Raw genomic sequence first — 116,306 nt, forward strand, 5'->3', positions numbered from 1 at the left:
CCCTTAAGTCTGGTCAGTACACTCTTGTGAAACACATTTTGCTGTCACCTCCTCTTGATCCATTTTTTTGACTTAATTGTCAGCTCTACTGGTCCCCAAATACTTCAGCTTCACTGATTTCTCAGTGGCATCCTATCAAAAATGTGTTTGAAGCATAAATAGATCTCTCATCTTTTTTTGTCTATAAAATCAGCTACCTTCTCAAAGAAAGATATCAGATTGCTCTGCCATAATCTGCCCAGGGCAAAACTCATGTTTCATTGTATGACCTTTTCCATTTACCTCTGCTAATTTGTCCATCCTTCACAAGTTGCTCAAAAGCTTTGAATATTGCTGAGGTCAGACATGGCCATGTACATGCCCAGAGCACATTTATCACCCTTATTAACTAGAAATACTACCTTTGCTAATCTCTAATCAGGTGCTATTCACAGTTTGAAAGATGTATCAAAGCTCTGTGCCAGCTGCTCGTCATTTGCATGCAAGTCTTTCAGAGTCTGGAAATGCAAATTACCCATGCTTCCCAAATTGACCACATCCAGCATTTGAAGTTGGCTTCCACTCTGATGTGATCACTCGGCTGTCTGGTACCTGATGCTCTCAGCTGGCCGTCTAAAGAGGGAGAACATGCTGACAGTGTAATACAGCTGCCTCTAGCCAAAAAGCAAATTGAGAAGGGCCAGGGTGGGAATGAGAAGGCAGCAGCCCTCCGTGGCTCATGCCTGGTGGGTGCAGGATGCTCAGAGACTCTCCCAGGTGGCACCAGGACTGCTTTTCCTACAGGCATCACCCACAGGTTTGGTCTAGGGCATTTGAGAACTCCAGCACAGAAAGAGATGTTTTACTTTATTCCATGCATTAAGAAACATTGTTCAGCTGGCAGATGGGTAACTGTTGCGGTGAAAGGTTGCGCTAGAAATAAAGTAGGTTAGGAGTAGCAGATCAAATTAAGAAAAAAAAAAAAACATGCTAGTAGCTTGGCTAAGGAACAAATGAGGACAGCATGTAGCATCGACAGTTAAAATTAAACACAGTGTCCTCATTTGTCCCTTAGCTACCCAGGCAGGTTTCTTACATGTTACTGCCAGATTATTTTCTATGCACACACAGAAAGAAATTCCAGAAAGTATCTGTGTGATAATCCAGCTCTCCAGAAGTTGTGTCATCAGTATATGTCCTCAGGACACTGACTCTGTGCAGGCATTAGGTGGATGGGTATAAAAGAGGTATCTGGCACTGTGCTGGGAATATCAGAACATGACTTTATTTTATGGCTATTTTTCTCTACTCTGTACTAGATATCCTGTTGAGCAAAGAAGCAGACTCTGATGCTTGTTCAGTGCCTACAAAAATGGGCATTTCTAATGGCATTCATAAAGACTCTCATTTTTAAGTTTGACAGCTCTCTACAAATTTTTTTAATCTTTTCCTCACCACATCCAATCCAATTTGACATCATGCAGCAGGGTGAAGATGTTCAGATACCATTGTCTGAGTTTGTACCCTGAGATTATATCAGTGCCTTCTGCCATTATATCAACAACTATGGCCACTTAATACTTGATGTTAATAATAATTTTCCCATCTCAAAATCAGGCTGAACCCTGAATAAGAGTTTAAGGTAACGTTTCCCACATAGTAAAGCCATTCAGCACTCTAGTATGATGGCTCTGCAGACTCCCTGGGATGCTCCTTGGGGGCTGTGGGTCCAGTGAGAACACCCTGGATGACCCAGGGTGCCTCAAATGTCACAAGGCATCTGTATTTTGGCAACTAAACCCCACCTTTGTCAATGCACCTTGCAGAGCTGCATAGTTCAGTCTGGCATTTCCCACTGGGGAGCTGCGTTGCCCTCCAGACTGCGCTGGCTGCCTTGACTCCATCTCTGCTGGCCGAAATGGAAGTGCTGAGCCCCTGCTCAGCATCAAATATTCACTGCCTTCTCCATCCCACCCCTAAGCATTAGACAATTCAAGCTGGATGAGCTGGCTGCCTCTGGTAGAGCACAGCAGATGACATTATTAAACCATGTTTGCCCCATCTCCAGATAGGTTTGGGCACAGAGGTAGGTAGACATGACACTGCTGATGATCATGGTGTGATTTAGATGTGTTATTAGCCACCACAGCTTAGCTTGTGCCAGCAAGACAGAGTATATTTTTAAAAAGTCATACTAAGAGGTCTCAGACACATATATCAAAGTCCCTAGATGTGACATTACCAGGAGAAGTTAGGAGAAAATTCAGCTGGGGGTCATCTGAGTCACTGTTTAGAAGACGCCGTTGGATTTCTGATATAGAAGCCTACAAGAATGGAGAAGGCTGCTGAAAGGTAGATGCATACACGTACAAAATCAGTATATTAAGAGGCAAAAGACTCATCTGACAGATAGCGAGCATGAGAAAATGAAAAGCAAATGGGATGCTAAAATGTTTTACGCTACATACTCATCACAGAGAAGGGGAGTTGTGTTTTTAATGAGCAAAGATGTATCATTTCACTTACCGAGCCTTCCAGCTGATGATAAAGAGACTTGCTTTAGAATAGCAGGATTAAACAAGGTGCAGATATGGATTATAAATTGCTATGTACCAAATGTGAACAGATTGCCCTTAAATGTCATTCTTATGTAGATAAATCAATCCTAGTTGAAAAGAACAGTTCATCATGGGAGGAGGTGAAGGAAAAGGCAATGTACCTGCCTCTTCTTATGCCTCATAAAGGATCCAGTTTTACTAAGAAATCTGCCCCAGACTTTATGCACTTGTAAGGCCCTCGGCATGTGTGTCACCTTCTTTGGGGTGCTGAGGGAAACTGGGCAACAGTAGACTCTTGTGCTAGCCCCTGACATAGTCCATGCAAAGCTTCTTCAGCCTCCTGCACCTGGGCTTGGAGGTACCATGGATCACCTTCAGCCTCCAACAGGAAAGACTTCTGTCTTACCCCCCCCCAGAGTTCACAGTGCAGCCTTTCCCCTGGCTTAGACCCCCAGCAAGCTCTTCAGCCCTGCACCTGAGTCAGCCACCAAACCCCGCAGTCTTCAAACCTTGAAGAGCTTTTCTTCTCTGGGGCTCTTCCCCTCACCTTGTGAGAGCACAGCATTACTAAAGGAAGCAAGATACAAGATGGCAGCAGTCTGCGGACACAGAAAGTGATTTCAAACAGTTTTTCCTCCCTTTGCTCCCACTGTCTGAAATGCAGGTCCTGCCCCGGTGACAGCCTGCAGCAGTTCTGCTGCCCTGGGGCAGCTGGCCTGGTGGATTTTGGCCCCAAAAGACTTGCAGAGCACCACAAAAGCAATAGCAGAGACTCAGCCTTGAAGAAATGAGCTTTGTAAAAAGGCAGCTTTCCTCCACAGCCTTTGTGCCCTCCTTGGGGATGTAAATAGAGGTGAGGAGTGCATGCTGGCCACCTGAGGCCTTGCATCTGGTGGGTACTGGTCTGTACCACCACCGGGGGACCACAACTGTCAGTTCATGAACCAAAATGGCTGGGAAATCTCTGTTCAATGCATTGCCAGGAGCAGGAAGCATTGCCTAGAGTCAACTGCAAGCACCTGAAAGGAACTGCTAGAGTGAGGAAAGACACTGCAGGGAAAGAAGATGATCTCTCCTCAGCATCCCTCTCAGCACATGTTTGGGGGACAAGGGAGCAAGAAGATGAGGCTAGTCCAAGATCGCTCTTTTCAAGCAAAATGAAAAAGAGATCGCAAAGGACTGAGAGGCTGAGAGAGTAGGTACAGGAACAACGTAATGCATCTAACAGGTCAGGAAGGCACAGAGCCTCAATGGTTTACCCAGGTCTTCTAATGCTTATGATATTTCATTAAAATAAGATACTGTATTGAAGGAGGATTAGAGGGCAGTAAAAGCGTATCTATCTCTGAAATTGGCATTAGCGGTGATCCTGGGAATTGCAGACCAATGAGCCTTACTCTGAACTAGGCAAATTAGCTGAAAAGATAATTAAAGCACAAAGAATAAAACATCTAGATGACAGTGGTGATATAACAGGAACAAACCAACACTGCTTCAGCAAAAGTATTCATGCCTCACACATCTACTAGGATGCTTTGTGCACGTCAGCAAAACAGCAGATAAAGGAAAAACGAAGTGGTTTATTTGGACTTTCAAAAAGCCTCCATCCACACTCTTCACGCTGACTGGCACCGTTTGAAAGCAAAGCAGCCAAAAATAAGATGTAAGCAGCTACTGAAGATCAAAAACAGGTTCAAAGAACTGCTAAAATACAATCAGTGGTCAATTTGGTGAGGGATTTTAAATGCAGCAGCACCTATATGGCTAATAGAATTAATAAGTGCTCACAGCAGCAAGAAGATTTTAGCCATCTCCTCCTCTCTTTATGTAGCTCTATTACAAGAGCACCTCTGCCACCTCTTCAGATCACACAAGAGTGTCTGTGTTCATCAGTCCTGAAGGGAACTGTGGAAAGCCAGTTGAGCCTGTGCTATCAGGCTTCACCTTTCTTCCACAAATCCTATACTACTTAATGGATAAGAAAAGTGGAAGTCTCAAATCCTCACTACCTGGAGGCACGCTGTTACCTGAGCATCTCAAGTTCCCTTCTTCCTATAGATTTTCAAACCACATGATTACAGAAAAGAAAGCTGGAAGCTGAATTTGTTAAGTATTTTACAAACCCAGATAAGAGGAAACTCAACAGCAACAAAAAAAAAAAAGTCTTTACAGCAACATGACTTTGAAGCCGAATTAATTTTGGAGCTGCCTCCTGCCTTGTGACGTGTTGGGGGACCACAGCCATGATGATGCAAGACCCGAATGACAAACATGAGTGGGACAGAGCAAGCAATGCTGATAGGAAGCACCCCTTTCCTTGCCAAATGTGGCACCTCAAAGGGTGTCTATAAGGCCAATGCCATCTGGGCTATGTGTCACCAAGGTCAACACAGCATCTTAGTGCATACAAAGAGGAAAAGCTGACAATGGCTTGTTCCTGCTCTGTCATTGTGTCACCCAAGTGCAGCCCTATTTGATTCTGTGGGATTGAAGCCCGGGACACACAGGGATGAGTCCTATCTTCTGGGTTTGACTATGGCACTCTGCCTCCAGAATGACATGGCAGGAACAGAAAGCGTAGCAAAAACAAATAGAAGCCAGTAGAGCCTTCCGAATGGGGAGAGATGGGGTGATTGAAGCAGGATAATATACAAAGAAGATGAATACAAGGTATGGAAAAAAATAAGTACAAAACAACATCTGAATGGGCAAAAGTAAATCATTCTCTCATACAGACTGCCCAATAATACCAGAGCAGAGGACATGCAATTAGAGCGAAAGGCAATGCATTTTAAACTGATAAAAGGAGAGACTATTTTTATACAATGAATAATTAACCTGTGAAGTTCACTACCACGGGATTTTACTGAGGACAGAAGCTTAGCAGCATTCAGAACAGGAAAAGCCATTGGTATGAATAATGAAAATATCCACCATTACACTTGACAGAATAAAATCTCTCTGGAAGGGATTTTAACTCCTCCCAGCCCAGTGTAAGACCTCTGCTGCTTGACTAGGAGGGGAGAGAGGAGATGCTTCCTGGGCACATGCTCTGTTCTAGCCTATGGATGCCCACCACAGTGGCTGCCACCTCCTTTTCTGCAACTCTTGGTGCTGGGAAGAGAAAGAGGACAGATTCCAGGCTGAGGGACAGCAGAACCGCCCTTGTATGATAATTCCAGTGTTCTGGTAGAAGGGATTTTAATTGCGCTTCATTTCCATCTCTGCATTGTTTGGCCATCTGCTGGTTCCCAAGGCCTAAGAAGCTTGATGTCTCTGGAGGAACAATTCAGCCTGCTTTCTGCCAGATGACACTGTTGCTTTATCTCTTGCAAATCTGACCGAAGTATCCCTCCTTGACAGAAAAGTTGGCCAGTTTTCAGCTAGTCATCTTGATCTCATCCATACCTTTAGCATTTTCATAGGAAAGCCAAAGTTGTGAAATATCTTCAGTTACCTGAAGATGGAGAGTAAATAGTTAGGTGCTAATGACTCTTTAATGCATTTACAGAGGAGACTGGACTTGTTTCTGTGCTATTTTGCACTCAGTATTTGCTTGCTCTCAGAAGAGCTCAGCCTCCTTTACCGCTGCTCACTGAGATCAGCACTGATGGCTCCCTGTGAGACATGTTGCATTATCCTTTCTTTCCAGAAGGAAAGAGTGTGGCAGAGGGATGTGATTCACCATCTGTGCCAAAGAGAAGAGTTGTAACAGAACTCCTAAGCATTCACACTAAGGCCAACTCTCCCTGCCTAGGGCTGATCACGTCAGCTCTTGCCTCTGTGGACCATCTTCCATCCCAGGAATGCAAAACATTTCATTAAGATTGCCTAGGCAGCCCAACACTCCAAGGAAGCAGGTGGTTCAACACCATCTCCATTTGGAACTGAAAAATTAACATGTGAATTAAGCAGCATGTGTGGGCACAAAATGTAGATCCTTAAAACGTCCCTGCAGAGCCTATAAGCTACAATTATTGCTCCATGAGAAGCTAAGAGTGTTGCAATACATCAACCAAGCAACCCTCCACCTGCCTCCCTCCCCCTGCTAGGCCTTTTCAGAGTGTGCTGCCAGAGCCAGTCACTGTGAAAAGCACAGCCAGGGGAAACAGTGACTACCTGCCCTGAAACACCATAGCTCAGCTCCGCAGGTAACAGGCACAGCCAAGGCATGGCAAGCCCATGTGCACCCTCTACCTCTGCCCCCAGAGAAGGACCGGGGAATGATCTATTGCTCTGGTGTTCAGCTTGGTGGGTTCTGTGAGGTTTGGGCTTGACAGCCTTCAACTCCTCATTGGAACTCAACCTGTTTTCCCCATGGGGTCAGGAGTAGAAGAAACACCCTGAGGCTGTCTTAGACACCCAAAAGTCCATCTAACCAATTACCTTGTTTTCTGTATATTTAGTAAACTAATTTGGATTCCTTCTCCCTGAGGCTATTCAACTTCCCCTTGAACATAAGTAAAGTTTAAGCACACACAACACCCCATGGCAAGGATTTCTACTGCTTAGCTACATGGTGGGTGAAGAACAGATGTTTCTTTTTTTGAACCTGCTAGCTGTTAGCACAGCTTGAGAAGCTCCTGGTTCTTGCACTGGTCAGGTGAGAAGTAGAAAGCCAGTGTGAGGAGAGGCTGTGTTTTAGGCACTGATTCCTGCTCTCAGGGGAGGACTGCAGAGGCTGAAGAGGTTGTATGAGTCCCAGAGGAAGGCTGGGTTAGCTGTGACCTTCTCTCTCCCTATCAGAAAGCCAAGGTGCCTAATTCAGGGCTCTGGGGGGCCAGGTGCTTCTAGATGAGGTACCAATCAACTCGCCTGTGCAGGTCTGGGCGAGTGGCAGATGCTTCCTCGCTCTCATGCACCAAGCACAACTGAGCCCAATAGCCCTTGCTCCCAAGTGTTGTTGAGGGATACACCAAGCCACATCATAGGGTCACCCACAGGGAACAAATCAAACCTATGATGTGATACTATAGGGGAAAAAAATTTAGGAATGAACTAAGAGCAGAATGCAAAACAAATAAAAAACAACTGCTTGTGATGGAGTGTTATTAAAATATTGGAAGAGATGCTGAACTTAGCATCAAAGAACGGTACAGTATATACTAGGCATGGAAAATAGTCCAGCACCCATGGGGGTTGTAATAAACCAAGGAAAGTATTAATCTATCTAAAGAAAAAGTAAGAAAGAGATAAAAATGTTCTTCCTACAGAGGATATAGTGGATTTTTTTATAACCCAAGCAGCAAGGTATGAGGACCATTTTTGTGGATTACTATCGGTGATTATATACACAGCTAAGCAGGATAAAGTCAGAAGAGGGTTGATCATCTTCTTCGAAGACATGAATTAAAGGGATTTTAGATCAAGAATAAAGAACTCCAGATAAGGCTCTAATGGATCAAAGGGCACCACAGCCATGCTGTTGCTATGTTAGGGTAAGAGCTACCCGGGGGGGGGGGGGGGGGGGGGGGGGGGGGGGGAGGTTTTTCAGCAGCAATTAACCCTTAGTCAGTCAACCTTTCTAAAATGGGTAGCAAAGGCATGATACTGTTGCACTGCCTACAGCTTGAGCCCGTCAGACTTTGAATTGCCTCTCCTTGGGCTTTCCTGTGTAGTCTCAGGCAAAGGCAGCCAGCTGAAACTTCCAGAAAGCCTGTGATTTGTCTCCAAAGAAGCTGAGAAAGAACGTTGACTGCTTTCCTCCCTCTGCCTTGCTTTGCAATGGATGTGGGCCCCAATTCTTAAGGCCCCAGATCCCAGAGGTTGCTGGATTCTTCCCTGACCACAGCCAGGCAAGAGACAAGCTCCCAGCTTCCGACACCTATACCTACAGTCTAGGATGTGAAATGAGCTTGCCAAACTCATTTCACACAGAAGCTGCCATGCATTCACCAGGCCTTAATAACATTAGCTGACAAAGATTTTTCTAAATAGAAAATAAGACTCTTCCAAGAGAATCTCTTCTCACCCGAATACGGCAGGGGACAATTAGCCTTTTCCTTGCATGAAAGGTCTCCTTTACTGAACTTAGATAATACTGGAGAAAAGTAAAGTAAATAACTTCCCGTCTCCCTTCTGTGACTAAACTCCCACTGTCCTTCACAACAGGCTTTACATTAGGTCTCAAGGCAACTACCTGAGCAGAGCCCCTGGAGAACAAGTCCTGTGGAAGCAGTGCTCAGTGAAAGAACAGGTGAGAAACACCAAGCCTGTCACTGCAGAGGCAAGGAAGCCAAGAATCAAATGCCAGGAACATTTCTGCAGGAGAGACAAATCCTCCCAGTTGGCAGTGAGGAACTGAGCTTGGTGGAGAGGAGCGGAGGGAGCAGTCTTCTGTGGTTAATGTGTGTGACTGTCCCCGCAGCTAGGCACAATACAAGGGACCAGCATGAAGTCCTATAGCCTGTTTTATGCAGCTGGGATGAGCTACTGGTTTGCCTGGCCTACGAATCACCAGCTGTGCCTGTAAAGCTCTGAAACAGCAACCTCCAGAGTGACCACAAAAGAGTCATTGCCTGCCTCCCATCCGCATGTCCCTCTCACAGCCAGGCTGAAGCACTGGCAGGGAGTCAAACCCACCTCAGACACAGCCAGCCTCAGCTAAAGACAGACCGGTGCCTGGTCACCAGGAGAGCATATCCTTGCTCCCAGCACTGTGCCAATTAAAAGCACTCCAATTGGTGTCTTCACTGGGTAGGCCACAGGGGGGTTGTCTGTTGTTGATCTGCTGTTGAATGTGCCGGGTTTGCAGCCCGCCAAACAGAGGCATGTTGGTAAGTCCTGAGCTTGTGGTAAGAAAAGCTTGCACCAAGTAATTCTAGAGAGGCACCAGCCACCCAGTGACAGAGGGGTTTCTTCTCTTCCTCACTCCTCCTTCCTACTTTGACCCTCAGCAGAGAAGCCTTCAAAGCATTCTGGCAGGTACTGAGTTCAGCCTGTCTTTCAATAGACAAAACAGTTTTACTCATCTCTGCTTCCAGTTTTCTGCCAGAGAAGGGCAGCCAAAGCTACTGCAGTTCAAGCTGAGAGAGGCAGATGGCAAGGGTCAGGATTTCCTACAGTCCCGCAAGCTGCTCCTACAATCTCTGGTACAGTTGTCTCAGGAGATGGCTGCAGATTGCCCCGTGCTGCCTGTGTTCCCACACTGGCCTGCTCTGAGCAAAAAGGGCTGATTGCTTTTCCCCCTGCCCCAGCACCTCCAACCTATTCACCTGCTGCCTAGTGCTCTTCTAGCATCGTACAAAAAACACATCATCCTCGTGCCTCAGTTTCCCCAGGTATAAAAGACCTATTATTTTTTTTTTGCTGTGTTTCCCAAGGAGTTGCAACCCGTTACTAATTAGTGTCTGCAAAATGCTTTCAAGCTCCTCAAAGGGAAGGTGCAAAAGAAGGACTAAATACCATTAGCAGCTTTATTTTACACACAGCAGAAAATTAATGAGGTGTCGGCTCCTTGTGAACTGCAAATAGCATCCTGCTGAGTAAATTTTGCTTTCATAGCAGGTATTGCCCACATCTGTGTTCCTGGAGCGCTACCATTTGGGATGTTATCCTCCGAACCAAACTGCTACCAGCTCCTGGTGTCTGCTTTCTTGCCGAGGCCTGTGGATCTGCCATGCACAGCTTCTCCACTCATTTCCCTGGAGGAGCCTGGGATGCTGCTGATAGGAAATGGAAAGTGGAGAGGGAGACCCAGAAGACATTTCAAAGGGGTGAGGTGTTGGCTTCCAGTTTGTTAATAATAAATGGTAAGGGGAGGTAGAAATTAGCTAACATCAGTCTCTAAATTAAATGGCTCTGAGGGCTTCTCCAAGCAGCTCATCCAGAGTGTTTCTGTTGCCAGTCTCCTGTTGTCAGGGCTTTCAAATGGCAGCTTTGGGTCCCTGCTGCTTGCAGGGCTGGCAGCCACTCAGGGACTGAAAGAGAAGTCTTAAAAAAATTGTTCTTGCTAATTTAAAAGTTAGGTCTCCCATTGAGCACGTTTGGAGTGGGAAGGAGCATTGCCTCAATGCAGACAGTTCACGGAGTGGGTCTCACCTCTGCTGGCATACCTGCTGCCTTCATATGCCAAACATATGCCTGCTGGGGAAAAAGCATTTCCCTTAGCAGAGGCAAGGACGCAGTAGGTCCCAGCCATGCCCTAGGTTTCTCCAGGGCAACTCACCCAGGGCTGGATGTTGGGGGCTCCTCCTGCAGTTAGGCTCTGCAGCACCCTCTGCTTCCCAGGGCCCCGCTGCCGCTGCGGTGGGGAAGCACAGAGCCAAGGGGTTCACAGCCACAGCTCCCCCTGCCCCACTGTTCCACCCTGACATCAGTTCACCCGCATGCTCCACTACTCCCCACAGTTTCTCAGGGCTGCCAGGGAAAAGCAGGCAGGCTTAGCGCTGAGTCAGGGCTGCCACAAGCTGGATTCTCCATCACACTGTCTCCTTCTTGCCCACGTGCTGGGCAGCACTGGACACAGAGCACTTGGACAGAGATCTCAGCTGCCAGGGCTGCCCAAAGTCAGGACAGCCTGCCCAGGAAAGTGCTGCCTTCAGTGCACTCTCATGGATCTGCATGTGGGAAATCTCAAGAGAACAGGGATCCCTTGCTGGGCTCCTTGCCTCTGATCTGCTGCAAGCTCTGCTGCTGGCAGAGACCTCCAGAGTCCAAAGAGTGAAGCATGGGAATAGCATGTTTCTTCAGGCAAGGAATCAAATGACTGCCATCTGCAAATTTCCCTGCATGGGAAACAACCCACCTCATGGGAGCAGAGTGACAGGAGTGCCCCTGGACCTGACGTTTTCATGGTATTTCATGTCCCAGCTTGGGTCATCCTTCTTTAAAGGAAATTACAGCAACCTTAATACATCAGAGACTGGTGTTCCAGGCCAAAGTGTCAGTATGTTCCAGTAAGCTACAGGTCAGTTCATCCATAAAGCCCTCGAAAGAGCATCTGCCAGTGCGAGTGATGTCAATAAGGCGTGGAGTTCGCTGGGTTGCACGTCAACTGAGACAAAGCACCCCCCCTCTGAGATAAACTGCAGAGATGAACATGTGTGGAAAACACCTGAGTACTCTCCACCTGAGAGCAAAATATGGCTAAGCCATGTTTGTCAGTCTTAGCAGCAGCTGGTACACAAAATGGCTCTGTCTGTCTATTTGTTTCCCCTACAGATGTCTTCTGTTTCATGGCACTTCTCCAGCCTCTTCCAAACCTTGACAGCATCTCTGAAGCAATATGCTTGATGTCATTTCAAGGAGTGGCCATTGGAGGTTGGAGCTAAGTATTTTGTCTAATTTCCTTCTCTCTCCAGGCTGTGAAATTTGGGAACAGGGGAGTCCTTTCGTAATGTCATCGAAAAGCATTCAAATCCCACCTACATGTGCCACACACAGTTCAAACCCCAAATTAGAAAAGAAAATGCATGCCTTGTGCTGCAGCTTCTTTCCCCTACCGCTTCCCTCCATGCTCTGGTCTCCCTACTGCCTGCCAATGCCACGCTGACAGCCAAGGCAATTGCTGTGAGACACAGCCTGGGGCAGCACAGCCAGTGATACCTGGCCTGATCATGGAGATGTGCAAGCTGCCCCAGGTTCAGAGCCATCAGAGGAGTACAGCAGAGTCATATTCTTCCTGGGAGAGGAATGAGCCCAACTATCACAGCTGCTTTATCCCTAATATGCGAGGCAGGAGAATCATTTTTCCAACTGCTCTATCTGGAAAAGACAGATGAGCTTTTGGACATTTAAACCTTTTCACAGGTCTGAAACATGAGTAGAGAACGTCAGGTGAAGGACAGAATGGAGAAAATGGTGCTGACATTTAACTTCTTTACATTAATCAGCCAGACAATCTGAAAGGAAAAGGTAATAAGGCTATTAGCCTGCTTCACACAGCCACAGCCTCTGCGGTCCACAGAAGGAAAACATCGCAGCAAAGGGAACTCCCCTTTCACACCAGCATCCTGACGGTTGACGTGCCACCGTTGAAACAAGGCACATCAAACTGTGCCTGAAGAGCCTCCCAGCTGAGCTAAAAAGTCTCTGAGACTGTATCCACACTGCTCTGTCAGAGCAGCCTCCAGAACCGGCAACAAAAAGGATGCTTCTCCATCCCCCCAGCACAGCTTGTACACAGGTCTCCATTCAATCTTTAGACTGTGTTTAACCCCTATGCACAGGTTCACCTGACCTCCTAGGGGATCCCGTATTTGAACACAGCTTGACTGAGCCAAAAAAGAAATACTATCAGCCTTGAAACAATGCTAAGAGGCTGGCTGTAAGGGGAGAGAGGGAACAAGCTCTCAGCAAGGGCAGAGACCTTGTAAGCATCTCGTCCAAGTGTGGGTTCAATTCCTGCTCCCCCAGTCAGGACTGCTCAGGCCCAATGAAGGGCAACATTTCCCAGCGCAGCCTACAGCTGCTGGCCTGAGCCCAGCTCCCCACAAGGGACGGGAAGACAGCTAATGCTTTGTGTGTCAGAAACACAGTCTTCGGGGTTCACCCAGAGCTGGTTCACCTCAGCAGGAAAGGGAAAATACTCAGTTCTCAGCACTGATTTCAGGAAGATGCCTATCTAGCAAGGCACAGCCTACAGTCTTGCTTGTTGAGGGGAAAGGACTGGGGGCAATCCTCCACGGGCTGCTCTGACAGTCCCGCTTTAGGGGCTTGCAAAAGCTGAAGGGGGTGCAAAGCACCTCTAAAATGGGGACAGTGTTGCATTGCCAGGAAAAAGAAGGAATTGAGAGCCTGAGCATCGTGGAAACACAATCTTCTCTTGCCAGCAATTTCACAAGAAGTGTCTTCATGCTGTGTCGGAAGAATCCCAGCAGCAATTGACAGGGATGATTTCAATCAGAAATCCATCTCCTGTAAGGACTGCTTTGGGGGCCGAATGGAGAAAGCAACCTGCAATCTACTTTGTATTGCTGAGCAATAATGGGGCCAGCTCAGACGGAACGCAGATGAAGAGAAAGTGAATAAGGCCCCCAAACACTGGGGAGAGAGGAAATAATCACAGCACCGACTGCTGCAATACAGGCCAATGCCACTTCAACCAGCTCTGCAATAATCAGAGCCCCAGCTCTTTCTCCCTTCTACATTTGCCTCATGACATTCAGCCAGTAAGCAAACATTTTCCTGACCACAGACTAGATTTAAAACCACTTTGTCTGCAGCTTATCTCAACAAATAAAAGACCAGGAGCTGGTCTGAGTGCATGACTCTGCTGAGCTCTGCCTACAGGCAGCTTGCACACAGCTCCTTTCACTCTCCCTGCAGGATTAGCACCCAGTGTACTCACAACCTGATGGATAAGGTGCTGTCTGACCATTGCTCTGTGTAGTGCCCAAACCAGAGCCATGGCAAGCGAGGGGGAAGTGAAGGGAACACCTGCAGGGCATTTGGGAAGGAAAGCAACAACTCGGTCACTGTGCACATCCCACCTCCTCTCACCAGACAGAAGCAAGGAGCCTGCTTCTCCCAGGCTCTCCCTCTCTGGGCTGGCCTTGGCTCTGCCACTCACTCCTGCCCTCCTGCCAGGATTTGGCTGGCTCTGCCTTGGCACCTCCATCAGCTGTCTACACTGCAGAGAAGCCTGGAGCTGCCTCTTCACAGGTCAGCTGGGGACAGCATCACCCGATCAGCTCTGCCCAGGCACACTCCAAAAGCTGCCTCGCAGACAGACCCATGTCCTGGAAGGAAGCCCAAAGGACACAGCAGTCAACAAAGGACAGCAAAGCTCAGTTATTGCCTGCCTTTCTCAGGGTGCCAAAGTAGAGGACTGTGATCTTTTTTGATTATCTCTGCATTAAATGGAAATCTTGTGGAACTGATTTTATTCCCCAAATCACTGCCCCAGTAGGTTCAAGGGACAACCTGGAGGAACACAGATCATGGTTACGTTGGAGAAAGGCTGGGATATATCAATGAAAGTAACACAGGAATGGCTTCTTGAAACCCAGAAGGATTTCTGGCCAAAACAAAAGAAACATGAACCAATTTAAGGTCCTGGAGTATTCCATGAGGAGAGCAGTAGCATCCTGCTCTATTCACTGTGTGCCTTTAATTTTCCCTCTCCATCAGGCACATTGCTTGCCATGGGGTCCTCCTGAAGCCACAGCACTGGCCAGACTGGACTCCCCATCTGCCCCAGTACCTCTGTTCTTCCTGAAGAGCTTTGGGAGGCCATGGACACACCCCTGTGCAGGGAGGCAAAAGGGACTGAACAATCTCAGAAAGTTTTATATAACTGCAAAACTGTTTCCCAGGAAGCTGTATTTGTGCCATCTTTTTATATTTCAAGCCTGTTCCAGTTCTCTTATCTTTCTTTTTTTTTTTTTTTTTCCAACACTAGCAGCAGCAGCAGTGTACTTAGGCTGGTAAATAATGCATACCACTCTCGCTGCTATGCAGACAGACAAAGGCAGGTAGTGTATCAAAGAATAAAATTGTACAGCGAATTGCAGTGTAATAGCTGTAATTTAGTGCCCTGTGGGTGATCACAGATTCAGAAAGTATCAGAGACCCATGCTCTGTGCTGACTGGCAAGGTGACTGGAGATACAGCACAGTGTTTGACCCTTGGATTGTTTCCAACCTAAGCAGAGCCATAAAAAATTCAGGAGACCATGCTGTCTCCCAGCAAAATGGTTTGTGGGGTGAATAAATAGATGGATTTTGTGTGTATGCACACACAGTATACTTATGTGGGCGCACAGAGATAATCAAAGAAACACTGATCAAGACCTGGACTACTTATATAACAGAAATGCCTGGGGAAGCTGGGGGTGCATCTGGGTTGTTTTTTATTGTCTGCTTGCAAGAACGAAGGGAAACCTTCGTTAGGGAGGCAGCTGGATCCCAGCTCAGGAAATCTCAATTCATTTCACATGCAGGCTAGCAGCTAATGATGTGTGCGTCTGTCTCATTTCAGCTCTTTGGCCATCTCAGACTTGGGGGCATTCAGATTCCTTGCGAGGTTCCCATTTCTGGAGCATTTGTCTCCACCAATCACCCAGAAAGTCATTTGAGGAAGCAGAAATGATAGCAGGAGGAATAATGCTATTTTCAGACTCCTTAGTAGCCTCTTGATCAGAGGCAGCAAGACGCATGTTTCCTTGGAGCTCAGCAGAGACTTGGAAGGATATAATCACTCTCTTTCTACCTAAACAACACAAGAGCATGCAGGGATGCAGAGGGCTGTCACCTCCCATTTGCAGAAATCTCAGTGTAGGAGCAAACTCCTTTCTTCTCCCTGCTCAGGGAGCCCAGAGCAGCCCCTGTCCTCACAAGCCTCTCTCCCATTGCCCAGGGGAACTGAGAATCAAAGGGCTGGCCACATCCTCCTAGCAGCACGGGAGGCCTGCCCACAAGTAGTGAGCACCAAGCTAAGCAAGAGGGGCTCTGAAGCAGGAGGGTGACTGGGAAGGACAGTGCTTAGCATAAACACCAAGCACTTTCTTTTCAAAGAGCATCCTGCCATCCAGAAAACCACAGGACACATTAGAGGGCAAGTCCCTCCCTGTCCCTGCAGACAAGGACAGACTCAGCCTGACTTCACAGCGAGGTGCCCGAGCCAGGGAATATATTTACATGGCTGTCCTCTCTCATAACAAGCGACAGCTCTGTTTGGATCGGCTGCGGCACTCAGCAGCATGTCTGCCACATGACAGGCTGGCGGAAGAGACGATGTAGGAAGAGGCACAGATTTGGCTTCTCCCGCCTCTGTCAGCAAGGCTACAAAATCCTTTAGCAATTCATTACTCTAACAGCACCTGGAACCTTGTAGGAAAAATCCCCCATGGGATCCGGATAGAGAACATGGTGCTTTCGACAAACAGCAGATGTGGTTCAGGTTCCTCATGACCTTCACAGCACCATCAACCAAAACTGGAGATCTCAGTGCCCTTGGGACCAGGAGATGGGGAAATGCCACACATGAATTGAGTGGGAAAGTCGAGATGGAAACAGAAGAGGATTGGGCACAAGCCCATTAACTCCTAATGACTACCAGGCAAAGGAGGTAAAGCAGGAGAAAACAGGGTGACCGGGGCAGGAACAGAGACTGTGGTCACCAGACGACTGAGCTAGAAACCAGCTGCCCAGCACGGGACCAGAAATGCAGCTGCTTCCTGATGCTGGCACAGATGAGTGTGTGAGCTCTGCCTCACCTGGCCAAACTCGCCACCCTAAATCTCTGCAGCCTGTTTGCTAAATAAGTAATTTCTGGCTCCCTGGAGCCTGTTCAAGGGGATAAATCTCCAAGAAAGCACTTAAGCTCTTTTGAATGTAACTGAGGGTCTCCAAGATAAAAACATGGCTATAAAGCCAGTCACCCAATTTTGAAGTGACATGGAAGCCCAGGGGGTTCTCCTCAAGAGACTCCCCAAGACCCACAGGCAGATCACAAGCAAACTTGTCCTGGGGATCTGTGACAGCCAAGTTTTCCCTCCCCGATACTTGCCAAATGTTAAAAGCAGGGCATGCTGTTCCACTCAGCCATGTCCTGATTCAGCAAGACACAGCTCCCGGTGACTTCCCAGGCAACCAGCAGGACCCTGTACTGCCTCTGCACCACGGCACCTGTCTCTGTGATGGATGCACCTCTGCTGGCTGCAGAATAAACTCGGCCATGGGGTTGCGGCCCCAATAATACAGCACTTCATAAAGCTGCTTGGGTCTGTCTCTCTGTTCTCAGGTATTTATAAGGGACCCATCCCCATAATATATCTGAGCACTTCACACTCAATGAGATATTTCTTCTTGTAACTGTGCTCTTATTCTTGCTCAATAGATAAGAACTATGCCTACGCAGTTTCTTAGACTCTCGAATTGATGCAGCATGTTTTTGGGAGCACAGTAATGCTTTCATAAAACAAAGAACACAAATGGCTGGAACAGGCCCCAACAAATGCCTCCAAACTGGCACCCAGCATAAGAAAACTTGGGCTGACACGTCCTGGGGGAACAGGAAGAGACTAAAGCAGAAGGGAATCGCCAATTTTCAGTAATTCATTTGGGCAAATCTGTACCCCTGTTCCCAGGTGTGCACAGTGGGATGCACCCACTGGACCCATGGATCCCTCTTAGATCACATCTCTAACAGCCATCACTTCAGCTCTCCTGCATCCTCCACACTAACACAGCACGGTTTGGAGTTCAGCTTCATTCAGTATCAAAGCGAGGTCTATGACTACACGCTGTGCTTGGCTCTGTGAAAAGCAGGACTCCATCTGTTCCCACTGCAATTACCACACTGCACAGGCAGTCATGATCTTGCATGAGGCACACAACTCCTCAGAGCCCCTCATGTTTGACTGAGGCATGTATGACACAGGATTTCTTCTAAACACAATCTACTGATGAGGGCAGACATCAGCGCTGGCTACACAATTCCTTCTTGGCCCATCTCTGCATTTCACTGATGCCAGTTTTGTCTCTGGATAGGTTGTTTTGATTAATTTCATTTAATTAATTCTATCATCTCAAGCTGTTCCCAGAATCTGTGTGGAGCCCATCAAGGTGGGAGCAGAGAACACGATGCACACAAACTGAAGATGCAGTCCATTGGCTTCTTTGTATTTATCTTCCCAGAGGAAAAAAACACCCCACCCTACAGGAGCATCTTTCAGCCTGTAGAAATCTGACAGAGTTTTCTGTTTCTCTTCTGTTCCCTGGAGGCATTTAACTCTGCAGTTGTCCCCACCAGGGACAGACACATCTGCACTGGAATTTATGTCCCCTGGTCATCATCACAAAGATGCAATTTCATTCCTGCTTGTAGGGCTTGGGGAGAAAGGGGGGAATTTATGTGCTGGTCCTATAGGAGGGAAGTGGGGGAAAACCAAAGCTCCATAGCTCAGTTCTAGCTCACAGCACCCATCAGCTTGCTGTGTGCCTCCCTTGCACTCAGTTTTTTCTTCCTCTAGGAGGTCAACACACAACCTCTGCCCCTGGTGACATTTCCTGCTTATTCCTTTGTGCTGAGATTCGTCCTGTCCCAGGGATCGCCCATCCCTGACTGACCTCAGCAGCAAGATGCTTCCCTCCATCTCTTCATAGGTGTAAATGTACGGACAGAGGAAGACTCACTCTGCCTCCTCTCAGCTTTCTCCTGCATACAGGCCTCTCCCTTGACACAGGGCAGTGACTTCCTTATTTCTTTGATCCCAGTGACCAGCTGCATTTGGTAGAGCAGAGCTGGGAGGGGAGACATGGCACAGAGCTAGAGCTAGACACACACTACACTGGGGAAACCTGTTCTCAGAAGTTCCCTGGAAGGTCCCCTCCCATCTCATGGTTCACGAGGCACTGCCTGACAGGCTGGGGAAGGACATGCTTAGGGGACGAAAGACTGCTCCCCATGGTATAGCCAAGGATAAGAGGTCAGGCCCCTGGATTCAGTGCTAGCCCAGCTACTTACTTGCTGCAGAGATTGGGTCAGACACTGCCTCACTCTTCACATCTACAAAGTGAGATGTTTGGCCTCAGCTTCCTCTCAGACTTGTCAGAGGACTGATTCATTTGTGCTTACAAAGCACAGTGAATCTTGCAGATGGAGATGGCAAAAAGAGGCAGGAAGGTAGTAAATCAGGAGTGCCCAGGAACATTCTCCTAGACACATCCTGCAAACTAGCACCAAATGGCTCACATCCATGTTATTAAACTCTCCTCACCTCTGAAACAGTGTGACCTCATGCAGAAGCCTATTGGGAATGGTCCTCTGCCTATGATAACTCCCAAATCATGCCTGGAAATTGTCTGGGACAGTCCTAGTGGGACCAAGCCAAACCATGCCAGGAGTGTGCTGACACTTAATTCTGATGATTGAGTTTGTATTCTGGGAATGTTTCCTAATGTTGTTTAATTTACTAGTAAAGACTTAATTACTAGTGAAGACTTAGTGTCTGTTCTATTAAATTACCCTCAAAGTCAGCACTGCCCTGATAAAAATCAGCAAGTGTCCCTAAACCTTCCGGAAAATGTTGATTCCTCAGCCTTCAGTCATTACCTTTCCATCTCCTCAATGAATGTGGAACAAATTATTAAATAATCAATTTGTTATCACTTAAAGATAATCAGGTGATAAGAAAAAGCCACAAGAGAGAAAGCCAAGTGCAAATTATGTCAGACGGATTAACTTTCTTTGCCACAGCAACTGGAATAGTGGAGAGCGGGTCCGGCAAGGCAGGCTATCCTGATGCATAGAAGGGCTTTTTGAGGCAATCCTGTATAATATTTGTCACAGGTATGCGCTCTGAAACTAGTTGTCAGTAGTTTGCTGTCAGACCAGGAGGACTTACAGAGATCAGTTACTGGGGTGCTTGACCAGATTTATCAACTAGTTTCCTCAATGACTTAGATGATGAAATAATGCATGTTTACAAAAGATATAGCTGGCCCCACATCTGGAAGACCTTGTAAGACTGAAGGCAGGATAGGAAAAAAAAATTATTTTGACAAATTGGAGAAACAGTTCATAATCAGCCAGCTAAAATTCCATAAAACTGGTGCAAAATACTGCACTGAGAAGGGGAAAAAAAAATTAAATGCATCAGTAAAGAAAGGGGGAACAGCTGGCTAGTCCACAGCACTGAGGAAACAGGTTGAGGACTTCCAGGACCACAAACCAAATATGAATCACCACTGTATAACGTAGTATGTATTGCATAAAAAGACAAATTGCATTCTTTACTGTATAACTAGGGCATACTACCTATAAGACGGAGGTAATTTTTTGCTTTCGCAATACCCCCAAGTTAGAGAGGCTCAGTAAGAGTGGCTTAGTCTGGGTTTGTACTGGAGGAAGGTAACAAACAGTATAAAGGATATAAAACATATAGGGTTGAAAGAAGAAGATTTAGTCTAGCAGGGAGAAAACAGAAGAGTGACTATGATAATGAACCTCAAATACGTAAGAAAGACGCTCATCAATTGTTCCCCATATCTCCTGAGAATAGGTCAAAATTCAGCAAACTCATTTAGGCTATAAAGAGGCCAGGAACCATGGCAGCTGTCAGTCAATGAGCAGTTAACAGGTACTGAGGAGGTGGTAGCACCCCTGCTTAAGGGCAGGTAAGGCAAAGCTTGCTTGGGTGTCCTCAGTGCATCTGACCCTGACTCTAGGGATGTAGATGCAGTGACTTCTGAATGTTCCTTTCAGACTGACACGTATGTAATTTTTACTTTCTAACATCACTTCATCACTCATTTTGGCTGCAGGGACGTGACCTCCAACGCCGTAGGGAGAGCCTAATCAGCAACTCTGAGCAAGGTCTCACCAGGGCTTTATCCAGTCTCATTACTGGATATGTAATTTCGTGTTCACCCATATGTCATCACATCCTGTGCCTTTCTCTTCCAGGCTTTGTGTTAGACCATCCCATTCAAGCGCTTACTAAAAACTATTTCATTCTTTTCCTCTCACCCCTCCAGCAGGAGGTGTGTTCCATAATTTGATTGTTCTCACAGCTAGAAACTTCTGATCTCCAGCTTAAATATGCTTGTGGCCAGTTAGCAGCCACGTGATATGGAGTAGTTCAAATTCATACTCATGTGGGTGGATATTCTAAAATGCAGAAGCTGATGTCACTGCATGTGACAGATTCCAGATCTGTTCTTCAGGTTTCAAGACGGAAAATAGTATAAATTTGCTGAGGAAAAGGACCAGTTTTTCTTTCTTACATCAGCACATAGATGATCTGAATGACATTACAAAGGAAATGCAGATGTGACACAGGAAAGGCTGAAGAGAAGGTGCCAGCTGAGGGCAGAACCAGGAGACCCAAGACCGGGTGACAGGCATAATGAAGTTATCAGTTTGATGGATTCAGGAGAGCCAGGAGGAGTAACATGTAAATTGAAAACTGCTGCTTGCAGTGGTGGGAGTGGTGGCTTGTTTGTGCGGGAGGAACCAGTTCCCCTTTTCTGTCTTCCCAAAAGATGTGACAATAAAGGTCACACTCATCTGCCTGCAAAATGGTATATGTATGTCTCTTTGTGGAGAAGCACGTATGTGAGAATTGACAGTCCTCCCCTGAATCAATACTCACCTTTGTGAAGGAGAAAATGCTTTCTGCTGAACTGATAGCTATTTCATCCCATTGCAAACCATAACAGATGGGTTTTCTTCAAACCTCTATGCATTTTAAGATTGTATTTACACTCATTAAGCAAGTCTTCTGTCTAACAGGGGAAGAAATAACATTCTCCTGCTTCTTCATTTTCTTCCTGCCACTGGTGTGCTTCTCAGGGCTGCTGGCTGGGTCCTACTCAGCTTCTTTTCTGCTTTCTGAGTGAGCTGGTTCTACATGGAAAGCAGTTATCTGTGTCTCGCTGTGGAGGTGCGAGTTCTGGCTCCTTTGGGTTCAGCAGTGTAGGTTCTGTAACATAGAGTCAAGTACCAGACTGGGAAGCAGAGAAAAGTACAGCTGTCCCTCATTTTCTCCAGAGACAAAATGAGACTGTTGCTGTTAACAACACATGCCACCTCCTGTAGTAAAACTGCAGGGTTTTATTTTTAAAGTAAAGTGAAACACACTAATTAGGTATTAGTATTATCACTCTTTCTATGACAGGCATCTGCACTCCTGCCATCCTAGCAAAATATCAGTCAGCAGAGAGTGTTTAGCCAAAATGAAAATTCAGTCTGTGCATCTAATAAATGCTGCTGCTGCCCAGCCTTCCTTTTTTTTGGTCAGCAAATAGCTCTGCTGTCCTCTGTCATGTAGCAGTCATGTCCTACCCTGAAGACAGATGCATTTCAGTGGTGGTTCTTGCCTTTTTTTTTTTTTTTTTTTTTTCGTGTAATACAAGTTAGCAGTGTTTCGTAAAAAGCTTTCTTGGGTCAGGACAAAAGCTGCCATGCATATGTAACACTGTGATTAGCATCTTGCAATGAACTGGCTGGTGTGCCCAAAGTCCTATCTCCTGGTAGATCAAGCAGCTGGCTTTTCCTGTAGCTGCTCTAGCATAAAGCTAGGGTGTTGGAGAATGGCTCAGAGACAAGGGTCCTGAGCCCACCGAGCGATTGTATGATCAGAGCCTGCTCTAGCTGCTGATGCTGGGCCTCACTAGGGTTTGCCTGCAGCTGCTCACAGCTGCTGATACAGGAGGAATGTCAAGGATGCTTCAGCCCTGTGTACCGTGGGGTGTCGAAAACAGGTTAAGGGGGATTAGGTATAGTGGTCTGAGAAACCCGGTGTTATGATAACGGTGGTCTGAGAAACATTGTGTTATGGTACTGTCGTGTATTGAAAACAAGTCAACAGGAATCAGAAATAGTAGCATGAGAAACTTAGTGTTATGAGAAGCTTGTGCTGTAAGCTAACTGCAAGTAGGTGGACCGTGCGAATACGACCTTTAGAGCTTAAGCCAATCAGCTAGTGACTAGTAGGCATAATAATTATCATTGTCTGGATAAATATATGTACCCTGGACCAATAAACACACACGTTGTTTGATGCTCTATCTCCTACACTGAACCCGTCTCGGCGTGTCGTTCGTCCGCGGCTCCGCACTAGGGTTTGGGAAGGAAGCCCCAAGGACAGCCCGCAGTTCTCAGTGATCATAACGCACAGCAAAACAGCGGTCCTACTGGTGCCTAGTTTTTCGGAGGGATCACCTTCTTCCTAGGCGAGCCCCGACCCCCAGCAGTACAAGAGCTGGGCTGGAGTGGCCTAGCAGTGCAGAAGGTCGAAGCAGGAGGGAGCTGGCTCCCCTTGTGAGAAAACCAACTAACTGATCAGTCTGGATTTGCCCTCTGACAGTCACAGACGGCACACTGGAGACCCTGGCCAATAACCCCCTACAAGGTTGGAGGGTCTCTGAGGGGTGGAGAGGCAGGTCCGAAAAGGACTGAGAGGTCCCACTGACGTGCGGAAAACAGACTCCACAATCTGACAGATTGTAAAGTAGGTATGTTTATTCAGCGCTGGGCACACAGGGGATAGCTCCTCCTATTGTGCGCGCCGATATGGCACCGTTACCTTAGATTTATAGAGCAAATGATTACATATTCATAATATTTCGCAATACGCCTATACATATGCATTACCTATCCCCGCTTCGTATTATAATTAGCATTTCCATAATCTCCTCCCAATTGAGTCTGCGCAGTGTCTTCTGGTGGTGGTCGTGGGGGTCTTTGGGGATGAAGTCAAGCTCCTCTTCCTCCTGTCCGCTCTGTGACCCCAGGTTTTGCGCAGACTCAGTCTCTTACTGGCTGCTGTCCAAACCGTAGGTCTAGTCCCAACCGGCTTTGTACTGATAAAGCCTAAAGACTCCATGCCTCAGCTCATCATGTTTTGCAAACTATCCACTCATTAAGCAGAACTGTTACCTCAACTATTTCCCTTGTCATCCCCTTCTTGCTATTCCCACATTAACCCTCACATCCCCTGTCCCTAACTAGGCCCTGTATCACCACCCTGGCTTTGCAGCCTGGTGATCTTTCCCCTGCCACCCCTCATCCACCGCAGCGGGAGCAGGCAGAGCTGGCACAAAGCAGCAGACGCCGCTCTGACCGCCGCAGGCCACCCCTGCCGCGCGCTCTCCACCGCCTCCACGCCAAAACGGTCTCACACGCCGAGCGCCGCCACCGTTGTCCCCGGGCACCCTCACCAAGATGGCTGCCGCCCCACCGCGCAGCCCCCTCACCAAGATGGCGGCAGCCACGTGTCCGGGGTGGGGTGGGGTGGCGCGGGGTGGCGGCCTGCGCATGCGCGGGTCCGGTGGGGGCCATGGGCAGGCGGCGACAGGGGCTGAGCGTGGCGCGGGAGGTGAGAGGCGGCGGCGGGGCTGAGGCGAGGCGGTTGCCGTCGTCACGGCCGCAGTAGCGTTTCCCTGGGGAGCGGTTGGCGTCGGGGAGGGCCGGGGCTGTGCGGTGGGGGGGCGCTCCGGCGGCGCTGGTGCCGCGCCTGGCCGCCATCTTGATGAGCGACGGCGGGGGAGGAGGCCGCGGCGGGACTCGGCGCCCTGCCCTCCATCCCGGGCCTTTGAGCGATGGCGTGTGGTGCCCCTGCGCCCGCTGAGCCTCAGAGCCAGCGCAGGGAGAGGCGGTAAGCGTGTGTGCCCACGGAGGGTGCTGCGGCAAGCTCTTGCCCCTCGGTAGCAAAGCTGTGCGTGGCTACTGCTTTTGAGGAACCCAGTAATAAACCAGCACATGAGGTGCCTGTAATCCTCTGCAAGGAGAAGGGGGATAAGACTGGTTTTTAAAAGTATGCCTTATAAAGCTGCCTTGTTATTGTTGTGCGTTGGTGTTTCGTAATCTCTTGAGTAGCAGATTAAGGTCTCTGCAACATACTTCATTCAAGGCTCCTGCACTGAATGGTGCTGTCAGGGCTGACTTGAAGGAGGCAGTGGAGAGCCCAGGAGTTCAGGTCTGTGTGTTGTGGGTACTTTGGGGACAGCAGAAGCCTGAAGCTTCCTGACAAATGGCTGAAATGGTGCAGAATCGATCCAGTGAATCTCACTGCTCACCTCTCTATTCTGAAGTCTTTCAGATGAACGTATGCACAACAGACCAGATAGCCAGGATAGAAAAGCCAGGGAAAGGATTTGGAGTTTGTCATAGTATACTTCATCAGCCAGAAATGTAAAGGTGAGTGTCCTACTGTGCCATATGAATAGGAGCTCAGTTTATAGTAGTTTTCGGGTCTATTTCATCTAGTTAGGCTTTCATTAGTGAAACAGACATTTCTGGGCACTCTAACCCAAACATAACCACCAAAGGGAGTCCAGAGGGCAGCGTGCTGACTATCCAAGCTTCTCTTCAGTGATCCTAGCAGGGAGAGTTGAAATAATGAATTTCTTTTGGTTGCTGTGTGGGATGTGACAGACAAGGAGAGTTGAGATGGTAGGATCTACCTTACAAAAAGAGAGGTGGTAAAAAGGGTGAGCCTGTCAGGGACCTTTTGGTCACAGAATGAAAAGGGAATGATTTGAGCTGCCACAGAAACTTCCTGCAAAGTGTTTGGGGACTTCTAGTAGCTTTTAGATTTATTTTTTTTTTTAAGAAGTTGTCATGACAGAACACACTACTTTTGAAAGGATTGTAGAACTACTCTTCAGTGTATTATTGATGAAAACTTAACCTTTCTACTAGAAAATAAAATTCTTCCCCCTGACAGCAGTGAGAAAGGTACTGAATAGAAGTTAGGAAAGAAGAAAACAAAATCCCTTTAAGCCAGAGGAAGAGAGGGCTGCATTTCAGGTGTCAGAATATGTGACAACCAAGATATTGATTTCATAATTTAAACTTTTATTGGGTTCAGTATTATCTTCTGTGCTGTTACGATTGTAAAGAAAACTTTCCAAATGATTCTTAATATGATGTGATGCATGGCTAGCTTTGAAAGGCCTAATCTAGGCAGAGTCATGCTTGTTTAACTGAAGTCATGATGCTAAATGAATGCAATTTTCTATATGGACACTTATCAGATTAGTTTGCACTTACAAATTGCAGGTGTAATTGATATGACCTGGTTTAAACTGATATAAATGTGTCTCTTTAATGTGGTGGTTTAAACTCATGACACTTCTCCTTTCATATAGCTCTGTAGTCTTTCAACAGGCAGCCCTATTGATAATGCTGAGCTGCACAGAACTTTCTTGAGGAAACTCATCAGGAAGATGGAACTGGGAGGACTGGTCTGTTTTGTAGCAAAATAATGAAAGTAGAATGAGCTTGAGAGAGTGACAGTGACGATCAAAGGTGTGAAAACTTCTATGCAAGGAACAACTAAGCATACCAGGTCCTTTTAAGCTTGAAAACATTGACTGCAAGGTGACCTGATATAGGTCGGTACCCTTTGCATTCTATTTGTAACTTTAAACAAAGAGTGAACATTCACTCTCAATATAAAATCAGGGCTGTCAAATGAAACTGGCAGCTGACAAGCTCAGAACAAACAGGAGGGGTTGGTTCTTCCCATAACCTGTGGCTGTGCTGTGAAACTCCTTGCCAGAGGATGTTGTAGCCCTTAAAAATATACTTGTAGCTCAGACAGCCACTCAAAAAAAAATCGTGGAAGCAAAAAATTGGGGGTATTAAATGCAAAGAGAACACCCTGTGCTCTGGCAGTGCCTGAGCTGCAAAATGTCAAGCGTGTATTTGGAGAAAGTATTGTTACGTGTATTGCTGCTTCTGACAAGGCAGTGGCTGATCAGTGTCTGTGCAAGAGCATAAAGAATGGGCAAAAGGCCAATGTAGTCTTTACTCAATCAAGCTGTTCTTACAGGATTTTTCTAAAAGCTGTGGGTGGTGTCATGTCTGTGTGCTATCCTGCAAAGCCCCTGGTCTGAGCTGAGGCAGGGTGGGTTCACTAACTGGATAGCCTCTGCAGGGCTGAAGGAGGAGTTGCAAGTGGAACCCAGGCCTTTCTCCTTTACCAACAGAGGGTTCATCTGCAGGATTTTAGACTTTGCTGGTGGATCATCTCCTATTGTATAGTAGCTTTGCCTGGTAAATATTTCCAAACACGCTGTGGGCACAGGATCTGTGAAATGATTTGCCAGCATGCAAAATGATTCCAGGAGCATGGTGGAAATGGAAGTGTGTCCGTGAACTGCAAGTTAGCATTTGAATTTAAACAAAACTTGTCTCTGCTGGACTAATTTTAATAATCCAGCCAAATTTGTGGATGCAGGAACCACTAATTCTTCTGTGAAAAGAATGGCTCAAGTGTGCTGGCAGGTGACAAGGCATGAGATGACTGCTTGGGGAAGTTTTTTTTTTTAATTTGCCCCCACCTCTTCAGTTGGCTTTGATCTGTTTTATGAGGGTCAGAAGACGAAAACCTCATTACCTAACGCTGTTGGATGTCGACGTATGTGTGATATGGCTCTTTGCCAGTATCTTAATTAGGGAATTCATAAAAGCGGAGGGTGGATGCCAGTTCTTGAAAAGTGCTTTTAGCCTTTCTGCTGGAAAGATAGCTTTTATTAATTCATTACAAAATTTATTAAAACGGATCCAGCTCAACTCTGTAAGCAAAGTTGCTTCTTTTTCCCTTCTGTTTTTGTCTCTGCCTTTATGTGAGCCATTTTGGGCTCCCTGCCCAAGATGGTCCCAACAATTGAGTTTTGTAATAAGTGTCTAAGTTGGTTTGGATTGAAATCCGTTCCAGGTTTCTCTGATTTAAAAGGTCTCCAGATTGCAACTGGGTGTTGCCAGAATTCAACAAAAATGGCTCAATGCCTTGTCATATCTTGTGGAGCAAGGGAGGCATCTGGTCTTAGATCCCTGTGTGAGTCCAAAGCCGCTGGGACTTGCGTTTCTAGAGTGGCTCTTGAAGAGCAGAAGGGCAGCTCTGTGTGCACCGAGCTGCAGCTTGGATATGAAGCACCTGTTTCACTTACGTTTTTAACTGATGGTACTTAAAGATGCTGCTGCAAGTGAAGTCCTGTGTCCCTGCTACAGGCCATATGAACCTGAGGAGTTGTCATGCAAGCTTCATGCATGCAGCAGTTCAGCTCTGTCCCAGAGGATCCTCTTTGTGGAAAAGAGAGCCAGAAGGAGCAAGGGTTCATCTCTGCAGTTTATAAGCCACTGTGCTGAGATTGCCACTAAAAATATAAGCCACTGTGGAGCGATGGTTCAGCTAAGCGAGCTTGGCTCTTTGCTTTCAGGTGGGCTTCCAGCAGGCCTAGGTACATACCCCAACTAACCTTCTTGTGTATTGGTTAGGAGGAGGGAAAGCTTTCCATCTACAACAACCTCAGGTATGCACCTGTTTCTAGGATTGTTTTCCTGGAGAGCTGCTGCAGGGAGTTATGCCAAAGCTCTACAAGTTTTCTTGTGCTACAGCTTTACAGGATATGGCCCCTCTGGGAGTTGCCTCAGCAGCCCAGAGAGTAATCAGTAATTCCCAGGCATTGCTCTGTTTTCTCCCTGTGCTTTTTTTATATTTCTCTCTTTCTTTTGCCCTACAGTGGAGAGTTACTTGAATGGCTGAACTGCTGAGAGACTCCTAGGTTGCAGGAACAGATCCCAAATCCCAAGTGAGACAATGGCACTGACTACCAAGATAGTGCTCTGCTCATAGTTTGGGTCGGTGTCTGAGGCTCCTTGTGTAAATGAGCCACCTCCAGGAGGCAGATAGTATTGTCCTAATTTATAAGTAGGGAAATTGAGTCACAGTGAATGGGGTAGTACCTGGGAATCCTCACTCTTGTCCTTCCTTATAACCCCTAATGCCCCAGACTAGCCTGAAGAAAAGAAATAGTGAGAATATGGAGTAAAAATATTCTGTTCATTCAGCAATCTCTTCCTCTTTCCTTGCTTTTTTTTTTTTTGATTATTTTCTGTCCCTTGTGCCCCCCAGCTCAGCAAAGCTGATGGTGCAGTTCTAGGGCATGTGGTTTATTAGTGAATTATTGCTATCCAGCAGGGGACCCAAACTTTGGTTTTGATTTAAGAGCAGTAAAACCAGTTGAAACTTTTAAAGTATTATGTGGAATCTGGAGATTTTTAGTCAGCAGAAAGTAAAAGCATTGGCGGAGTTGGATGGAATATCCTCTTGTTATGTCTCATGAAATGACAGAACTATGGGCAGAAAAGGTACTAGTGAGAGCAACTGCAAACTGAGCAGGAGGAGCAGCTCTGAAGAAGATAGGAAGTGCAATGACATGGATAATTTAGTGGTGGGGTTGAGAGCTGACTAACCAAAGCTCTCATTAAATTGTATTATTTAACATGATTTTTAAACGTGTTTCCAGAGAAGGCATGGTGCATTGTAATAAGTTTACTGGCTAAAGAGGACCCAGGTAACATATGCTGAAGTACCTCTTGTGGTGTGTGTATGTGAGGGTTTTCAACAGATAAGGGAGCAGAGACACAGTCATTCGCAAATGGTACGAACTGATGAAGGAGATGGTCCTCCTTAAACTGGACTGGATGGACACCCCACCTCCACTCTACTGCACTCTGCTGTTAAATTAACTTGCTGATAATTTCAGCAGTGGTCAGAGCTGATTTGGGTGAAGCCTTTGGTTGTCCCTGAAGCAGACTGGGGCCGTGAGTCTCACTGACTGAGCTCCAGTGGATGATAGATAGCAGTGAGCAGCTGGAGTGAACGTTCTTAACTGGCACAGTTGGATATGGAGGAGGACAATTATCTTTGCCCTGACTGAATGCATTTTCAGCTAACATGCTTCAGAAATATCCATGTCCCCATCCAGGCAAGCCCAAGCATTGCCAGACACAGAAGTGCCATTCCGTGTGCCCTGGGATCGGATAATGTGCCTTGGTGCTCCCCATGGGCTCAGGGGAAACTGTGCGGGTGCCTCTGGGGAGCTTGGGATCTCAACAGCCCTGGCAGAGTTGTCTAATAACAAGGGACTTTGAAATTGCTATCTGGTATGATGCAAAGATTTATTTGAGCCTTGTTATATGTGGCCCCCTCCCCAGCTCTGCTGTGCTCCTTGCAGTGAGACTATTCAGCTGACTGGCTGAACTCCTTCTTGCAGTCTGCTTTGTTCTCCCCTTTACGCCAAGCCTCTTCTCCCGTCCTGCTTATTTATAACGCTTGCCTGCCTTTTCTGAGCAGAAGGTGTGAGATTGCTAATGAGCTCAGGATGGAGCTGATCCCCAAAGCAGCAATAATTAGGGATCACTACCTTTGATTTTTGTTTCCCATATTGCTGTTTATATGAGTGTTTGTGCCCTGGGCCACCTCTTAGGCTGATGTCCAGGCAGCTGGTGTCTCATTCCCCCTCAGTACTTTACCCGGGACCGTGCTGCCTCTTAGCTTCTGGTTTGTGAAGGCTCCCACCACAGAGGCTGTGCAGTGAGCCATCTATCCAACCTTGGCCTTGCTTGGAGAACCAGACACAGCAGGAGTGTTGTGCTAAGTAGCTAAAAAGAGGGGTCATTTTCTTTCAGGCTAGGATGTTGTGTTCATATTATCTGATTAGTCCCACTGTTTACCTGTTGGAAACAAGCCTGAAAGACAAAGTTTTCCTAAAGATGTCTACACTCTGGTCGCCAGGCAGAAAAGAGGAATGATTCCCAGAAGAACTGTTGCCCATGGTAGGATTCCTTCCGGGGCAGTCAATTTGCACACAAGTAGCTCAACCCTCTTGTACTTACTCATGGTTACTCCCCTCCACAGGAAGATGTAGAGGGGAGGGTGGCTGTTAAGAAACTGGGTGAAGAGACATTACCAGTGCTTTTCTGCATGGGAACATGTTGCTGTCAAAACTTGGTGCAGATCAAAGGTGTGGCTGAGGTGGTGAATGCTCTCTTGAGCATACTGTGCAGACTACTGTCTGTGTTGTAGGTGTAGTAGGGTAAAAGAGACAGTAGGTTTCCCCTTTGTCCCCTCTTCACCCAACCAGACAGCTGAGGGTGCTCTGTAGTCACGTCCCATGAACTTCTGCATCCATTCACAGCACTAAATCAAGACCTTGTCCCTCAGGCTTTGGCCAAGGCCAGTCTCTCTCGTTTTATCCTCTTTTAATTGTATAAAGATGCCTTAGATCACTTCATTGCTTGTGGAACCACGTACAAAGTAACTAAAACAGGCTGGAACAGGATCAGATCTTAGCAAAAAGGTGCTGGCCAGCCACACAATCGAGTGTTAGAGCTGGCTTGGCTGTGTCTGGAATTACAATGTCACGGTTGCCTGGGGTATAGTACAGGCTGGCCTGGAAGGTGATGGGCTCTCTGTGCTGTGATCTCTACACAGAGCTGGGGCTGTTCCTCCCTTGGTTTGGGGAGGAAGGAGGTGGAGCAGCTGAGCTGCCACGCTTCCCATCTGAGTGGGGATGGATTCATGTTAGCTGGAAGAGGAAAAGATGGTGACTGGTGTGGTGTTTTTCAGATTGATGGACTGGAGGAGAAGCTGGCACGCTGCAGACAGAGCATGGAGGAGGTGGATCTTAAACTGCGCAGGGAGAAGCTCAGCCCTGAAGGAAGGTATTGATGGCCAGCTCCTTTCACAGCTGTGGCTGTGTACTTCAGCTAGCTGTTATTCTGCTGTAGCACTGAGCAAAGGGATGAGAATGTGTGGTTCCCCATGACAAGACTCTTCCCCCAGCTTGGAGCTTACTTGGGGAACTTGCAAGGGTGAGAAGTTTAGTGATACATGGAGAGAGTTTTATCTTAGCAGACTTACTCTCCCACCTACACCACAGCCAGCCAAGCAGTGCCTGAAAGGTGCCAGTTCATTTGCAGAGCTGGCTCCTGGCCTGCTAGGAAACAGCTCTGTGAGTCTGGCAAAGGTTCACTGCATGCTGCTACTCAGGCCTTGCCTGAGCTCAATCGGGGAGATGTGCAGCAACTACTGAGGGCCAGACCATGCTGGGATGCAACTGCAAAAGGGGCTGAGGGAAATTACTCTGTGCCGGTGTTGCAAATGTGCCTGGATGCAGGGATGCAGTGACACACTAACTTTCCTTGGGAAAGGGAAAAGGGACAATTTCCCTGAAATCTGTCACTGACATAGAAGAGGCAACTGTAGGCTTCTTGCCTGGAGTCCCAGCTCTAGGACTTTGACCTGGATTTTGTAACAGACACAGGGAGAACCTGCTGTTTCTCTAGAGTGTGGAGCAAGAGATCCTGGATCTTCCAGCTGATCCTCAAATCCCTCTGCTTGAGGACATTCTTCCAGTCACCAGCATCCTACTGCTCTGCTCCTAGCAAAAAAGGCTGGGAAGCTCAGTCGTAAGCCCACAGAGCAGTCCTGTCGGTCCTGGTGTCTGCTCTACAGTACTGTCCTACAGAACCCAGTTAGAAGTGGTCCTAGCAGTGGTGATGTCTCCATAACCTGATACTTGTCAGCCTCAGCTTAACTTCTTTGTTCCTCCTTCCCACTTTTTCTCTCTTCTTCTCTCCCCCCTGCCTCCCCTTTACTGGGATTTTAACCCCAGACGGGGTTGCATCTCCTCCTGTCCCTCATCTCTTTAGCTCCTCAACAGTCTTTTTCTAGGCCTAAATTCTTCTTACGTTTACTGTCTGTATCCTTTATCTGGTACTTAGGTGGCCAACAACCAAACCTACAGTTGTGCTATCTCAACAGAATAGATCTGTATGATTTCTCTCTGAAATATAGGGCCTAGAGTAAATAATTAGGAATAGGGATTCCTGGGACCTTTTCTGAATTTTACAACTCTGTGGTGGGTGGATCCTGGCTGGACACAAGGTGCCCACCAAAGCTGCTCTATCACTCCCCTCCTCAGCTGGATGGGGGAGACAAAAAATGAAATGTGGGTCAAGGTAAGGACAGGGAGAGATCATTCACCTGTTACCATCATGGGCAAAACAGACTCAACTTGGGAAAATTAATTTATTACCAGTCAAATCAGAGTAGGACAAGGAGAAATAAAACCAAATACTAAAACACCTTCACCCCACCCCTCCCTTCTTCCTGGGCTTAACTTCACTCCTGATTTCTTTACCTCCTCTCTCCCGCAGCAGCGCAGGGGGATGAGGAATGGGGGTTGTGGTCAGTTCATCACCCATTGTCTCTGCTGCTCCTTCCTCCTCAGGGGGAGGACTCCTCACACTCTTCCCCTGCTCCAGCGTGGGTCCCTCCCACGGGGTGCTGTCCTTCAGGAACAGACTGCTCCAGTGTGGGTCCCCCATGGGCTCACAAGTCCTGCCAGCAAACCTGCTCCAGCGTGGGCTCCTCTTCCCATGGGCCCACAGGTCCTGCCAGGAGCCTGCTCCAGCGTGGGCTTCCCACGGGGTCACAGCCTCCTTTGGGCACCCACCTGCTCTGGCGTGGGGTCCCCCACGGGCTGCAGGTGGAGATCTGCTCCACCACTAACCTCCCTGGGCTGCAGGGGCACAGCCTGCCTCACCGTGGTCCTCACCACGGGCTGCAGGGGAATCTCTGCTCCTGTACCAGGAACACCTCCTCCCCCTCCTTCCTCACTGACCTTGGTGTCTGCAGAGCTGTGTCTCTCACATGTTCTCACTTCTCTCTCTAGCTACAGTTGCCCTTGCAGAGTTTTTTTCCCCCCTTCTTAAATATGTTATCACAGAGACGCAACCACTGTCCCTGATGGACTTGGCCTTGGCCAGCAGCGGGTCTGTCTTGGAGCCGGCTGCATTGGCTCTGCTGACACAGGGGAAACTTCTAGCAGCTTCTCACAGAGGCCACCCCTTAAGCCCTGTGGCTACCAAGACCTGGCCATGCAAATCCAATACAAACTTGTACGGAGGTGGAAACAGAAATCCTGTTGCCCTCATACAGACCTTTCGAAAAACCCTGGAGGAAGGTACCATGATCAAAATTATTAATTCAATGAATAGTACACAAAAGAAAGCTCTGTTTTCCCATTTTGAAGTTCAGTTGTCATGGTTTCTTTAGGTCTCATTCTCAAAACCTCTTCCCTTGACTGTTTTCATAAGGCAAGTTTCTAAGTAGCAACTCAGTCATGTTGGTAAATCTCTCTTCTCACTTCCTCCTGCGTTGCACATTGCCCTTCCCCACTTGCCTTTAGGAGCCCTTTCTTCTCCAGCTGCTCTGACGTAGCTTGCTTTCTTGCTCTCCTTAACTAGCTATACACATAGATTTGGATCTCTTTATTCCTACAGTTTCTTGCTCTGCCCCAAGGGGAACAACAAACTGTTACACTTACTGCCTTCTCTCTTTGCTCTGAACCAGGAGATAATTTGTTAGTGTGTGTTCATTTATGTGCACACAGTCTGAAAGGAGTGACCTCATCCTCAGAGCTGTAATGGAAAGGCTGCTGCTTTCAAGCTGTTTGTTTCACATTTATATTTTAAATGGTTTACTAATTTATTATTAATCATTATTTAAACTGTTTATTAACTACCTTGTGGAGTTTAAGACAAGGGCTGGGTTGGCCTCACTTAATCTTTATTGTTACTATCCTGAGTCTTCAGTCTAATAACAGGTTGTGACTGGGCTCAGATTGAGCTTGTTTCCTTGAGTTGAACAATTTGTATAAATTGGATGCTTCTGACAATGGGATCCCAGCTTCAGTTGGTGAGTAGTATTTGAGCACTAAGCCAGATGGAGGGGCAGGATCCTGCAGAGCATATGGGGACCCTGATCCATCCATAGCTGTGGCAGAACTACTTACCTGACCTGGGGGGACCAAAGTAGGGGCCTCTGACACACAGCCCCCTTTCTCACCTGCTTGCCAACATTGACACGGTCCTGAAAGGACAGATCTGAAGCAGGTTGGGGAAAGGAAAAAATAATCTAAAGCTGCTGCATCTCTTCTCTTGCACAGCTGGGGCTTTCTAAACTGGCATGTCTCTACAGTGAAGGGTGAGGGGCTCAGTCTGTGAGCAGATATCCCCAGCCATGGGACAGTCTCTCTTCCATCATCTAAGCAAAGAAATAGGCTGTGTTGTGCCTCGCAGGTAATGAACTACTCTTCTCATTACAGAAAGTCACTGGAGAGAGAGAGAAACTTACTAATGACCAAAGCTGACAACTATGGTAAGAGCTTCATTAAAAATGGTCCCTCTGGGCTGCATGGGATCAGTGCTGCAGCTTAGCTTCGTCTTCAAGCTCCTGACACCTCTGACTTCTGCCTTTGAATTTAGGTTCAACCAAAGGGAGCTAGACTGAGGGAAAGCTAGTCAGCATATTATAATAGGATTCTGGATCCTCCTGCTTGAGCTGTGCTACCATAGGGGAAGAAAATAAGCAGCAGCTAATGAGGGGGGAAAGATGTCACTTCACATATCTCAAAGTGCCAGTCTTTAGATAATCTTAGCCAACAGATTGACTTGAGTGGCTTCTAACATCCCCCACACAGTTTTTTCACTTTCCTTTTTTTAATAGAGGCTTGCTAAGCAAGCTGGCAAGTGCTACCTGGAGTGTAGCAAAGTGTACCTTCCTTGGGGAAGGTTCTCCCTGCATCAGTTTCTGGGGCCATTCAGCACACAAACATAGGGAATCACACTGATGTGCTAATTGCAATTCCAGAGAGCCAGGGTCTTTCCTTGCTGCAAGTCCTGCTGTAGACAGTTAAAATGAGAGTGCCTCTGAACTACCGCAGGTTTGACAGTGCTTCCATTCCGCTGGGGATGCTGCTTTGCACGTCTTCAGGCTCCTGGTGTTGATCAGTGTGTTAACTGCCTGACAGCACTCTGCAGCAGTGCAAGCACCAGAGCTCACACAAGGGAAAGAAGCACAAGTGTTCCTGTAGGCCTGGAGAGTTGAAAGCTGGGATATGGCCAGCAAATTTGTAATTTTAACTCGTGTTAAAGGACTGTTTCCAGAAGACTAACAGTTATTTTAAACAGATTCAATGCTGTTCCCTAAGGGCCTAGCAGTAGAGACAGCAGAAGGCTCTGCACATCCCTGCTACCCTTTTTACCAGCAGTCAGCCATCGGTGCTAGCTAGCATCAACGGATCAATCTGACAGCAGCAACAGCCTCACCTAATGGTGATGGCTGCTCCTCCTGGAACAGAACAGACAGTGCACGTGCACACAGTCTTTTTAGATCACTGCTATGGCTTCTGATTAAATCTCTGCTTACTCCCGTTGACACACTTGAGGCCGTGCTCTGCAGTTGCTGACAATGGCATTATTCTATCAGTTTAAGGTGGCACTGCTGTGCTTGGGGTTATGTGATCTCCTGCCCCTACCACCTCTGCTGCAGCCTTGCAGATTCAAGCAGTTTGCTCTGTGGTTGCATGAGAAGGCTTGTACTAGGTGAAGAACGGGGGCAAAAAAGAACTACTAAATGCCTTTTTGATACCAGCCTGTTTGGGAACCTGCAGCACCAGGACATTCCCACTGGAGGCTGCTGGTGCAAACTGCAGGGGCAGGAACCCACGCAGTCATTGCAGCTGACCAGCAGCAAGAACAGTCTGGCTCTGGAGACAGTCTGCACCCAACCTTGTCCTGCAAAATAATTACTGCTGTTTAGCTATGCAATGCTGTAGGCCTTGCTGCCCATACCATCCAGAAGAGGCTTGTGGAACAGAACAAGTGGTAAAGGGAACAGAACAGAAGTGGAGAGCAGAAGGACTCCATACTTTTGGTAGCCGCTTCCTTCCTCTCTCTGCATCTGTGTTTCTTCTTTTGTAAGCCAGGGCCAGGGGAAGTGACCTGTCTCTAAAAAGCTGCAGACCCCAACAGAATGAGTGTCCACAGAGCTGTCTACCACTCATCCTTCTGGGTTACAAACCAACCCAAATTCTGATTCTGCAACATTCAAAAGGTGGCTACAGTTGTATTTAAGTAAATTTAAGCACTAGGAAAAGGTACCAAGCTGTTAGTCTAGAAGGTAGTAGCAGTAGTTCTCCATCATCTTCATTCTCTTGGAGAATAAGCAATTATTCTAATAACCCATTTTGTCCTTAGTAGGGTCCTAGAAAAAGGTCATTTGCAAACAGGAACTGGTCTGGCACTGAAGTATTCCCAAGCACAGCTAGAGATTGACAGGATGAGAGCAAAGGACAGCGTTCTTGATAGTTTACTTCCCATTCAGCACATCTTATAATTGGCAGCTTTACACACTGATCCCAAAAGAATTACCTGTGGCCAAGGTAGCATTGTGCTTTTAAGACAGTTTTGAAAGATGTAGCTGCAACAGGAAGAACATTCACAGGCAAGGCTTTTGTTTGTTTCCCAGAGAAAGAACTGAGTGTGCTTCGTAAGGAAAATCGCAAGAACGCTGCCCTTGCTGTGGCCATGGGGTTGCTGATTGCTCTTATTTACACCTGCTGGACAATGTGATTGCACTCAAGAATTCTCCCTGCTGACCAAATGACTCTCCTGCAAGGAGCTCTTCCTCCTCTCACCACTGTGCCTCCCCCAAGGGTGAGGATCAGCATTTCAAATTGCTGTTCTTGTGTATCCTCTCCAAGCCTCGTAGGAAACCTTTTTCTTCGAGAATTGAGGAGGAACAGGAGACGAACCAGAAACCACAGCACACTTACAATTGGAAATCGGGTCGAGCAGAGTTCAAGGTAGGGCCGTCTTACCCTAAACACAGTAAAGACCATCCAGCCTGATGAGGGAAGGCAGTATGTTCTCCCTTTTGAAGAGGACCTCTGTGGTTGCAGACGAGAGCTCTCTGCCCAGCCCAGTCAGAATTCATGCCACCTTCTTGGTTCCTGCAACTCAGCCATAAGCTGAAGGGACACCAAGCTCTTTGAATCAAAGAGTAACTTGGGTATTGTTACCTAAAGACTTCACATGTTTCTGGAGCTGAGCTAAACAAAGATGTTTCCTCCTCCACACTGACTTACAGGACCAAAGGAATCCTACCTCCAGAAAAACAGATAGGAGGTAGATGGGTGTCTTTCTGCAAGCAGATGGCATCCAACTTGAGATCCGGGTGCTTGGGCTTTGAGACGACCTACTTACCTCTCCAGGGCATCAGAGCTTGGTAGCCATTTTGTGCCTCTGAGAATCAACAGTTGCAGAAGAGAATTGACTATCAACTCCCAGGGATGGAAGTGCCTCTGCAGGGGTTTAAATAAAATAATTTGACCTTGTAACTTCCTGTTTTTTTCTGGGTTTTTTTTCCTGTTTTATAACATGCCTCAGCCACTCCCTTATTCTCATCCTACCACCTCCCCGCTGGCACACAGTAAGCCTAGACTGGGTTAGGTACTTAACGTTCCTGGTCAGTGAAGTCTCAACAGTGGGTAAGTGGTCTTTTGCGGCCTGAAATCTGCTTGAGTGTTTGCTTCGAGTGGAAAAGCAGCCTGGCATGCTGCAGAGGAGTGCTGGAGACTGTCCCCGGTAGTCCCCTCTCATTCTGATGCAGCAACGTATAACTAGGTGGCCCTCAGTGTGCTCTAACGTGCCAGGAAAGCCTTTAAAAGGCAACTTGAAAATTTAACTGTGCAAGGCATTTCTCTGTCTCCACACTAACACGTGCTACTGGCCAGAATTCTGGGAGGAAGCAAAATAAACAAGCGCTGTTTGTGAACTAAAGGGGCTGTATTGGTAATAGAGACAATGAAAGCAGAGAAGTCAACACAAAATGGTACACAGCCTAATAACAATACATTGTGCAATTAATGTACATAAACGTTCCCTTCAGCAAGACCTTCCTCACCCCCCTTCCCAACACAGTACTTGTATATTTACCCTGCAGTAGGGAAGCAAGTAGCATGGTGGCTCATGCTTGCCTTTTTGAAGGGGGGATTCAGAATCAAGGCTCAGTGCATCAAAAATAAAAGCAAATTAAAATCAGGAGGAGCTGGAAGCAACTGGGTAAACGGAAAGTATCTATTCATAAAAGCTAGCCTGCAGGCTAACCAGGTCTTTTTGCACCCTTGGGAAGCCTACACTGGCCCTAGTGTACTTCCTAATCACCCTTCTGTCTGCCAGCCCACAGGAGACCAAAGCCCTGAGTGGAGGACACAACACTTCGCAAAGGAGCCTGGCAAAGGGAGCAGCATGCTTTGCTGGCACTGGAACAGCCTCAAGGCAGCCCACAGAAGCTCCAGAACTCTAGTGGTTGGTTTAAAAAGCCAACTGCACCCAGGCCTGGGAACCACACAGTTTGGAGATTCTTTACTGCCCACTGGGGGATCTCTCCTCACCCTTTACAGAAGCGCCTCTGACAAAACAAAACTGCCAGTGACAGGCCTCTTTTTTTCAGGGGGGGTGTGCGTGGTGTGTAGGGCCACCACTTCTTTCACACAAGTTTCACCCATGCTTCAGAGCAGAGGGGGTCTACAGGTCAGCAGGAGGGTGCATTAACAGCATGCAGTCCCTCAGCTGCTTTGGCAGACCTGTGACTAATACTGCCAATGTGGAAAAAGCAGCTCTGACACACTTCACTTTCGGCCAGAGCTTGAGAAGAAACAGAATAGCTCCCCCTGCACAATATTCAAGGCTACCTATCTGTAAACTAACCTCCCATCCTTCACCTCCTCCAGTTTCCACTGACCAACAGACCATGCCAACTTCTGTACTGCTCCTTTAGCCAGGGGTGTGGTTCTGCAGGGATCAAGCCTGCATATAATTTTCTCTGATGCAAGGAGTTGCAGCTGTTAAATTCATTTATACCAAACTGTAGAGAATTAATACATGGTTACACGGAGACGGGTTCCTTGGGAAGACATGGAAGTGCTCCAAGCTCCAACACAGCCTGCTTGTAGGATGACATTGAACTGTGGGCTGAGAATGAGCACAAAACCTACAGAAGATGCTGGGCCTTAGAGGGTGGAGGTGGGACATCTACAACATGCCATCCTTGTTCTGGCTTCTTTGGGTGGGGCGCAGGGCACCCGTGCACCTCCAAGTGAAAATGTTCATGTCTTGCTACATAAAGCTTGTTCAAATTGTACATACGGGTGTGAAGAGAAAGAACCAAGAATCTAAACAACTGCTATAGATTCTAGTACTATAGCTTTCTTTAAGGCACAGTTCAGACAACCCCTAAATCCATTTCCCCCCTACTGCCCATCTGTGTTTAAAAACAAGCCAAGAACAACAACAACAACAAAAAAAAAAAGGGCAATTTTGCTGCTTGGCCAAAAGCAGTCAACTGTGTGTTCTCTTCTGATTTATGTGGAAGACCTGGCAAAAGAGCCATGGAAGCCAGAAGTGAAGGTAAAACATGCAACAGAAGACTACTCTGAGCCCAGCACAGAAGTGCGACATACAAATACCATGCTGAGAGTTTCACAGCTCTGTGCCTTCACCCCAGATGCAGTTCCGGGGCCAAATGAGACACGGAAGGTTTCAAAGCCCACTCTGGCATTTAAAAAGGAAAGTGGTAACCTTTCCAGTGGGCACAGTCAGGGGACAGAATTTCTACTGATGAACCAACATGGTCAAAGTCAAGATCTCTTCACTGAAGCCCTGGGGTTTTCTTGGGTCAGACGTTCCCACCATTTCTCCATCCCAACCTTCTTGTATCTTCCCTCCCGCATATGCTTTCCTCCCTGAAGACTTAGGTAATAGTGTCGAGTACCAAGAATCAAAGCACCTTGGTCTCAGAAGTACCATGAGGCACAGACATGTTCACAAATTAGCCCCAGCCTGTTGGCTCGGGGTCAGTCAGTGACCTGGAGAGGGGAAAATCACTGTCGCAGCAGCTTCTAGAGATCTGAGAAAGCCCTGGCACTGAGCACATCAAATCTGTGCCAGGAACCTCTGTTGGCCTTTGTCCAACGAGATGCCATCACATGGGAACTGCCAGTGACCCGCCAAGTGCCTTGATAAGCAGAAGTGTTGGACACACCAACAAGAATACATACTTGCATCCCAAAGCCAGCATTCTGCAATGAGTTAAACGCCCTCCACTGGGTAGTGTAGGCCTTTGGCAAGGCCGAGGAGACAGACAGCTGCCAGGGACGATGCAGGGCCGCTTCAACGTGCTGTTGCCCAGCAATGCCACCAAGACATCTCTGCTCCTTCCCACACTGCCAGGGAAGCACAAGCCTGGAGAGTTCTGGCACACACACAGCTCCACAAACCTCGCTGAATGTTTGAACGGGAGCAAAGAAAGCTGCCAGCCCCTTGGCCTCATGCATGCAGTAGGTCAGGACAGAAGAGCGTTAGGCCTTGGCTCCCAGAGTCACCACGGGTACTCCGGCAGCAGGCGCTACCTGGGCCATACTCTTATATACACTGCCAGGGTAGAGCCTCGTCCTGTGCCTTCTGCATACCACCCCCTGGTTCCATCACCTCCAGGAAATCAGCTCTGGAGAACACCAGGATAGAAGTTGTGGAGCCTCCCCAGTCTCATCAGTCCCTGAAGAATCCAAGCTGGGCTCAGCCCCCCCCACCCCACACCCCTCAAGAGAGGGGGGTTAGGGGTAGTGTGCTTGGATGAAAGACAGGACATCCTCCTTCGAGAGCTTCTCTGGATCTTGCCTTTTCTGAGAGTCGTGCACTTTGACACCTTCCCCCCACTCCCAGAAGAGGCGACTGTAATGGCAGATGCTGTGGGCAGAGAGGAGAGCAAGATTAGTTTGGCAGGAGAAGGCAAGGAAAACACTGTCATCCTAGACAAAGTACACTACTGCCCTTGCAATGGGAGCCACACAGATATTCTAAGGGGTGCCTTGGAAAAAGATCCGTGCATTCATTCACCTTACAAACTCTACAGCCCTTAAAGTACAGCAACTTCCAAGCTTAAGAGATTTCCATGGAAACAAACTTATTAATTCTAGCTTCACTCAAGATTCAGTTCAGCATTTGCTGGAAGGAGACAGGTCATTAGGGAAAAACCTAACCCCTCCGAAGTTTTTGAGAAGATGACTGTCATTGCAGGCAATGGAAAGGCCTTCCTGAACAATTTAGGAAGTCTGCCAGCAGCAGCAACCAGCAATCTAATCACTCACCACAAACCTACTAGAATCAGTAATAGCTGTCCTACAGAGCTTTGCAAACGAACAGCACTTTGCACTGTAGAAAAAGCAGCTAGGCTCATCCCCACTTTTTCCCTCATGTGAAATAACAGAGCTCCTCTTGTCTGCTGAGAGTTCTGGTCCTACAACGCCATCTCTCACTCCATGCACCAAGCACAACCCTCCCTCACTGCATCAACATAGTCCCAGCCATAATGAAAACAGAGCTGCTAATTACTGCCGACACAGCAGCCTTTAGTTTTGCAAGATTACTGACACGTAATATTCATAGCTTATTTAGTGCTACTGTTCTAACAAAGCAGTACTAGCACAGCGACAAGAGCACATGTCAGTGGCTAATTATACACACATTAGTACTCACTAACCACCACACAACACATCCCCTTCTGGAGTCCCACACAAACCAGCCATTCATGCAGGTTCATGCTGGCCTACTTCCGAGTACATAGGCAGAACTAACCCCATCCCGTTCTTCCCCTTAGCTAGTTAAGGAAAGCTTAAGATTCTTAAAAGCACTGCTGTAAGGTAGGTAAGAAGATTCGAAGTGAGAAGATCAGGAGCCCTATTTCATATCAAGCTCCTGCTCAGAGGCACAGTCCTGGGCAGTGATGGTAGAGGGCAGGGTGTGTAGAACATCTCCATGCACACACCCCATGGTGTCACACAGAATCAGCCACAGCATTAACCACTGTCCAAAGACAAGCCATTCCATCCTCTCCCAAGGAGCTGCTGCTTTTCTCTCTCCCACTCTATCTTTAAACAGCTCACAGCTACCTACAGCTTATTCCAGAGCCTGGGCTAGATGAACTGGGATTTGCTTTTAAATTAGCAGCTTGCAACCAAGCATCTTAGAATCCAGAAATGCAGCAAATTACAGTTGCTGGGCTCAATTTCCATTTCACTGGGTGTACAGAGGTTGGGTAACATACTCTGCTGCAGACAGGGGAACAAAGTTGAGATGTGTGTTATTCATAGCAATTAATTACAAAATCCACGAATCCAGATCAGTGGTTTTTCTAAAAGTCTGAGAAGGCACCAGCTTCTGCAGCACACCCTGCTGGTGACCAAGCTGCGCTTGCACTGCAAACGACTGCAAGAACACAGCACAGTTCACCTGAACTCCCTTCCAAACACCCACCTACCCCCCCACACACAGAGCTATCCTTGTGTAGCCTCAGCTCTGGCTTGTACTCACTGAAAGGGTGCGATGGATTCAGGAGGGAGGTCATACGTCGCTTGCTTGGTCATTTTGTTGAAGAAGAATTTCCTCTTGGAGTTTTTGCTGTATGCCATTGTCCAGGGATCTTGCAGAAGAATCACAGGGATTATAAAGAAAATGGAAAGGGGAAAAAAGTACAGTATAAATACACATACAGTGCAAGCAGAGAGGAGACATCTGTAATAACTGTGATCCTTCTCTTACTCCTTTCCTCCCCCAGGAAGACCTACTTTCCAAGCTGTTCTCTAGTCACTGAGAAATCTCCCTTCTTGCATTTAAAAGTTGATATTCTAATTAGGGTATTTCCATGTCAGGAAAATACCTTGATGAAAAATTATGATCTCATTAAAAAGAAAGTCATCAGTCTTGTAAATGAATGGGATTTCCCACACAATAGCTAATCAACCTGCAACAGAAAATCTATCATATAAATACCCTAAACCTTATCCAAATCCAAGCTACACTCATTACAGGCAAACAGTTAATCCTTAGCCATTGGAATACTCTCACTGATTTTTTACCAACTTACAAAAGAGACGAGCCTGGTCAATACTTTTTATTTGAAGATACTAAGAAAAGTTAAGTAAGAGTGGGGACTCTCTCTTCCTACCATTCACAGTCCGTACGATGTAGAGTCCTGTGGGCACAAAGTGCCGGTCATCACGGCCGGTGTAGGATAGCCGGGGTATTCCCCCTGAACTCTTGATGATTTTCATCTCTAACCTAAATGTTGAGAGAAGGGAGTAATAGAGATTCCCTGCTTCTTACTTTACCATCCTCTTGCACACAATGTACCACCTGCACCCCCTCTCCAGACTGTCACAGTGAAACCTGGCAGCACCGCACGCGACAGGACAAAAATCATCGCGTCCTGGAGAACTCAGTCTCTTGCCTCCCCCACACGGCTAGAGAAACCAGCCAGAGCTGTCTAGATCAGGTAGCAAATAGAGTGCTGCAGTGAAGGATCTGTGATGATCTACCACACTTAATCCAAATGGGATTCCCATTTCAGGTATGAACTCTCTGTTCATACCTGAAGCCATGGAGGCTTCTGCACCCGAACTCGAGCGCCGTTGCTACTCCTGCTGTGGTAGAGTGCACTGGCCACATCTATGGCATCAGGATGATGCTCTGAGTCAGCAGCATCTCAGAAACAGCAGCCACCAGCTGCACAAGCTCTAACAGCTCTTTCTCCAGGACTCCTCAAGCATAGATCAGCACATCCCTCTCATTCCTGTGCACTGGTGGCTGATAACCTCAGTGGGCCCTGAAGTCTCTTATTTGCGCCAGTCACTCACCTCACAAAAATCTTCTCCATTTCCTCCAGTCTGTATACTTCCTTCACACTGGGGGGGGAAAAGGCAAAAAGTATGATTTAAAAAAAATTTAAACTGTCCTCTTTTTCTGTCCCAGCTACAGGGAGCAGCCAAGCAGTTCATTTTGTACAGCATGAGGTGATCAGGCACGACTGAGGGTCACCCTTCTCAGTCTTATGCTCCAGTGCCTCATTTCTCCTGGCTTGAGAAAACCCAACAGCTGCACGCTCATGGCTGGGTTGCTGTAAGCAGCATACCAGTGGCCTGGAAGCTAAGGAAGCTGTGCATTTTTACCTCAGGCTGAGTAGACAAAAGAGGAAGAACAATGCAAGTTGGGTGCTTTTGTTTTAAATTCACCAAGGTCAGCCCCAGGCAGGTTCTGGCCTCAGCATGCTGGTCTTGCAGTAAAACTAAACTGCCTAATTTTCACTGTTATTATCCTCAGGGACACCACAAACTTGTTAGTCACCAGGAGGTAAAAACAGCTGTTTGGTTTCTTTTTTTAAATCCGCAAAGATGGTTTGGAGTCATCATTCTTATTATGTCAAACTGCTTTTGCTTTTGTTGTTTGAGACACTCAAAGTTTCAAAAACACTGCCTCTGATCTGAAACCCCAGCCCGCACTTCCCACTCCCTGCTACAAGCATCAGGCTTCAAAAAGCACAGCAATCACCTTTTTGCAAGAGCAAAGGACCCTGCTACAACCCTTTTCTACAGCTCTCCTCCGCACTTCACCTTCAGTCCTCCCCAAGATTTTGAGCTCCTCCAATTATTGCAAAGGTCTGTTTTGAGTTTAACTGGGATCCCACTCATCTTTCATTAAGCCACCAAGGAAAACATCCTCTTTCCCTTTCTCCAGCTTCTCTCACAGTATCATTGCACTTCTAGCTTCTGAAATGGAAGCTGTTTTGTCCACAGTGCCTGTCTGATACCTGGCACAACAATGCTCTTGTGCTCCACTGCAGCAGAAATAATGATATGGAAAGTCAGAAGGCAAAGCTGAAGCCCTTTGTTCAGGAACTTTCTTCGGATTGTAACTAAAGCCTTCTCCTCAGGCTAACCATTTGGAGACTGTAAGTGCTGGTCAGCGCTTCATTTATCTAACAACAGTCAGCACCTCTACTGCTGCCAACCCTTCATGGCAGACAAGGACATGGAAATCTTTGAAATGATTAAGCTAACTGGGTGCTAGACCTACTATAGCACATATTTGAAATCAGCACCAGCCAATCCACCTACAAGAAAAACATGAGTATGATATGTGAAACGACGGCACGACTTCTGCACTATCAACCTTTATGTTAGATATTTAAAGGGCTTTTAGTCTCTTTCCATTGAAGATAGCAGAACTATGAATTTCAGCTTGAAATTTAACTCTCCTTCAGCTCCTTTTCTTCAGCCTCCACCACACTGAAACCAAAGCACGCCAGGCTGAGGGAAGGAGTTGCCACTCACCGGATGGGGTTCATATCTGGCCGGCTAGGTTTAGAAACAGCTTTGACAAACTTCTCCGCCAGCTGAATCCTGAATGAAAGCACAAGGAGAATCCAGCAATGGAACGAGATCTTCAGCACAGCAGGTAGGTAACAGTTTCAGCAGAATAACTGATCAGACATTTTAGTACATGCAGACTGCCTCCACTGCTAACCAAATGGGTACTGAGCAAGACCTTTTTTTTTCTTCACCCTACCCTCCCAGCTCGGTGCCCCATAATGCTGGCTATTATCCATTAGGAATGGATCTCCACAGCTTCCTCTACAAGCCCACATGCTGATGAACACACTGGTGTATCAGCAGGAAAGTAGGACTAGTAGAAGAGACATTGTGTCCCTGAGGAAGGAAACTGAGGGGCTCATTCCTTCTCCCTCAGCCAGTTATCAGCTATGCTCATTTGTATTCCCAGGATGCTCAGTGTACCCAGACTAAGGAAGGAGCTAGACCTGCCCTCATGCACAGAGAAGGTGCAGTTAGAAAAGGCTATGTGCACTTCACTTCAAAGCAGGTTCATTCACAGTTCATCTTTATAGCAGTGTTTCAGCTGAATGCACTTGTCTCTCTGAGCTCAGCATTCTGCTTTTAGCATGAATGCTGTTTCCCAGTCATTCCTACCCATGTACAAGAAAGAAGCTTCTCCAGCTCCTACATACCTCTGGTTGAAATGCTGCTTTCGAACATCATTGCCATTCAGCACCAAGACATCAAGGATGTGGATGGCACTGATTTTCCGCTGGGCTTTCCCCTAGGGAGGGCAATACAGAGACTTACTACTCAGACTATTGCTATTTCAGCTTTGATTTACAGCCCGTTTTTTTGACACGACATCATTCTCTTCTAGCAAGAAAGCACCTTTCTGGATATTAGAAGCACACAAATTCCCTGCTACCCATCGTACAGTAGTGTGCCACCCTCCAAGAACTGGTGCATCTCAACTACACAGTTCGGTCTCAGGGGAGGGAGAGAGGGCAGGACCACAGCTGCCATCACCAGCACTCTGTACCTTATCAGGTACCACAGCACAAAGTCCAGTGCGCCACAGGAATCTCATCTGAGGTGCCAGAGGACGGGCAAACTCCCAGGCAGCAACACCTTGCACTGTGAATATACCTTGAGAATCTTTTTCCCCAAGGCCTGAAATCACTAACTGAGCAGTTATATACCCAAAGAGCCACAGGATACATGAAGTCACGTTGGCAACATCATCTGCTGCTGCATGTAGGACAACAGCAACATGTAAGGTCCAAAGTGTTTTCAAAATACTGTTAAAAGCTCGTATCTCTAGCACTGGACAGAAAGAAGGAAACTTAATCCAAAATGGTTTCTCTAAAGATCATATGCAAAAAGACTTGCACTGGGCACTGATGGAATATTTATTCCGCAGTATCTTAGAGAGATTAGGAGAAACTGCTTATTATATTTGCAGCCACTTGGTAAGGGAGAGAAGAGCCTCCTACCTCTCCTTTCAGCTCATGAACAATCTCCACAGAGAGAAGGGTATCTCGTGGCAGCTCCGTTTTCAAATCCAGCTTTGTCCAGCGATCTGACTGGCGACCATCCCAGGTGTAGATTTGTGATTTCTGTGTGTAGAAGGCAGAGTCAGATTCAGACAAAGCTTCATGAGGGCAGGGGTGGAGGAGAGACCTCTGACTAACTGTAGAGCAGACCTCAGAGAATCTTTTTGTCCTCGGCTGCCACAGGCAGTTTCTTTGTCAGAATTTTTAAGGAATAACCTTAATCTCTACAGTAAAGGAACAAAAACACTGATTCTAATCTGCCAATGATTTTTCACACCCGCACAAAGAACCAGAAATAGAACAACTTTAAAAGGACAGTGAAGATAATTAGAGACAATAGCAAGAGTTCAGGTCCCTGTGTAGGCTGCAATTACAAAAACGGGGTTAATTAGTGTGAAAAGCAGTGAAGTCAGGAACAAAACATAAAATAACCAGTAGTCTCAGGGATTGTTGATGGGGATCCTTTCTGGCCTTTGAGGACAGGAAAAGATGGAACGAAACGGCGAGGCAGTGTAGTAGCATTGAAATGAACCACAAAAACTCCCCGACTGTTCTCAGCACTTACCCCCAGCCCCAAGAGGAACTTCTGCTCACTTCCAGACACCATGCACCGGTAATCTAACACTTGGCGAATTTTCTCCAGTGTACTGGAATTCAGAGGGGTAGGTTTGTAACTGAAGGTATCAATGTCTGTGCCCTGAAGAGCAAAGTATGGAGAAGACAAATTAGACACGATACGTCAGCAGGCAGGTAAATGGAACCTCTACATGAAACGATAATCCAGGACTAGCTTCTTCATCTCTTGATTCCTACGGGGAAAAATTCTATTGGTATGAAAGGACTCTGAACAAGCTTCTGGGTAAGGTCTCACCTGGATCAGCTCAAAGAACTTGGACTTGGGATCTGAAGATGAAGGAGCCACACGAGCCTGATCAGGAATCTGAAAACAAATCCAAACAAAGGAGACTAAGTGCTATTCTTTGGCACATTCATAAGAACCTTTCTGGTTTCAAGACATGTCAGAACGTCCTGCCCCCTGAAACTCAAGCTCTTAGAATTCCAGTTGCTGGAGAGGTCATCTGGCAAATAAAAGGTCTCATGTGTTTTCTAAGTTAAATGTAGGCATACCACATCTAACAGGAAACAACAGGCAACTTCAGAAAGTTTCAGGCTAATTCTTTGATTCCATGCGTATTTTGATGAAATACTGTTTCATGGAAGACACACAATTAGCCTGTGAAACCAACTGCTACATCTATGGCCCCACTGCAGTCAAATGCTCGGAAAAGAGAAACTGCAGACTCATAAAACAGACCTTTTGGAGAGCTCTGCTGTTTGGGAACTAGGTGCTGAGTTCACTCTGTGTACAATGAAATATTCTCAACTGCAGCACATAAGCCTGCTCAGTTGAGCCATACACATAATGAGTCAGAAGCATCCTGTTAGCTCACATAAACAGCTTGAAACAGTCTCTGGCTTTCCCACAAAACATATTAAACCTCTGGCTAGAAAGTCTTATCTGCACTGCAGCTCCAATCTTGTTTCACCACAGCAAGGACACCTTCACGACCTCCCCGCTTGGCAGGTTGCTTACCCCCCATAGCTGGAGACACTCCTTTCGGATTTCAGCCTGCCGTGGCTCAATCAGCGTCCTGGAGAAAGACAGCAGACTGGTAAGATGGTGAAACCTCCTTGCTCTTGCAGCATTACATATCCCAGACCTACAAGACTTGCATCTTTCAGTGTTTGGCTTGGGAATGACAAACATCCACTGTTTCTCAACAGGTTACATAGAAGAGGATGCTGACTTCTTTCCCCACCCTCCACCCATCTCCAATCCCCATCTTTAGCTTTGTTTCCTGGCCTTGCACTACCGATTAGCAGCCACTACCCCATCCCATGAAAGCACCACTGGGCATCAATATTTTCAAGAAGTTATGTATTTGTATGAACTTATGCTGATCTCCAAGAGCTGGGTGGATACATAGCCCTATTTACAAATAGCAGTGAAGATCTGCTGAATGTCACACAAAACCCAGCAACAATGTTAGAATTAACTCTTAGATAATTCCTCACTACCAGATTCACTCAACTTTCTATTCCTTATTATCTCTGAATGACACCTGAACAGAAAAGTCATGCCAGGGAAACAGCTATACCTTGCAATGGGTTTAGTTTTATGCAAGAAATTCCCATCATAAGCTTTAGGTAAGTCTGGGTATGTAACTCAGATGCTTTGAATTGCCCCTGGAAAATGAAGAGCTATGAACCACACCCAGCTTAGATGGTTACTGTAGAATTGAACATATCAACTGGGAGTTCCTTTTCTGGTTACATTCCTGCCAAGAAGCAGGCCCACTTGTGGTAATCAGAAATCATACAATGCATGGAAGCCTTCTCAACAAGGGTGATAACAGAACATCAACTTTCAAGACTCTTCCAGCCACCCACTCATTTCTGCAAATAACTAAGGCAGAGGTACAAACTGAGCTACCTAAAAGCCACATTTGCTTTCCTGGCTCCAAAGGCCAAGCCAAGCACCAGCTCAAATCAAGAACACATTAAAACCAAAGCAATTCATTTATAGTAGGTTAATTCAGTCCTCACCGAAAGCCAGATGAATATACTCACGTGTCTTGAACAAAGGCACGAATTTTGGCTAGTGCCTTTATCTGAACTTTGCAGTGGCTGAAAGAGAGGACAAGCTTCAGTCAGGGAGCAAGTTAATCACCACAGATATCGTTCAAAACAAGGAAGAGTGCTGGGACAACAGGAGGAAGCCAGTCTGATCCTCAGAGCAGGGATGGATCATTGCCAACATGATTCAAAGTGACAGGAAGACCATTTAAGAACTAGGCTGTAGCCCCCTTTTCTTTTCTACACAGTACTCTGAGGTCAGCCACTAACAGTATACATTTCTCTCTGCACAGGGTCCCTCTGCCCTGCTAAGCCTCTCGGGGAGTAAAAGCAGAGCAGTGTAGCAGCTTCAACAAGAACCTCCATGAGTGTAAGAAGCTACAACTGAACGCCATGTTGGTTAACCTGCCAACAGCCAGCAGCCAGCAGCCCTCCTTGCCTACGGGCACTCACTTTTCATTGGACTGGACAATGTAATCATAGAAATCCTGGTCGCCTTTGATCACGTTCAATGGGACAACAAGATTCACATCCACATCAGAGTTGCGCAGCTGGTTGAGTCTGATGTTCACCATGAAAAGATAGTCCCGCACGTCATCGATCCCTAGCTTTAATCCTTTGCATATCACGTACCTGCAGAGCAAGGCAGAGAGATCATGTAGCTTCAGTTCTTCCACACAGCCAACTTCCCTGCCACGCTCCCATTATCAGGGCAGTTTCCCAAATCCCAGAAATTCTTTTCTCATGGGTATCCCTAGAAAGGTGCAATCTCACCTATCACAAAGTCATTGTACATTTTCTACACTCTGGAAAGACTGGGAAACTCAACCCTATTGAAAAACCCCATAGATCTCCCTCAAGTAGTAAATCAGTTCTGCCAAACTTGACAGGTACAATATCACCACACATAATATGCTCTAGCTTCATTGAAAACATAGCTGTTTCATGCAAAACAGAATCTGATATATATTCAGTTCCACTGCTTTCTCCCCAGAAGGGTAATTTGGCAAATACCTTCTTTACCTTGTCAAACATCATAATTTTTGATACGCATCTAAAACGTTTCCTCCTCCAAGACAGTTGCCAATTCAGGCAGGTCACAGAGCTTCTGCTAGACTTACCCAAATTCATCTGTCACTGTATTTAGAGGACAGGGTTTCTTTAGTAGTCCCTCATGCTCAAGACACTCACCTCTCCGAGTTAGCAGGGCGGCTTGTCACAGGTTTAAAGATGCACACTCTCTCAAAGCAGCAATACAGCAGATAAACAAGTCCCACACTGAATGGAGTAAACAAGTCAAATGTTTTGCAGACAAAATGTCCTCCTGGAAAAAAAAAAAAAAGAGAGTAAGAACACCAATACCAGCAGATTAAAAGGAAACAAGGAGATACCCAGCATCTCAATAACTTTTTCTGCAGGACTGGTAAGTGTTTCTGTACAATTAAACAGCATCTAAAACACATTCATTAAGTGGGACAAATGGGGCTCCACGAACCATCTTCCCCATATCTCTACAGCAAAGAGAAAAGCATTTCCCTGACCAGGATCAAATCAGTGTTCTGTCTCACAAGCAAACCTTCTATCCACCTCCCATCCCTCCCTTCCAGGCCCTGAGCGTGCCCTATGGCACATCAGCATGCTATGCGAAAGCCTCAGTGAAAGAGGAGCTCTGATAGGTGCAACAAGAAACCTCAGGCTGGAGGTGAAAACCAACAGATGTTACCTAAACAGAGTAACTCACTGTCTAGAAGAGAGTCTCATGTTGCCCCTTGCCTTCAAACAAGATTCCCAATTTCCTCAAGCATAAAGCAGTCTTATATATAGAGCTATTATCTACCCAGACAGGAAAGACTTAAAGAAGGTTGCTCCTTCTACCACATTTGAGACTACTACTAAGTAGATCACTGCCTCGGGTACTTCTAAACATAGGGCACTAGGTAAAAGCACTTGCTGTGTTATCATTTATCTTCTGCATCAGTCCCACATGCTAAACTCAGCAGAAGAGAAGCCATCAAAACCAGATAGAGCTGTAATGTCCATCATTTGGCAATGATGTACAGCTAAGGCAATGTGAAACATCATCTTGCTCTGATCACAGAGATGGCAGATTTAAAGGAGAAAAGCCACAAGTTAGAGTGAAGGATAAACTAGACAAACACTGCTCTCTGTTCCAACCAGCCTGATAGAATATTCAGAAAGCAGCTGCATCCAACTAGTGCCATAAAACTCAGATATACTGTCCAGTTATCACACTAGTGACCTTAGCCCAAGACATTTACATAACACATTGTAAGAGCTTTAAACTAATTCATTTTACCTGAAGCTTTTAATTAAAAGCAAAATAGACACAGATAATCTTATTTTTCTGCCCCAGTTCTCTTAGCTTTTCGACAAACATCTCGGGATGTATGTGTACACACTCAATCCTGCGCAACTTCGCCTCACTGCAGGGCAGACTTCGTGGCATGTTAATAAAAACTGTACAGCATCCTTCCACAATGCCACCCACACTTTAGAGAATGAGGAGGAAGATTAATGTATAAAACATACCTGTCCGGACAATAGACAGTGCTGTAAGGAACTGGCAAAGCATGAGCTGTTTGCTTAGGATTTCTTGCAGATTCTCCTGACCCTCCACTGAGAAACCCTGCAAATCACATAGCATATGACTAGTATCCCCACAAATCTGCTGGTCAAGCAAAGGATTCTGTATAGCTAAATCATGATAATTTCTGTTTAAGATAAAAAACACTGCCACCAGGAATTTTAATGGCAAGCCTTGAAGAATTTCAAACTGTAACTATGGACACATGTCAAATATCCTACTATATGCAGAAGGAGGTATCGGTTTTGGTCATTAGTGCAGGAAGGAAAAGAAATGGACCAACCCCATCAGCCATTAGAAAATGCACTCCCTTGTGATCAGTATTGTCCAAAACAAAATTCCGGAAAGCAGTAATGTTCTCTGGGCGTGTGATGTCTCCATCTCCATCAATCCCTCCCTCTCCTAATGGGAAAAGGAGAGACAATTACTAACACATTTGCAAGTACAGACAAAAGATCAGTAGGTACAGGTGATCTATTGTATTCAGTCAATCAGAAATTACACAATCCTCAATAGGTAAATGAGCATTAACACATTCCCTTGTTCACCATCGAAGATGCTTGTTAATTTAAGAAAATTATTCAGATCATGTGGTCAGGGCTAAACAAATAACCATATAATAACAAATAAACATATAATAACCATGCTCAAATGATGAGTTGCACATTAGCCTCAGCAAAAGACAAATCATTTGCTGCCCTCCCCTGAGATGAGAACTGACTACATGACAACATAATATTCTCATCCAAGTAGGAATGACACATAGCTGAACCTACTAAAAATGTAAGGTTCAATCTCACTGCACAGCTCACCTGTTAATAACATCTTTTTACAGTCAAGGCAAAATTATTTATATTGTGCACTGGCAACTTTCTACTAAAAATTCAAATCACTCCAATGAAACATAATGCTCTATTTTCAAACCCAATGTAATCTGGAATTTAACAAAGCAACCCCCAAAAAATTCTGCAAACAAGTTTATAAAGGAAGTAGGGAAAGGCAAATAGGGTTTGTGCACAAATGGTCGTACAGTTTTCCCACATGGCTCTTTTTAAAGCTAGGTACATTGTCCCCCAGGTTGGTGTGTTAGAAAGCTGATCTAAGGCATCTTCTAGAGCTCACCAATTCTGTTTTTGAAGAAGCCTGAACTCCTATTTGGTATTAGTCCCTATAAATCTTCTACAGCTACAGCTTCTATTAACTGAACTGGAGGACTAGAAAGCAACAGAGATCAGGATGCATGATAGTGCTTTGATAACTAAATTCTTCATCAATCATCCTTTCAGTAAGTAAACTGATGCTAGAATTCATTGCCATGCTTCACAACACAAATATCACAGCAGTTTTCTTCCTTCCCATCACTGGAAGAAAGTTCATACACATCTCACTAGACTTTATAGCGTAACAGACAGAAACGAATCAAGAAAATGCATCAAAGTCATTGGGCTATTCATTTCTCCAGGTATCTCCTTCTTTCCATAAGAACACCAGTTTGAAGTGAGTTATGAAGATCCAAGTGCTGCAACCATTAAAACAATGTATATATCTGCCTTGCTGCCCTTGCCATGAACCTTCTCTTTAACAGATCTAATCCTGAAGTGCTAACCATTCTCTAAGAGTTCATGGTCAGGTGTCAAAAGTGGCAGTCAAGAAGAGTCAGAGTGGTGGAGGGAAAAAAAAAAAAAAAAGGCACAATTGCAAAAGCAAACCCTCTTCTCTACAAGACAGTCACACGCAAGTTTCCTTTACACAGTCTGAAATAAGAAGCAGGAATAGCAGCAATCCATGTATTTCCCTTCCTATTCCTAGAGGCTATGCAAATGGAGGGCTCAAACATATCACCAAGCTTAACAAGTTACCCTCCATGAGGTCAGATGCAGCAATTTTCTGTGTACACCTGCTTAACCTGTCTCAAAACAATGTAAAACATGTTATCTTAAACCATTTTGGATTAAGAAGCTCAATTAGTCACAGTGACTCAGATACAGCCTCTAGCCCAAACCTGTTTTATTTATCTTTACTAAGAGCACACAATCAATTATCAAAGCAGAGCTAGGGAGGTCTGATTAGAAGCATACTGCCAGTCAGGCAAGTAAAGTTTCTATCTCTGGCTCTGCAAATAGATCTTTGGGCAAGTCAGGGAGCTGAAGCACCTCCCTTACGAGGTCAGGCTGAGAGCTGGGGTTGTTCAGCCTGGAGAAGAGAAGGCTCTGGGTAGACTTTATAGTGGCATTCCAATACTTAAAGGGGGCTACAGGAAAGATGGGGAGGGACTCTTTATCAGGGAGTGAAGTGATAGGATGAGGGGTAATGGTTTTAAACTGAAAGGAGGTGGATTTAGATTAGATATATGGAAGAAATGCTTTCCTGTGAGGGTGGTGAGGCACTGGCACAGGTTGCCCAGAGCAGCTGTGGCTGCACCCTCCCTAGATGTGTTCAAGGCCAGGTTGGACGGGGCTTTGAGCAGCCTGGTCTAGTAGAAGGTGTCCCTGCCCATGGCACGAGGGTTGGAACTAGATGATTTTTAAGGTCCCTTCCAACACAAGAACATTCTATGATTCTATGGTAAGTCATCTCACTGTGTTTTCACTTCATCAGTGAAGTGGGAAAAATATTGTCAAGCAATCTTAAAGCACTCTACAGTTTTCAGATAAGCAAAGCACTCAAGCATCAACTACTACAATGGGACATATGTTCCCAGGGCAGACTGGAAATAAATGCAGAAATGTGACTTGATATGCAAGCTCACCAATCTCAATCCCCTTCCTAGATGACAGCTCCCTTCTACCTTGAAAAATGGTTCCCTCTAAACAAGCTTCTCTTAGATCCCCATGCTGGGATCGATAGCAGCCTCGTTCCTGATACAGAGGCTGCAGAATAAGCAAAAACATCAGGTAACACTCACACATGCACTACATACCATAATAAGGTTCAAAGAGCTCACTGGAAGCAGAATAGAAATCCTCTAGTTTAAAATCATTTGGTCCTTTCAAGGTCATGCCAAATCCTTTCGCATGCCACTTCCTCCTCCACAAGACATACTCGGAGAAGCCTCCAGGACCAGCACACACATCAGCAAAGTAGAGCAGCTCTGCATCTCGCTCCTTTATCAAAGGCCTCTGCAAAAGGAAACTGAGGAAATTCTACCAACCCAGTAACAGCTCCCATCAGTCAACCCAGATACACCACAAATTGCACTACTTGGAGAAATCTCTTTCAAGCACTTGTTTTCCCAGCTAGTATCCTAAGGATTCTCCTTTCTCCCCACCTTCTCCATTCTTTGAGAAATCACTGCAGTCTGAAAGTTAAATAGAGGCCCTCACCCCATGGAAGTCCTTAGGGTTTGTAAACATGTAGTCAAACACATGGTCCATATTTGCCATCTTCATTGCAGCCCTGTGAACACATAAGTAGGAACCTACTAAGTTTCAACCTTGGCTTCCAAGGCTGGAAGTGGACATAAATGGGAAAGAGGCTACACTACCAGCAGTTCTGCAAACCTGTTCAGGAAGAAAACTCCACGGATCATCTCATAGGGGTTAGACCTTGTTCGGGCTCGACGCATTTCTTCTCCATCCAGCTCATCAAATACACTCTGCACAAACAGAAAAAAAAATTGAGCTGGACCTGGCACAGGCTTGAGCAATAGGTAGGCACAAGCATTTCCTATGCTCGTGCTTCTCTCCCCTTAGACAGAAAACTCTGCAGGGTTTGGTTCACCAATACAGAATGTTTTTCTGTCACATAATGATATTCGCTCTTCTAAGCCACTCCAGTTCTTAAGAAAATCTAGTGGCACTGAAGAATTCTGTACTGATAGATCCACAGTGATAATGTGGTTAGGCCCTCAAAAGCAGTCCCAGCCTAAGGTATTTCTCTCTCACATATACGTGCTCACTCTCTATTGCAGTTTACATGGGCGTGATAAAATCTAGAAGGGAAGATGGAACACACAAGAAAAGAAAGGGAGCTTATTTCCTCAGCTTATTCAAGTCTTCAGCCTTTCAGTTGGACTAAGAAAGGGAGACTGTTTTCATTCATCTCTTCAAAGGCTGAGGTGCGAAACAGGTTGCTGAACAGACAGCAACAACCAGGATGCAAGGTCACACCAGTGGCAGGGAGGTGAAAGAAGATGTGCTGGGGTCTTGCCAATCACTTAAGTAAACTACTCAATCCTCTTCAATTATTTATTTCACTTGCTTCTCTAAAACTTCAGTTCCTCTCTAAAGAAGGGGACTTACCTTGCACTGCAGGACATTACGTAAAAGCTCTTCACTACAGAACTCCGTTTCATCTTCAATCACCATCTTCCTCTGGAACAGGATGAGAACACAGGCAACAATTACCAAACACAGTAATGATCATCTCAGAATGCAACATGTACCAGCAATAGATATAGGCTGCCAACCACACACTAGGCTGTATTAGCAAATGCATAGCCAGCAGGCTGAGTTATTCTCCCTTGTTAGGCCTCCTGAGACCACATGTGGAATACTGAATCCTGTTTAGCACTTCCCACTACAAGACAGACATACTGGACCAAGTCCAGCAAAAGGGCCACCAAGGTGACAAGGGTGCAGAAGCACCTGGTGTAAGAGGAAAAGGCGAGACAGTTTGTTCAGAATGGAGAAAGGGAGATCCTATTGCTGCCTGCAGGCACCTAATGGCAGAAAATAGAGAAGATTGAGCTAGACTCTTAGAGATGGACAGCGACAGGACAAGAAACAACAGACACAAGCTGCAACACAAAAAATGCTGATTGGCCATATGGAAATTTCCTTTTGTCAACTGGGTCAAACACTGAAACGGATGCCCAAACAGGCTGTGAAATTTCCATCCTTGGAGATACTCAAAACTCAACCAAACAAGGCCCCGAGCAACCTGATCCAGCTGGACCTGCTTTAAGCAGGAAGCTGCGCTAACAATCTCCAGGGGTTCCCTCCAGCCTAGGTTATTCCACAACTCCCTGACAAGGCAATTGTTTCAGGCTGAGTGGTCCTGAGTTGTCTTAGGCTGGTAAGTAGTGAGATCTAACAAATACCTTCCCCACAGTCATCCACTCCTTCAGCTCCTGCGCATCGGGGATTTCTGTGGTACACTCCAGGCACCAGTCCACCTCCTCATAAGCACTCGGCTGTGAACAAGACATGGAAACACCCAAAGACATTTTTGCTAGCAAAATATAACAACTAATTGCTCCCCAGAAGTTTGCGTCCCAATCCTAGCATAAGGGGTTATGCCATTACTTTAGGACCAACCACAAAGGTTTTTTTTCTTTTAGTCTAAAACATGTCTTATTTGTTTGGATTAAAAAAAAAACCACCCACATCAGAAAAACCCACACCACTTTCCTCTCATTAGAGTCTGATAAATAATCAAGGCAAAGCAAAAGCTTCGTACTCTCAAGGTACATTTTACAGACATGGCAAGACAGTTGCCAAAAAAACACACTTCCTGATGGTGCTTTACACCTTCTTCCTCCCAGCTCTTTCTGAAAGGCTCCCTCATTCCACAACTTCATTCAGGCTTTGAACAATTTTTATAATCATGACAAGGAATTGTTTTAACAGTTAAGATCAAAATGATGCTACTTTTCTCAACAAAAAGAGGCTGCTAAGATCTGCTAACCTTCTTATATTTGTTATAGTAGTATCATCCACAAGGGTGATAACACTTAACTGCTGTGTGCTGTAGAAACACACCGGAGAACAGGACCTAAACCAGTGAGCCTACACAACAGGTCTCAAATTCCTGGCTCTCAAGCAATAACCTCCAATATCATTTTCAACTGCTGAAAATAACTGAAAGAATGGAGAGCAAGGTACTACAACATGCACCATACAGGACTTGACAGGCATTGATGTCCTTGACTATGGCTGGGACCTTCTGGCTGCCAGATTCCTAGGATTTGGCGCTTTTTTTATTTTTAAACACAAACACACAGGAGCTAATCCACACTAAATAATATCAAATCTGGGCTTTATTTTCCTGACAACCATCTATTTCTATTTCCCAGTGCTCTTCCCTGTAGAAGAGCTTGATAAGACATGCAGATAGAACATTTGAGCATTTTATTGGGGACTATTATACACACCCAGAGAACATTTTTTTAAAAAAAAAAACACCTATACAGGCATAGAAAAAGGATATACAAAATAAAAATGGTAAACCCAGAAGAGCTTAGTAACAATTTTCAATCCCATTCACTACTTCAGACCCAGAAACAAATCCTCCAGACCACAGCAACAATCCATTTGAAACCAATTTTGTGCCAGAACATTAATACTTGTGATGGAAAACAAGTTTTGCCATGTTGTTCTGGGACAAAATAAGGCTTGGGTCTACCCAGTAGAGCCACTTAATGATAGCCAGTTATATCAGACAACACTCAACATCATTCCCAGAGAGCAAATCCTGAACAGAGCAACAGAAAAAGGGATTCAAAAGAGGAAGTACTTACCTCTGGCTCATCTTGCCAATCAATATTGAGCTCCCCATCAAATCCTTTGAGGGTCAGCCCAAAGCCTCTCCTTCCCTTCTGATTGGAGGCCTCAACAATATCCTTCCTGCCTTGGCCATATTTTCCCAGACCTTCTCCTTCCCGGAAGCCCATCTTGGCCTATAATGAAAACAAAGGGAACAGGCTGAGGCAAGAGAACTTGAGTTTATGTACTGCTACTGGGGTTAAGACTAGCAGGGAAAATGGCACATCACCCTGAAGTGACTTGAGGGAATTGAGCGTTTTTAATCTCAGCTGTGGCTTTCAGGACTTAATACAGAGTTCACTTCACTGAGGCAGGACACAAAAAAACTAGATCTGAAGAATGATGTTTGAAATGACAGCAAATTACAAAAGGTTCAGTAATGCAGGAACAGCCTGCTCAGAGGGAGTAGTAGTGAGGAGCCTGGAGCCATTCATCACAGTGTTCAGTAAGCATGGAAGGTTCATGAAACAAAAGATGATGGCACAGGAAAAAATTCACGTTGTGAAGATATGCTTTGTTGTGAATATGCATTCACTGACATTCCAAGCATCAGTTAAAACTTCACCTAAAACTCAGAGGAGGAATGCAAGACACGCTGCTCCTGAAACACATTCCCATCTCTTAGGTTAAAATAAATATGTTCATCAACTGCTAGTTTTTCAGGCTTTTCTCTTCATAAATTTTAGCAACAAGAGAACAAAAAGCCTGAATGCAGTCAATTTCACTGCCTCCAGTATGCATTTACAAGACAATAAGTAAATAAAAGACTTAATCCTTAAGTTTCACTTTGAATTAATGTTATCTATATATTCCTTCCTGCCAGAAGCAACAAAAACATTGTTTATTACCAATCCCTATGAGAAACAACACAAGAACATCTGACAGGTTTTATGCAAAGGTACGTGGTGTTTTCCTACTGCCTCTGCTACCTGGCTCCGAATCAGACCTTGAAATATGTACACCAAATGTGACAGCCACTGAGCCTTTTATACACTTGTTTTCTGAGGACAGAACTTTGAACATCTGGTAATCAAGGACTGTTTTCCTTATTTATCTAATGCTACCAAATTATGCAACCAGACTTGCTATCACATCAATCTTTATATTCAAATTTATGAGGGCTTGCAAACAAAAGGCTCCCAAATGCAGGAGTAGAAGCTCCTGTATTGTGGCAATTGGAAGCACACATCCCAACCGGCTCAGGAGGGAACTTTCCAAGTAAAAGACAGTCTTGTGCTAGAATCAGCAAACTGCAGCCCAGTGCCAAAAATGCACGTGGACAGATTCTGAATGATCAGCAACAGGATTTATCGACAAAGAGGCACTATCAGCAACTCTGAGCCTCTGGATCCCATTGAGTTTTGAATTCAGCAAAAGCTGAAAGTTCTTTTCTCACGTAAAGTATGATCCTGCTGGTCAGCAGTGTTCCACCTCCTTGAGAGGCAGTATCTCGCTATTCCCGCTCCTAGCAGCAGCTAGCACTTTCCAGCTCCTAGCAGAAGACTGAACTTCTAACTTGGCAAAGGCAGGTACAAGCTCACCTACCACCATGGAAAGATTGCTGACCCCTGCTCCTGTGAGTACAGCACCAGCACAGAACAAAAGGAGACGTGAATTCAGGGACAGAAGTCCAAAACTTCCTGCCACATTTCAAGTAATAAACAACCCTACATCTCAAGTCCCCTGCTGTTCTTGGAAATAACACTTTTGTTTCTCTGTTCTCAAGAATGGAAATTCTTTCAGGATTGCGAGATACAATACCACAGTGATGAAGTCTGCATCAGGAAGTAAGTGTAACAGCATGCGCTGAACCAGATTTCTCTTCTCCACAGCCTGTTTGTGCTGGGTTTGAGTCAGTGGTGGGGTTTTTGGTAGCGGTGGAGGGGGCTACAGCAGTGGCCCCTGTGAAAAGCTTCTCAAAGCTGCCCTGGCTCCAAGTCAGACCCACTTCTGTGCCAAAGCTGAGCCAATTAGCAGCAGTGGCTGTGCCTCTGCAATAACATATTTAAGAAGGGGAACCTGGGAGGAAGAGTGGGAGTTGTGAGGAACAGCTGCGAGGAGGATACCTATGCAAACACCCAGGTCAGTGGAAGAAAGGAGAAGGGCAGGGGGGAGGTTTGCCGGAGCAGAGACTTCCCCTTGCATCCCGTCCTGAGACAGCAGGGCTATGCCCCCCACCACCCATGTTGGTCCACGGTGGAACAGAGTCCAACCTGCACCCTGTGGAGGAGCCCACAGCAGAGCAGGCATCTGTGCCTGAAGGAGGCCAGGACTCTGAGGAAAGAAGCAGCTCCCGCTGTTGTAGTTCAGCACTGGGAAGACTGCAACGCCTGAGGGTGACCCATGCCAGAGCGGCATGGGAAATGCTGTGACCTGTGGGAGGGACTCATGTCAGAGAAAGCTTGTGGAGGACTGCCTCTTGTGAGAGAGGAACCATGCTGGAACAGGGGAAGAATGCAAGGAGTTCCCACCCACCTTCCCCAAGGGGAAAGAAGCAGCAGGACTGACCGTAACCCTCATTCCCCGTCCTGCTGTGCCACTGGCAGGGAGAACGTAAAGATACCAGGAGTAAAACTGAGCCCATGAAGAAGGGAAGAATAGGGGAAAAGTGGTTTTGAGATGTGGTAACACTTCTCACCGTCCTGCGCTGCCCGTTAAGTGTTCTTGTTAGTGTCTGTATTAAATTTATGTTCTTTTTTCCTTCCCCTAACAAGTCTGTCTTTTGCTAGTGACCATAATGAACAAGTCATTCCTCTCTGTCCTTATCTCGATTCCCAAGACTTTCGCTTTATTTTCTTCTTCCCAGCACTGGGGAGGAAGGGGAGAGTGAGCAGCTGTGTGGTGCTCAGTTGCCCTCTGAGCTCAGACCACCAAACCTTTTGCTTTATTTTCTCCTTCTCAGCACCAGGGGGGAAAGGGGGAGTGAGCAGCTGCATGGTGCTCAGTTGCCCTCCAAGCCCAAACCACACGACCACTATTGCTTTTAAACTCAGGAACAAGTTGACGAATATGGGACTACCATGAGACAGAGAGAATCAATCATTTGCTTAAACTTCCTAAAAGTACTTTCTTCCCCACGCTAACACTGTTCAATTAAGGGGTTGGCGATCTCCTTCGAAGTTTAGTTGTCCCAATCACTATCATTCACAACTCCCTGCCCTTCTAAAAATTTCTGGCCCTACATAAAGCAAAGTGGTACTACTTGAAACAAAAAGAAATAACTTAATTATTAAGGTAGTAATTCTACAAAGGTATGCCAGCCAGCCTCCAAGACCAAACAAATTAATGTCAATCACAGAATTTGTTAAGGCCTTCCTTACAAGGCATTTGTTAAGCATTGCAAAATAACACACAGTAGGGCTCATTTTCTCAAGCTCAAGCTGCCTGACCCAGAACCTTCCCTTCACATTCACCTCCCTGATTCTAGGCCTTGAACACAAATCAACTTTCTTTTTTAATAGATGCCCTTCAAACAAGATCTCTCAGCCTCCCTCAATTGCTCACTAGCTAGCTCAAAGAAGCAGAGAGCCCTGCTACAAGGAGGATCAGAATCAGAATCAAAATATCTTAAAACAGACTGGTCTTTTCACTTTGCTCTCATCAGGTCTTAATGGTTTGGTCCAAAACTATTTTGACCTACCATGAGCTTTTGGGAGACACTGTTATACATTGAGTAGCGAGATGAAGTACCCTCCACAAGAGAGTCTTGCTTGAATTCATTGCTGAAGACTGGTCTTTTTTCATCACTCTCACTGTCAGACCCACTGCTGCTACTGGAAGACTCTGAAAGCAAAAAGCCAAAAAAAAGAAAGGTGAGAAAAGTGAGTATGAAAATAAAATGGAAGAAAGGCATCTCAGGAATCACATTAAGAACTGTACAGTGTGACTCATTAAATCCTCTCAACATACACACAGAGAGGACACTTCAGAATCTCAAACGCACTACAGGAAGCACACAGGTATAATATAAAAATATCCCATGGAACCAACACCTGGTTATCTGCCCCTTTGTCTCAGGGACACGTGCGACCGTTCTGAGTCAGGGGGTTCCAGACCCAACAAACGGGTGGGCAAACCCCACTACAACCGCAGAGCAGGCCACAGCATGACCACGATAGTCCACTGTGGTGTGCTTGACCGTTGCAATGATCCCAAGGAGCTGAGAAAGTCCACAGAGATTCCCTCCCGAGGATAAAGACAATTACTGACACCTTGATAAAACATATTGGATTTTCCTCTGTTTCCTACCTAACTACTGGCGTAAACACATCCCTAACTTAACCAAAAATCTACATCAAGCAAACAGGCATTTACCAAAGGGCCAACCCTGCAGAAAGAAAAGAGTTGAACCCCTTAGTCCCCATATTAAACTTCAGTTTGACTCCACAACTCACCTCAGTAGCAAGGATCCACAAGTTCACCACAGCAAATGAGAGTTTTTCAACTCTAGAGTTTACTGATACATACAAACCGAAGTGAAAAATAATGTCAGAAGACACCATTCTAGTTTTAAAACACCCCAACAGAGACGAAGGTTTGAGGAAGAAGTTAATCAAGTCAATGGTCCAATCAAAGTAATAATTACCACCATACACAACAGGCACACAAAATAAACTTTTGTCACCTGAAACTGATGCAGCAGAGCCTTCATGGGCACCAAACAATGAAGCTCTATGCCCAGTTCCACCCTGGGATCTATTTGGGAAGAACCTAGGCCTGTACGGGCTGCATAGTCCTCTCTGTTGCTCTACAGTTGTGAGATGCCCAAACCTTTTTGCTCTGGGCTGGATAAAACTGGGATCTGGGCAGGAATCGTAGTAGTTGTATCATTTGTCTCACAGCCTGCTCCACAACAGGTGGGTAGCAAGGGAGGCCCTACAACCCACCGAGTCCTTCCGCTTCTCCTGGGGTAATATCGCTGCCAGGATGAAGCAATAACACAAATTTTCTTCCCGAAATTTGCCTAGCACCACGTCAGTCATACTAAAGTTAATGCCACGGGGCAGGATGTAAACTACTGGAGCAGCAATCCACAGCAAGCACAGCCACGCTCTTCATTGGACCTCTGCCTCTTGAGCCTCCCTTGTTTGCTGAGTGCTAGAAATCATTCTGTGCTACTTCCTACAACTAGGAGAAGCTGAACTTCATAAGTTGCCCTGAGATAATGCAGCAAATCACAGTTAGCAGAGTTGATCTTTTCTGTTTAACACTTTGAAAGGAATTATCTAGCTCCATAGAAACATTGAAAACAGACAGACATTATAATTACCTAGAAAGAAGAACTGAACTTCTCTTACGTTTTTCTGATTAAAAAATCCCCACAGATTATTTCTCTCTCAACACACTCTATATTTTCCTATTTTGGAAAACTGAGTGTCAGTGAAGTAACAGGAAACAACTGGATAATTAGTAAAGAAAGGCCATCACAAGAAAGTGATGTGAAAATGAAAGACACCACAGTGAAATATACGACTGTAGTTAAAACCCCTTCAATGTCTGTTCAATCCCTGTTGCTGAACTATCAGCTTTTAAAAATCAGAACCTGTGTCTCCACATAACTACTATGCTAGAGTTTTACAGTATCAACATTTGAGGCTTCAAGCTCAAGACAAGGAAGGCTATGATTTAACTTGTGTTTGCAATATTATATACTCATCGTGATCTTCAAACGTCTGTCACACAAGCTGCATTTCTCTTTCCTTCACAAAGTTCTTCGATATGAACAGGGTCACAAAGGATTTCGCTTTAGGGTCAGTTACTGCTTTCTGCTTCTCCAATACACAGCTTGAATTAACTTTGCTGCCGGCCTTTGAGCCATGTCTTATTTCCCAGAGGCTCGTGATGTGCCTCTAACACAATACCCACTACATAAATTTCAAGACAGTCCCTTCACAACTCTTCTTGCTTTTAACATTTGCTAGGCCGTGCTCAGCTGAGATCAGATCCCAAATCACTTCTTTCTTCAGAAACTACAATGGGCGTAACAGACTACTAAACAACTAACCCTATCCAAAACATTGTCCTTGAACTGTAACAACTTGTTTCTTAAACATTGAGGCTCACAGCCTATTCTGACCTATGTATAAACTCAATAATCAAAAGGGGGGAAAAATTCTAAAGATATTGGTTTGAATTTTTAAGCTCAGACCCGAGCGCATACAGCATTCCCTACCCCAGCTTTCACACCCTGCACTTCTAAACCTCCTCACTCACCTCCAGCCTTGCCAGACAGCTACACACAGCATGCCCCGCCACTGCAACTACCCCCAAAGTGAGCCACTCATCCTCCATACACAGCCCCTTCCATTTTTACAAGATGAAGCCTTCTTTATGTGTCCAGGCCCTTTCTCACTAACGCTTTATGACCACAGGTAATCCCAAGACTCAGAAGTAGCAGCCAGGACCGTGAGGCAACCTGAAGTACCATCCCAGGAGAGTTTAAAATGCCCCGCAACAGCAATACCAATTGCGTAGAGCACTTGCTTCATCTTTGGTATACCCCAAGCTCGAGGTGAGAAAGCACACTCTGACCTGAGAAAAAGTAGGCAATTAATTTAGTTAGCTCTGAAACAGTTTTTCTTTCTGAAACCAAACACCTCTGAGCTCTCAACTCCCCCCTGCCCTCAAAAACCACACTGAGCCAGCAAAAGAGATAGTGCAACAATGTAGGATTCCCAATCAACCTGCCCTTTGTATTCATCTCAGTTTCTCCCATCTGCAAAAACGTGGTAAAATTATTGATTTTTTAATTTTTTTAAGCAGTGAGGGATTATGATGCTTCTTTACAGCATAACACCCACAACTCCTCACTAACGAAAATTTCCAAAACAGAAATAACTGCTGACACTGAAAAGATTAATGCTGCTCACATATTACAAGCATCTTTACTGCTTTGGCCCATGCACCTGTCTTCTACCTCAAGTTCTGGTTTCTATGTCTGAATTCATACAATTTCCAGACCAAACCGTAAGATTTTAATAAAAGCTTAAAAAAATTCACACCAATCCAAGGCTGTGAACATAAATAATATAGTTTTTCTCCTAAGGAGAGAGTATGCCCTTGAAGTTCAGTCTATCAATTAGGATTTAGGAGATGTGGGCTCAATTCCTAGTTATTATTTAGGTTCTCCACAGCAGCATATACCTTATCTCCAACCTTACCTTGAGTAGTATGATTACTAAATTGAGTCTCATCATCTGAAGTGGAACTGAGGGTTAATCCCAAGTCTTCTATCTTCTTTTGCTTCTTTTGGGGGCTGCTAAATTCAGGTTCTGTCCTCCTCTTCATTTTTTTGCTGAAAGATGACCACACTTGGTAAACATTAAGCAGATTAACTTTCTCCTGCATGCTGAAGGGTAAGGCGCAGCAGCATAGATCCTTTCATGGACTATTCAGTATTATGCTTCTTAACTTAAGTTTGCTTTAGGTGAAAGTATTGGCTTATTTTGAACCTACCTTTTTAAATAGCTAGTCTAACTAAACAAACATGAAATCTCTATGGAAGCTTCCCTATTACTGATGACTTGAATTTCAAACAATTCCTACAACCTACTTATCATTAAATGCTAGTGGATGAAGACAACCCAGACATCAGCACTTGGTTAACTTAAATATATGACAGTTGATTACTACTACTGAATCAAAGATTTGTTTTATCCAAACACACACAAAAAAAAAAATGAGGAAGTAAGATCAATCTAATCGAAAACATGCACCGTGGAACCAATTTCTCACAAGAGGTTCAGAACATCTCTGACCTCACCTCTGTAAACGTTAATTAGTAAGAGAGCTTTCCTATATGACTTCTATAGCAGAACTTCGTTAAATGTGTGCTAAAGTTGGGAGGTGGTTGTGTTTTTCATAAGAAATCACTGGCAAGATATCAAGCTTCTGGATGTGGCTGATAAACTGCATAAACCCAGAGAAAGGACTAAGACCTAAGAGTTAGTAGAAGCTAGTCAGGAAGGCCTGCAGAGGCCAAGAACCAAGGAAGAGGAAAGCAGGTGAAAATTAAAAGGCACATATGCTTAGAGCACTAGCTAAACCTCCGCACTATTGAGAAAAAGCAGTATAAACCTATTGGTGTTTATTATTCTACACAGGGATGCTGGGCTAGAAAAGATGCTCCAGGACACCAATTCCAACCCTCTTATCAAACTTATTTCCACAAACATATACAGAGCAGCTTAAGATCAATTCCTTTATTAATCCCCATGACTCCAACAAAATCATTCCACAACTTCACTGCACTACGGCTAAGAAATCTTCTCCTCTTTTACAAGAAGCTCATTTACAGCCAACTCGTATTTACCTGCTGTTGTGCCAATTTAGGGAGGTTTTTTCCCTTGCTTATCTCTAAGAAACCGAGAGCAATCCTCCATTTCTTGTGAGATATCCTCTTATTAGGTTAACACACTCTTCATTCACCACCGCTAGCATCCTCTCAAGATCCCCCCCCCCCCCCCGGACAGTACTAAGGGGCCCTTCGCGCACCTGTTTTCCTGCTGGATCTCAGACTCCGCGGAATTAACCGCCAATTAAGCAGCGCCCCGTCCTCGGGAGAGGGGAAGCCCCTTCGCAGCACAACCCCCCCCCCCGGGATTCCCCGACCCGCGCCCCACAGGCGCGCAGCACCCCGCCGACGGCCCTGCCGGCGCCTTACGGGCACAGCTCCGACCCGGCAGCCCGAGGGCCGGTCCGTCTGTCCGTCCGCTCGGGGGGCCGGTCCCAGAGGCCCCGCAAGCCGGCGGCGGGCCGAGGGCGGGGGGGGGGGGGGGAGAAGCCGCCGTTGGCCGCGCCCCGCGCTGACCCCACACGCGGGGCCGGCGGACAGCGCTCACGGAAGGAGCGGCGGCGGGCGGGCGGCCCGGGCCCGGGCCCCGACTCCGACGAGCTCCGTCTCCCGAGGGCCCCTCGCCGCCGCCGCCGCCGCCGCTTTCGTTTCCCCGCTCGGAGGCGCCGCCGCCCCGCCCCCTCCCCGCGGGTCCTCCCCGGCCTGCCGGCGCGCGACAGTGACGCAGCGCCCGCGCCGGCACCCAGCGGCCCGTTCCCGCAGGCGCGCCGCGGGCAGCCGCAACCCCAAAAACTCCCCAAAAACTCCCCAAAACCCCCCGCCGGAGCCCGCGGCAGCACGGCGGCCGCCCCGCCCCGCCCCGCCCCGCCCGCTGCCAGGCAGGGCCCGGCGCTCCGAGCAAGCGGGGAGCCGGCGGCCTCAGCACTTCCCGCTGGAGGCGAGGTAAGGGGTGAAGAGATACGGGAATTGTGTGGAAAATCGCGTTATTTTTGTAAATGTATCGTATACAGGAAATGGGGACGAAGTGCGTTGACGCACAAGATAACTCAGCCGCTGCCTTAAAAGTGGCGCTTTTAAGAAATACGGGGCGTTTTTCTGCTTACGAAGGAGAGCTGCCAGGCCGGTTGTCACCGGGATCACCGCCACAGGCAGGGCGGGTTTCCTGAAAAACTCCTGCCGATAGGAAAGCTCGCGGCCTGCTCACCGCCAAGCACTTCGCTGTTAACCAGCTACAGCTCCGTTACTTCAGCAGGGCCAGCACAGGTTCTATAAGGCCAGTGATGATAAAGCTTTTCACTCAATAAAAGCCTAATACATGTCTATAGGTTATTTGTCGTGAGGATTTCAAACACTGAGCTTTCTTGTACTTCACATTAACCTTGAAAACCCGGGGGCGTACAGCTCAGTACACAGGCATGAATGTTAATCTTAAAAAACAAACGCAGTTGTACTAAGGAGAGGAGTATACTATTTGGGAAGTGTAGTTTACGGATCACGTAGTTGCTATAAGATACGGGTCTAAATATGTGAAGTTATGGCAAAAGGGAGAAGCAAGAGAGAAGGACTATGAACAGGAAGCAAAACATTGACTAGTCAGAGCATCTCTTTAGGAAAAAAAACACTTAATGGGGGTGGAGCACAGCTGGATTATTAAATTCCATTACATGTTCTGCGAAGTGAAAGGATGGTTGTTACGGCTCACTGAGCACTACCAGGGTAGATTACACGGGCAAGAGAAAAGCGATTGCCAGCCCGGCCTTGGAACCCATGATAAAACAGCACACCGTCCCTCAGTGATGGCCCCATTCCACAATGCATTAGCACTCCTTCCCAGCGTTTCCTGCTGCTGTTGATAAACAATATATTGCTCCCAAAGCGTGTGATTATCACACTACGTGACAGCTGTCTTCTAACAGAAAGCAGCAAATTTTGAACCAGCATCAAGCCTGCTGCACAACTGTCACTAGCTCAGAGTTGGAAGCGCTTGGTGCCGTAGCAACACAGGCAACGGCTCAGGGCTTGATAGCTCCAAGGGGACCTTCAGATGTACAATCAAGTAGAAGAAAAGATCTAGACCTCAGACCAAAGGAGAGGTCATTGTTAGAAATATGGACGTCTTTTCCAGAAGCTCAATAGTTTGCCTGACACTTCTGTATGTCTAGTCATCAACTCTGTATCTGGTAGTAGCTTTACCAAGGAACTTCATGAACTGGAAGATGTCTGCTTTTGTCAGTGAAATGCTTTTGCAAGTGAACAGGATTATTACTTAACCTCTCTCTGTGGACCTTTACAGACTATGCACCTACTGGTGACAGTGCAAATGGTTTGGTATACCACTTGTGTTCTTCATATTCTAGTGAAAACAGGACACGCTCAGAAATCACACCAAAGACCTACTCTGTTACTAGGAGAAGCATTATTCTTCTCTGCAATATGCATAAACACCAACATAACAAAATAAATATATTTAGCAAAATGAAACAAGCAAAAAAAAAGCACAGCAACATGGAAGAGATACACAGTAGAAGAATTTGCAGTCCGAGGTAACCAGAGTATTTTGCTTCTACTCTTCACTGGAAATGCCTGCTCCAATGTCAGCCTATTTCACAAGTGTTTTGAGGAACACTTTTCTCTCAGACATCCTAGAGAGCATATATTCACAGAAGAAACTTTCAAGAGCACATATAGAAAATTAACATTAAAAAGGAAACAGGAAAACTCAAGATGTAATGACTTCTTCACCAAAGAAACCTTACACTAAGATTTTAAGAAAGTTGCCTGGCACCCAGATCAGCCCTACCTCCCCTGTTTAAGCACTACCAATCAAATTTGGTAAAATGCACTATTTCCTTAGGACAATATCATCATTCCTTTTTAACAGGATCTTTCTTCAGTGGAAGAAGGTTAGAGGTATGATTTTATTTACCAGATCACCTTTAGGGTAGCCACAGGCTTGAAGATCTAGGTTGTCTTTTATCAATTCCTGAATACCCAAGTCTTTCAAATAACTTTAAAATAGTCACACTGGTTACAGCAATCAAAACATGAAGTCATTAAAATGAGATAGTCTGTGTTTTCCCCAAAAATCTAAGACGAATAGGAGAAAGACATTAACCTTAGTGGTTGCACCAAGGAAGACTAATGCTGAAATGGATTTATATTTTCCTTCTTAAAATAAACATAGAAACGAGAAAGTACATAAAAATAGCCAGAGAAATACTCTAGATGAGAAGGGCTTACCCCATCCTCTTCTCACAGTGTAAAACAGTCACTTCCATGTAACCCCCAAGTCAAAAGCATATGCCACTGAAAATGGAACTTCACAAATTTGTGACAGGATGAGGCAAGACTTGCTCAATCTCTTAGGGATGAGTGATTCGCTACGAGGGTAATACGTTTTGTAAACAATAAAACTAAATGCTTCTGCGCCGTGCCGTTGCCTACAGATGCTGCTTTCCTACCCTGTCAACAGGACATTTCACTAACTCAGAAGTACTTCTGAAGGGGCAAAGGTTCCTCTCTGCTGCTGCCAAGAACTATATGCATTTCTGAAGTCAGTACTAAGAACTTCTGGTTGTGTTGCTTCCCAATTCTAAAACCCTTTATGCAAAAGCGTGAAGCGGGAACAAACCAAAGACACTATGTGAAAAAAGCACTAGCTAAGGAATTCTGGAAGATTTAATCTTTTCCATCCCTATCTTAACAGAAAATGAGTAACATCAACAGAGCAAAGTGATGGCCAGCAGCTCAGCTTACAATGCATTTAAGCACTTAAGGCTGACAGGGTCCATAACCCACCCTTTGTTGTCTTTACTGCCAGAGGCCTGGGATGACTCTAGCTGCCACAGGAAATTCAAGAGGAAAACCCATGTTGGCACTTTTTCATAATATACCTCTCCTGCTTGCTGGTGGGGATGGCCAGGTTCTCAAAGAGCTTCGGCCATTCCCTCTGCTGCCCAAAATAAGTGAAGCTGATGTACATTTAAACATGTCATTCACTAAGGAAAGGGCAGCGATGCATACAAACTATTACATTACACCGAGGTCACAAGTGATCATGAAAGCCTAGGTTTTGAAAGTCAACCATCTAGCGTAACAGCAGTTTGTTCTCTCACAATCCCAATTTGGTTTTAGAGATCAAGCTTCTGTACATTCATTTAAAAAATAAGGTCCTTCTTCCAAACGCTGCTAGTTGTCAACTCCAGCCTCTTCATAGTCTCTCCTTCCAGATGTCCAGTCCACTCATCCAGCAGCAGTCAACCAAACACCATTAGGTTGGTTCTGGGCAGCACACAGGCAAACGAGTCTGCAGTAATAGTGTTCAGATAATGTAGTTGCTTTCATTATAGTAAGAGTCCTCCTCAGAGTCCTCACTGTCACAGCTGCTCATCAACAAGACGGAGTGGATGGAAGAGATGACACTGCTGTCATTGTCTGTGGCTGGTTTCACCAATACATTCTGTTTCCCTGCATTCAAAACACATAGATACAAAAGTTAGCAGTGACCACTGTACCTGCAAACACCGAATTACTAGTTCTCTTTGAAACTCAAAGCCTCTCTGTGGGAATACAAGGGAAGACTGGTGAGGAGGATTGCAAACACGCTCAAGTGACTTGCAGCTGGGGTGCTGAAAAACAAATATATCACACTAATTGCTGTTTAGTTTTGTGTGCTTGACAGATAGAATGTCTGCGTTTAGATAACGCAGGCCTGTGAGAGGCGCGGAGGCATCCTATCGAACATCCTTGAGATTCCTGCTCTGCTCTGGGAATGATCAAAGCACAGTGGAAAACTACGCCTGCAAAAATCCCTCATATATACAGGCAAAAGCAGCAGGTCTGAGATCTTTTCTTTCTGCTCCTCTTTGTGGCTAACAAGGACTGAGCTCCACGGTGCCTGCGTCCCTGCTTGCGTGCCTCTGCCCGGGTGCTGCTGCGGAGATCCCCCAGGTCACAAGGTAACGAGAATAAATTTGCTCTTTGCATTTCATCTGTAGTTTTGTGATTGTTCCTGTGTGAGGTAACGAGAATAAATTTGCTCTTTGCATTTTATCTGTAGTTTTGTGATTGTTCCTGCATCCTGCCTGTGTCAGCTCACACATTTGGTGTAGTCAGCAGGATCCAGGAACAGCCATGCTATGGCTAAAAGAGAAGTTGGGGACTGGGGAGGCCGTGATGGCGAATCCCCTTATTCCGGGATGCTCCCGTACTGAGAACTGGATCCCCGTGGCTGCTATCCTGGCTGAAGTGGCTCCACCAGAAGCCTGGCCTGACATAAATAACTGGTCAGTGGTTACTGCCAGACGATTGCAACAGCTATATGCAGATTGCCAGGGAAAGCAGCATCAGATTCTTCTCGCAAGTTAGTGGAGGCTGGGATAGTTACCAGTCTGAGAGCTCTTGACCATGAAGTTGTTGCATTACAGAGTAAAGTGAGAGACTTGGAGAAGGAAATTGGGACTTTACAGGATACAAAGGTGATCACGCGAGAAGTAATTACTGTTCAGGCAGAGCAGTGCTATGAGCTGCAAGATAACATCAGGCTGTTGGTAGCATGTATCACTAATATACAAAGGGACAAATACAGGAAAAGTAAAGTTTTGATTTCCCAAATCCGTGGTCTTACCACAAAATGGTCATGGGATCCCAAAGAATGGGATAGAAATACTCAAAGTGAATCCTCATACTCTGAGACTGAGTTCAAATTCAAGTCAGACAGGGTATCAGCAAAGAGAAATATCAAAATGCAGTTTTTGAGAGGAGTGCCTACCTCACTAAAACCCTTGATTATACCAGTAGTGACAAATGCTAGAGGTAATGTAGGTGGCCTAGCAGATATCTTGAGAGAGATTTGGACTGTAATTTCGGCGCTGTTTATTCAGGTGGTGAGTAAAATCAGTAAAACCGAAAGGATCCACAATGTGGGTGACAAGGAAACAAATGCGGAAAGGTATTGTACAAGTTGATATCCCACAATCAGGAACAGATGGGATCAGGACATCAGAAGTGTTCCACTGACAGCAAAAGTTAGCATTCATGCAAAAAAGCTCATCACCCCCTAGCTCCACCACGAACTCCACACCCACGCTCCACCCCTCCTGCCACCTCAAGGCAAGGCACTACCTGGCAAACACCAAAAAAAGTACAAATTAAGGTTTGGCAGGTCCCCCAGAATTGCCGCTACTGCAGCCTCTTACCATGAGGTGGATCAATGCCCGTATGTTCCTCTAACTATAAAGTGGTGGTCTGGGGGGATTTTACATGTATTAGCTACAGCAGGAGCCACAGGTTACTGTATTACATAGTAATATTGATAATGAAGAAGCCCCATCACGGATCTGGGGGGAACCCACCCCTGCCCTCCAAGCTAAGGTTACCTTAACAATAGGGAACGCCGCGCCATTTACTGCAGTGGTGTTAACTGCCCCAATTAAAGAATATATCTTGGGTGTGGATGTGCTGGCAGGACAAACAGTTGAAACTTTAAATGGTCACTTCTGCTTCAGGACTTCACGAGTGGGATTTGTTATTCAATCTATAACCATCTTGCATGGATTCCTGAAGTGGGATCCTGTTGTGCTGCCAGTGCCTGGCAAAGTGGTAACTGTAAAACAGTACCTTATTCAGGGCGGCAGGGAGCAGGGAAGGAAGAGGAAAAAAAAAAAAGCACTCAAAACCATTTAGGCACTTCAACAAATGGGAATTGTTAAAGAAACTGTGACTGCTTTTAATGATCCTATTTGGCCTGTTCGTAAACCAGACGGCACTTGGAGAATGACTGTAGATTACAGAGAACTGAATCAAGTCACACCCCCACACTTGTAGTTATGGTGCCAGACATGGTTACTCTTCTAGAAAAAAATTAGCAAAAATCTGCAACCCTGGAAAGTGGTGATAGACCCTGCTAATGCTTTTTTTTTTTTTTTTTTCAATAGCTATTGCTTCAGAAAGTCAAGACCAGTTTGCCTTTACCTGGCAACAAAAGCAATATACCTTCCAAATATTGCCTCAGGGATACACACGCAGTCCCTCCTTTTGCCACCAAATTACAGCAGCTGATGTGGCACTATGGCCTGGTACCCTGACTGTTTACTATTACACTGATGATTTGCTGATTATGTCAGAATCACAACAAGAAATTTAAGTAGCTGTTGAATGGCTGAAAGCACATTTAAAGGACCAAGGCTAGGCAATTAATCCCAAGAAGATACAGGGCTCTAAGTACTACTGTACAATTCTGGGGAATAGTTTGGTATAGACAGATTAGAGAAATACCAAATATGGTACAGCAAACAGTCCAGCAATTTCCTGTGTCAACCACAGTAAAACAGTTACAGACTTCTGGGGGATTTTTAGGGTAGTGGAGAAATTTTACCTCGCCTCCAGTGGTATTAATGCACCCTCTGCAGAAATTAACTAAGAAGGTTGTTTGGCAGTGGACCAAGCAACAACAAGAAGCCTTTGATGCCTACAAAAGTTTTTGATAGAGCATGAGCGATTATACACTCCTAGGTGAGGACATCCTTTTGAAGCAGAAACAATTCCAGATGATATAGTCTCAGGAGGATTGTGGCACATGACTGTGCCAAAAAATGAGAAAGAACCTATTAGCCTAGATATGAAGATTCATATAACCACTCCTGAGAATACTGTGTAGTTTTGTACCTCAACTTCTCTTACTTTACATCCTTTGTTGATATCAGATTCTCAAGTTCCTGTATTTCAGGTATCTTCGATGAATACTTGTGCCTTGCCTAGAGGAGACAGCATTAGAATGGTGCTCCTGGTGTCATGAACCCAACATCAAATTGAAGCTCAATCTGAAAAAGCACAAGATATAATTCTCCAATCTGTGTGGGCAATTACCCCACATCAGGTTATTAAACCCAGAATAACTTTAACTAAAGGAGCTGGAGCAATAGTGTCTGTATTACTAGAAGGAGATGACACTCTGTTTTCCTTCCCTATCACAGGTTGGCTCATCATGCTTTACAGTCTTACACTACAGGCACACACCCTGGATATATTTCTACAAGATCAGCACGTACATGCTTAGAGTTGGTTGGCCTTTACTGCAACTGACTCACCTGCCTTTTGCGTTAAGAGAAGATTAACGGCAGCTCTTTTGACAACATGTCTCATTGGCATGCGAACCCCAGCAGCTGTGTTACAAAATTATACTATGCTAAGTGAGTTTGATATTAATGTTTCTCATTGCTGTTTTTTCTGAGTAGGTTAAGGCTGTATGCCAATGAACATCACAAAATTGATTGACAGTGGACTCTTTCCTCTTTCCACAACATAAACACTGCTTCAATTTTGAAGGCATGTGTTGCTTCAACATCACTGATGGATCAGCTGGCATAGAGGACAACATTCAACCACCCCAGGACTTAATGCACCAAATGAAACAACCTACTGATGGTGCCTGGCTGGCTGAGTTGTATAACTTTCTGAAAGGATGAATGGGATGCCCAATCCAAAAACATTATTGTAGAGACATATTTATTCTTTTTAAAATTATTTTCCTTTCTTTACTCTATGTGTTTTCTGCATGCCTTCGCGCATCGCTCCACCCCACAAACCCAAATGAACACCTCCAGCTTTACCAGCCCCAGCAGAAATAGTCTCCGAGCAAGGGGGTGGAATGTGGGAATACAAGGGAAGATTGGTGAAGAGGATTGTAAACACGCTCAAGTGACTTGCAGCTGGGGTGCTGAAAAACAAATATATCACACTAATTGCTGTTTAGTTTTGTGTGCTTGGCAGATAGAATGTCTGCGTTTAGATAACGCAGGCCTGTGAGAGGCGCGGAGGCATCCTATCGAACATCCTTGAGATTCCTGCCCTGCTCTGGGAATGATCAAAGCACAGTGGAAAACTACACCTGCAAAAATCCCTCATATATACAGGCAAAAGCAGCAGGTCTGAGATCTTTTCTTTCTGCTCCTCTTTGTGGCTAACAAGGACTGAGCTCCACGGTGCCTGCGTCCCTGCTTGCGTGCCTCTGCCCAGGTGCTGCTGCGGAGATCCCCCAGGTCACAAGGTAACGAGAATAAATTTGCTCTTTGCATTTCATCCATGGTTTTGTGGTTGTTCCTGTGTCCTGCCTGGGTCAGCTCACACACGCTGTCATTTTCAATAGATCTTTCAAGCTGCTGGGCACAGGCCTTTTTCCATTAAGATAGCACAGATGAGAAGTAGACATACTTAATCCCTTCACTGACACACAACTGGAAATGGAAGTGGCTAACTGTTACAGTGCCTCGCCACATAAGGAGGAGGGAAGGAACAAAATGTGGTAAGGAGCTTTCAGATAAGTAATGGCTGTTCAGGACACTTACAGTCCCATCAAAACTTCCACACATTTAACAGTTCAAGCTATCCCAGTGGTGCCTGTTCTACTAAGGCTCTTGAAAAAGCTTCTTGGGAAGCTCTGACTGAGCTTCTCAAGTGCCACTTGCATTATTATTTCTCTTTCAGCTGGTTTCGTCTTAGGAATTCATGTTTAAATAGTCACATGGTTATCTTCATCTCAATCAAAATGTTTCCATCACTGAATGAAGACTGCACGGCAACAATTTATCTTTCCTCCTAAAGTGTATCATGGTGAAGTAAAATGATTTCCTACTAATAGCCATTTATATAATTAGAGCATCTACCACACATGAACATAGGCTATGAGCTTATTTCCTTTTTGTTGAAAAAAGCATGAAGACCCCTGGCTTACCATACAGAAATGAAGTGGGCTCCAATAAATGCACCACTTCACCTGATCACCGTTAGCTACCTGGTGAGACACTTCAGTAGTGCTATGGCATGCTCTGCAGGCGTGCGCGTTACACAAGAGCAGTGTCAGTTCTGCAGAGCTGAAAGCAATTCAGGAAGCCGAGCTGGGCAGCCTCTGAGCAGTGTAGCATTTCCTGAGGGAATCAGACTCAGTTGGTTAAATAGGTTATAATCTCAGGTTTGAACTAACGTGACTTAGTGATGCCACTCTGTGTCACCATGGAGAATCTGAAATGTTTCAAAAGCACCTTTCATTAGGTAAAAGGCTCGACACAATGCAAAATGAAACATCATGCATTCACTTCCACGAGGGGAAAACAAGTCACTTATGGGAACACAGCAACAGAAATTTGTTAAGGGGTTGCAGAAAAAGACTTCTGTGTTTCAGCACCTAGATACCAGTGTCAAGTGCTCTAGAAACAAATTTGGAAGATTGAAGCAGAATAGGAATCCCCCTTACTGGAGTTTTACTGAAAGCCATTGCTGTCATGCACAGTCTTTTCCATACAAGTAGGCAAGAGGTTATGCATTTAAGCCACAGTGGCTTTAATTCCACAAAAATTAACATGGCAGAGATACTGCCAGTTCAGCCATACACTTACATGACACACATTCCCTTCAGAGATTTCCTACACAAATCTAAACATGCAGAAGAGAATTCAGGTTCTCATCAGGCACTGCTCTGCTGAGTTTTTGCAACAATGTTGTCAATAGTTTAATCAAAAGGTATCTGGTAAATTTTTCAAGGCCCATTCTATATCCTTTTGCTTTTATTTAGTGATCTCTTTGAAGCAGCACAACCTTTAGCATGGTTGAGTTGTCCCACTCAGTTCCGCTGTGGGATTCATACCAAAGTATTTTTCCAAACTTTTTATTAATTTTATTTTACTGTGCAGTAAAGCTAGTTACACAACATATATTAAAATTAATTTTCTAGTGTTTCTGCTGCATTCCCTGAGCATCTCCTCGGTATATAGGTGCCAAAGTTGTACAAAATAGATGGAATGAGAGATTATATTCATCATGCCACATCCACCCACCTCTCACCTTTCCGCTCTCTGATAAGCGTCAGGCGATGCTCTTTCATTTCCACATCCAGTTTCTCTACCATCCTGTCAATGCAGTTATCCAGGACCAGAGAGCGTGTCTTTGATTTGATCTCCTGCCTGCAGATAGGGCACTCCACTTTACGTTTTGTCCACTCATTGATACAGTAGGAGCAGAAGCTGTGCGCACAGTTCAGCGTGACCGCCTGTGGAATTCGACAGGACACTTATCAGAGCATGCTCACACAAGCAGTGGCAAGAAAAAAACACTGAAGTCGGGAAAACATTAGATGAACACTTCCTATAAGGGAAGGGGGGAAAGAGAAGCCAAAAAGACCCTTTTTCTTTAGCCTTTGTAGGGGTTACACACAAAAACTTTCCCATGCCAACGTGCAGACAAGTTTTACAAGTTGGTTAATGGATTCACGGTAGATCATAGCAAGTCTAAAACCCAGACAGAAAGAACTAATTCTATTATAAGTTTCCCCAATTTGAAAAGGATATATTATGGAAAAACTCATATGGCAGAATAGTATCTTAAGTTACTGAGAAACCAGAAATTAAAATTTCAGCTAGCACTTAAGTCATTATAACAAGGCTAACACATCAGGTTTCCTGTAGTAGAAATAAATGTAATGAAACTGAAGTTCTAGTAAAACATGAACAGAAATAACAGTCTACATTTCAGGCATAGCCTATCACTTCTAGAATCAAAAGCAGGCCAATTTCTCAACGAGTTTATCCGAACAATATAAACAGTTCAGGACTTGAATGAGCACTGCTCCTCCCTTCCTTTACTAACCTCTTCCTATATCTAAATCTGAAGCAGTCCAACTCTAGTCAAATTAAAGCAAGGTCTACTACAAAACGACTCTTCCCCAAGCAGACTGTTAGCAGTACCTCAGAACACCAGTTCAAAAACACCCAAAACTGCTGCAAGTCTATATGCATATTAAGAACCCACCTCTATGCAGGTAGAGACATAAAAGCTGAACTAGGTGCCCAGGAGAAGAGTTTGGGCAGACAGAATGTATTTCTGGACCAACCCTTACCCACAACTCGCTGTGGGTCTGTTCGGACTATTGAACTAGCAAAGTAAAGAAATAAGCTGGATTATTGCTTTAATAGAACTAGGGAAAGCTGCTCAAGTCTCTTTACTGGCAAACCCATACCAGTTTAAACATACCTCAATGAAGTGCTCAGAACAGATTGTGCACTGCAACTCATTCTCCAACACGTCGTTCATCTGATTCAACACCTCTTCTTTTTGGGCTCTCACCTTTTCCTTCTCCTCCTGGTAGAAAAGCACATATGATCATATACCAACAGAACAAGGTTCCACTCAACATAATATTGGCAGGAAGTGCATGTGCAGGGAAAGGTAGTACAAGTAGAAAATCCTATAACTGCAAGTTTCCACATGTCAAGTCTACGTCTATTATATACCCAGATCTGTAACCTCTCTCCTCTTTGAAGTCACAGCAATACTGAGAATATTCCCACCCACTGTAGAGAACTTACAAGGAAGAACAGCAGCCATTACCAAAATTCCCTTCAGCCTAAAGAAACTACCAGCTGGATCAATCTTTTCAGAATCTCTTTCAACCTCTTCCTGGCATGAGTTTGGCTTAAGTCAACAGAAAGCCTGACGTAAATAGCAAAACACCCAACAGACAAAATACCTCAAATATTAAAAAAAGCAAGCATAAGAATTTAAAACATTTACTTGCATTTAACTGCCCAATACATTTTTTTTTGTTTGGAGTTAAATTAGGCTCCTAGGAACCTGCTCTATCTTCTAAAAATAACAGAAATTCTTCCAATTGAAGCTGTACTTGAAACAGCAACAAAGGTGCAAAGACAACAACGACAACAAAAAAAAGAAGCAAACAGCCAGAGGTGGGTAATGTGATAATTTCCAAGAGTAAAATACAGCAAGGGATCTCCTTAATTATTTTCCACTCATAACCTTGTGCCAAGGACAGGAAGAAATGTGGAGAAATGTGGCTTATCTTACTCATTATTCAAATTCCATGCTGTTTCAGTCCTACACTCCTTTGTAGGACTGCTGGAACACTGCAGTTTTACTTGAATGCACTCTAACCAAAAATGAAGCACCTCACTTTTCAAAACACCCTTCGTACTCTCTCTCTCTTCTTTTTTTTTTAAAAAAAAAAAAGGAAGGGTGGAATGGATGCAGTTCTGCACAATACAGTTCAGGTGCTCCGGGCTTTTTTTATCATCCAGAAAGATCTAGTAACAACTGTTCAACACTAATTTATGAACAGGGCAAGGTGTACCCTGCCCCAATCCTGGAAACTAGAGTCAGCTGCCACCTCAAAAATACAGGAGTTTTTCACTATGGGAGGCAAAGTACAGTCAAGACAAATATGAAATAAACCATTTCCTCTGCTGCAGATGATCATGTTTCACTTATGTATAAAACTGAGAATTCAGTTATTCCCTACCTTGGTTTCTTCCAGTTCTTTATTCTTGGCTCGAATTATCTCCTCAAAATCTTTTTTACTACGGCTCAGTTCTTCCATCAAAGCATGATGCTGTAACAATACCATCCCAGAAATTATACGAGTGCTATTATAAGCTATCCTATTAAATATACATGACCATAATCATGAGGTTCAGCATACTTATTTTTCCCAACCTCCTCCTAAAAGAGCAACACATGTCTATATGAGTTGGGGTGTTAAAGCAGTTTAGCCTTAAAACTGGAATCTAGTGCCAGTTATTTATAACCTTCCCAGCATCGTGGCACTTCTCATCCCGTCTCCCAGGTTACCCTTCCATCTCAGTTAGGTTTTACAGTCACCATTTTGAGCGCATCTGAGACACTTGAGTATGAAGGGGTATTTGACACATAAGGATCACAAAAACCTGTCACTGTATGCAGAGTTACCTGAATCTGTTTTCAGATTAGCTTTCCAAAGGGAAAGGCCTTTTGAAAAAAGACTAGGAAACCTAAGTGTGTGGCATTCTCTTTCAAAAACATTCCTATCCAAGAAACTGAATTCTTTTCATCTGGTTAAAATTGCCAAAACAATTTCCCCAGAACAGATACCCAGCAGACAGACCTCACAAAGGCCCAAATTAAAATAAAATAAATCATTGCAGCTACTTAATGCTTTCAATCTGAAAATATCCCACAATATTTGCTGGGAAATAGTAACTCCCACAAAGCAAAGCCTACTACTTTCTGACAGAAATTTGGTCTGTAGATGAAGATCATCCAATCTGCACCTAAGGCAAAATCCTCATCTTCTACCAAGAGGCCACAGCAGTAAGAAAGATTTAAATACCTGACTTACACAGTTAGACCAAACCTAGACTCACAACTACTTGCCTCTTGCAGAACCTGGGCCAGCTGCTCCTTCAGATTCTCTTCCCCATGTTGCCACTTTACTCCCTGGGGGGAAGGGGGGGAAGAAAGAAAGGAAGGAAAAAAAAAAAGGAAGAAAAAAAAAAAACAAAGATGTCCGACTTTAGTGTCACACGTGTACGACAGAAATAAGAGAGATCATTTACTGTGAAGAGTTAAAATGGATGTATCATTTACAGTTACATACTTGGAACACTTCCACATTATTCTAGCTCTAAAGGCACCGGCATGTTCATAGAAGCAAAGAGGTCACCAACATGTTAAACGTGAGAAAAAGCTGCAACTCTATCTTTGAGGTCGTTCAAAGAGGTCAGATGTACCTACAGCTCCAGCTCAACTATTCATCGTGCCTAAGCACTCAACTCCAGACTTTCTGTACTTCTGATACAGGTGTCCTGCCTTTAGCAGCAGGCTTTAAAGGAAGTAACTGATAAATAACAAAACTCACACCGAGCTGAATTCTTACTTCCTTTAAATCAGATTTTGAACAAACTCGAATACAAAGATTTCAGTTTGTTACCTAAAAAAAAGCTACTTTACACATACTTCTTGAAGACACAGATTGCAAGAAAGGGTTTCTTCAAAGTATGAAAAAAACCCTTCCTCCCCCCAGGGATTAAGGCATACAGTAATTTACTTGCTCTAAAAGGGAATGGATTTGCTGTGCAAACTGGGCATTAATTCAGACATATACCAAGACAAATTCACACTTAAGATGAATACTTTCCAACTTGTCCTCTCTGTAACCACAGGGAATCAGGCAGATGCTTTCGATCTTTTTATTTAAAAAGATGCTTTTTTACTAACTGAAAGGCTTTACTATCTTACTGTAATGAACCTGTTTGTAAACAAATTAAAAAATAATATTTTGTGCCTTTTTCCTAATTCCCTATGCAGCCCAGTCCCTACTGTGTCCACACTGTCTTTTGGTACACGTGCCTGGAAGTGAAATACTTCGATGATGGTTTTAACAGCAGTAATTCACACAAACATTACCGGTGTTACTGTATGGTTCAAGATCTTATTCTGGATCAATGTCTTATGCTAGGCATTCCATAAAAATTAAAAGTCACAGGCCAAAAAGATTACCACTATTATACCTCTAGCTTCTGCTGCTGTTTCGACAAAGTCCTCTCCAGCTCTTCTACCTGCTGCTGATGATGCTCTTGCTCCGTGCACAGCTGGTCCTGCAACTCCCGCAGCTCCTGCTCCATTGCCAGGATCTCCTTCTGAGCACACTTCCTGCGCCTCTGCTTCACATTCAGAACTGCTGTCTGCTTCTCCTGCACTTTGACCTTTAACTTCATTATATCTAGTAGAGTTTTCTTCAGCATTTCCAAGCCAGTCCATGACTCCGCAAGACCGGAGCCTTTCTGCTCCTTACAGAGGACAGGGATGGCCTTCCTGGAGTGCACAGGGCTACTACGCACTGGAGCACTATCCCCCTCGCTTGGGCCAGGAGACTGCAGCTTGACATCCAGCTTCTCTGTTAACTGTTTGGCCTCTTCTATCCTTCCCCAGGATTTACCCAAAGGTTCATTGTCCCAGGACACCCTGTCTCTTTTGGATCTGGAGTTTGAAGGGCCTTCTGATCCAGATGTCTCCAATTCCTCCAAACTAAATTTACGTTTAGTTCTTGAACTCTTAGCTTTCCCCAGGTCATTCCTCTGGGCTAAAAAGGGTCTGATTTTCTCCCATTCCTCTTTAATCACTTCATACTCATATTCAGCAGTCTCTTTGTTTTCCAAAGGCACTCCCAACTGGATATGATCTCCTTCAGTGATGGGATAGGCTTTTGAGGGATCCAGGCGCTGTTTGTTAAGCCAGACTCCATTTAGACTCTGTAAATGAACAGAGAATCAACAAAATTTAATATGCAGTTACAGAGTATTCTGCAAGTTATTTCTGGGAACTGTAAACATATCCAACCTCTTGAGTGTTGAAATGAGAACAAGCCACCTCTTTAAATAAACCTTGCAATACCCAATTTATTGGCTTAGTGTCGCATTTATTACAGTTATTGCATTATATTAGTTATTGTGCATTATTTCTGCATTACAGATTTTGTGTACAAGCACCAAGAACAACATTAATATATGCGCTTGTGCAGTAGGAAAAGAATGTACTCTAAGGGGAAAAAAAACTGTCCAAAAGCTTCAGAAACAAGAACTAATCAATAAAAAGAAAAGACTCAGCAACAGATCATTGTCAAGAACATAAAATAGTGCAGTAATTACTCTTGACAATTGATGTCACCTGAAATTCAAGAAGAAACTAGAAAAAGAAGCATAGCTTATACTGCTGAAAGAAAAAGAGACAGCTCTTCATAAATAAAAGAAGAATATAAACAAGAAGGAAAATGTTCTTCTAGAGATAATGTTCAAAGCAGAAAAAGTTTTTAGATTTGACACTAGCTCAATAAATAGTTTTGAAAAACAGAAAAACTAATCTGTGCTGCTCCAGATGAACTGCAGAAGCATAAACAACTGACAGATCAAAGATTCAACAGAACAACCTGACAAACTGGTAGCAGTGATAACACAGAGGAAGTGTTAATAGTTAATCTACCACAGATGTTTCAAATCTGTGCAATAACAGTAAGTTTTCAAGTTTATGCAAGCACTTTAACAGAGTTTTGTTTAAGAGCAGTGTAACTGTAACAGTAGCCACTCTTTTCCTTTGATTAGTCTGCTGTTGACCCAAACTTCTTTCAAATCTGCATGACGTGTTGAACATTTTTGTTCTACCAGTGCTGCTTTAAAGCAAGTACTGATTTTACAGTCTTCAGCCCAAAAGAGAAAGTGCAAAGATCATGATACAAAAAAAAAAAAAAAAAAAAAAAAAACAGATTACTGAAGAAAAATTGAGACTTAGCTGAAGACTCTGATGTCAACACTTTATCCTAATCAGGTGAGGACTTTCAGAAGCAACTTGTTTGAATATAACAAGAAGCACATTTTTTCTAACAAGAGATTCTTCTTGTAGTTGATTACAGTTAACGCAATTGTGTCACTAGAATAAGGAGTATCAGGTTATCCATTCATCAGCAGTACAAGAACAGTATCCTTTTGAATACTGCCAAAATTCATAGGCCTCTTTTTTGTTTGTTTGTTTGTTTTAAGAAAGCAACACAAAACAGGTTCACAAACTGCAAAGCGCCCTTGGCAAGACTACCATTGTCTGAAAAATGCTAAACCAAAAGACAAATCCACATACAGAAAGCAATACAGTTTGTATCCCAATTGCAGCAGACTGAAGCTTCCTGCTGGAAGAGCACAACAGGCGAGACACATTCCCATGGACCTTCTATCACACTTCTACCATATTATACCACAGCTCATACATTGTTTGAGCAAAACCAGGGCATTCTTTTCAGTGAATCTGAGAGTACAAGGTCTTTAATCAGCCTCCGTACCTTGTTATCCTTGACAGTCCACTGCCCTTCTGCATTTTGCTGGAAAACACAGTGCTTACGAGAGATCATCAAGGGACAGGTTTTTGACACCAGCTGATATGTGAGATCTAGGCCCCGGCCTACAGTTACCTAAAAATAAAGTAGTTTAGCAACTGCAATCAGCAACAACATGGCAAATTCAGTTTATGTCGTTTCAATTTAAGTAGTACAGCAGAAATCTACCTAGATTAGCATCTTATTATCCCAAACTCCTTGAAAATAGCTATATGATTTATATTATTATTTTTTTTTGCATTTAAATTCAAAAAGTAGTAGGTTTTCATTTTCTATCAAGTTTGAAGTATTGTCTTTCTCTCCCACTGAGGAAAATTTGATTGCTCTAAGGTAGGTTACAGCCTTGGTCAATGGAAATCTTCTTCAGCACCAAAGCTGCTCAAAGCCACTCTCCATCCACGTCACACCTTAGTCATAACCTAACCTAACCAAACACCATTTCTTCAAACCAGTACAATTCTCTGTGGGTCTCATGATAGCTTCTTACCTTCTTCTTTTGCTAGTTGCATCTGTTCAACTGTGAACAGGGAAGACCCAGAAAAAATAGCCCAGAAAATTGCCATCAAAAAAATGCACATCTAACTGTGGGCTAAATGTGCAGTGCTTTTGTAAATCACACTATCAATCTTGCAGCTCAGAAAATAAGCGATGTGCTGTTCATAACCCATAGTGAAAGTGATCTAAATAATCTGATTAGACTCTAATAGCATCTTCTGGAAGAAAGGACATAATTTAATCATACCGTTTCACAGTATCTTATTAAATCTGATCTAATTGCAGGCTGCCATTTAAAGCACAGCTCTGCTCTCTCTCCCTCCCTTTGTTGCCTCCTTTGCAAGATCTGACAATCATACACACTTTTCTTATTCATCCATGCATTGCACAAGCTTTCAGTCAACTCATGTAATCAGATAACTGCATGGATCCAATGTAATACAGCAAAAAAACGCACAACACCTTTTAGCAGAAGCCCAAAGTTAAATTTGGTGAAGAATACTGTAAAAGTGCACTCTAGTTATCATGCATTATATGAAGGCTGCCCTTCTTTTCCTCTGCGATCCCAACTCATTTGCATCACACCTTCCAACTCCTACAAGATGGAGAGATGCTGCCGTCAAGAAAGGTTCATTGGCTACACATTACCTGAGCAAGTCCCATCCATGTTTAAAGCAAGAACTTTGACTCCCATGTCACAACTAAATGCAAGGAAACAAACTAAGATCATGAAAGCAAACCTTACCACTCGGGTCCCCACCTCTTAAATGCTTCATAGGTTCTGTCAGCTTGGATTGCATGTGTAAGAGGCACAGAGACTTAGATGGGTAAAGACTCCTGTTATTAACGCTCAGTCACGCACATCAGATACAATTAAGTAAGGTCAGCCACAAAACTTCCAAACCTCCCCGAGCGGCGGGGGGCTCAGACGTCACCCACTCGAGCTGACCACCGCCCACAGCACTTCCCCACGCCTCAGCAGCACGGTTTGGCACCCACCCCGAAATCCCCAGCGAAAGTGCTTTGTGCCCACTGGGCACCCCCCGTGGGACGTGCCACCGTCAGCAGCCCCGCTGCCCCGTGACAGGGCCCGCAGCGCCGTGCCAACAGCCGGAGGAGCGAGAGACACCCCACCCACCCACCCCCCCCCCACGAGAGACGCCCCCCAAACGCGTTTCTCTGCTCCAGCTGCCGGAGCCCGGGCCGTACGTTTTTTTTTTTCAGAGATGGACTCGCGGGGGCGTCCTTCGCCCCAGCACACTCACGCACCCCTGCGGGCTTCCCACCCGCGACAGGAGAGCGACCAACAGAGCCAACGGCTCGCCGACGGAGCGGCGAGTCGCGACAGGGACCTCCTTAACCGCCCCCGGTTCCCAGCACCGGAACGGCGATGCTCCCGCGGCCCCGCACGGCTCTGCTGCCCGCTGGGTTTAAGGGAAAGCGCACAGGGACCTCACTGGGGCTTTTTAGTTTAAAAAAAAAAAAAAAAAAAAAAAAACACGACCGCTATAAAATTCCCGCGCCGTGCCGAAACGTAGCTGAAACGGATGCAAAGCGTTACATCGCCTACAGCCGAATAACTTAAGCCGCGAAACTCGGATGCGTTACGAACCACGGGCCTCACCAAAGCAACACCCGGTCAATCAGGCTGAGGGGGGGGGGGGGGGGGGGGGGTTCCCCCCTTTACGTTACTGGGCCGCGCAAACCGCTGCCGCCTAAGTACGGGGCCGCGTTAAATAAATAAATAAATAAAAATAACCGAAGATTTGGCAAATTAGACGCCCGCTCCCGCTGCCGAACCGCGCCAGCCCCAGCCGCTGCCCCACCCCCCGGCTCCTCCCCAATTTAACAACCGCTGCTTATTAACCAGCCCGAGGCGGGGGGGATGGTTTTGATTGTGTGGGGTTTTTTTTTTGTTTGTTTGGGGGTTTTTTTGTTTTTTGGTTGTTTGGTTTTTCCCCCCCCCCCCCCCCCCCTCCCTCCTAAGAAGCGCGTTAAGTAACGGCGAGGCTGGCGGAACAAAGCGCAGCGAGGGCCGCTGAGGGACAGGGCTGAGGCCCAGTGGCGCCGGTAACGGCCCCCCCACGGAGGCGGGCCCGCGTCCCGGCTCACCTGCGTGCCGGCCTCCAGCAGCAGCCAGTCGCCGCCGGCCCCGACCCGGCGGAGGCACCAGGCCAGGCGCGACGCCCCCCGCGCCGCCATGTCCCCGCGCCACCCGCCGCGCCAGACAGGAGCAATCGCTGCGGCAACGGAGATCTCGCGAGACGGATAACCGGCGCGACGGCAGCGCACCACCCCTCAGCCCGGCTAATCGAACCCGGAGAGCGAGGGGAGGCTACGCGTGCGCCCTTCCGGCCACCGCCCTTCTCCCCCGCCCCTTCCGGAAGCCGCCGCGCCCGCCTTCCGCCCTCGCCCGCCATGGCGGTGGCGGGGAGGCTGTTGCCGGCGCTGTCGTGGCGCTGGAGCCCCCGCCGCGGAGTCGCCGGCTGCCCGCCGGCGGGGCAGGTCCGTGATGCCTTCCTCCGCTTCTTCCAAGACCGCCACGGCCACCGCCGCCTGCCCTCGGCTCCCGTGCGGCCCCGCGGTGACCCGCGCCTCCTTTTTGTTAACGCGGGCATGAACCAGGTGCTGCCCTCCCCTCTCCCCGCCCGCGCACCGGCTTCCCGGGACCCGCTCCCCGCGTCTTCGGGTGTCCCACGGCGGGGTGAGCTCCCCTTCCCGCGTGGGCTTGTGGCGCCGCGTTTCGGGACCGGGACACCCCGCCGCCGCTCCCCCCCGCCCCAGCGCCGGGTGTCACCCAGCAATAGTGGGCGCCTCTGTCTGCCTCGGTTTCCAGTTCAAGCCCGTTTTTCTGGGCACGGTGCACCCCCGGAGCGAGCTGGCGAGGTACCGGCGGGTGGTGAACAGCCAGAAGTGCGTCCGTGCCGGCGGGAAGCACAACGACTTGGAGGACGTGGGCCGCGACACGTACCACCACACCTTCTTCGAGATGCTGGGGAACTGGTCCTTTGGGGATTACTTCAAGGTGAGGGTGGATAGGTGGAAACCCTCCCCCAGGGGGAAATGCAGCCTGCCTTTCAGAACTTTCTGTGGGAGGCATCTTGGGAATCGCGCCAAATTACTTTTGGGGAGCTCTGTGGCCTGGAGCAGAGGTAGTGGACTGGCGTGCCGAGTCACTAAATGTGCCCTGCAGACTCTCAGAGCGCTCAGCCTTTCACAACCGTGAACGACGCGTACAATCTGTGGATGCCAGCGTTGACCATTTAATATGGTGAAAAGAGGCTTCTAGTTCAGTTGGTGCTTGTAACTAGGGAGTTTCGAAAGGGAAGAAAGATAAAAGATGCTAGTTGTTTTGCTGGTGAATACCTTTTTTCCTTGCAAATAAAATAATCCATGTAACCGCTGGTAAGCATGTGGGTGTAGACCATGCTGTGATCCCGAGTGTCTCCCAACAGCTTAGTAACGTCAGTTTTCCACAGGCAGATGTGAGCCATCTCACTCGCCTGACCCTCATCCTGTTCTCTGCACTGCACCTTAAAAGTGGATGGGGAGAGAGCGGCTGAAACAAGCTTCTTTAGTGTTTAACTCGCATTCTAAAGAGCCTTCCTGCATCACTATGCATCCTGGATTACTGTGCTTCGTTTATGTTCCCTGCCTGCTCAGGAGGAGGCGTGTAGCATGGCCTGGGAGCTCTTGACAGAGGTCTACGAGATCCCCAGAGATCGCCTCTACGTCACCTATTTTGGCGGGGACACCTCACTGGGGCTGAGTGCAGATGAGGAGTGCAGGGATGTGTGGCTCCACTTGGGGTGAGTGTGTTAGAGAAGAGGTTCTGAGCAGCAGATGCTGACATTTCATCTATAGTCTCCCATTTGCTCTTTAGTTGATGGGAAACAGATGCAGGGGACAAAAGTTGTGGTTTACACTCATTTTGTTTCTGGTTTGTTTGGGCTGTTAAAAGTCCACTGGGCTCTGAGTGCCCTGGGGCTCTTGACCTTTAAGCTGTTTCTCGGATGTTATCAGTCTGGGCAGCTGTCTACCTAAGAGGGGGTGGCCTGGAATGAAGCATGTAAAGGATCTGTGATCCTTTGCTTCCTCCCCATCATGAGCTGCAGAAAGCTAGCAATGGCTGCTTCAGTGTGAGGATGAGGCCGTTGCAGAGAGCACTGCTGTGCTTTGGGAGCTTGTTCCAGGCTGTGTGTGGGCTTTGAACCCAGGGCAGCCAGCTCTGTGCCGCTGCTGTTCAGCCTTGTCTGTTGTGATCAGGTCTTATTAGCTCTGCCAGAATTCCTTCCAAGGAGGAAGGCAGCTCCACAGACCCAGTGGAGAGCCCATCTCCGTCAGCAGGAGCCAGACTCTGTTTGCCAGCCATTCTGGGCAGTGAGTAGGATCCAGACAGTAGGATTGTCTGGTTTGGTCCGGCTTGTTCCTGCTAAGGAGAGTAATTCTGTGTGAACAGAAGTAAGGGATTCCTAACGTGTTTGGTTATTGTATTTGTAGTAGTCAGAAAGGATTCCTCCCTTCCAACTTTTTCTGTGATCTAGACTACTGTGTGCTTTGTGTGCATCCCCGAGCGCTGCCACCTCTGTTGTTTGCCTTTCCAGGGTGCCTGCCAGTCATGTGCTTCCTTTTCCATTGAAGGACAACTTCTGGGAGATGGGGGAGACAGGTCCCTGTGGTCCCTGCACAGAAATCCACTATGACCACGTGGGTGGTGGCAGAAATGCTGCAGCACTGGTGAACCGGGGCAGCCCTGATGTAGTGGAGATCTGGAATCTGGTCTTCATGCAGTACAGCAGGTACCAGGCATCTGGTCTGAGCTCCAGAGCCTTTCCCCCTTGTCTGACCCCAGAATCATACATGTATATTCTCGGACATCTCGCTGCTTTCCAGGAGGTGGCAATACAGGAGCAAGAGGGAAGCTGTGGAGATGTGTCCAGTGTGGCTCTTGGTCCTGTTTGCTTTATTTTTCCTGTCCTCCTTCGATCTCTGCTGCCTGTTCTCCCTCACTGCTGCATCCCAGAGATCTCTTGAGGTCTGCAGCAGCCGGGAGAAATCTGCAGGAGGAGGAGAAGGCCTTGGTCCCCTGTTCAGGGAAGGCCTTTTTCCCTACGTTAGTGTCTGTCCTGACTGTCTGATGGTCAGATCCTGGCTGCTTGACTGTGCCAAGGCAGGCTGCTGTTAGTCTTGTCCCTGTGCTTCCTTTTGTTGAGTCACTTGCTGTTTCCATCCCCTGGCCCTCTCCTATTCTCTTTGACTCACCTTCTCCTTCTCTTTGCCCCTGAACTGATCCTTGCTTCTCTTTTGCCTTTTATTTTTACTGCCTGGCTGACAGAGAGGTGGAGGGGAATCTGCTTCCCTTGCCACAGCACCATGTGGATACAGGAATGGGCCTGGAAAGGCTGGTGACCGTTCTGCAGAACAAACGCTCCAACTACGACACAGATCTCTTCACTCCCATCTTGGATGCCATTCACAAGGTGATGATGCTTCCGCTCATAGTCACAGCTAAACAAGAGCTCCTTGAATGCAGACTGCTTGCCTGATACCATAGCTCAGCCTTCTCTACACATGTTACTCTGGTATTTTGAGACAGGAGGTATGTCCAGCTAGGTCCAGAGCAATGTTCCAGGAAAGCTGGGTAGAATTCCAAGTTGGAAATCCACTGGGATAGAGGCACTGCTGATCCATTTTTCCTCCAAAGTTTCTTAATTTCCTCAGTGCCAGGCACTGGATGACCTGTCTTAGGTATGGAAGTCTTTGGTGTATAATGCTCTGGAAGGATTTAAGGAGTACATCTTAGATGCACAAGGTTTGAGGGTAGTTGAGAAGCATGACGTCAAGTGTAGGTGACTGCCTCGTGCACTTAAACCTTTTCTTCTGCAGCCGTTAATTTCTGCTGATCTATCTTCTTGCTTTCTCTTTTAGGGCTGCAGGGGGCCCAAATACCAGGGCCTGGTCGGCGATGCTGATGTTGGGCGTGTGAATATGGCCTACCGTGTGGTGGCAGATCACGTGCGTACCTTGTGCGTGTGCATCGCTGATGGCATCTACCCAGGCTTCTCTGGAGCAGAGTAAGAACACGAGGAAATGGTGTGGGAGGGAGGGAGGTCTAGAAAGGGATATGGACAGCAAGGGGAGAGGTGCTGATGTGGGCCCAAGACAGGGAGCGCACGAGCTTCGGGGAGGCCTGAAGAGGTTCTGATCTTCAGTCTCGTCCGTGGGTGCAGGATGTGGGGAGGCCAGGCCAGAGGAGCTGTGTGGGGGGTGTGCTGGATGTGGGAGCTGGGCGGGGATGCTCACATGGACGCCTGGTAAATCTTGCCCTGTTTCCAGACTGGTGCTGCGTCGGATCCTGCGCAGGGCTGTCCGCTTTTGCTCTGAAGTCCTTTACGCTCCACCTGGGCTCCTGGCCTCCCTGGTGCCTACTGTAGTGGAAGTGCTGGTGAGTAAAAACTACTGCCTTGGGTGTGTGAGTGAGGAAGAGTATCACACCTGTCCTATTTAGTCCCGTGTCCCTTTCCTGTACGCTGTCAGGAGATGATCTTGGATATGAAGGAGCTCCAGGAGGGTGTATTTGGTGCTATGCATCTCACCAGTAAAAATCTCTCGTCTCCTGATCATTTGCGGTGGAAGGGAGGGGGGCGTAGTGTAAACAACAATGTTTGTGTAAGTGTATGCAAGTGCACATTGTTGTTTCCCAAGGGTAGTGGCTTTCAAGCTGTCATACCTGGTTAAAGCCATCTGAAATAGGTCCCTGTGACTACTAACAGCATCCTAAAAGACAGTGCTTTCTTCCTATTGTGAACAAATATGTTTGCCAAGAGATGGTGTGCAGGGCCTAGCAGAGGTGGGTCACAGAGATAGCCAGGAGGTGGCAGCTATAAGTCCATGTGTGATTCTTCCCCTGTGCTGCTGTCCCTGGAGCTGTGCTCTGGGGCTCTCTTCACACTCGCCTGCCTGAGAAACCTCTATAATGCTTGTGGCATGCTGTGAGATCCCCTGAGGAAGATGCTGAGGATGTTATCACTAACCAAGGCTCGTTCCACAGGGAGATGCCTATCCAGAGCTGACGAAGAATGCAGACCAGGTGAGTGATGTGGAATCCCCTGGAAAGAAACCATGTCTCTCGTTATCTTTGTGAGGCACTGTTCTCAGGGGCAGAAGTCAGCCCTTCCTTGGGACTTAGCTGGAGGAGTTTGCACGACTTCCTCCATAACTGTGTTCTCGTGGGTGGGCTGAGATGTGCTGGGAACACGTTTGTACCCTGGGCACGAGAAGTATCTGTCGCAGATTTCCTTGTGGGAGCTCTTCTAGATCCTTAACAGGGACTGCTTGTCCTTGCGTAAGGCAGCTGTTGCTCTAAAAAGCCAGGGTAGCTCTTTTGTTGAGTGCAAGTACAGCCTGTCCTAGCCTGGGTACACTTTGTCCAAAGTGGACTGGTGATTTAAGGCTACTCCCAGCTTGCTTCTGCTGACAGCAACTGTGACGAGCAATTTCTCTGGCTGTTCCAGCCATGCAATTTTAATTGGGTCACAGACATGAATGTCTGACAGGGAGCACTTGTCAGCCCCAAGCCTTCCCCAGGCGGGTGGTCAATATTTCCTTGACAGGAATGGTGATAGGAGGTACAGTGGCTTTGGCAATGTTAGTAATGCATGAGAGCCATGTTGTGATGGATGCTTACAGAACAAAAAGGCTGGTTCAAGCAGACAGTACCCCTGTTGGACACCTGCTCGATTTGCTTTGAGCTGACTGTATCGGGGCGGAGCTGAGCTGGGGAACTCCCTGACGTGTTTTGGCTAACCCCTCTTCTGATCCTTGGGCAGGTCATGGATATCATCAATGAGAACGAGGCAGCCTTTCTGTCCTCCCTCGAGCGTGGGAGGCGCATCATCGAGCGGACAGTACAGCAGATGGAGCCCTCCACAAATTTCCCGGGTGAGTCTCCCTCCTCTGACAACCTGCACTTAAAGATGGTTTGATCCAGGTCCTCGCAAGCATTGCAATCAAAACTGGTGGATGTCTGCCTCCCCCACTTGTTTTCAGTGACCTTCAAGCCCTGGGCAGAGGAGCAGATGTTGCTTCTTTCTCCAGATTGCAACTGTTTTCTAATACTTTGTTCTCACAACAGACTAGGCACCAGGCGAGCTAGAAACATTCCCTTGATTGACTGATCAGCTTGCTCCTTACAAGACACAGCTGAAAGAAGGAGCTCAGGACCCAACCAACACAGCTTCCTGTCTAGATATGCTGCACTGAATTTTAGCAGGGATGGGGCTGTGGGGCATCATTAATACTCAGTCCCATACAAGAACAACTGCGTGGCTTCTCTTCCCTTCCCTGTTACCCGTGCAGCTGCACACAGCACAGGTGAATGCAGTTACCAAGGCACACACTAGATCAGTCCCATCCATGCAAATCTTGAGATGCTGTTGCTTTGTGCATTCACACAGAGTTCATGTCCTTTTTGTCCTGCAGTTGAAGTAGCATGGTCTCTCTATGGGAATTTGGGATTCCCTCTGGATCTGATTGACTTGATGCTTGAAGAAAAGGGAATCAGTTTGGATTCATCTGCTTTTAACGAACTTGCTCTGGAAGATGCGAAGGTAAGAGGGAGACTTGTCTTGTCGGAATAATTCAGAGCCTTCCCTCTCTCCTGTGAGTGTGGAGGCAGAGTTTATTTCACCACGGAGGCTCTGTGGATGCACAACAGGGCCACATGCCTTTTCCCTGAAGGGGAAGTGAATCTGCAACAGCGCTGGGGTCACAGTGCCTTTCCTTGTGGGTGTGGAACTGAGGAGCGTTGGCTGGTGATTCTCTTCAGATCAGTAGAAGTGTTTTATGATGCTGGCTGTTGCTGGAGTGAAGGTTATCACAGAATTACATAGGTTAGGAATGTCCTCTGTCAGTCACGTAGTCCAACTCCTCACATAAAGCAGAGTCAGCTTAGACAGCCCGAACAGCAAGTGACTTAAGGAGAGTTTACAAAATCTCCTTGTTCTCCATAGCGCTAGAGGACTTGCACTGCCCATCCCACCACCCACTGCCCCCCTCCTGTCAGTAATCAGTTCAATGCCTTGCTCTCCTGAGCTGTAATGGCCTGAAAGTTTCTCAGCTATGCAGCAAGCTGTGCCAGGAGGGTTGTGTTTAGCTGTTGCTTGTGGCCTGCCTTAAGGCTAGCACAGGGTGGTACGGAGTGCTTGTGGGGTTTGAAGGAATGGGGTTGGTTTACCAGTAGCCTCCATCACCCTGGATCTAAACAAGCCTTTTCCAGGGAGGTGGAAGAAGTTTTTTCCTAGCCTTACAGCTCCAGTTATTGGTTTGAGTGCCCCCCGGGGTATCTCCCATCTAACTGTGCCTTCGCTCTGCTGTAGCGGAAGGCTGGTGGCCCGCAGGCAGGACAGCTGGAGGACACAAACACACACCTTGATGTGCACTCGCTGGCTCAGCTGCGGAGCAGCAATGTGCCTGCTACTGATGACTCACCAAAGTACTCCTACACACTTGGGCAGCACGGGCAGTATGGTAAGTGGCCAGGTCCTGGCTGTAAGGCAAGCTCTGCCTGAGGGTGCTGGAGTCCCTCGCAAAACTGCTTTTTCTGCCTAACCTCATGCATGCAGAACATGTGCTTTGTGGCTCAAACCTGTCCACCTTGCTACTGCATCTTTTCCCTGACCTCGTACCTCATCCCAGAGTAGATGCTTTCTTATTGCTCTTGGTGTGTCCCCAGGAAGGCTCTGGGCTGGTGACAAGGCTGTAGGCTCTGGGTTGGTATCACTGTGCAGTGGTGAGACAGGGACTGTTGATTTCTGCTAGAGAAGAGTCTGTCCCTAATAATTAGGCTTCTGGGTGTGAGTGCTAGGGACAGTGAAAAATAATTACGCAAGGGGTTTAGATAGCAAGTGCACGGCTTTAGAGACCTATTTCTTTGGCAGACCACTAGATGCCACTGCAGGCTTTTTATCATTTAGGGTACCTGGGGTTGCTGGTGCCTTAGGGAAAGGATAAAGCTAAACCACAGAGCAAGAGGTGGTGTGGCTGTCACACACAATTAGAGATAGCTGTGTACAGCCAACTCCCTTTTACCCAGTGTGCTGGTGGCAACCCACCCTAAGCAGAAAGTGAGGCAATTCAAGCTATATATACTATGGCAAGAGCACAATGGAGGAAAAAAGCCCAGAAGTGACATTGGCTTAAATCTCCAAGATAGAACTCTCCCACCTCCTCAATCTCCAAATCATGCAATAATTCAGGTTGGAGGGGATCTCTAGATGTCCAGTCTCGATCAAAGAAACATCAGCTTCACAGTTGGATTAGATTGCTCAGAGCACTGTCTATTTAAGTTTTCAATATCTTTAAAGACAGAGATCCCACAGCCTCTCTGTTCCCTGTTCTTTATCACTCTCGGAAAAGCTTTTTTTCTTTATGTACAACCAGAATTTCCTGTACTCTAGACAATAGTCTCACAAATGCTAAATAGGAATAAATAACCACGTTCTTTGACCTGCTGGCTGTGTTTGTGTTCACACAGCCCAGCAGGCAGGCAGCCTTCCTTGCTGCAAGGACACCCTGCTGGCTTGCGTTCAGTTTGTTCATGAGGGCCCCAAGGTTTCTCTTGGTCCACTTCTGTAGCCTGATGAGATGCCTCTGAAAATCAGCCCTGCTCTTCAGTGTATCCACCAGTCCCCACAAATTCATTGCCGTAGACAAGGAGGATATGGGCACATCCAATCTTGTCATGGATAGTCATTGATGAAGATGTCAAATGGTGTTGACCCTCATGTCAGCCACCAAGTAGCTCTACTAGTAACTGAATATCAGTTGGAACATCAAACTATTGAGCACTTTTCTGTGGAGCCAGCTGCCCAGCCAGTTACACACCCACCTTATGGTCTACCTCTCCAGTCCATATCGCCCAAATTTGGCTTCAGGGAGCCTACAGGAGAGCATGTTAGAAGCTTGCTGCATCAAAGAAGGTGACATCCATGTTGTCCCTTGTCCACCAAGTCTATCATCTCTTCATAGAAGGCAGGCATGTTTGCCAAGCTTGCAGTGTAGCAAGATGCAGGTGTGTCTGTGCCACATCTTGTTCTGCCGGGTTCATGCAGAGCCAGATGGGGTGTCCCTGCCTGCTCACCTGCTATTCAGCAGGTCTGTCACTAGGTGAGGAGTGACTTACTTCCAAATAACAGATCCTTTGTCATTTCTGCCAATTGCTGTTCCTCTCCTACCAAGGCAAAGGAAAGTGCCAGCTTTCAGTATAGACTGGGTGTTGGCAGGATTGGCATGGGGAAGTGACCCCTCCTTTCCTGTTGCAATCTGACAGGGTGTGTGCACTAATTGCTGCCATCTTCTTCCCCCTGACAGAGTTCAGCCCATGCCAGGCCACTGTCCTCATGCTGTACAGAGAGCAGTCTCTCCAAAAGGAGGTTGGGGCAGGGAAACGCTGTGGTGTCATCTTGGACAGGACTAACTTCTATGCAGAGCAGGGCGGGCAAGCCTCTGACCAAGGCTACATGATACCTTTAGGACAGCAGGTAAGACCCTTTGCTGCCTGAACTCAAGGCTACTATGGGTACTGAGGCCAGGCAGAATTCCCCAAGTGATAGGCTGTTTTACTGTGTTGATTTGCAAGCTGATGATTCTTGACAGTTCCCTTGGCTTTGCGTCGGGGTTGGTGGGGTGAGGGAGAAGCAGCAGTAACTTCACAGACATGTACTTGCTGCTCTGCTTGCCTCTCTCAGCCCTTTGCAATTTCGTCTTGCTGGGGGAAACTGTAAAGTCTTTTTGGGTCCCCCGTCAATGTGCTGCGTGTTTGCCAGATGGGGTTACAATGCAGAGAGAAGGCAGTTGATGATCAGAGAGTCCATGAGCTGAGTAATTTGTCTCTGGCCAGTCCTGGATGACTGCAAGCAGTGCCCACCCTGAGATCCAGTGCAAAAACTCTTATCCCTCCCAAAAGCATCAGGGAGGATCTCCACTTCTGCAGCACGTTCCTTCAGCCTTGCCAGAGGGAGAGCTTTGACCCTGTTCTGGGAAGTTACTGGGGGTGCAGCTTTTTCTCCTTTCCACATTTCAGCCCTTGAGAATCACCCTTGGGCATTGATGCTGCCTTTTTAGCCTTGCAGAATGTGACAGTGCCTTGCTCAGCATTTCTCTCCAAGATAAAGCAGGGATCAAATTTCTGTTGCCAGCCTAGTGAGGCAGAAATGGCACCTTGGATGCCTGAGACAGGTGCCTTGGAAGCTGTTGTCCGTTTTCTTGTGGACAAGCATCCTCGTTAGGAAAATTCATCAGCATGGGTGGTGTTACTGCTCCTCACATGTTGTGCAGCGAGTGGCTGGGTGCAAGGAAGGTCTGAGACACTCTGTTTACATTGACAGTAAGATCCTCCCTGCTTTTCCCACCCTATACCTGTATTTTAGGGATCAGTGGGAGTTGCATTTCTGGTTGAATCAATCAGGCACCTAGCACCGGTATTTGGATTTTCCCTGTGTCCTAAATCATCTTTCTGTCTCTTTGCTCAGGACATACTCTTCCCCGTAGAGTCAGTTCATCTCTGTGGTGGTTACGTGATCCATGAGGTCACCGCTGTGGAAACCCTTCGTGCTGGTGACCAAGTGCAGCTTTTTGTGGATGAGGTGATAACTCGCTGCTCTTAACCTTTTCCCAGCCTTGCTTTTGAGAGTCTTGTGATGTCCTGAGTAACCTGGGCACAGCAGAGCCTTGTCCCTTGTATTCCTGAGACTGCTCTTTGTGATGTGCAGTGGGAAGGAGGCCTCACAAGTGACTCTGTAATCTCCTGTGAGCCATTGGTCTGTCCAGAAATACACAGCCTACCCTTTGCTGTTTTACAGAAGTGATCCCATGGGAAAAGAAGTTAGATCTGCCCTGTGGCGAATTAATCTGACAGCTGTACTACCCATGGTTTTCCTGCCATTTTCTCCTATCCCTTCACATGCACCCTTCCCCTCATCTCTTCATGCCATCCCCTGCTCCCTGGTGGAGAACCACCACTCCCAGCTGACCTGTCTCTGCTTCCAGGCCCAGCGGCTGGCCTGCATGACGAACCACACCGCTACCCACCTGCTGAGCTTCGCGCTCCGCCACGTCCTGGGTGACAGCACAGAGCAGCGAGGGTCCCATGTGACGGCCGAGCGGCTGCGCTTCGACTTTGATACCAAGGTCACTCTGGACTTGTGTTTTCTTGTTCTCAGCAGTACCAACATCCCAGTGCTGGCCTTCTCTCCAGAGATTTTTCTCCCCTCAACATAACCACACCTTTAGAGACAGGTCGTATTTTGTCTGAGCGATGAAACTTGGCCCTCTGGATGTGACTGGCTCTGCTTTGTATTGACCTGACTCAGCAGGACTTGCTGAGGGGATGAATGGAGGTCAAAAGGGAAAGGACTTAGCAAGGCCAGTGGTCATGGGACTGACCTGAGTAGTGTAAAGGGGTCTTTGAGAGATTCACCAGCTTGGCTGTGGCACGTATCTGATGTCTGTGCTGGTCATCCAGGTGAGACCAGTTGGGATCTGAAAGCTGTTGGGTCAAGCTGAGCACTGGCCCTGGTAACCTGTCACTCACTGCAGCATCTCTTGAAGAGTTTCATTGATGCTCTTGGATTAAAAATCCTTATACCTCATGGGAAGAGGGGGTTGGAGGGTCATGATGATCAAAATTCCCTTTTACAAGTAGGGGAGATGAGAAACAGGGAGAGTGGTGTTACCAGGCTGAGTTGCCTGGGGGCCCTGTCCCAGTTCTCCCTCCTTTTGTTCTGCATCTTTCAAGAGGCTTCTCCTGAAGGTGGCTGATTTACTTCCTCAGGGCCCTGTCACTGTGGAGCAGCTGCAGCAAGTGGAGCAAGTGGTCCAGGATGTGATCAAACGAAATGAGGTGGTGCATATGGCTGAGGTCCCCCTGACGCAGGCAAGAGGAGTTCAGGGACTCCGTGCAGTGGATGAGGTATGACAGGATGGCAGCACACATCTTCATGAGTCTTTTCCTTCAGCAGGAATCGTTTGGGTCACAAGAGATGTTGACACAACAGGTTTCTGCAAGGGAATTCACTCCCAGAACTCAGGAAGGAAAATAGAGCAGAGATCTCAAGACAATGCGTTGTAAAATTTGGAGGCTGGTGATGCATTTGCTTTCTGCTCACTTCTTTAGACCAAAAGCTTGTAGTGTCACCCAGTTATTTCTTCTTCCCTGTGGTGGCTGGTTGTTGGGGAGAAGCAGTGCTGCCCCTGACTCCGAGGCTACTCTAGAATAGGGGAAAAATGGGGCAGACACCTGAAGCCTTGTAGTTTGTAAGTGCCCCTGAAGGACCATGTTGTTAGCTGCTGATCCCTCTCTCCTCTGTCAGGGGTATCCAGATCCAGTGAGGATAGTGTCCCTGGGGGTCCCTGTGGAGAGTGTGCTGACCTGCGACTCTGAGGCTGCAAGGCAGACCTCTGTGGAGCTCTGCTGTGGAACGTAAGTGACTTTTACTTGCAGTCAGAAGGTGTGTTTATGGGCACTGGTGGCTGAGGTAGAGACATTCTTGCAAGCTCCACTCCCTGTCCCTTATCAGAAAGATCTTGTGAGGACAGGATGGGCTAGTTATGAAGCCTTGGAAGTCCCAGGGTGAGAAAACTAGTGAAATGCAAAGCATTTTTCCTTGCTTCATAGTTTGAAACCAACCTGGAAGTTGCAGGGCACCAGCGGCGTGTGGGAAAGGGGTGTGTGGCCTGTCACACCAGAGTTACAGTGCTTTGGGGTTACAGGAGGACCCAGAGGTAGTTGTGGATCTTGAGACCACTCTGATAATTTTAATTCATTATCTTCACCCTCTTCTGCTTTTAGCAGTAATGAAAGTAGAAGAAGAGTTAATCAATCTTAGGACAATGCTGACACGGAAGAAAAAAAAACAGGAACAAATTGGCCTTTGAACAGATACAGCTGAAAATGAGCAATTTTCTAGTCATGAGATAATTCTTGTGGGAGTAGTGGGACAAGAAACTACATGGGAATAGGGATGATCAATTCTTGTGAAGCTGTCCAAAATGATTACTTGTGGTAACAGAACCTGAGACACTGTAGTTGTTTTCATACCCAGTGTTGAATAGCCAAGAAGGAAAGGGGAGATTGTCAGTGCCCTGTGACTGCACAACTATCCTGTGACTGGAGTCTTCTGGCTGGTCTGTGAGCTGGCCTGGCAAGAGAGTGGTGGAGTTTGAGGTAAAAATTACTTTCTACAAGGTTCAGTAACAGCTGACTAGAAGAGAAAAATCCCAATTCATCCAGCTGCTGAAGGAGAGGAAATCAAGGCAGAACTTGGCTGTTATGCACCATTTGACAGCAGCCTGCTGGGCCGGTGGCAGAGGTTCCTCTGGAGTAGCCTCAACTCTGCTGTCTCTGGCCTGGCAGGGTGCCATCAGGACTTTAGAAATGGGAAAGGATTGAAGCTGTTGGTATTGGGGAGGGGCTGCTGGATTGGAGACTTGTCTAAGGGGAAAGCAGGCTTCCTGTTCCCAGAGAGCAGCTTGTTTTCTTTCCTGTTCTCTGCTGACTTTACAGGCACCTTCTGCAGACAGGAGCTGTGGAAGATCTGGCCATCGTCAGTGAGCGCCAGCTTGTTAAAGGGATTAGCCGTGTCATTGCAGTGACAGGGGAACAAGCCAAACAGGTGAGATTGGGGGAACTGAGATTTCTGCCACGTCAAGGCAATGCCAGAAGGACCCAACCACGTAGGTTCCTGCATAGACAGCTAGCTTCTCCCTGCTGTGCCTGATCTGGCTTCCTCCTTCACCCCTGCACTCAGCTCTGCTGCTGTACTTCACTATTCACCTCCACTCCTCCCCCATCCTAGTCTCCGTGACCTTCATTCCTCCCCTCAGACCCCCTTTTCCAAGATAAGAACTTGGCACAAAATATCAGGAAGCCTCTGGACTATACATTTCAATCCCCAGGCAGGTATTTAAGGGCATGATCCTTTGTGCTTAGTTTTTGCCTCCTGCCTATCACAGTTGGATTTGTACTTTATGATTATGGGGCTCTGGCCTCATTCTTACAGCCCTTTTGCTTCTTTTCTTTAGTTTTTTTCCTGTTAAACTGTGGTTTCGGTTTGGCTGAGTCTGTATAAAAAGTAAGCAACCTACTACTGTGTCCATGAGATCGCTCTGTCCTTTGAATATCTGGAAGTGTCAGGGGACCCTGCAAGCTTGCCTGCTTCCTTTAAGGCTGCAGTCAGAGGAGTGTGACTCATTGTCAGTGGAACTGGGAGGACTAAAGGCAAAGCCCACCCTTGCAAATCTGTTGCTTTTTAGCTGACTGTCCCCTGTACGTCTGTGTCCCTAGCAAGGCTTTTCTTCGTGCAGAGGAATGAAAAGGTGCAGGGCACATCTGCATGCTTTGCTGGAAGTGCTAACCTGGAGAGCCCCCGAAAGGAGCTGTTTATATGTGTTAAGTGGACAAGGGACACTGCAGGCATGATGGAGTGACTTGAAACAAGGGATGTATATTCTAGCTAGGCACAGCAGTCATCGTTGTCCACAGCTTTTCTTACATGCTCTCTGCTGTCCTGGTTTAAAGTCTAACAGGACCATCATGGGCACAAAGATCTGGCAGAGAGGAAATGCTCCAAACCACAAGGATTTTCACTGATGAAAATAACCTTGGATTAGCTTTTTTTATTAATGGTGGCATTGATGTTGGGGAAAGCAGTAAGAAATGCACTGAGTCCAGCTGAACTGATCCTCAGGAAATGTACTTGAACAGCTACTGAGTTTTCTTCAGTTTTAGTGTTTTGTTTCTTCAGTCATTAGTTTTGAGATTGCATTTGCTAGTGAAGAAAGCACTAAGAAGTAAATGGGGCTCCCAAGTTTTTTTCATTGAAATCCTGATAATTTGGTGTGAGATACTGAGGAAATGTAAATGCACGATGGCTTGGTCCCCTGGGTGTGACCATTTAGAGTTGGTTGCAAATCTAGAGAGGAACATTCTATTCCAGAGTCTCCTGGGGACAGTCATTCTTAAAGCCTCTGTCTGTAGGTGTCTTCCCACTGGATCCTGAGCAGTACTTCAGTGGTTATGACCCTGCTGCTGCCCTACTTTCTCCATCCCCATTCATTCTTTGTGTTGCTGTTTTTGAAGCATTCCCTCCTTTCCAGGCCCGGGAAGTAGGCCAGTGCTTGGCTATGGAAGTGGACTCTGTCTCCCTGCGAATGAAGCAGAGGAGCACCTCTATTCCTGAGATGCAGAAACTCTCCAAAGAAGTGGGACAGTTGATCAAAGTAAGGATTACATTCCTGTACAGAAAGATCCCAGCGTGGGCTCTAGACACTTGAGGCACATGACTTCTTCCCTACCAGGTCCACATCTTACTATGGTCAATAGCAAGGGCGAGTTGCTACCTGCTGTTGCCTCTCTGATCACAAAGATTTCTACCAGTGTCTAGGTGCTTCTGTTGCAGATGACCTGCTGCCAGAGGGAGTGTGAGAGAAGGCAATAGTGGGGAGGGTAAAGCATTGAAAAAGGGTTTCCAGGCTTTTCCCCGGGCTTTAGCTGCCCAGCTGATAAGAGAAAGCTGCACACCACAGTGACTGGTTGGCCTGATCACACAGGGGTATAGGAGGGTCTGGGAAGAGGCTAGGCTCCAGCCTGAACTCCCAAAGAACTAGCAGTTTATGTCTCAAGTACAGTTTAGTGTCCTTACACAGCAAATTGTCTTGCAGGTGGTGGCTAGCACTGCAATACCTCAGTGGCAAAGAAAAGAACTACAGACCGTCCTCAAAGCGCTACAGCGAACAGCCAACACAGCCATCAAGAAACTGGAGATGCAGCAGGTACTGTGGCAGCAGCAGCAGCACATTAACTTGCAGTCTGCTAATAGCACTGTGTGGCATACACCAGTGGACCTGGTGTCTCGGTCATACTTCTCAGCCACTCAGTCACTAGGTAGGAGAAGCAGGTACAATCACACACAGTGCAACACAAGCCCTCTGTTGGGTTGATTTCACTGGCATTAAACCAGGGACATAATTTAAAATGGCAGTGCGTGACTGACTGGGCTTTTGGCACCTGCAAAATCCCCATGTCTCTGCCTGTGAAGATGGAGGGCCCCATACCAGCACTTCTGGCAAACACCAAGAGGCAGATAGGCATCACCTCCCTGTTTATACTTGGAGAAGATGAGCCAGCCCTGACAGTGGGCTTTGCAAGGTTCTGCAGTAAGACAGTGGTGGGACGGAGCCTTTCTCTCAGCCATGTGGATTTTGCTGTGGCTTCCCACTGCATTTGTGTTCTGCCAATTTACATTAAAAGCCCTTTGGAAGTGCTTATTGGTGACTTAGCTTTCTCAGGAAGACCTATCCTTTTCTTAAAATAGGAGCGTCTTGCCACAGGAGCCTTCCTGAGATGTGCAGTGATGTGTAGGTCCAGGAGAGAGGCTGGGGAACCGGACAGGTCGCTGTCTTCTCTGCTTTTGAAAGGGATTAATCTCTGCTTCCTTTTGAGGAAGGAGGGTTGTACAGGTTTTCGTGTGGAGATTTCAGTCTGGCAATCTTACTTTGACTTCTCCTAACATACATCTCCCCTCTATCCCAAAAAACAGCATTTCCCTTCCCTTTCTACATATGTTGTATATGTATATCCCCATCCAGCCCACCCTGTGCCACCTGTAGCCCCTCAATTGCTGCATGCTTCCTCCTCCAGGCTGAAGAGAAGGCACAAAGCCTGCTAGCAAAGCATTGCAACCAACCTGTCATCATTGATACCGTCCCAGCTGACTCCCTCTCTGTGAGTAATCCACATTACTCGTCTCAGCAGTACCTCAGGTGCTACACACAGTAAGAGGGAGTTTCTGGGCATGTTTTCTGCTGCATGCCAGTCTCCTTTGCTGTAGCCTGACTGCTCTTCTCGCTGCCCCTCCTAGATCCTAATGAAGGTAGTGAACCAGCTGTGTGACAAGTCTCCTGGCACCTCAGTCCTGCTGCTCAGCCCTCAGGTTTCTGGTGAGGTGCTCTGTGCCTGTCAGGTGTCCAAGGTAAGCAGATCCCTGGTAGAGACACAGGGAACCTGCCTGCAAGGAGCGGGGACTGGACCCACTGCTTGGCAGGTCTCAGTTGAGGCTTTTCCTGGGATTCTGCCCGGTGTTGGTGGTGAATCACACAGGGGTAGGACCTGAGATGACCATTCTGGGACTAGATACGCTTTCAGTCTTTGCTGGGCACAGATATTCCTGGATCCTCCAGGCCATGTTTGCCCAGGGGCAGGACACAGCATTAACACATAAGCTCAGCCTTTATGGTCCTTCCAGTCATTCCTCAGGCTGGTGAGGCCCCAGGCTGGGTGAGGAGATGATGTTCTTACTTTTCTTTGTCCAGACTGCAGAGTGCTCCACAGTCCAAATGACTTTACGCTGTATCTCTTCCCCAGAACCACCTCCCCTTGTTCTCAGCTGCTGACTGGGCCGTGGCTGTCTGTACACAGATGGAAGGGAAGGCAGGAGGCTCTCTCGTCGTTGCTAAGGGCAGTGGGAATGCCAGGGACATGCAGGGAGCCCTGAGTACTGCGCTGGAGTTCGCTCAGAGCAAACTCTGAAATAACTGTGATGCGCCGGTGGCAGGACAGCTGTGTGCAGCCCAGTTGCAAGCTATGTGGACACTTGATGTGGAGCATGTGTTATACTCTGCTGATCTGAAACGTTTAGCAGCTCCCACGCTGAACATTGGTGCAACCACTGCATTGGAACATTTAGCTTCTGGCCATGGGGGGATCAGTAGGGACCCTGCTCCTGATCCCACTGACAGAATAACGCTGCCTGTTCTCAGCATGGACTTATGGGGATTGAGCCTCAGAAAGCACCATTTGCAGCAACAGATCCTACTTGTGGAACAGTGCAGTTCTTGCCACAAGATCAGCACCGAGAGGCTCCATGAGAGCATGAGGAGATGGCACGGTGTTATCCTGAAGCCATTAAATGGCAGAAAGTGTTCGATCCTTCAATGTTTCTTGTTAGCTGTGTCTTTTTTTTGTTTGTTTTTCTGCTCTGTTCTGCCAAGGGGTTGGTTTGAACCCTGCAGCCTCAGAAGTCAGCATGCATTCTTGTAAGCAGTCCCATCCTACTGCAGAACTCTGGACACCCTTCTGATTAAAAATGCTACTATAATTTAGAAATGGAGAGAAATCCCCACCCCTGCCTGTGGGCTCAGCTTTAACAGCCTGTGCTTGTTTAGTGTAGTGCTAAAGCCAGTCCTCGGTACTGAAGCACAGAGGGAACAAAATCATCCCAGCCTCTACCTCTTTGCTTTGGATGAATGGTCTTATCCTTGTTTTCTCCTACCACTCCTTTGTAACTCCTTCCTTCTCACCTCCTGGCTTTACTTACCAGCACCTACCTAAAAACCACCATGGATCTGGTGAGTTGTGTGACTGGGACTGCTGCAGCATGGAACTCCCTGCAGCAGGACACTTAGCCTTGAGGTGAGCAAGTCTCCCTCCTAAAATGGTTGTTTTTCACAAGTGCTAGCAGACACAACAAACTCAAACTCATAAGGGCATTTCCTTGTTCAGAGTGATGTCTAGAGGTCCTGGCCAAAGCACCATTATTTTAGATGCTGTATTGACCTAAATAAAGAGAAATCGCAAATGGTAGCTGATGCAAAGATGCAACAGGATAGTGGTACAAGCAAGTTTCATCCTGTGAGCAGCAAGAGCAGCCTGATGGGAATTAATTTCACCATCAAGTAGGGTCGCCTGTCACTTTGGAGGGGAGTGGGTGGAGGAGGCAGTAGCTGCATACTTTTGGGGAGAGGAGGAGGAGGAGGAGTTGGAAGCACAGTGGTGCTGATGGATGGGGAGCAGGAAGTGGTTGTCACATAGATAAGGATTGGTGAAGAGGATGTACTGGGGAATGGCCCAGTCTAATGAGAGACTTCCTCCACTTTTTTCAGCTGTCTGTGTGAGGGGGAAAGGGTAGACCCTCCTCTCTCTTCAGTGAATGGCTCACCTGGGGAGAAAGAGAGGTGGACTTACAGACATCACTAGAAGATAAGGGGTTTTCTTCCCTGCCTCAGGGGCTGTCTAGCTCAATATCTCCTACGTGGTCTCTAAGGCTCCTCATCTTTGTGAAGTGCCAGGAAGCTTGTTTTGTGCTTGGCTAAGTGCCTCGTATAAATATGAGGACTTGGAAGCGGAAGGAATGGGGAGCCTTTAGGGGCTGGTGGTATTCCCCACTATCTTCTGCTGCTGCCCCAAAGCACTGACAGCTGCAGTTGCAGCAGGACTGCAGACCTTACTCATTCAGTAAACCCTGCTTCCAGCCAGAGAGGTTAAAGCAGGACTTGTTGCAAAGGGGATTGAGCCGTGGGTCCCTGCTGCCAAGAGTTCAGCTGTCAGAGGGGCACGCAGGCCCCTTTCTTTCATCACCCTGCCAGTGGGCTGGGTTCCTCCTCACCACAGACCCTGCCTACGTTCCCATACGTTGCAGCAGTGAGGCTCTGTGCTTTCTCAAATTTCTTTCCATTTCTGGATACAGAGGTGCTGCTGTTGCTCATAACATCTCTGCAAGGAACCTGAGCGCGCAGGGGAGAGCTGGAATATCCAGCCTAATGCTTCGGGGACCTTGTGCTGAGGCTGGTAGGGCGCTGGAGAAGGGTGCATGCAGTCCTAGGGGACGGTTGGTGCTGTTGGTTGAAAGCAGCATTAGTGCCTGGTGTTGCAGAGCTCCAGTGTTTCTCTGGGGGTCACAGCAGTACCAGATGCGGGGAGAGGAAGGGGTGTTCTATCTTACTGGGAAAGCACTTTCCCAGGCTGCTTTTGTGTTACTGTATTAACAGCTGCTACAGGAGATTATGTCTCCTTTTGGTATTGGAGAGTAGGTGTGAGGAGGAATGCTGGGTTGAGCTGCTCCAGCACTACGCTCCAAAAGCAGAACCTAAGCCTGCCAACAGCAGCCTTATGAAATTAGGCCCCTCCAGCCTGATTTTTAGCTTAAAAACCGCTGACCCCTTGTAAACTTTTCCCGGCCCCTTCAGCGGCAGGGGTCTGTGCGCTGACCTTCAAGGTAATGCCTTTACTGATGGGAAAGTTGGTTCCGCCTCGTCGTTTCCCTGGAGGGCCAAAGGCTGTTGCTGCAGAGGCAACCGGAGCGGTGGCCCTTGGGGGCTGCTGGAAAGAGGGCTGTCTCCTCTGCGGGAGCTGGTGGGCTCTCGGCACTGTGCAGTGAGTGAGCAGCAAAGGCGTGATGGCTCAGCACCCCAGCTCTCCTCTTCCCCTCCCGTGGCCCATGGGCACAGTGGCTCCCTGCTCTCAGGGTGACAGACCCAGCCCTACAGTGAGAAATAAGCACCCCAGCCCCCGAGCAGGGGAACTAGGGCAAGGTTTAACAATCCTGTAGCCAATTTCAGGCCATTTGGAGAACCAAAAGGTGTTGGTTGTATGACAGCGGTCACAGCTTGGCCAAGCAATGGAGGAAGGTGGGCGAGGGGAAAGGCCCACCCCAGCCTTGCACTGCACACGTGCCAGCAAGAGTTATAGGGATCCTAAAGCAGAGCAGGGGTGTCAACCTGGCTTTCCTACATGGGGTCTGTAGGTGCTTTCAGCTGCCTTCTACAGCCAGGCTTTCCAGAAGGTGGCCCAGAGTGGCAGGAAGCTGCTGAGGACTGAGTCCCACGGCTGATCAAACAGCTCTGGAGGTGGGAGCAGCACAGCTTTGAGCAGGGAGCACTTAACCACCCTTCCCAGTTTCTCCGTGCCCACAGCTACCTGGGGGGTCAGCTGAAAGCCCTGCTCGGGCTGGGGGGAGTCGCTCTGCAACAGCCACGCACCGTGTGGCATCAGGCCAGTCCTATACCATCTCCACACCAGTTTGGTATCTACATTCCTCAACTTCAGCACCTCCAGCTGGAACCACAGCCCCTTCTCTGCATCTGCAGCAGACCCAGCGCCCCCCTGCTCACAGGGGTGCTGCATCTTCTGAGCTGCCTTCCTATAAATGTTAAAAACCACCCGGTCAGCAAGCAGGGATGCAGCCTGCTGCAATGGTGCTGGCTCTTCTCCTGCCTCAGCCAGGGTGGTTCGGGGGGGTCTTTCCAGTTTAAAGCCCATTTTCTTTTTCCTCCTTTGCTGCTCTTGGCCTTTCTTGGCACAAAATTCAGTATTTTCTTTCTGAGCCTGCAAGGATTTAAGTGGATCATCAGTGAGGTCACAGCATAACTAAGTCTTGATCTTATTAGACCTCATAGTCTCAGTAGCACTAAACCTGCTCTGTAATTGGAGAAAAAGAACCTTATCCTACTGAAGAGCCATTTTGTGGAGGCATCTGTGGTGCCTGTGTCACCCCCAGGCTGGTAAAGTGGGTTGCTGCAGTAGAAATGCTGGTTTTTGAGCCACGGCCATGCCAGGCCATCACTGATCCTAGGAGAGAGCATCTCCTGCTGTTCTCCTGGCGAGCCCCCAGTGCACAGGCTTGTGTCCCATCCTCCTCTTTCCCTGCCACAGAAGGACAGTGCATTCGTGTCCTGCGCTGCAGCCACAGTGGCTGCCACGTTTCTGCCTGGGCCGCCCTGCGTTTCAGTGGTGGGTCAAGCAACGCTCAGCTGGGAGGGCTTGGGGGAATGAAACGTGAGTTTTAAATGTAGTTCTCTGGCCAAAATAGCAGCCTACATTCCCTTACAGTCAGCAAGGAGCTAAGGTGTGAGCAGTGCCCTGGGCGCACATTTGCAACTCCAAACACTCGCGCGCAGAAGAGACGGCAGGAAGCGGGAAACTAATTAAAGAGATGATGGGTTTTTTTTTTTGCTGTGAACAGGTGCTGTCAGGTTGGCAGCACCTCCGTAAGTCCAGATGGACCCCGAGGTCCCTCCAGGGCACGTGCAATGCAAGGGCTTGCCAGCCCCGGTCCCAAGCAACTACCTGACTTCGGCAAAAGGGGAGCAGAAAGTACACACTTGTCTCTTCTCGCCCGCTGTGCTCCAGGAGCTTTGTTCCCGCTAGCCTGGGCTGCAGAGGGAGAGGCTGGCACACAGCGCCTGCGAGAACCCAGCTCTCCCCAGGCACCCCCTGCCACCCCCAGCCTTGGGGCAGGCTGATGCAGGGACCTGGGGTGCTGCACCCTGGGTCCCCGGGGACTGGCTCCAGGAAGGTGCTGGGATCATAGCAGGGGTAGCGGAGACGAGCCACGCAGAGGATGCCAAATACATGCTGAGCCACAGGCTCAAAAGCCGTGGGGCTCGGTCCCTCGTGGCTGGAGCTGAGCATCTCCTGGAGACACCGAGGCGTGCCCAAGCTGAGCCCTGAGGGGAGGGAGAGAGCTCAGGGGCTGGCGCGGGGAAGCAGAGCACAGCTCCTCCCCTGCTGGGACACCCCAACCGGCCACCGGTGCCTGCAGGAGGTGGCCAGAGGGCCACGAGGAGCAGCTGGGGTGTCCCCAGCGCCCATCGGCCACTGCTACCCTCCCTTGCCCCAGGGGATAGCAGCAGCATGTGCGCTCCCAGCTCGCAGCCGAGCGTGGCACTGAGCCCCCCTGGTCCCTGGGCTGAAGCGCACCCCTGGGGAACAGCCCACCAGCAGGTAGAAGCAGCAGACCCCCTGCACGCACCTCCCAAGCACCCACTGTAAGGATTTGCGCCCGCACATAACGCAGGTCTCCCTTCGCGTGATTTCGGGTGTGACTCCCCACGTCACCTCGCGTGTGGCGGGACTTGCGTGTGCTGCAGCACAAGCCCACGGGGTTGGCGGGACCACTAACTTGTGCAGGCTAGCACGCCTGTCACACACGTGCACGATGCAGAAGGCAACATGCGTGTCGTGACAGCATGCACGGAACTAGTCACGGCACGCACGTGCACGCACGCTCACGCGCAACCCAGAAACTCACACATCCACACACACACCCCCCCGTCACGTCCAGGCTCTCGTGGGCTTTCACCGTCGCACACCCCCCCCGAGGTGGGCTCCTTGCTCCTGCAGCAGCCGGGCACCCACGCCAAGCAGCACCCACACGCAAGGCAGCAGGGGTGAACCCACGCACCCAGCGCACTCGTGGCAATTCAGGACATCCCGTCCCTTGGGAGCAGCTCAGGGCCACCTCAAGCCGGTGCTGCCACCCGTCTTCTGCAGCCCAGCTGCCTGGGAAAGGAGGGGATGGCTCTGCACTAGAGGTTTTCAGCTGGGGGACAGGCAGCGCGTCGGGCATGCGGAGAGAGCAGGAGCAGCCCCCCTGGGCCTGGCGATGAGGGGCGGGGGGGGGGTGTCTCTGAGCCCCCAGCTCCCCAGGAGCGCTGCTGGGGAAAGAGCCAAATTCACACCACAGCGGAGTGCTGCTCACGGCGGTGTGCTGAGAACCTGAGGAGGCCGGAGAGGCATTTCACGGGGAATCCCGGCCGCTCGCGTGCTCTTCACGGCCAGCCAGTTTCCCTGCGCGAGAGGGCTGGCGCCTCGCAGCCAGCTCGCCAGCTTGGATTGCAGCTGGCGTTTCTGAGCCGCATGCCGCTAGCTCAGCTGCAACCCAAGCTCCTCTCTCCTCCAGGAAGCGCCGGGAAAACCCACGCGGGTGGGAGAAAGGCCCCGGTCCCCGCTCCAGCCTCCCCACCACCATCCCAACCACCATCAGGAGCGCCCTGCTACTGAGACCACCCTCCTGACCAGCTGGAGGGAAAATCGCGGGGTGAATTTTGATTGATTTATGCCATTCTGGGTCTTAGCCTACCGAAGGGTGTCGGGGGCGATGTCAGCACAGAGGATGTGCCACTGAGGCCGCCGTGGTGTTACCTGGTCTGCATCCAGACCTGCCACCCAGAGAGCCACGCGCTGCTGCACCCACCACGCGCTGCAGAGCCGCCCGCCCTGCCGTCACGCAACCAGAACGGGCTCCCGGGCTACAACCCACGACCAGCCCCACGCACTGGGGAGCTGCTGCCCACCGCAGTCTCCGCGGGGACTGGTGAGCAGCTGGAAGGAGACCCTGTCCTGCAGGGTCTGCTGTGGGAGAGGCTGGAAGGAGCGCCCGTACTGCACCTGGTGCTGCTGTGTCCCTTTTGCAAGTTGGAGGGCCTCAGAGTAAATTGTGGCGTCCTACCACCCACAATTCCAGTCCTGCTGCAAATCCAGCCCAAAACCCTTTCTGCATTTTCAGCTGGCTGTGGGATCCCTATCTCAGAGCTATTGCCATCAGATAATCTGGTCTTTCCAGGATGTTCCACCCCAAGCCTGCTGCAAAAGTCCCTGAGGCTGTGAAGACGCTGGGTTATTATTCCACTCCCTGACCAGATCCCTGCATCTCCTTCTAGCCCTTGCCCAACCTTGTTTCACACATTTTCCTCGTGCTTTACATCAGAGGTCACCTGGGATTGAGCTCCAGGAATGGGAAGGTAAATCTGAGCCTACGTAGACCTTCTTTTCACATGGTGAGGAATTATTTACACTCCGGTTGGGATTTGCTGCTCTACTAATTTTGTTGTCTCCTCATTTGCCTGTTTGTCCCACATTTCAGACAGCATTCCCTCCCTCCCCCTTCTTCCCCTCGCTGCCCTCACTTGAGGGTTCCTTTCCTCCCTCCTCCTCCTCCCAGCTGGCTTGGTTAGGCAGGTGCAAGAAAAAGACACACAAGGAAGATAATCCATCAACTCAAATATCCCCAAGTTTTACATAGAGAGGTGGTAAGAGATGCAAAACTAAATGACCTTTAAAACAAGCAAGCTCTCAGGTTCCCTCCCCCACCCAGTAGCGGCTCCTCTGCTCTGCTGTAACCTTCTTCTCCCTGTCCCAGCATTTATTTATAAGCACCATCAATAATTAAGAAGCTGCCTGCCGGCCTGCTTGCCTCGGCTGCTGTGTTGACAGAGACATCTCTGACACTTCCTGGCTCAGCCTGGCTGCATTGCTCACTTGGGCTTTTAATTTTCTCCCCCTGCCCTGTTAGAAACACAGGAATCACCCACCTGGAATGGACCAGAGGTCCAGAGAGCCAGGAGAGCTCCCCGCAGTGGGCCGGTCACCCCGAGAGCTGACAGCTCTCACAGCCCCGCAGCAGCAGCACAAGTGGGGTGACTGGGGTGTCCCTGCTATGAGCACCACCACTCCCTGCCAGAGTCAGACTCCAGGAGAAGAGACCCCCTTGTGCACATCTGAGGGCTGGGGAGCTCCCATGCTGGTGGCTCCTTGCTGATGAAACCACAGATGAGGGCTCTGTGGATGGAAGCCCCCAGTCCCAGGGGAGAAGCATCACCCTGGACACCCAGCCCTGGGCACCCAGCTGGGGAGATGGAAGAAGGATGGACCCACCAGGCAGTGCAGCCAAAAAGCACAGACAGGTGGGATGAGCTGGCCCGAGCAGGCAGAACTGGAGGTCTTACAGTAGAGGGGTATAGGTGGGCTTAGAAATCAGGGATGGAAGGCTTTATGCTGGTCTGGGGGAAGCACCGCAGGGCAAAACCCGGGGACAGGCCAGGCACAGAGGCAGCAGCCAGGCTTGGCACACCGCTGGCACTTCAGAAGCCCTTGGGAACACTCCAGGTTGTTCCTCACGGGTTCAAAGGCACCCTGCAGGCATCAGGCAAGCTCTGGCCCTTGAGTAAACCCTCAAACGTGTGGTTTCCAGGCAGCCTGGCTCAGCAGCTGCAAGCAGAGCCTGCAGCGTGCCGGGGCTGAGCCCAGGTCCCGTTGCCAGTGCGACCCCAACGCAGTGACGGGGAGGAAGAGGGAAGCCCAGTGGTTGTCCCTGAGCTGGCCCGTGATGCTGCCAGCGTGGCAGAGGCGTGCGGAGGAGCAGTGGCAGGCAGTGCAGCCGGAGGCGGTGGGCAGGGTGCACCCAGCTCCCCCCAACACGCAGCGGGACGCCTTGGGCACCCCTGCTCCACTGCCAAGCCCCGAAAGGGAGTGTGAAGGGGGTTGGGGCTCTGCCATGGTCCCCACACCCAGGGAGAGCCCGGGAGCTAGGCGCAGCAGCAGCGGGAAGCAGATCTGTCACACAGCGTAGCTCTGGAGGGATGGGGATGGCAGCTGGCAGCTCCCCAGCCCTGCCGGTGCCGGGCTCCGCTGGGGTGGGAGGAGGGCACCAAAGGACAGTGTCAACTCAGCAGACCTCGGCGTGCAAGCTCCCAGGCTGTCCTATCCCATCAGTGTCCAACTCCCACCACAGCGACTGCCCCAGCACTGTCCTTGCTGCAGTGGGGTGAATGCTCGCCCCCCCCCACCCCACCCCCCACTCCAAGTTGCCCCCCACCAGATCGTGCAACTGCTGATGCAGGATGTGCAGAGCCGCTGCCAGGGGACACCAAGGGTCTGAGAGCTGGAAAAGGCACCTTCTTCCCCAGGTACTCCCACCTCCCCAGCCCACACAGCCCAGCTATCCCACAGGCGCTGGAAGAGCTCACCCCCTCCCCACTGGTCTCCCTCTTCTGTGGGCCAGGCTCTGAGGAGCATCCCCAGTCTTCAAGGGAAGGGGTGGCCCCCTGAAAGGGGTATCAGGTGTCCGTCTTTAAGGGGTGTCACAGCCAAGATGGCCTTGAAGGTAAATAAGGCAAGCAGGGACAACACCCTCATTTCAAATATAACAAAGCCCCCGGAGTTCTGAGCTGCTTTCTGGTGGCCACATGAGTGAAAGATGCTGCACTGCCTGCCCTGGGCTTTTCAAAACCTCCCTGTGCACTGCCTGTGCTGTAGGACTTGAGCTCCCTCTGTGTCCCTCTAGAGCACTTACCCCTGTCACAAGGACCTTGGGTTCATCAAACCACAGCACAACAGGGAGAGGTGGAAACTGGGGCAGGGAAAGGAATGACACAGAGTCACAAGCTAAAATGAAAATCACGGACCACCCCAGGGAGAGAAGAGACCACGCAAAACCAATCGAGTATCTCCATGAGAGTGCTGGAAAACAGCCTCCCACTAACTTTCATGCCCAGACTTGGAAGGGAAAAGCTTCACACCTGCTCTGAATGTCGTGAAAGCTGCAATAAGCCCAGACAGGAATAGAAGTCACTAACTAGATGCTTTCCCTCCTCCAAGTGAAAATGCAGCCTCCTCTCCCTCTCCCTCTCCCTCTCCCTCTCCCTCTCCCTCTCCCTCTCCCTCTCCCTCTCCCTCTCCCTCTCCCTCTCCCTCTCCCTCTCCCTCTCCCTCTCCCTCTCCCTCTCCTCCTCTCCCTCTCCTCTCCCTCTCCTCTCCCTCTCCCTCTCCCTCTCCCTCTCCCTCTCCCTCTCCCTCTCCCTCTCCCTCTCCCTCTCCCTCTCCCTCTCCCTCTCCCTCTCCCTCTCCCTCTCCCTCTCCCTCTCCCTCTCCCTCTCCTCCTCTCCCTCTCCTCTCCCTCTCCCTCTCCCTCTCCCTCTCCCTCTCCCTCTCCCTCTCCCTCTCCCTCTCCCTCTCCCTCTCCCTCTCCCTCTCCCTCTCCCTCTCCTCCTCTCCCTCTCCTCTCCCTCTCCCTCCCTCTCCTCCTCTCCCTCTCCCTCTCCCTCTCCCTCTCCCTCTCCCTCTCCCTCTCCCTCTCCCTCTCCCTCTCCCTCTCCCCCTCCTTCTCCCCCTCCCCTCATCCCTCGCAGCTCCCCAGCAGCCGCGGTGCCCGGGCAGCAGTGCACACACACTTGGCTCGCTCATCCACTGCCGGGTCTGTCGAGCGAGGCGATGCCGTCGGCGTTGGAGAGCCCTGCAGCCAGCGACCAAGTGTGCAGGGCAGGGAGGGACGTGGCCAGCGCGGCCGAGGGGAGCTGCTCGCATCCAGCACCCTCGGTGAGGACACGACAGCACCCCATTTCCCAGGAATAGAGGTGCAGAGGAGAGGGTCTATCAAAAGTGTTCAGTGACCAGCGTCATGTTAATTGCTTCCTTCGTGGCCTGGCCTGCAACAGCTAGCCCTGTTTCTGTACGTGTCTCCTCCTGGACTCTACTAAGGGAGATAGATATCTTCCCCATCCCCTCCAAGGAGATGAGGGGATGAGTACTCCAGGGACAGGATCTGTGGGGGATTGCTGTGACAGAGTAGTGACGGTGCCGACCCTAGAGCTCAGGCAGTGCTAACGGAGATGCCCATCCCTGGGTATCAAGAAGAGCCAGCAGAAAGTGTCAGAGTCCCTCCAGAAAAGGAGGGCTTGCTCCAGGGGCCACCCAGTTCTGAGCCAAATGCAGCAGGCATTGCTCTAACACAGCAGTCTGAAGCAGAAAGGCTGGGAATATCTGAGCAAATACTCCCCGAGTCCCCTTTGCTGTCCAAATACAGCCCCATGCTCCCAGCAGGCTCGCGAATGGGACATTTCTGCTTCCCACAGCCCCTGAGACATGCTTTCTGGCAGAACAGTTTTGCTCCACTTTTCCCCTCCTCCTTCTCATTTCAATAAGAGGAGGACTTGGGTCTTGTCCTGCCTGACAAAAGCTTGCTAAATATTCAGATCTGTGCTTTGCAGGCAGGGAACTACCCAGTGGTGGTGAGAAACCCCAGACAAAGAAGAAATTTTCCAACAAGTAAGGAAGGAAGCGGGGCGAGGGAGTATGGAGGAAGCAGCGGCTGTGGTCACATCCTAGGCAGTGCTTATTAATTATAGCTTAGCCCCGGAGCTGGGCACAGGGGAGAGCTTCAGAGCAGGTCCTCTCTTCCCTGGCACCCCTTGGTCTGGGGTTCTGCCAGCATCTCCCCCATCAGTCCCACCGCAACTGGGGCTGAAGACCAGGGAATCTGGAGCAAACACGGCAGCCTGAAATCTGGCAGTGCTGGTTCTCCATCTCTTTTCTGTAGCTTGAAGGGTGGAGAGAAAGGGAGGGGAGCCTGGCAC

At 47.5% G+C, this 116,306-nt stretch overlaps 4 protein-coding genes and 1 long non-coding RNA gene across 11 annotated transcripts; 3 read left to right on the forward strand and 2 right to left on the reverse strand.

Annotated features, from left to right (window-relative positions):
* The first annotated feature begins 24,237 nt into the window (after window positions 1-24,237).
* On the forward strand, window positions 24,238-37,966 carry CCDC167 (coiled-coil domain containing 167). Of its 2 annotated transcripts, none has more exons than XM_042789406.1 (4): window positions 24,238-24,303; window positions 31,348-31,442; window positions 34,892-34,944; window positions 36,556-37,966. In XM_042789406.1, exons 1-4 carry the CDS (start codon window positions 24,265-24,267, stop codon window positions 36,699-36,701), a joined length of 333 nt encoding a protein of 110 aa, XP_042645340.1. In that variant the 5' UTR covers window positions 24,238-24,264; the 3' UTR covers window positions 36,702-37,966. The 2 variants fall into 2 exon arrangements, with proteins under 2 accessions (XP_042645340.1, XP_042645341.1); XM_042789407.1 differs by having other exon boundaries at window positions 37,096-37,966.
* Window positions 37,967-38,395: 429 nt separating this feature from the next.
* CMTR1 (cap methyltransferase 1) lies at window positions 38,396-68,048 on the reverse strand. Of its 2 annotated transcripts, XM_032995311.2 has the most exons (24): window positions 67,570-68,048; window positions 66,237-66,370; window positions 62,717-62,859; window positions 59,052-59,210; window positions 57,633-57,725; window positions 56,833-56,904; window positions 56,092-56,186; window positions 55,915-55,987; window positions 55,512-55,710; window positions 52,875-52,993; window positions 52,537-52,633; window positions 51,178-51,310; window positions 50,440-50,619; window positions 49,981-50,037; window positions 48,944-49,001; window positions 48,221-48,289; window positions 47,915-48,046; window positions 47,290-47,412; window positions 46,486-46,577; window positions 45,794-45,862; window positions 44,321-44,368; window positions 43,633-43,745; window positions 42,999-43,107; window positions 38,396-41,375 (listed from the first exon to the last, which is right to left on the reverse strand). In XM_032995311.2, the coding sequence occupies exons 2-24, from the start codon at window positions 66,361-66,363 to the stop codon at window positions 41,243-41,245; spliced, it is 2,493 nt and encodes an 830-aa protein (XP_032851202.1). In that variant the 5' UTR covers window positions 66,364-66,370; window positions 67,570-68,048; the 3' UTR covers window positions 38,396-41,242. The 2 variants fall into 2 exon arrangements, with proteins under 2 accessions (XP_032851202.1, XP_032851201.1); XM_032995310.2 differs by lacking the exon at window positions 67,570-68,048 and having other exon boundaries at window positions 66,237-66,398.
* Window positions 68,049-68,114: 66 nt separating this feature from the next.
* Window positions 68,115-76,447, forward strand: LOC116962186. Its single transcript, XR_006165030.1, has 2 exons — window positions 68,115-68,311; window positions 72,249-76,447. It is a non-coding gene; the product is annotated as an uncharacterized LOC116962186 (long non-coding RNA).
* RNF8 (ring finger protein 8) lies at window positions 69,820-87,788 on the reverse strand. Of its 4 annotated transcripts, none has more exons than XM_042789609.1 (9): window positions 87,675-87,772; window positions 86,323-86,350; window positions 85,014-85,142; window positions 82,699-83,439; window positions 81,563-81,625; window positions 80,673-80,762; window positions 79,391-79,498; window positions 78,206-78,410; window positions 69,820-71,836 (listed from the first exon to the last, which is right to left on the reverse strand). In XM_042789609.1, exons 3-9 carry the CDS (start codon window positions 85,080-85,082, stop codon window positions 71,691-71,693), a joined length of 1,422 nt encoding a protein of 473 aa, XP_042645543.1. In that variant the 5' UTR covers window positions 85,083-85,142; window positions 86,323-86,350; window positions 87,675-87,772; the 3' UTR covers window positions 69,820-71,690. The 4 variants fall into 4 exon arrangements, with proteins under 4 accessions (XP_042645543.1, XP_042645544.1, XP_042645541.1 ...); XM_042789610.1 differs by lacking the exon at window positions 86,323-86,350 and adding an exon at window positions 86,025-86,157 and having other exon boundaries at window positions 87,675-87,693; XM_042789607.1 differs by lacking the exon at window positions 86,323-86,350 and having other exon boundaries at window positions 87,675-87,788.
* A 153-nt stretch (window positions 87,789-87,941) lies between these two features.
* Window positions 87,942-105,552, forward strand: AARS2 (alanyl-tRNA synthetase 2, mitochondrial). 2 transcript variants are annotated; one of them, XM_032995343.2, is made up of 22 exons: window positions 87,942-88,187; window positions 88,399-88,587; window positions 89,226-89,371; window positions 90,167-90,361; window positions 90,898-91,042; window positions 91,491-91,636; window positions 91,899-92,007; window positions 92,614-92,652; window positions 93,392-93,503; window positions 94,044-94,171; window positions 94,940-95,090; window positions 96,933-97,102; window positions 98,093-98,206; window positions 98,610-98,750; window positions 99,394-99,531; window positions 99,932-100,041; window positions 101,125-101,233; window positions 102,717-102,839; window positions 103,281-103,391; window positions 104,260-104,343; window positions 104,480-104,590; window positions 104,983-105,552. In XM_032995343.2, exons 1-22 carry the CDS (start codon window positions 87,981-87,983, stop codon window positions 105,145-105,147), a joined length of 2,943 nt encoding a protein of 980 aa, XP_032851234.2. In that variant the 5' UTR covers window positions 87,942-87,980; the 3' UTR covers window positions 105,148-105,552. The 2 variants fall into 2 exon arrangements, with proteins under 2 accessions (XP_032851234.2, XP_032851235.1); XM_032995344.2 differs by having other exon boundaries at window positions 88,072-88,187; window positions 88,370-88,587.
* The last annotated feature ends 10,754 nt before the right edge of the window (window positions 105,553-116,306 follow it).

The sequence above is a fragment of the Tyto alba genome, unplaced genomic scaffold (genome assembly GCF_018691265.1).
Source record: "Tyto alba isolate M040663 unplaced genomic scaffold, T.alba_DEE_v4.0 Super-Scaffold_16, whole genome shotgun sequence".
NCBI classification, from domain to species: Eukaryota; Metazoa; Chordata; class Aves; order Strigiformes; family Tytonidae; genus Tyto; species Tyto alba.

Coding starts and splice junctions, on each gene's coding strand:
- CCDC167 (XM_042789406.1), top strand. CDS start 24,265: ATGGGCAGGCGGCGACAGGGGCTGAGCGTGGCGCGGGAG. Junction 31,443..34,891: donor AAGCTCAGCCCTGAAGGAAG/GTATTGATGGCC, acceptor TTCTCATTACAG/AAAGTCACTGGAGAGAGAGA. Junction 34,945..36,555: donor GACCAAAGCTGACAACTATG/GTAAGAGCTTCA, acceptor TGTAAGCCAGGG/CCAGGGGAAGTGACCTGTCT.
- CMTR1 (XM_032995311.2), bottom strand. CDS start 66,363: ATGAAGAGGAGGACAGAACCTGAATTTAGCAGCCCCCAAAAGAAGCAA. Junction 59,211..62,716: donor GTGTCTCCCAAAAGCTCATG/GTAGGTCAAAAT, acceptor TTTTCATTATAG/GCCAAGATGGGCTTCCGGGA. Junction 56,905..57,632: donor AGTGGATGACTGTGGGGAAG/GTATTTGTTAGA, acceptor ATCCTGTTCCAG/AGGAAGATGGTGATTGAAGA.
- RNF8 (XM_042789607.1), bottom strand. CDS start 87,764: ATGGCGGCGCGGGGGGCGTCGCGCCTGGCCTGGTGCCTCCGCCGGGTC. Junction 81,626..82,698: donor AACAGCAGCAGAAGCTAGAG/GTATAATAGTGG, acceptor CCTTCCCCCCAG/GGAGTAAAGTGGCAACATGG. Junction 71,837..78,205: donor GCTTATCAGAGAGCGGAAAG/GTGAGAGGTGGG, acceptor TTTTGAATGCAG/GGAAACAGAATGTATTGGTG.
- AARS2 (XM_032995343.2), top strand. CDS start 87,981: ATGGCGGTGGCGGGGAGGCTGTTGCCGGCGCTGTCGTGGCGCTGGAGC. Junction 92,653..93,391: donor TGACGAAGAATGCAGACCAG/GTGAGTGATGTG, acceptor ATCCTTGGGCAG/GTCATGGATATCATCAATGA. Junction 99,532..99,931: donor GACTCCGTGCAGTGGATGAG/GTATGACAGGAT, acceptor CTCCTCTGTCAG/GGGTATCCAGATCCAGTGAG.